The following is a 144,179-nucleotide window of genomic DNA, read 5'->3' as shown; positions in this document are numbered from 1 at the left end:
ACACTATAAATTAAGGGTATCAACCCCTCAATTTTTCCCACAGCAAATTAAAAATGGGGTGAAAAAATGGGGATAAACCCCCTCAATCTCCCTCTCCTATTCTCCATTTCACTTAGATTTTTTTTTTTTAATTTTCAATATATTTCGACATTCTCAGATTTTCGACGACTGTATATTTGGAGTATTATCTTTTATACAGCCAGCGTGGACTACAAGAGGTAAGTTATTTTTGTAATTTATTTATTAGAAATTAATTGAATATATTTGAAATGTTAAAATGTAATTAATCTGTTAATAAATAATTTAATAGAGTTGAAATGTAAGAATTTAAAATTTAATCTATTTGTTAGAAATTAATTTAATATCGATGAAATGTTAGAATTTAGAATTTAATTTATAAAAAATAATTCAAAAAAATTATATGGCAAATATGATTATTATAATTATTGCTATAGAAATAAAAATTTGCACGACAATTGAGATAATAAAAAGTTAAAATTAAAATTATTAATATATAGTTTTGAGTTAAAAAAATGTCCATTAAATTTGAATCATTATAATTTAAATGCTATAAATTATGGGTTAATTTATTTTTTAAAATGTAGTGATGACGACTGTAATAATGCCGCCATTATTGATTCATTGGGATGGCACAATAATGAACACTCCGGATGGAGAAGATTATCATTTAGGTTGTCGAAAAACAGCTGAACTAAGTTTGCAAATGAGTTTTTTTAAGGCCTAGTGTCTTAAAAAAAACCCGAAATTTAACCCTCTTTTCAATCCTACCCTGTAATACCCCAAAATATTTAATTAGCTAACTGGACCACGTGTCCAGTTTTGATTCGCCAGACTGGCGATATCAGAAGAATTTCTGAAAAAGATAAAGTAAATAAGTTTCAAGTAGGTCGGTTTTGGGAAATTAACTATGAGAAAATTTAAGGTTATATTTCAATTCTAAAATTAGAATTGGAATTAAAAGGAAAAATGTCAAGAAAAGTCCAAAATAAAGTATAAGGACCAAAGTGGTAATTTAGACACTTTGTATCGAAAATGGAAATTTTAGATTTTGACAGGAAAGTATTAATATCAAGTTTCGTATTATTTATCGGATATAAATAATACGTAAAAGTAATAATTTAAGAGTTTATCGATTTAGTTATGGACTAAATCGTACGAAAGAAAAGTTTAAAAGATAAATGATAATAAACAAAAAGCACAAGGACTAAAATGGCACTTTAGCCAAATGATATAAGAAAGAAAGATATGAATCAGAGAGGGAGCAGAAGGATCGAGAGAAATGGAGGAAAATATCGACGATACCGTCGTTTCGCCGCCGTTTCGCCGTTCGACGTCCGATTCGAGTGATTTTTGCGGCGATTTCTTCAGAATCGAAGCCTCTATCAACCCTAAGCATCAAATCAAGGTAATAGGTCGGTTTTTAGCTTGAAAATGATGAGTTTATGGCTGTTTTGGTGAGATTACATTTTAGGATTGAATTTGACGTTTTTGGATCGTTTATAACGTTTAAGTAAAAACCAAGATATCGGTTTTGTGTGTTAAAATGAAGTAAGCATGTCGGGATGGACGAAAAGCCCCGAAAAACGGCTTTCCGGGGAGCTGTCAAGGGTGTGCGTTCGCACACATTGAGTGTGCGTTCGCACACTCCTTGAATTTTAGGGTGTGCGTTCGCCCACTCATTGTGTGCGTTCGCACACTATCCTAAACTTGGCAGATTCAAAATCCCAACAGTCAGTTTATAGATTTGCCTCTTAGGAACGCGTCTGTCAAATTTCAGCTCGATCCAACGGTTCAATTGGGAGAGATCGTCGTTTTACTAAACAGTGTCAGTGTGCAGGCAGCACCTGCGCATTGTCCTGAAAACTCCTTGAAACTTCATCGAAATGAAACTAAACCCTAAAATTTAAAAGTATTATACGTATAGGAATACGAGATTAACATCTAATCATTAAACGTTAATTATTTATCAGACGTGTCAGAGCAGAGAGGTCAGTAGACGTGGAATAGCAAGGGCATATCATTTCATCGACCATATTTGTGATTGGATTGCGGTCACTGTGAGTTGCACTTTACTTTCGTGTATTATATATTAAAGTTATTTTATATAGATATATATACTGTTTACACGCATCGCATTATATATAATTGATTGAAATGTTATACGCTTTATTAATTTCTATATACGAGAACTAGTATGCGATCCGAAGAAACTAGCTACCTATTGGGTGTCAATAGGCTGTGTGATCACCAGTATCGAGTCAGTCTAGTGTGTTTGCATTTGAGAAAATGATGTGACACGGCTGGGAGCTGATGATGATTATGAAATTTACGATTGGGTATATGATTTTGATACGAGTGAGCACTCGGCTACGGTGTAGTCTGGAGTCCCCGTATTTAGTGGCTGGGCCACCAGCGAGTCGGACTCGCAATTGATATTTACGATTGGGTTGAATGATATATGATTATTCGAGAGATGTGTCGCATGCTAGAATATTAGTTTCGTACGGATCAAGTACCTGTTTATATGTTTTATAATATTGTTTTATTGAGATGCGATGCTATGTTTTATAATAATACCGTTAGTAAATGCAAACTCACTCAGTATTTTCCCAAATACTGACCCCTCACCTTTGATGTCTTTCAGGTACTTAGTATGTGGACCTAGCTAGAGGCCAATTTTGAAGTCCAGAAGTCAGTTGTATATGTTTAGTATCTGACTTCTGTGAATGCTGCAGTAGTGGTCCCGTGTTGACAGAGTCGTAGCCTAGACAGCAGTACATTTTGAGTGTACATATTACTTGCTGTCCTGTTTATATGTTTTTGTAGGCTACGTGTTTTATATGTTGTGCACGGCACCAGATGCCGGTGATATGTTGGATACACTAACTGATGGATATAGTACCGCGAGGCCAGTTCGTACAGGGTACGGTAACTAGAGCCCGCGAGGTTTTGAACAGTTAGTGTAAATATTGGTTTATGTGTTATATATGTATATTGGCTTCCGTTGTTTACTTTTGTTTATTTTATATTATATTTGCGAAAAATTAATAGTGAATTAAGGCTTGCTACGGGTTCCGGAGCTACCACTCCCGTTCCCTAGCGCCGGTTGCGGCTCAATATTTTGGGTCGTGACATACCCTGACGTTGCAAATCAGTCTATTTTACCATATTTTGCATTTTTTTCATTTCAATTGTACCCCGAAGCATAAAATTTAACTTTTTTTATTTGACAAAAGTTCAAAAAAATTCTCTAAATTGACCCTTTTTGCATTATATTAACTTTTTATATTAAATTGATCATTTTTAAAGAATTTTTTTGAACTTTTGTTAAATAAAGAAAAGGAAATTTTATGCTTTAGGGTACAATTGAAATGGAAAAAATGCAAATTAGGGTAAAATTGACAAATTTTCAACGTCGGGGTAGGATTGGAAAGGGGACGAAAGGTCGAGGTTTTTTTAAGACATTAAGCCTTTTTTAAAGTTAGAGAACATAGTTAGAAGAACTATTGGTTTAGGTGATGGCATCGTGATTACGAAGATTTACTTACGCGTACCTCAGTTTGATGGAAATCAGATTTTAAGTTACTACGCCTACCCTATGACAACCGATGAGAACGTGTACAACATGCTTCGTAGTGCTGCGAGGACCCTGAACATGCGGGAAATAGAGTTGTACATAGAGTACAACACGCCAGTAGAAATTACTGCAGCAATTAGTGATATGAACTTAGTGGAGTCCGATCCTTGTGATGACAGTGATGCCGATGATGAACACAACTTCTATGAGGCCGGCCCTGGAGACGACGAGGATGTCGATGATAGTGGAGGTGAGAATATAGAGGAAGCTGAGGGGGTTGAGGGGGCTGCGCTTGATGCCGTTTGTAACGATGGTAAAGATACTGAATATCATTTCTCAATTCGCTACGACTACATCCATGTCAATGTTGATGAAATGCGGGTGAATATGAATTTGTTTTCTAGACCATGTCTGATTTGGGAAGAAAGAAAAGAGTTTGCGAAGGGGAGGCTTTTTAATTCGAGATTGACTGTTCATACTTGTGCAACTAGGTATCACATGTTGGAGAATAGGGAATATAAGAGCTGTCGAAGAACTCTCAAAACGACAGTGTTGGTGTGTAAAAATAGTGATATCTGCAACTGGAGGTTGCGGCGGCATGCTTAAAGAAATTCGAGTCGGAGATTGGATGTTAACAAAATATAATGGTCCTCACACATGTAATCCCCAATTTGCCTCGCAAGAACACCGAAATTACAGATCTGCAATGATTGCTAAACATATCCGGTTACAATTTGTCACAAACCAAATTATTGAGCCGAGACCGGCGCTAGGGAATGGGAGTGGTAGCTCCGAAACCCGTAGTAAGCCTAAAATCACTAATAATTTTTTGCATTTAAACATCTTCGGAAAACTCTTTTTAAATAATATACTTATAGATATTGAAATATTATATTAGAGTTTACATTAAGAATTAACTATTTGAAATCAAATCATAAGTTTTCTATTGACGTCTACTGATTACTGCAGCTCTAGGAACTCATACTTATGCAAGTCCAACGACTTCTGGCACAATGGAGATGGTTTGTCTGATCCGACTCCGACTACCTGCAAACATCAAAGTGAGGGGTCAGCATTTGGGAAAATACTGAGTGAGTTTGCAAATTACTAATGGTATTATCAAAATATAGCATCGTATGCTTAATACGTATGTAAATTAACGATATAAGTAAACAACAAACATTTTTAAGTGTGAGTCCAACTCACTAGATACGGGGACTCCAGACTACACCGTAGCCGAGTGCTCACTCGTATCGAATTCAAAGTGTGAGTCCAACCCACTAGTGGGTCCAACCCACTAGATACGGGGCTCAGGTTACACCGTAACCGAGTTCACTCTCATATCGCATTCGTATCATATCATGCAGAAATACATTAAATCTAAATCTCAAAGTCAGACACTCTAGACTGGCTCAATACTGGTGATCACGCAACCTAATGATGTCTAACGAATAGTTAGTTCCTTTGCATCGCATACTATATTCATGCGTTTAAAGCAACGAATAAAACATCATTCATACAAGTGAATCAATCAAACATAGTAATATCCTACACGAGCAAGTTATATAGATACGATGAATTTAATAATAATATTCATAATATAAGAAAATAACTTTTATAATAATAATACGCGATAGTAAATTTGCCACTCACAGTGACCGCTTTCCGAAATATAATAATATAAAGATCCCATGAACACGAGCTCCATGCGTCGTTTGATCCTTTAGCTATTCCAGCTCGTCGGTTTAGTAGCTCGTCGATATGTTAGTTACTTATCCGAATCACCTGTACGTTTAGTTTCTAAACGTAAACTTAATATCAAAATCCTAAGTTATAAACTTAGGTTAATATAATCGTATTTACGAATCTTAACTTTGATCATATTCTCATACTTAGTCGAGAGATTCGTTATATCTCTTATTCATCGATTCTTAAACTTAGTTTCCTTATACCTCGAAATCCTAATCGAACACGTTATGTTCGATATCTAAATTTCTCGTTTTTGGGGTCCATATTTCGTTTTTAATGTTTGACATTCTCAAAGTCGGAAACTAGGTTTAAATGGGGAAAAAAGGCCCAAACATGTGCAATTGCTGGCTGTGCGAGCACTTGAAGGGTCCCGTGCATACGCACGGCCCAGTGTGCGTTCGCACACCAGCTGGTGTGCGTTTGCACACTGGTGCGTCCGCACATTACAGTGTGCGTTCGCACACCCGCATCAGCCCCCGGAAAACCATTTTCTGGGTGCTTCGCCGCTCGCCGACACTCCCGACATGCTCCCACTCCATTTTAACTTATAATCCAATCTAAATCTCACCAAAAACGACTATAGAAACGCGATTACGATTTGTTTAATTCGTTAAAACAAAATAATTCTTATTTACTAATTCTCGCAACAAAAACGTCAATCTTACCTCGATTTTAAGCTTAACAATGATGGAGAATCGAATTGTGAACGAATCGATATAAAGAACGCTCGATTTGGACGAGAAACGGCGAAACGACGACGGATCGTAATCGATCGTCGAAACCTTTCTCTGATGCTTCTTTCATTTTCTGAAGCTTTTCTTTTCCTTCTTTATTTCTTATCCTTACCTTATATATGTTGGCAAATATACCACTTTGATCCTTCATTTCTTTAACTTAAATCATTTCTCTTTTAAACTTTCTATTTTAATCGAATGGTTAATATTCACTTTAACTCAATCACTTACGTATAATTTATATATATATAAATAATACTAAGCCAAAATTATTATTTTCCGTCAATAATCTTTGGATTTCTATTTCCGAGACTTAATTGGCTAATTTACAATTTGGTCCTTGAACTTTTCAAAAATTGTAATTAAGCCCAAAACGCATCCGCGTTCAAATTTTAAAAGGTCTTCGATTGACCCGAAACTTTTGTCTCAATTTCTATAAAACATTTCGCGGCGTTTGGCGAAATAAATTTTTATTTCAGGATTTATATGGTTAAATTACCACTTTAGTCCATGTACTCTAGTTTGGGACTTTTCTTGACATTTTTCCTTTTAATTAAAATTCCAACTTTAGTATTGGAATATGATATTGAATTCCGCATAATTACTTTCCCAAAAACCGACCTACTAAAGACTTATTTTCTTTAATTTCTTGGAAAGTATTTCCAATATCGACACCCTGACGAATCAGAACTGGACACATGGTCCAGTTAAATACTTAAATATTTTGGAGTATTACACAATTGTTAGCGCAACGCAATATTCAGGTGAAAACGCTTCAAGCGGGAATTTTTTAAAATTTAGGAATACGGCCTCGATATAAAAAAATTTGGTATGTCAAGGAAAAGGCAATTGCAAACATGTTTGGAGAATGAGACGACTCTTTCAAACAAATTTGCAATTTCATGAAAAACGTGGCCGTCACAAATCCGGGAACATTTTTGCATGCTGAAGGTATAAATAGTCAACTTCGACCATTTAATTTTGTTTTAAGAATATAAGATCACAATTATTAACTTTAATCAGTAATATTTTAATTTATAATTTAAGAAGTAATATTTTAATTTAATATTTAAGAATTTTATATTATAAGTAATATTATTATTAATAATTTAAGAATTTTAAACTAATTATTATTTTAAACTAAAAAAAGTTTAAGAATGATTGGAAAAATTTCTCCCTCGATGATTAGGAGAAATGTATCTCCCAATCATTTATTTAAGTGTAGTTCGCGGAAATTTTCTGCGGACGAAGAGCAGACGTGGAGCAAAAGAGCTGTCCGCAGAAATGTTCACAGACTGCATGCAAAAATGGCCCGTCCGCTTAATGTTTCTGCGAATGGCCCATAAAAAATGCACAAACCTGGAAATATGAATTTCCGGGGTGCAAATAAGAAAATATGTTCCAAATAGAACACATATAGAGGATAAATCCCATCACTTTTCTATTTAGACTCTACAAGGTATTCACTAACTACTACTACTAAATGAAGGAGTTTGAGGTATGCCTAAATATATAATTACAATTCATAAATAATTTTTTCTTAAGTCTAAACTGAATTAAGTATCGGAGAGCTAATCGGACAATCACCGTCTGATTAGTTATCTACATTTTAATTGCAAGATTAACTACCGTCAAAATGCTCAGACCCATCATAAAAAATTAGTCTAAAAAGAAAAAAATACTTGATATGTAGAATGTGAAAAATTTAAAGAGAAATTAAAAAAGTAAATATCATAATAAAAATAGTATTTCACATAAAAAGTCCAATACGTTTTAGTTTAGTCCTTCAAATTTGCTTATGTATGTCAATCTAATCCTACTGAATTCTGTCAAACGGATCTCTAGTTTGACACCCGAATGAATGTCTCCGAAATGGAAGCTATAATTTCAGTTAATATCTTTATTTTTGTACAATTATAGCTGATAATAAAATTTCGGGTTTAAATGCATGAAAAATCATCAACTTTCGCGGGTTTTGTATATTTAACGTAAACTCTTAATTTTGGGAAGAAAATACACGGACTTTTCAATTTATACATTTAAGATCACGTTTGTATTTCTTTTGAAAAATAGTGCCGTTTTATATCCAAAACGATGTCGTTTTACATCCAAAACCGTGCTGGTGTTTTAATTGCAAAAATTGAAAAATTCATGTATTTTTTGTTAAAATTAAAAGTTTATGTTATATATACAAAACATGTAAAAATTGGTGATTTTTGGTGCACTCAAATCTAAAATTTAAAATTTTAATAATATCATATAACAAAAAAATAAATCTTTCAATGGTCATTATTTATTAAATAAAGTAATAAACTCAATTCAACACTGTAAATTAAAATTCAATTTAATGCGGTATCAAAATTTACAGTATATCTTAATGTCAAATAACAACAAAAACCATGTCGATTCAGAATTTATTCCAAAATAAGAAAAATTATTGCACACAACCGTTGCGCCATGTCATTCGTGCAACAAACCAATTATGCATTAGCCATGTGGAAAATTGAATGATAAAAAAAATAAATAATAATTAAAAGATTCACTATCGCAAATGCTCATTGGCTTGATATAAAAATGACGTGACGCAACGGTTGCATGGGATAAACACTCCCAAAATAATTGATAAAGCCATAGAGCATCACTGCTGACGAATGAAATAGACCAAAGAGTCAAACAACCCGGTAAGTAGCTTGACATTAACTCTGGAAGCTCCTCGAACCAAACCAAACCCCTTACTCCCATACAAAATTCTGCTATATATACACCTCCAATTCATCACCAATCTAATTCACAAAACCAAATCAAATCAAAAACATTCACAAGCAAATCAAATCAAAATGGGCGATGAAGTAACTCTGTTAGATTTCTGGCCAAGTCCATTTGGAATGAGGCTGAGGATCGCATTAGCAGAAAAAGAAGTGAAACATGAGTATGTCGAAGAGGATTTGAGAAACAAGAGCCCTCTTCTGTTGAAAATGAACCCAGTTCATAAGAAAATACCAGTTCTGATTCATAATGGAAAACCCGTTTGTGAATCACTCATTGCTCTTCAGTATATTGATGAGGTTTGGCATGACAAGTCTCCTCTTTTGCCTTCTGATCCTTACTCTAGAGCTCAGGCGAGATTCTGGGCTGATTTTGTTGACAAGAAGGTAACTTTTTTATACGTTTTTGTTGTGAAATTTGTGTTTTTGTGTAGATGGGTATGTTTGTTGGTGATAATGCTACTTAGGTTTGTATTTTTAGATCTTCAAGAATTTGTGTTTATTTGGTTGTTTTCTATAATTGAGTAGATGACATATACAGAAGTGACTTTTCTTGTTGAGATTTGGAACAGAAAACGAGTTACTAATGGTGTGTTTGGTTCAAATGAATTCGATAAATTTTGTAGAATTCGCTTGCGGTTGAGTATATAAAAACTTATTTAGTAATTTTTTTTTATAGAATCATTGATGTTTATGTCAAATTAATTACTGTATGAATGTATTTGCTAATAAAATTGATTCAGATAAAGAACAGATGTTATGCTCAAGTTCCATATTAAGGGCTCATCTAGTATTTGTTTGATAAGTCGTTAATTAGTTAAGTTTCTGCAGCTCTTATAAAAAAAATAGTTTCTATATTTCTGGTCTTAACATTTCTGTTTGAACTATATCATTTCCATGTGACAATAGAACATGAAATTGATTTATTTAAGTTGCATTACTCTGTCTAGTTGAAAAGAAGGGGCAGTCGTAGTTACATGTTAAACGAGTGTTTATCATAAGAAATGTAAGCTGTCAGATGACCGAATTCGGTATCTATGATGTGCAGATATATGATCATGGCAGGAAGATATGGACTACAAAGGGAGAAGAACAGGAAACTGCAAAGAAAGATTTCATAGACGCACTTAAGGTATTGGAAGCGGAACTTGGAGACAAGCCTTACTTTGGTGGTGAGAGTCTCGGATACGTTGATGTTGCGCTTGTACCATTCTATTCTTGGTTTTATGCCTATGAAACCTGCGGCAACTTCAGCATAGAGGCTGAGTGTCCGAAGTTCATCGAATGGGTAAAGAGGTGCCTCGAGAAAGAGTCTGTATCGAAGTCGCTTCTTGATGAGAAGAAGGTCTATGAATTCGTTTTGGTGCTCAAAAAGAAGTTTGGTATTGAGTAGAAGGAACAGATATGTTTCATTTCCTGTTTATGTCAAAAGTGTGTTCTGAAGTATTCAAAATAAATGGCATTTAGATGTGCCCGTGCTTTGCTTTGGTTATAACTTAGATTGTGTGTCTGTATTTTCTTTTCTGTATTTATTTTGTGGAGGAATATACATTTTCTTTCTCCTTTACCTTAAAGACTGCAACTTTTATGTATTTTCAATCGATTAGAATTTTTCTTCAACTTTGATTTGATTAAATCAGTTTTGACAGATTACTAGACTACTAGTGCACATCCCTGGATATTAAACTCCCTAGGTCACTAGGGTTATCTCAAATTACAAAATGATCACTAAACTTCATTTTGTTACAAAATGGTTACTAAACTATACCTTTTGTTAAAAAGGGGTGTCAGTCATATAAAACGCACCGTTTTCAAGCTAATATTGTTACAAAAAGAACACTAAATTTTTCATGAATTACAAAAAAATCATTGAATTGTACTTTTTATTACAAAAAGATCACTGAACTATGTCCCTTTTTGTAATTTTGGCTTGCCACGTATGCAAAAACATTGTGTTTTATATGAGTGACACCCCTTTGTAACAAAAGGTATAGTTCAGTGACTGTTTTGTAACAAAATGAAGTTTAGTGATTATTTTGTAATTTAAGGTAACCTTAGTGACCCAGAGAGTTTATTATCCGCACATCCCTCCATATTAGATTTCTTTTAGACATTTTGTTAATTCACTTGTTGTGTAGGAGACTGTAAACTTCACTTTAGGAAGATTAATTTTTTTTTTAAGATACGAAATATGCTGGCCAAGGCCAGAGAAGGACTAGCAAGTTCTACACATGTGGGGAATAGAAACTCCCGCAACATTATCCGTGACGAAGCTAGAAACACTAGCTGGCATAATATCATGAACAATAACTCTCGAGAGCTGAGTGAAATTTACATGTATTTTGAAAGGTAATTGATTATCATAAAATATTTTTTCCGTCTAAAAATGATAAATAATTTAAATAAAAAAAGTAAACAAGTGTTTTAATCTATTTTTTTAATTTTATAACTATTTAGAAGTGTTTAATCAAGTGTTTTGAAGTTTCTTAGGGTTTAGACTTTCAAAAACACTATAGATTCATGTTGAAATCAACTCTCTAACAACAAAAAACACTAAACACATAGTTTTGAGGAGGTGGTTTTGGCGTTTTGGCCGGAAAACCACCTCCTCCATCCTCTCACTTTTCATTTTTTTTTTCTCTAATAAAACTTCATATATGGAGGACCCTCTAATTTTAGTGAATGGAGAATCTGAGATCAGAGGTGGTGGTTTTAGTCGCCGAAAAACCACCGCTATTTTTCTAGTGATTTGTCGCAAAATCTATGAAGGGAGTTTTTTATTTCCTTTTTATTATTTTGATTTGAAGGATCTTCAATCGGTTAAGAAATTTAAATAATTTATTAATTGGATTAAGATCTCAAACTTAAAAAGAAAAGCTTTTAAGTTTACTAGTTTTGGGTTTTTTTAAGGATGTTTGTATAATGATTGTTCTTGTCTTATTAGATAATTTTTAGATCTATATTGAAGATAAAATTTGAAAAGTTTGGAACTTCAAGAATCAAGCGTTTCAAGATTATATTTTTAATATTTGAACCATGTGTGTGTTTGGGTAACCTTTTGATGGTTGAACAAGCCCTATCTGATAACTGTTTTAACAACTCTTATCATTATTTTAGAACAGTTCTTTCAATTTGTTGAAGAACCGTTCATCTCTATTATTTTCATTGTTATCAATGGAAGTTTTAGCCTTTGACAAAAAAAGAAAGAAAATGATTTAGGGTTTTGATTCACTCACAAAAAGAAATTCTGCGTTTTTACACAACTGGCAATAGTGATGATTGTCACAAATTCGTGACGGTCCTCACTTCTAATGACAATTGTCATCAGAGTTGTTCCTCCGTTCATCACACACTACTATAACTCGATTCACAAAAGTGACGACCGTCACTCCAAAATGTCATCCTCTAAGCAACTCCAAAACTCAAATAAAAACGCCCAAAAGTCACGATATTCAACTGATTGGTAAACGATCAATACGAATCAACCAAGCAATATACGAATCATGAAATACAACGAGGCATAGGCATACAGAACACATTAGTCAACAAACATAACATAATTTGAACGCTAAGGTAGCAAAGCACATCGGAAATGCGACGAAAACACATCGGAAAAACTATGGGGTTATTACAACTGTAAGATTCCAAGCTTCTCTTTCTTTTTTCCAAATAAAAATAATTTCCACTTAACTGGTCAATATATGTACTCCATTTCTGATAATTATGCATCCTTGCCATATCTAAAAGTTTTTTCTTTAACTAGTAGAGAAAAAAAATTATTAACAAAACAAACAAAGTTTCTCACACACAGCGTAAATTGATAAATTACCAAATCTAGTTGATAAACAAAATTGCAAGTGATATTGATAAATCAAGTAATATAATTATAAATAAACGTCGAACCCAGAAGGAATTAAATTTAGTACCAAAATAGTTAACTAATTATTAGTTGAACTAACAGATTGCTATTGATTCGATTTTTAACTAAATAAGCTAAAATAGAAAATAAAAGATGGAAATATGATAAAAAGAAAATCTATAATATTGTTTTCATATGGGCAATCCTTCAAATCTTTATTTTAATCTCTATTAATCCTAACTTTAATTATTCTTTACAATAGCAGATATATCTAACCTCGTTAACCCCCTATTTCGTAGACGATGTTAACCTATCGTTTATAACCCGACTACCCTAAATCGTCCTTACTGCCACAGCTTAGAAGACAATAGAAAATAACCCGACAATCATAACAAATTAAGAAAAGTTATCCGCACATGCCACGCAACGCAAACATAGTAGACAGACTCATGTTTTATAATTACGTTCTTATTACATTTTCCAACCAACTTGCTTTAATGATGTTTACTCACAAATCGATTTTTAATCATGTAATTGGTGATCAAGTAATTACAAGCATTATTTCCAATAATAAGAATCGCAAGAATAAAGAAAGATATAATATTAAAATTTCAGATTTGTAATAATCCCATACTAATCACAATATTCTTGATTTAAATAATTTAGCTAGACGTAATTGAATAAATTAATAATTAAAAAGTAATAAATATAATTAAATAATATGAATGAAAAATACTTGAATTAAAACTTGTAAATATTCTAAACAAAAGAAACCTGAGTTCCACACTTTGAAGTTTCGATTCACAAAACTAATTCTAAAGACAAAAAGGAAATTAAGCTAAACTCAAATTGTTTGAAAATTTAAAACAATGAAAAATTAGATACAATACATAATCTTGAGATGTCTTTATATAATAGAGGATTTCTTGATGTGATGCAAGAGTTGTAGTTGAATTCGGTCCAAAACCACGTAGGAAAAGGATTTTCACGTTTTAAATTCGCAGGGGAATCCGGGCCAATTCCCAAAAAGTGGCTGGTTTGGAATCCAACACTTTCAAGGAACTAGGCACACAGGATTCGGAAAATGTAGTCCGGGCCAATTTCTCCATTTTGCCTGGCGTCAAAATTCCTGAATTCGGCAAGACAGCTATGTAGAATGTATTCCGGGCCTGTTCCTCCATTTTGTCGAATTCCAAGAATTCTGCACTTTGGAGGAATTGGTCACTTTTTCTCAGCTTTCTCTATTTTACTCCAAACTTCAGGATTTCAGTCTGAGTTGCTCCGCTTCACTTCATACGCATAAACCTACAAAATAAACACCTTTCCAAGCATAATATCCTCTAAAAATATGTAATTATACTCTATCAAATACTTGTAAAATCCTATATAAAATATGCTTATCACTAGTAAAGATCTGGAACTTGAAAACAGAGAGCACATTCAGAAAGAACGTCGGAAAGGGTTTCCAGATGTTTACTCCGACGCTCAATTCGTGAAGAGGAAACATTATAAGTTAAAAGAGAAAGAATAAAGATAAAAAAGGGAAAAATTTAGAATTTTAGGATAAAACAGTTTATATGGTGTAAATCTTCTTTTTCACTCGTGCTTTCATGGTGAGATGTCCTCCTATATTTAGGTTGAACTAACCTTTTCAGTTATTTTAGAAGAAGAGATGTGTGTGTTGAGCGCGAGTGATGTGGAGTGCGTATCTTCTTGTTAGAGAGTCTTATGTGGTTCCTTTTGCTAATGTGGCATTTCTAACTTCCTTTGCAAGTAATGTGACTCATAACTCAATCTCGGCAGTGCTTTTAATGATTCTGGTCTGAAATGAAATATAAGACCAGTGTTTTAAAAACCGGACCGGATTGGCCGGTCGGACCGGTTGAACCGCAAACCGGTCAGTGGTCCGGTCTGAAAAGGCAAAAAACTGGATCTTTTGGTTGGACCGGATTGGACAGGGTTGAACCGGATTGGACCGGTATGAACCGGTAAAAAAACTGGGTGTTGAACCGCATTGAACCGGTTAAACCGGTTGAACCGGAAAATGGTGGCCGAACCGGTTCGGCCACCAGTTCGGTTTTTAAAACACTGTATAAGACAATCCCAGACAGAAAGCGTCCTTAACCGAGATTGATACTCTCATTGACATATGGACCTGGGCATACAATTTTAAAAGAGTTGGCCATATTTATACTTTTAGAGGTTGCTTCGCCTCTATTAGATTATCTTTTAGTGAATTCTAAAATCTCAATTTTTGGTTGAGTAGTGAACATATGATTGAACTAATTTGAACTAGTCCAAAATTGCTCTTGTCAGTTTTTCTAAATTCTAAAGTTTTTAATTCTCTTTTAATTAAATTTAAATTTCTTAAACAACCTTAATTCACCCCCTTTTTAGGTTGTGTGAGCAGAGCGGAGTTCGAAGGCAAAATCAGTCAAAAACACTCAAAGAGAGTGAGAAATGACCCCCCCTACACCTAATTTAGCCTAATTTAATGCTAAAGTCTAATTAAGTCAAATTTAATACTAATTAAACTTAATTTAATAAAAATGAATTTTAATTAATTTGCCCTCGCACACTCACCGTTTGAAACCCGTCGAAACCCACCGAAAACCGTCTCTTGTATTCGAGAAGGAGCACAACTCCTCACCTGAGGAGGAGGCGGTGGGTGGTGATGGACAGTAATGACGGCAGCGGTGGAAGGAAAGAACAAGAAAGAGGAAAAATGTTCCTGATTTTTGTTTAAAAAATAATTTAAATTAGTTTTAATTAATTTTTCATGTAGAATTTTGATTAGTATTAAATTTTTTTTGGTAAATAAACCAAAAAAGAGCTAGATTGATGATTAAAACCAGGAGATAGAACTACAGACTCAAGACCAAACTATTATAACTAAAAATCAGAATTGTCACTTGTGATTCTATTTTGAAATTTAGCTAAAACAGAAAACTTGATTCAACTATAAACTATATTTTGATCAGCTTGTAAGCCCTTAAAGATCAATTCATTTCTCTCATGCCATATGCTGCTAATTGTGGCACATAAAGCGATTTTCCTAACCTTGTAATGGAGACTTCTTCCTCCACATTTCCTTATAAACCAACTGATCTCCCTTCCCCATTGAAAATGTTGTCTGAAAATTTTGCAGGAGCTTAGAACTTTTCTCCAGATCAACTCAAAAAACTTGCACTCAAAGAATAAGTGCTGAACATTCTCTCTTTTCTCATTACAAAGAACACAATCAGCATTATCAATAATCCCCCAGCCGTGAAGCTTATCTTTGGTGGCAAGCCCCTTATGGATGGCCATCCAGCAGGTAAAACTGTGCCTAGGAATGATGGGAGACTTCCAGATCAAACTATACCAGTTGACAGAGTAACAGGCTGAATATTGTTTCAGCAATCTTTAATTGTGAAGCTCCTCTCTTTTGCAGGTTTGAAGATGATTCTTTCTCTGTTATCGCTACAAGGCTTGAAAGTATTACTGATGAAATCTCAAGCTTCCAAAGTGACATCATCAATAGCATCATGCAAGCACCACTTCCCATTTCTATACACATCAGATATGTAATATCCCAAAATAATTAATTAGCTAATTGGAAAACGTGTCCAGTCTGGATTCGCCAGGGTGGCGTTATCAGAAAGTTTTCAGATAAAATATAGATAAATAAGTTTTAATAGGTTCGTTTCAGGAAATTATTTATGAGGAAATTAAGGTTACAGTTGAATTCTAAAGTTAGAATTGGAATCAAATGGAAAAATATCAAGTAAAGCCAAAAATAAAGTACAGGGACCAAAGTGGTAATTTAGCCACTTTGCGTCGAAAACGGAAATTCTAAATTTTGACGGGAAAGTATTAATATCGAGCTTCGTATTATTTATTGGATATAAATAATACGTATAAGTTATAATAAAAGAATTTATCGATTTAGTTATGGACTAAATCGTACAAAAGAAAAGTTTAAAGGATAAAGGATAATAAACAAAAAGGACAAGGACTAAAGTGTCATTTTAGCCATGTTATATAAGAAATGAGGATATGAATTAGGGAGCAGAAGAATGATCGAGAGAATTGAGGGATTATAGTCGGTTACGATCGTTTCGCCGCCGTTTCTCCGTCCGACGTCCGATTCAAGCGATTCAAGCGATTCAAGCGGCGATCTCTTCGGAATTGGAAGCTCTATCATCTCCGAGCATTAAACTGAGGTAAGAAGTTGATTATTGGTGTGAAAATGATGAAATAGGTGGCTGTTTTGAAGGGTTAGGGAATTAAGTGTAAATTTGATGTTTTTGAAGTTATAATAGCGTTTTAATGAAAACCGAGATGCGGGTTTTGTATAGTTGGATGTATAGCACGTCGGGATGGTTGAAAAGCCCCGGAAAACGACTTTCCGGGGGCTGTTAAGGGTGTGCGTTCGCACACATTGAGTGTGCCTTCGCACACTCCTTAAAAATTAGGGTGTGCGTTCGCACACTACCCGAAACTCGTCAGATTCAAAATTCCAACGGTCAGTTTATAGATTTGCCTCTTAGGAACGCCTCTGGCAAATTTCATCTTGATCCAACGGTTCAATTGGGAGAGATCGTGGTTTTACTAAACAGTGTCAGTGCGCAGGCAGCACCTGCGCATTGTCCTGAAAACTACTTGAAACTTCATCAGAATGAAACTAAACCCTAAAGTTTGAAAGTATCATACGTATAGGAATACGATTAAGAGATATAATAAGTATCTCGACTAAGTATTAGAACACGATCAAAGTTAAAAGACGTATTTAGAATAAGATCGTGATAACCTAAGGTTACAACTTAGGATTTCGGTACTAAGTTTACGTTTATGAATTAAACGTACAAGTAATTTGGATAAGTAATGGACGTACCGACGAGCTACCAGGCCGACGAGCTGGGATAGCTACAAGATCGGACAATGCATAGAACCTGCGTGATAGATTGGTAGCATTGCGGTAGATTGGATAGCAGTCACTGTGAGTACATTTTAATTACTCGTTAATATTCATAAAGTCGCGTATTTTCATATACGGACGACTATATGAATACTTATATGTTTAATAATATGTTTGAAAAAGTACATGTATGTATGTTTTGAAAATGATTACTTTCCGTACTGCGTTATTTTAAGAATAACATAAATAGATGAAAAGAACATATATGTTTAAAATACTAGGAAAGGGGTTAAGCAATATACAAGTATCGAACCAAATATGCACGAGAAAAGTATAGTACATTCCCATATGTACTATTATTCATATGTTTACAAAGAAATATAGTACGTTCCCATACGTACTTTTAATTATAACGAATACCATACGTGCGTGTGTTATAGATGTATGATTGTAGATTGCAATGTGCATGTCATGGTCCATAAAGGATCAATACAACATAACGGAAAATATATAATTAAATAATAAACGTAAAACGAGAATTTGTACGATGGTACAACCAAATATAAGAACTAAGATACAGGGTTGATCTCGGTAGAGATATCCCGAGACCTGTATCTACCCATTCTTGATAATAGTCCTCGGGACTCATATAAAGATAAAATCAAGTATATATATATCGAGAATCAATATGAAACAAGAGCAATAATTAAAATATGAGATAAGACACATCGGTTGGCGTGGCTATCGATGTCAGATGATTAAAAACACATCAGTTGGCTTGGCTATCGATGTCAGATATGTAAAACACATCGGTTGGCTTTGCTATCGATGTCAGATATGCGTAACACATCGGTTGGCTTTGCTATCGATGTCAGACAGATGAAACACATCGGTTGGCTTTGCTATCGATGTCAGAAAAATGAAGTTAGAGAAGCTTAATGAGAAGAATAAAGACAATCAAAATTTTAACAGTAAACAAACATGTTAAGTATGTACGTAATAAAAACGTACATGAGATATAAGAATGAGGCAAGAATATCAAGTACGTCTATAACATAAACGTTTAGTTTATGACACGTACATGGCCTCTGATAGTATGAATGTATGTACGAAGTATGTTTGGAAGTAGATCATATGAAGTATGATCCAAAAAGAATATTTTCTACATAAAGAAGTTTTCAAACGTTCTTACTCTTTATGTAATATTACTTGTAATTATGTGTATTCACTCAGTTTTATACTGACCCCGTTGTTACTCCAATTTTTACAGGTTGAGTTAGGTACGATGTGGAGATCGAAGCTTCCGAAGTTTTTAATTCTCGGAAGTAGTACGAGTCATGAGACTAGACTCTCATTCTAGCACGTCCGCAGTAGTTTAGAATAGTCAGACTCTATTTGTGAAGCGCTTTAACTCTGATATGTATTTCAAACAGGGGTCGTGTATATTTTGATATTATTATGATATACGAGATATAATTTGATTTGCGAAAAATTAATATGTATTTTCAGGCTTGCTACGGGTTTTGGAGCTACCACTCCCATTCCCTAGCGCCGGTCGCGGCTCAATAATTTGGGTCGTGACAAGATACCTTACTATTGTATGGGATATCAGCATGATCAGCTATCACAATATTCAGATATAAATGAGTAATAATATTTCCATTTACCCATGGATCATGCCAGAAATAAAGTCTCCCTACCATTACCCACAATATACTCAAATTAGGATTAATTTTTTTAATTTGATAATCCCACTCTCTCTTTTTTTTTTGGTCAAAAAGGAGGGCGAAATTGATCCGGTTTTGCAAGTTGTGAGTTGAATTGATTCGGTTTTACTAAGTTGTGGGTTGAATTGATCTGGTTTTGCTAAGTTATGGATTAAACTGCTTTGGTTTGTTCGAATATAACTTATTTGATATTTCGAACAAGTTGACGAGGTGAATGATCATTTCTTCCTCAAAAATAGGGGTGAGCATCGGTCGGTTCGGTTGGAATTTTTTCGGTTTTTGGTTTGGAAAATTTCCAAACCGATCCGAACTTTTAATTTGGAGATAAAAAACCGAACCGTACCGAACCAAAAATTTTTGTTCAGTACGGTTCGGTTAAGTTAAAACCGAATTTGACTATATTTATTTTTTTATATTAAAACTAATTCAAATATTAAATAATTAGAGTCTAATAAACTTTCATATATGTTTAAATAATGATCATTAACTCATATATCAACAATAATTAAGATATAAAGACAAAAAACATATACATATAAGTATATGTGTATATTATTTTTAAAAAATATATATATTTTATATTAAAGTTCGGTCGGTGTGGTTTTCAAACATTCAAACCAAAACGAATACCGAACCCAAACTTTACCGAAAACCGTTTTCACTGAAAAACCGAAACAAACAACAAAATTCGGTTCGGTTCGATGTTTCGGTTTGGTTCGATTCTGACTCATCCCTACTCAAAAATCAGCCAAACTTTGTTTTCTCACAGAAAAAGCGATTAACAGCAGCAGAAGTGAGTGAATTAGTAGATTCTGTAATCGATCTCTCGCTTTTGAGCGAGTTTTAGCAGAAAGGAAGAATGGCAGATCGGACGAAACTTGTAACTTACGCTTACATTCTTCTCTACATCGCTCTCTCCAGTGGCCAGATCTTCTTTAACAAGGTTTTGTACTTAATTTTGGTCAATTCATATGAATGTGCAAATACCCAATCTCAAATTGAATTGAATCCTTACATTGTCGTGTGGCAGTGGGTTTTGTCATCTAAGGAAATTAACTTCCCTTATCCGCTCGGGTTGACTCTGCTTCACATGGTCTTCTCTTCAGTTTTGTGCTTTATACTAACCAAAGTTTTCAAGGTACTCGTTAATTACTCTATAATGTTCACATTCTCTTATAGTATAACTACTTTTTAATGTGGAATTGAACTGAATCTTTGTAGGTTATAAATGTTGATGATGGAATGACACTGGAAGTGTAAGTGAACCGAATTGTTTTCGGTTTTTCTTTTATAAGCGTTTGACTGTTGTGTCCGATTTCTGATCGATTTTCGTATAATAGATATGCCACATCAGTTGTTCCAATTGGCGCAATGTTTGCTATGACTCTTTGGCTTGGAAACACTGCCTACCTTTATATTTCTGTGGCTTTTGCACAAATGTTGAAGGCTATTAGTAAGTGTTCGTTGTTTGGTCAATTAGGTTCTATAATGCCTTTGTGTTTGATAGAAACTAGCGTGTCAGTTAATTTCACCAATAAGTACTAGTTTCATTGGGAAATATAATTTCATTTCTTCATTGAGATTTGCAGTGCCAGTTGCTGTTTTCGTTCTTGGAGTAGTTGCTGGACTTGAGGTGATGAGTTGCAGAATGCTTTTAATAATGTCGGTAATCAGCTTCGGCGTTCTTGTGGCTTCTTATGGCGAGATCAATATCAGCTGGATTGGAGTTGTGTATCAGATGGGTGGAGTTGTTGGAGAAGCCTTAAGACTGATTTTCATGGAGATTCTAGTGAAAAGGAAGGGTCTAAAATTAAATCCTATCTCTATGATGTACTATGTCAGTCCCTGCAGGCATGTGTTATATTTTCAATTAGTAAATATAAATTATGCTGCATGAAAACTTCTCGAATATTATGTTTTGACATTTCATTTCTGTTTTTAAAAGCGGTTATGAAACTCTATATTTATAATGTTTTTTTGTAAAAATGTTGTTTCCTTGTTTTCCGTTTCAAGCTTTTTGTTTCAGTGTTTCTATGCTATATAGATTTTTCTTTTTTTGCAAGAATCTCCTTCTAGTTCCTTATGATGTTATAGTTAGTTTAAGTTAATATGATTGTGATTTTTCTTCGCAGCGCTATTTGCCTATTTATTCCTTGGATCTTTTTAGAGAAACCAAAGATGGATGCACATGAATGGAACTTTCCACCCCTTGTACTAATACTCAACTCTCTTTGTACGTTTGCACTCAACCTCTCAGTTTTTCTCGTGATCTCTCATACAAGTGCTTTGACAATCCGTGTGGCTGGAGTTGTCAAGGATTGGGTTGTCGTCTTGCTGTCTGCTCTTCTATTTGCAGACACAAAGCTTACATTGATTAATCTGTTTGGCTATGGCATTGGTGAGTATTTAATGGTAAATAGTTTATTGCTTTCTAGATATCTCATATCTCTTTTAGGCAATTAGAAAGCTGGCAAAAAATTATCTTCCTGGAATCCAAGAATTAAAAAAAAGAGAGAAAATCTATTCTTAGAGATTCTAATAGATATTAGTTATGATGGGATGTTGGAGGGTCAAATTTAACACTTCTGAAAATTGACTTTATTTGCAGTGAGGGAAACAAGGACTTAAATATCAGTTGTCCTTCGAACATGCACACGGTGGACAACTAACACCAAAATTATCTTTTTTGTCAATTAGTCCCTTGAACTATTCAATTTTTGTCAATATAACAAAGTTTATTAGTTTTGGAAACAACTATAAGGGTTTATTTTAGTAATTTTTTTGATTAATTGATCATAATTCGGACTAATTGATAAAAAGTTAATTTTAGTGTTAATAAGTTCAAATTTAGGTGGCAAATTAATACTCAAGATAAGAGATTTTAAATTGTCTGGGGATATTTTAATCTTGCACCAGTAGGAATTTTGGTTTGGAATTTGCTAAACTGCTCATGTTCTATAGATTAGCTACTCATTGGATTAACCACAGCAATATTAGATTAGATTTTGCAAGTAATGCAGGTTGATAGTTTGTGAACTTCTACTTCATATTGATCTTAATGAGTTGCAAAATGCACTTGAGGATGGAACTTCCAAATTTGGTCTCTAACACTTCTTTTCATTTTCTAAACAGCTGATTGAAATAGCTTATTAAATTGAACAGCGATAACAATTGTATCACTGAAATTTAAACAGATTCCTTTGGGCATGAGTCGCACTAAATACAGTTCTATTATTTTTGTCATATGCAGCAATCACTGGTGTAGCTGCATATAATAATAATAAGTTGACAAAGGAAGCATCCCGACGTAGCTCTGATGAATCATCGCCTGTTGAATCCATACCATTGACTGCACCAACAAATTCCAATGGTTGAGACGTATAGTGAAAGCTGCATTGCAAGAAATTTTGAAGGTATGTAACACATACGTTAATTCTCTCATTGTTCTACAGCAAATTGTATGGAAAATTACTATCACCCCCCTAAGGTTATATCAAAATTACAGTTTTTTCGCTGGTACATAACCGAGTCAAATGGACTTATTAATGTGCAAAGACGGGAAACAAAGAATCATAGACATGTAGAGGAAATTTGCTGCAGGCTTTTGAATGTCGGCTTATAGTTACTGTACAAACTGGACATTCTTTTTAGTTTGTGAAGTGGAGGTGAAAAGGTTGGTATCCCTCTAGTTAGGTGCATTCTTTTATTTTCCCCTAACATTTTCAACAATTTTTCACATCAAAACTAGTTGTGATGAAGTTGATGATTTAGTCGAGAAAGTGTTGTGCACGATGCGTACGTTCTCATCGATAATATGTAAAACTTTACATGTATAAGGTGTATAGCTTTCGGGTACCGAAAAATGATACAATGTTGTGCTGTACTTGTGATTTCATAGTTAAATATAATGAGAATAACTTCATCTTTATGCACAAAATATTAATATTATGACTTCTGCAACTATTGTTTCTTATTGTGCTGAGCAGAAACAGGAATGAAATGGTTTTCTAATCTTCAGTGAATTTTGAGTTTTAGCATGTGAATAGTAAGGATAAACAAGCCTAATGTTGGTAAGTTAATATAGTTTGTATGTTATTGGGTCAAGATTAAAGATTAGACTATATTGTTATTTGATTTATAATTACATGACATTTATGTCTATTGATAAAATTATGAACCAAATGTGCAAATTTTGGAAGCACCATCCAAATCCACTCTCAAGATACGGTGAAAGCATTGGATAACTCATAATGAAATTAGTTAGCAATTTTAGGCTAATAGGCTGAAAAAATCCCAACCTTTGTTTTAGTTTTCAATTCCATCCAGACATAGCAATTTTTTCAATTATATCCTGTTTTGTATTTTTAGTTTTCAATTACACCCTGATGCCTTAAATTGAACTCTTTTCATTTGGTTAATATTCAAAAAAGGTCCATTTTTATTAAAAAACATAAAAATCCTTTAATGCTATAAATTATACCAAAAAACCATCTTCTCTAAATAAAAAAAAAAAAAAAACACTAGATTTAAATTAATTAAAAAAATAAAAAATATTTTTTAAAATTTCCTGAGGAGCAACTGCTCCTCCTCCGGTAGCTCCTCAACTGAGGAGCATAACTGCTCCTCCGTTGAGGAACGAGGAGCAGCAGCTCCTCGCATGAGGAGCAACTCTTTAGGCGAGGAGCTTTTAGCCGATTATTTGAATTTTATTTAAATATAAGGATTTGTTTGAATTTAGCCAAATGGAAAAAAAGTATGAACTAATTCTTAAATGCATTTGTTTTATATATTTTAGTCCTTATAATAATAAATTCATTTAATGTTTTTAATTGAGGGTGCAATTGAAAACTAAAAATACAAAATAGGATATAATTGAAAAAATTACTACGTCGGGGTGGAATTAAAAACTAAAACAAAGGTTAGGGTTTTTTCAGTCTATTAGCCATAATTTTATTAGTTGTTTTTAATATTATTAGGTGGCAACTTCACTAATACTAATCTGTCGATCAGATTTGTTGTTCCAAGTTTACATTAAGGAATGGTGTTCTGAAATCTGATCATTAGAACCTGAAGGTTGTGATAAATATGTCACCTACATTAGCATTAGCAATAATTTTCAACTATGCATATAAATTAACAATTGAGGAAAAAAAATATAAATTAACAATTAAATAGTAATACTTAATAATTATTTATTCAACATGTACGTATATTTTAACATACTCGACACAATACAAACATAAAATTCAAACAAAACTATAATATGTAGTTAATTTTGTAAATTATATAATAAGAAGTTTAAAAAATACTATTATAAAATTTGTGATCGGACCAAAAGCAGAAATTACTTTCTTAAATAAAACCAAAAATTTCATAAAAAATTGCTAATATTTCTGCTCAAAGTAATATGCTAATTTTAATTTTAGATTCTCTCAAATTATAAGCTGATTTCAATTTTAGAAGTTGGTTAAATAAACATATATTTAACATTTTCTTTTTTTAAGGAGTTTTGTGATAGAAGGCTCTAAAATAAGGTACCGTGGTAGATTATTAGCCCTTTTTTTGAAGGGTTAATGTCATAAAATTCACCAACTTTATATGTTTTTCCATTTTATTCACGCTATCATTTTCATACATCAGCTACTAATTTTTTTCAAATCCCTACACCGTTCAAAAATCTGGTGAAAATTGTTGAATTAGCAATCAGATAGTGCATGCCATAACGAACCGGATAGTGATACATCAACAATTTTCACCGGATTTTTGAACGGTGTATGCATCGGAGAAAAATTGGCAGTTGGTGTATGAAAATGACGATTTTTAACGGCGTGATTAAATGAGAAAACGTATAATATTGGTAAACTTTTTTTAATAGTTTGTCATTTCTCACTGCCCTCAATATTTGAACTAATATTATCAACATGTTAAACTTGCATAGGATACTTATTTTCAGCAAGTTTAACTTTCTTTAAAGATTTATCTTTAGCAATAAGTTGACGGATATTGATTTTATAGTTTTCATGGGAATTTGCAGAGCAGTGATATACTATAAGAATAATCATATCGGTTTTTCTTATTCTGCTTTTGATGTATTTAGAAATTTAGATTTTTTCTATAACTCTTTTTAAGCATTTTTGCCTTCCACTTTTGTGATAGTCCTTATATATTCATCATTTATCAAAAAAAAAAAAAGAATAAAGAAAAACTCAAATTAAGTAGTAAAAAACCAGTCGATTGGCCAAAATGGTAAAAACGAACGGAAAAGACGGAAAGTATACATAAATGGAATTGAAATGAAAATGCAAATTTTGCCACAATGGAAAGATTGGAGAAGATGACAAATGTGTACCTGAAGAAATAAAGAGTTTGAAAGGGACGGGTTATCTGTTAAAACGGTACTAACTGTAATGAAAATAAAATCAAAAATTCTAAATTTTTTAGTACAGTTGGAAGTTTTAAAAAACTTCATAGTAAATGCAAAAGCAGAAGGATCATTTATGCCCCTAAAGTTTGACTCTATGATCAAGTAAGCCCACAACGCTTGGAAAGGTTCAAATATGGCCTTAATGTCTTAAAAAATGAACAAAAAGATCCATATTTTGACTTATAAATAAGACGTTAGGGGCCTGATTGTCGAAATTGGAGGGCCTGATTGTTCATTTTTCAAAACTTTGGGGATTTTGAACCTTTCCGAACGTTGAGGGCTTACTTGATCTTGAAGACAAACCTGAAGGGTATAAATGACCCTTTTTCCATACGAAAATAAACTACAAAATCTGATGAAACTTAGACTTACCTTACAAAATTCTGCTTTTGATGTATTTAGAAATTTAGATTTTTTCTGTAACTCTTTTTAGCTCTTTTTGAGCATTTTTGCGTTCCACCTTTGTGATAGTCCTTATATATTCATCGTTTATATATATAAAAAAAGGAATAAAGAAAAACTCAAATTAAGTAGTAAAAAGTCGGTCGATTGGCCAAAATGGTAAAAACAAACGGAAAAGACGGAAAATATACATAAATGAAATTGAAATGAAATATGGAAGATTAGAGAAGATGACAAATGTGTACCTGAAGAAATAAAGAGTTTGAAAGGGACGGGTTATTTGTTAAAACGGTGATGACTGTAATGAAAATAAAATTAAAAATCCTAAAAATTTTAGTACAGTTGGAAGTTTTAAAAAACTTCACAGTAAATGCGAAAAGACAAAAGGGTCATTTATGCCCCTAAGATTTGACTCTATGATCAAGCAAGACCTCAACGTTTGAAAAGGTTCAAATATGCTCCTAATGTCTTAAAAAATGAACAACCAGATCCCTATTTTGACTTATAAATAAGACGTTAGGGGCTTGATCGTCGAAATTGGAGGGCCTGATTGTTCATTTTTCAAGACTTTTGAAATGTATTTGAACCTTTCCGAACGTTGAGGGCTTACTTGATCTTGAAGACAAACCTTAAGGACATAAGTGACCCTTTTTTCATACGAAAATAAACTACAAAATCTGATGAAACTTAGACTTACCTTACAAAATTAAAAAATAATTATTATTGCTCCTTAATTGCAAACTAAATCTTTGTATGTTTTATATTATTTTTATTTTTATAAATAATAAGATCCTTTTTGATTTTTATTGAATAATAACTCATATGTCCATTTTATGCAAAATATGACTAGTAAAATCTTTATTTTTGTTGGAATTTTGTATAGAAAAGGTGTTATGGGGGATAGTAGTATTTCGGACCTAATTTCATAGATAAATAATAATTGTCCCATACAAGAAATACAAAATGTTATCAAATTTATTTATTACAAAATAAGAAAGCTGGAATCTGAAACTCCTACAACACTTGAAGGAAAAGAATAAAAATAAAATAAAACAAAGCAACAAAAATTGCAGCCTATCCTCAAATAGTCCCACATTTTATTCTGCCGTTGAAGTCATGACGGTTAACTATCACTTGCAAATATTTGCCCTACAGTCCGACCAACTTAAATGCAAAAAAATTATTAAGTTGGCGGTGAAATTAAAGTAATTAAAAGGCTGAATCTGGGTTGAGAGCTGTAATGAATTTTGGTGAAGGAGATGAAGGTGCGGATGACGAAGAATCTTTATCTTCCTCAAGAATTGTATCCAACATTACCGTTAATGGTGCACGTTTCGTAACGGAGATATATAGCAGCGGAGCAATCTCCGTAATGAATCGAATCGGAGTTGTAATTTTCAAGTTTGCCATTTTAGAAACAAAAATGAAACGAAGAAGAAACAAAAATGAAATGGAGAAGAAAAAGAAGAATAAGGTGAGTTTGTATTTATGGAAATGGTTCTATTTATAAACAAGTTTTTGCAGTTGCATGTAGTTTCTTTAAATGGTCGGTTTGGAGTGTGTCAGTGAGCGGCCAATGCCTACGTCATTATTATTATTTCAAATAAGTTATAATTGACCTCAAAAGTTAAAATTTGATATTTTTAAAACCTTCAATCTCAAAATCAATAATTGTTAGATCAAATTGTGCTGATTTCTTAATTAAAAATATATTTTTAAGTACTAATTAGTAGTAGTTATTTTATTTATGGATTATCAAAGGAATATCAAACGATTAATTTTTCAAAATTATCAATATAATATTCACATCTAGTTTATCAAATCAAGGGTAAAGTCAAAAATATTTTAAAAGATAAGCAATTTTTTTTTAAAATCGGATTATAAGAATTGACAACACGTTATATAAAAAGAATTAAATATGTATAAAAACTAAAATAACTAATGAATAGTTATATTCTAAAACTATCTCAACTAAATATATACCAATGAAATATCAACGACAAAACCATACAAATATTAATGAATTTGAACTACAAAATTAATGGAATATCAACTGAATAACCAATAAATAACCAACACAATATCAACAATATATATTCAAAAATAATAATGAAATATCAACATAACATTTGCAAAAGAATTAATAAAAGATTAAATACAATATAATATCTATACAATATCAACAAAATAAACCATAAAAATGTATATTATTTGGATGGAAAATACGGAAGGCATCGTGTTTAATTTGATTCCATTCAATTGTAAGTGAATGCACACCCTTATACATTTTTAAAGTTTAATTTTAAAAAGTGCATATATCTTTTTCGGGGAAGATTTTAAATTTAGTTAGCAACCCTTCCTTTTCGTTTGTTTTAGGAAGAAATTGACATATCATTAAAGAGAAAAGGTACATCTTTTTGGAATTTTCGATAGCCAATCCATGTTTGTTTTAGCACTAAATTTGAAGAACAAAATGTTATAAACTTTACAATTAAATTGAAATTCTATTAAAAAAATATGTTATAAATAGAATTGAATATATATACTTGCATGTTTATAACAAAAAGAAGAAGCAAAGTTTCTAATTTTCAACCCTTTCTTTACCACAAAATATCAAAAAAAATTGCAAGTTCATTTTTTAATCTTTTAATAAAAACTATCAATAAAAGGTTAATACAAATAAGCTATAGCTCAAATGGTATAAATACTGTTCCCATTCTGCTAAAGTTGTGAGCTCAATTTCTCAAAAAAACGTTTTTTTTTTATCAAAGATGGCAATCGATTCTTTAGAGTCTCAATTGTTAGTTTGTTAGTTACCGAGACATGAACTGCGTGGTTCGAACCCACAACCTTTGGATATACTTAAAAACGCTTTTGCCATCCAAACTAGGCCCACATTGGCGTTCTCTTTTTTCAATATCAAAAAATAAACAGAAAAATGATGTTAGATTATTTAATTTTGCAAAAGAAAATATATTTCGAGCATGTGATCATAGCTGGAGCCTGGAATTACCTGAACAGCAGGGAAAGTGCGACATTTGAGACAGCAAATTTTGTGGTGACTTGAAACCGAGATAAGGAGGAGAGAAACTTTGTACATTAATTCTGAAAATTGACCACACACAAAAAGAAGGACTAAAGTGTATACGGCAGCCAAATTTAAACCTTTAAGAAAATCTACAGTTTAACATATTTGTTTTAAATAAATTTTATTGTCATAATTCTGTTTGTAATTTATTTAACCCGTTATTAGTATGAAAAGTAAATTGTTAAAGAATCATTATAAGTAAAGTTTAATAAAAATTATTATTATAATTTCATTTGTCTACCAATTAGTTTATTCTTTATATATGTGTTAATTAACTATACTATACATCTATCTATGACAACTATATAAGCTGGAAGAGGGAGTGAACATATATATATAAGATCACATGATTATTAACATCAATAAATTTTAAAAGCTAATAAATTAAAATATTATATATATTTTTAGCAAAAGTTTTCACTAATTTAATATTAATTATAAAATAAATTACTCCCTCCGTCCCGTTTAAGAAGGGACAAATGAGTTTTGCACAAAAGTTAATAAAATAAGACCATATTTTATTTTATCATGTCAATTCCTATTAATTAATTAGTATAGTTTCTCCTAATAATAGAATAAATGTATTTTAAATTGAGTTGTATTTAATGCATATTGAAATAACTAAAGGGATAAAAGTAGAAGTTCAATATAACTTGGCACAAAAAACACGATATGACCTTTTTAGATGTGACAAATAAAAATAGGATATGTCTCTTCTTAAACGGGACGGAGGGAATAGTTTAATTATAATTAGTTTAATGAACATATAAATCGACGAGTCACGTGCGTTACACGTAATACGAAATTAGTACATATAAATTATGACAAACGCCAATATGAGTCTAGTTTAGATGGCTAAAACACCTTTAAATATCTAGATTCGAACTACGCCTCTATAACTACAACTAACAATTGACAGTTACCGTTTTTAACATAAAAAAATATGACAAACTTAATTTATTGTGGTGAGAGAATATTAAAGTCCATGTAAGTAAAAGTTATGATTATCACATAATGCATACTCTATGTCATTTTAATTGTCAATATATTTATATGAAAATATTTATCCTTTTAAGATTTTTTTATAATGTAACAATTATTTTCTAAATTTGCCTTTTCTATTAAATCAATTTCATAAATGTATAGATTAATTTACAAAGTTAATTTTGTACCCTTATAATCAAATATCCATATTATGAATTGAAAATTAGTTAACTAATGGCTTTATAAATTGGATTATATTAATCTTTATACTTATAATTTAAAATAAAAAAATAAAGAAAATCAAAAAAAATTAGTTGATTAACAATAACATTTTTTTAACATTTGATATAACATCTATGTTAAATTATGATTTATAGTAATTTTTTAAAGCTTTTTTTAGTGATGTTTATATAATTTTTAAAAAATTCATAAAGTTTATATTTTTTTTATAATTTTATATTTTTTATCCAAACAATATTTCATTACATTAGAAGGATAAATATTTTATAAATAAAATTATAGAATCGATATACTTAATATTTTCTATTTATTGAAATTATTTTTGTATATTAATATTAGTTTTCAATTTTTTTATAATTTATAAAACTAAAATATTGAAACATTGTTTTTGTAAGTTATCCAATAGATTTAATAATCTTATGAAAGTTTATAATCACTAATGAAATAGCTATAAATTAATAATCTATTTTTTCTCTCCAGTTGGAAATATTTTTAGAGGCTTAAGGTGCATATAAGCTCTTCAACTTTTAATAAAAAAATATTTATGTACCTAAACTCTGACACGATTCAACTCGGCCCTTAAATTTGTTAAATCAGTGCAAATAAGTCCTTTATCTGAAAAAATAATAAACAGAGTTAGTTTGAAGGGCTAATTTGTACAGATTTTATAAATTTAAGGGTTAATGTCAGAAAAACACGAACTTTACACATTTTCTCATTTTAATCACGAAGTTTAAATTTTCTCATTTTCATACACGAACTACCACTTTTTCCCAAATTTATACACGTTACTGAGGTGGCACTCATCCATTGGTGTAAAATGACCTCCACCTCAACAAATTACACCAAAGGAGCCGTGACACCTCAGCACCGTGCATGAATTTGAGAAAAAGTGGTAGTTCGTGCATGACAATGAGAAAATTTAAAGTGCATGATTAAAATGAAAAAATATGTAAAGTTCGTGAATTTTTATGACATTACCCCTAAATATAGGGTCGGGTTGCACCAATTTAAAATTTATAAATATTATTTCATAAAAGTTTCTGGACCCATCTGTATTTTTTTTATTTTAGAGTGTATTTTCATCTTTTACGAATTTAATTTATCTTTATTTTGCAATGGTGATCTGAATTTTGTCAAGCTAGTGAAGTAGACTATGATTGATTTTTTTAGAACTTCAATTTTAAAACCTAATCTCCATAAGAGCTTTGTTTACTTTGATTACCTTGCTGGTCATAGTAAAACTGAGCTTTTAGAGTGTTTGGGTTTTCATAAAGTTGTTTTGCCTATCAAATACCTTGGTTTACCCCTTGTGTCCTCTAAGTTGAGAAAAGAGAATTATAATTCCCTTATTAGTAGAATCACCTCTAATTAATTCTTGGTCTTCTAAATGCCTCTACTATACTGGTAGATTACAGTTAATCAATTCAATCCTGTTAAGCATGCATGTGTTTTGGTGTACTACTTTTTTTTGTCTAAGTCTGTGATTAAATGAGTTGAAAATTGTTGTAAAAAGTTTCTTTGGCATGGTACTGACTCTGATAAGAAAGAGAGTCTTGTTAATTGGAGAGAGGTTTGTTATACGAAATGTAGTGGTGGTCTGGGTATCAAAATAGTTTATTTGTGGATGTAGCTGCTATTGCCAAATATATTTGAAATCTGGTCACCTGTAAGCCTTCTTTATGGACCAACTGGGTTATTGAAAATAAGTTGAAGCTTTCTAGCTTTTAGGGTATCTAAATCCTTAGATAGCTTTTGGAGTTGGAGGAATCTTCACAAGATCAGGCACTTAATTCCTCACTTTGATTACAAGCTTGGCGAAGAGAAGAAATTTTTTTTTGGAATGATCCTTAGCCCAATGGTATTGCTATTATAGACAGATTCCCAAATGTTGTAATTAAAGATACTGAGGTCCATAAATCTTCTAAAGTTTGTAGTTTGTGGAAGAATAGTAATTGGCGCCTTTCTAATCCAATTGAAGAATATACTTTTATTGCTGAAAATATATTAAGAACAACTACTCTGTTTTTTTTTTTTTGCACATTTCTCTTTCTCTCTCTAAACAAAAAAACTCTCCCTTCTCTTTAACTCAAATCTAAAAAACATAGTTTAGACTTTAGAGGGAGTGGTTTCTTGGCTTTTAGCCAAAAAATCACTCCCTCCTCCTCCTTCTTCTTTCTTTATTTTATGTTATAATTTGTTAAACATATGAAGGTTCAAGACTTGCTTCAGTCAACAGAATCAGCAACATAAAGAAGATTAGCCTAGTCAGCAGTCCAATCAGCTTTATAAAGAAGATTAGCCTAGTCAGCAGTCCAATCAGCTTTGAAATACAAGTCAGCAACACAGACTGCATATGTTAGTTATTTAGTTATTAATGACAGCTGTTAAATGCAATACAGCTGTATAGTTTGTTATAGTCTGTTAGTTAACAGAATAGCAGTTAGGGATATAGCCGTTGATACTCCACTATAAAATGGCTTGTACTCTTCACTTTATTTCTTTAATGAGAATTTTATTAATTCAACAATATACAAAGTTCTTTGTTTCTAATATGGTATCAGAGCAACAAACTCTGTGAATCAAAAGTTTCTCGAGAAACAAACACTCAAAATTTTCCCAGCAACCAAACAAGTTTCATCTGATATTATTCTTGATCAAGAAGATCTATTCTGATTACTTTCTTATTCCATTTCTTTCCTATTCCATTTCTTTTCGTTATTCTCTTTATAATCAATTTCAATTACTTTCTTTTGTTCTATCTGTGATTGAATTCTTTCTTGTTTAAAGATTCATCAAATGGCTCAAAGTGGTTTGGAGTCTGAAAATCCTTCAAGTCCGTTTTATTTGCATCCAAGTGAGAATCCATCTTTGATTCTCGTTTCTCCTGTACTTAATGGTCAGAATTATCATTCATGGGCAAGATCCATGAGAATGTGCTTATTATCTAAAAATAAGCTTAAATTTGTTAATGGAAGCATTCCTGTTCCATCTGTAAATGCTGAAATTTACCCTGCTTGGGAACGCTGCAACACAATGGTGGTTTCTTGGATTTTAAGATCACTTTCTCCTTCAATTGCACAAAGTATCTTATGGATTGATACAGCTATAGATGTCTGGAAACATTTATTTGACAGATTCTCTCAAGGTAATGCTATTCGTGTATCTGATTTACAGGAAGAAATTTATGCATATAAACAGAATAATTTGTCAATAACTGACTACTTTACTCAGTTAAAGATCTTATGGGATGAATATGTAAATCTTAGAATGTTGCCTGTGTGTACTTGTGTTCCACAGTGTCAATGTGATGCTATGAAATCTGTTAAAAATCAGCAGGATGCAGATTATGTCATAAAGTTTCTTAAGGGTTTGAATGAAAATTATGGCACAATTAAGACTCAAGTTTTGATGTTAGATCCTCTACCAAAGATAAATAAGGTTTTTTCTTTAGTTTTGCAACATGAAAGGTAGTTAGGTATTGGAGTTATGGATATGAATTCTTTAAATGTTGAACCTTCTGTGTTTGCTGCACAAGGTAGTAGTTCATATCAAAAGAGATTTTCTGGTTATAATTCTGTTCAAGGAAATAAGGGTTTTAGTTCAAATAGGTTTCCAACTGGAAATGGTAACTTTAGACCTCAGGGGGGACAAAGAAGGTTCTTTAACAATTCTACAAATAATTCTAAACCTTTGTGTAGTTATTGTGGTTTTAGTGGACATACAGTTGATATATGCTTTAAAAAGCATGGATATCCACCTGGATACAAGCCAAAACCTAAAAATCAAACCTATGTCAATCAAGTATGTGAATATGTAGTAGAGGATGATCAAGAAAATTACCAGAATTATGATAGTTTTTCAGATCAAGAACAAAGGTTTGAAGCATGTGATGATCTCTATGGTTCAGAAAGGGCAGTAGTTAATTCTCAAGGCAAAAATATGATGTTGAATTCTCAGGACAATGGTGTTAATCATAATAATAGCAATGTGTCTCCTATGATTACACAAGAGCAATATGGTCAATTGATGAATCTTCTGCAACAAAAAGGGATAAATTCTGCTTCACCAAAGATTAATACTCTTTCTACTAATTTTGTTACATCATCAGAGAATCCAGGTATCAATTCTATCAAATCTTATTTTCAGAATTTTAGTTCTTGTTGTTCTGTTAAGAAAGATTATGTTGATACTTGGATTATTGATTCTGGTGCAACTGATCACATTGTGTCTTCTTTGACTGCTTTTTCATCATATAGAGTAGTTAACAATATATTTGTTACATTACCAAATTCACAAAAATTAGCAGTCACACATATAGGGATAGTTAAATTTAGTAATGAATTAATTTTACATGATGTCTTGTTTGTTCCTGTGTTTTCTTTTAATTTAATATCAACCAGTAGGTTAACAAAGCAATATGAATATTGCTTTATTCTTCATAAAAACCTTTGTATCATACAGGATTTGGCCAAATGGAGGATGATTGGATTAGCTAGGGAAATCAAAGGACTTTATCAGCTTGATAGAACTTTCTTTGATGATGAAACTGCTAAAATTTGTTCTGTTGATACTTCTGTACATGATCCTGTTATTTCTGATGTATCTGCAACAGTTTCATGTGAAACTAAAGTTGATAAGCATACAATATGGCATTATAGATTAGGACATTTAGGGAATACAAGATTGAAATGTTTACAAAGTATAGATTCCAGTATTATGCTTCCTGTTAATGATCATTGTAAAACTTGTCATTTGGCAAAACAAAGAAAATTATCTTTTCCATTAAGTGAAACTGTTGTCTCTAAATGCTTTGAATTAGTTCATATTGATATCTGGGGTCCATCAAGAGTAAGTTCTTTATATGGACATAAATATTTTCTGACAGTAGTAGATGATAAAAGCAGGTATACTTGGTTATTTTTGTTAAAAGCTAAAACTGAAGCTAGAGTTTTAGTATAAAGTTTTTGTAGTTATGTTGAGACACAGTTTAGTACTAAAATTAAGTGTATAAGGTCTGATAATGGTTTGGAGTTTCATATGCCACAGTTTTATAGTTTAAAAGGTATTGTGCATCAAACATCATGTGTTTATACACCAGAACAGAATGCAGTTGTAGAGAGGAAGCATCAACATGTTTTAAATGTGGCTAGAGCACTTAAAATTCAGTCTTCTTTGCCTTTATTATTTTGGTCAGATTGTGTTTCTCATGCAGTTTATCTTATTAATAGAATTCCTTCCCCAGTAATTAATGATAAAACTCCATATGAACTTTTATATGAAAAGCAGCCTGTTTTTAGTAATTTGAAAGTTTATGGATGTCTTGCATATGCTTCAACTTTAGCTCATGATAGGCACAAATTCTCACCAAGGGCAACTCAGTGTGTGTTTATTGGGTTTCCATCAAACACTAAGGGTTTCAGATTATATGACATTCATTCAAAAAGGGTTAATGTTTCTAGAAATGTAAGGTTTTATGAGCATATTTTTCCTTGTGCAGATAACAAAATTACTTCTTTAATTAATTCTGATTTGGTATTACCAGTTGTTAATGATAATATGTATATTGATGATGTACTAAGTACTGTTAATGTGCCTGCAATATCTGTAGAATTGCCTGCAAATATAATAAATGATGTTTCTGTACCTGAAGTCATACATGTTTTACAAGAACAGATTCCTGATAGTTTGCATCTTAGGAAATCTTCTAGAGTGTCTTCTAAAGCAGGTTTTTTAAAAGACTATGTTTATGATTTGCCAAAAATCAATATTGTTCATAGTAGTAAGGTTCAGAAAACACCACATGTAGTTTCAAAAGTCTTTTCTTATGAGCATTTAGGTCCTTCACATAAAGTCTTTATAACTCAGGTTGATTCCAATATAGAACCTAAAACATATAATGAGGCTGTTAAACATGAATGCTGGCAGATTGCAATGAATAAAGAAATTGAAGCTTTACAGCAGAACAATACTTGGTTTCTTACTCAGTTACCTGCTGGAAAGTCAACAATAGGTTGTAAATGGGTTTTTAAGACTAAATATCACAGTAATGGCACAATAGAAAGGCATAAAGCTAGGTTAGTGGCAAAAGGATATACTCAGCAGAATGGTATTGATTACATAGATACATTTAGTCCTGTAGCAAAAATGACAACAATAAGAGTTTTGTTAGCCATTGCTGCTTCACAGAATTGGTTCTTACATCAATTAGATATAAATAATGCATTTTTGCATGGTGAATTACATGAAGAAGTGTACATGGATCTTCCACCTGGTTTAGCTTGTGAGCAGCCAAAAATGGTATGTAAACTAACCAAATCTCTTTATGGTTTAAAACAAGCAAGTAGGCAATGGAATCTGAAATTAACCACTTCATTAATAAATCAAGGTTTTATACAAGCTACTTCAGATACTTCACTTTTTACAAAGAAACAAAATGGTACTTTTACAGTTTTGCTTGTGTATGTAGATGATGTGATTCTTGCAGGAAATAGCATGGAACAGATTAATTCTGTTAAATTTTTTCTTGATGATACTTTCAAGATAAAAGACCTTGGAGAATTGAAGTACTTCCTAGGATTGGAAGTAGCTAGATCAAAAGAAGGAATAAATCTCTGTCAAAGAAAGTATGCCTTGGATCTTTTAACAGAAACTGGATATCTTGGATCCAAACCTGCAAAAACACCAATGACATCATCAACCAGACTTACTAAAGAAGATGGTGAGCCATATGAAGATATAACAGATTATAGAAGATTGGTTGGCAAGCTTATCTACCTTTGTAGCACAAGACCAGACATAGCATTTCCTGTTCAACAATTGTCACAGTTTCTTGCTTGTCCAACAACTACTCATCACACAGCAATATCAAGAGTTTTAAGGTACATCAAGAAAGCACCTGGCCAAGGACTTTTCTTCCCAGCATCAAATGAGTTAAAAGTCAAGGCTTTCTCAGACTCAGATTGGGCAACTTGTTCTGATACAAGAAGGTCTATCACATGATTCTGTATTTTTATTGGAGATTCATTAGTTTCCTGGAAAGTCAAAAAACAAGCCACAGTTTCAAAATCAAGCTCAGAGGCAGAATACAGGGCCTTAGCTAATGTTACTTGTGAGCTGCAATGGATAGACTATCTTCTACATGATTTACAGATTACTAAATCCTTCCCAGCCATGGTATACTGTGACAACCAGTCAGCATGTCATATAGCTCACAACCCTGTTTTCCATGAGAGGACAAAACACATTGATATAGACTGTCACATAGTGAGACAGAAACTGGAAAATGGATTGATTCAGTTGTTTCCTATCTCTTCTAATCAACAGCTAGCTGATTTTTTCACTAAGCCTTTACCTTCTTCAACATTTCTCAACTTTCTAAGCAAGCTTTCCATTCACAATGTTTATGGTCCAGCTTGAGGGGGGATGTTAAACATATGAAGGTTCAAGACTTGCTTCAGTCAACAGAATCAGCAACATAAAGAAGATTAGCCTAGTCAACAGTCCAATCAGCTTTATAAAGAAGATTAGCCTAGTCAGCAATCCAATCAGCTTTGAAATACAAGTCAGCAACACAGACTGCATATGTTAGTTATTTAGTTATTAATGACAGCTGTTAAATGCAATACAGCTGTATAGTTTGTTATAGTCTGTTAGTTAACAGAATAGCAGTTAGGGATATAGCCGTTGATACTCCACTATAAAATGGCTTGTACTCTTCACTTTATTTCTTTAATGAGAATTTTATTAATTCAACAATATACAAAGTTCTTTGTTTCTAATATAATTTGCTTTTATCTTCCATAATTATTTCATAGACGAAGTTTTTTGTGTTTTTGAAGGTTCAATTTTGAATACTTTTCAAAAAGAAATTTTGTCTTTTCAAGATTTATTAAATTGCATGTTAAGGATCTATGATCCAAAAAAGTTTTTATGAATTTTTTTTGTCTTGCATGTCATTATTTTATTGTTTAGATGATGATCCTTGAATCTTAAAATATTGAAGATCTTCAATATTTTATTTTGGTTTTTTATGTTTAATTTTATATTTATTGTTGATTTTCTATCTATCTGATTCATTATGAAGAACATGTTTAAATAGTTTGAAACTTTAAAGGATCAAGTAGTTTATTAGCATAGTCGGATGAGATTCAAGTTAAAACACCCGTACCAACAGAACTTCGTTCTTTGTTGTGCACCAAGATGGCTTGTTAGCGGGATTTCAGCTTAATTTTACCTTTTTGATTATTATCTTTAATTTGTATTTTTTATTATTTTTTATTTATTAAAGTATGTGAAAGACCATATATTTATTTATCATATAGCTTTTATTTTTGTACTTTAATCTTCTTTCATTAATGAATTTATCTATAAATAAAAAAAACTACTCTGTTAGATTATATATGTACTATATACACACACATGTATATTCCAAAAGAACATCGCTGCTCTATTAATGTTTTGGTCAATTCTTTAAGGAAAAATTACGTAAAAATACTAAAAAAAGAAAAATATTTACAAAAATGCTATTATGTTTAAATATTTTCACTTAATACTAAATTGTCATTTATATTTAATTGCTTTAAAGAAAATTAATATATACTAAATACATATTTAATCTTAATTCCAGTGTTTTAAAAATCAAACCGGTGGCCGAACCGGTGAGGTCACCGGTTTCCAGTTCAACCTGTTTAACCGGTTCAATAACCGGTTCAACCGGTTTAATAAATTTAAAAAAATTGAAAAAAATCCGTTTGACCGGTTTTTCACCGGTCCAATCCGGTTCAACACCCGGTTTTTACCGGTTCATATCGGTCCAATCCGGTCCAAATAAAAGATTCGGTTTTTTGCCTTTTCAAACGGGACCACTGACCGGTTCGCGGTTCAATCGGTCCGATCGGCCGGTCCGGTTTTTAAAACACTGCTTAATTCTATATGTGGTCATTTTTTTCCCTCTCTTTTCCTCACATATGATCCCCTCCTTTCTCTTTCTCTCTCACACATGTTGTCCCTCTTTTTTTTTCTCTCTCTTTATCCTTTTCTTTCTTTCTACTTTTTTTTTTCTATCTCTCTCTCACTTATTTGTGGTCCCCTCATCTCTTTCTCTATTTTAATTTTTCTTTCATATTCTATTTATATCCTTCATCATATCCTGCCTATTTTGGCTTTGTCTTACCATCTTAATTTTTTTTTCACACTGTATCTTTATCATTCGCCATTTTTTTTGAAATTCTTTTCAATTTTTCACTAACTATCATTGTTGGTTATTGACAATTTTCTAACTCTACTCACAATTTTGGCAGTTTTTTTCTTTATCATTTTCTTACTCTTAACTGTTAAATTCGCTTTTTATAAATAGAGTATACCACTATATAAATAGCACAATGGTTGTCTCTACAAGATTAACCACAATAGTTGATAGAGAAAAAATAAAAAACCAAAATTATGAAACGTAAATTAGTTAAAAAAAAGTGGAAATAATGTTTACAAAATTAAATAATTATTTTAAACAAATATTACATGCCATATTAATTTTACAAAATAAATAATAAAATATATCAAATTTAATCATATATCTATAATTATATAATTTTTTAGTAAATTCAACCCTTCTTTTTTTTTATTTCTTGTGTAAAATAGCAAATGAGGCATATTTGAAAAAAAATGGAACTTACAAAAAAAAAGAAATGTAAAAAGAAATATTTTATATAAATTAAAATATATATCACTTAAAACCAAAAAAACTATTTAAATAATTATTGAAACACTTGAAGGTTTGGCTCAGTTGGCCAAACTCTAATGATATGTGTGTGAGGTTGGGGGTTCAACTCTCAACACTCACGGGCAGTGTGCCTATTTAAAATATGTCTAACATTAACTCCTGCTAACCCCTGCTGTAGGCTATCTTTGACAAAAAAAAAAATTGAATAAAATAAAACTATCTGTCATTAAACTTTATTGAATCTTTTAGTAGACAAAAAATAAACTCTAAATAATTTAGAAATACAAAATTGTAAAATGTTTACATTTTTTATATAAACTCAAAAATTAACTTCAGTTTGTGATAAATTTTATGACGACATTATATTATTATTAGTTCATCTTCGATACATCAATGATACATTATAGATACATCACCTGATAAGTCATAGATGTACCACCGGTACATTGTAGATACATTACTTATATATCATATACATCAATAATACATTACCGATACATCGTAGATACATCGATCGATTTTTAAACTAATGAATCATTATAGTTATAGGATAACTGTTGGTACATGGTTTACAATAATTAAAAATATTTTTTAATATTGTATATGTTCTAATTACATTTAAGATACACGTAATATATTTTGATAGATATATCAAAAAAAATAATGCTTAAAATATGTTAGAAATATCTTCTACATACATACAAAATACACATAATTTTTAAGTGTTAGGCAGCTGAGTTAAATGCAGCCAAAAAAACCTAAATTATAAAGATGTTTATATCGAGTAACAAATTAATATGTTATTGATGCGTGAATTTCAATTAAAGTATATGATATATGTACCTTTAATTTAAAATATGTTATGCATACACATTGAAGACACATTATCAATATTTACATATAAATGATATGAGTGTGTGTGTGTGTATTTATAATTAATAAAGAAAAAGACAGGCATCAAACATGTAATAGGAAGAACATTTTTTATGGATACTCTTTTATAACATAATTTATGTATTTTTAAAGTATGTGATACATGCTTCTTTTAATTTAAAATATGCTACACATACACCTTATAGGCACATAAATAATAAATACAAATAGTATGTGTGTTTGTGTGTGTGTGTGTATATAAGAGAAAATGATAATTAAATATGTTTTTGATATATTGCCAATATATCGCGGATACATAAATGATACATGTGAATAATTTTGACAAACTGACGCATGACTGACGCGCGTGTCAAACGTATTTCAGACGCGTTTTTGACCCATTCTGATGCATTTTTGCCTATTTTTTATATTTGTGTCTGGATATGCCATGTGTTGCATCCTCATTGGACATGTATTAAATGTAAACTTTTAGCTTTTTTAGGTGCTAATTTATTTTTTCAACAAACACTAGCATTTTTATTATTTTTTTCTCTTTTTAAATATTTTTGTTATTTTCTCATTCTTTAATAGGATAGAAACTATATTATAAAATCACATGTAAAATGATTTTTAATACTTTAACCGAAGTAAAATAAATATAAAATATATTTGATTCGATTAACAATTAAGTTCAATTTGAACTAATTTTTATTTATTCTTTATATATGAATTCACGTAATTTAAGTTTAAATGAGAAATTTTATTATCATTATCCCTCTATATTTTTATGAATTTGGAGCACATTATAGAACCGAAATAACGTAAACAAGAAGGAAATACAGAAAAAAAGTGGAATTTGTGGTGACATGAAACCGAATAGGGATGATAACAATGGATATCAAATGAAGTACGTATAATTGATCTTATAGTGGAAGAAGACAACAAGAAGGGACCATTACTATGTGGATGCAAACTTTCAACGGCATCAACACGTCTTTTGTTTAGGGGACCAGCCCATTCCTCATTATCTCTTGAGAAATGTACATATTTACATAAAATAAGAAAATATTTATAGATTATACATCAACACGGAAAAGATAATAAAAATACATCACAATTTTCGTCCTTTTGCGTGTTTACTCTCCGTATTCTATAGAATTAGAGTTTTACTCTGTTATATAATGTGTGTAACCTAACACTCTCTCTATGCGTGTAACCTCACTCTCTCTCTCTCATGCGCGTATGCAGCCCTCATTTCTTTTACTCTTCTTCAAATTATTTGTTCGGACCATATTTCTTCTATTCTTCTTCAAATTATTTGTTAGGCATTTCTTTTCTTGTTTCTTAAATTATCTGTTGACATTTGTTTTACTTTTTCAAATATTCAGTTTTCCAGTATGTTTTTTCTCTCCGTTTTTTAAACTAATTATAAATAATTTTTTTAATTAAAATATTAAATATTTCTATTAATTTTAAATTATATGCTACTATTTATTTAATATATCATTATATTGATAGCGGATTTAAAATTTATAAGAATTGAATAAAATAATTAAAATTTGATAAAATATATTTATAATAGATATGTATTAATTATATATTATAATATTAATAAATTATTACTTTATTATTTATATTTTTTTATTATCTTATCATAAATTTTTGCATAATCTTTTTCATAATTTTTATATAAAATATTTTACATAATTTATACAGAATTAGATAACATTTGCATAACTGTACCATATATTATCATTAATCTTATCATAATATGATAACCTTATCATACAATTACAATAACGTTATCATGATGTTATCACAACGTTATCATAATAACATTATCATCTCGGTAACATTATTGTCTGATTATCATCTTGGTATAACTACTACATTATTATCTCGGTATCATAACTTTTTGTAAATATTATTTTTCATACATAATTAGATTACATTTTCATAAATGTATCATGATGTTATCACCACGTTATCATAATAACATTATCATCTCGGTAACATTATCGTCTGGTTATCATCTCGGTATCACTACAAAATCGTTTTCTCTACAGTTTATGATACTGATATGATAATATTGTAGTGATAACGAGATGATAATCAGACGCTGTTTTCTGCAAAAAAATCGTTATTTCTGCAGAAAATTATTTTTTTCATCATAAAATTGTTATTTATGCAGATTTTTTTAGATCTAAAACAGAAAAAAGTGAAGAGCAATTTTTTCAGATCTGAGCGTTAAAATAACTCGTAATAATCACCACGAGTTAAGAAAAAAAGTGCTAAAATTTAATATAGAAGAGCGGCGGATTAGCGGCGAAACGACGGCAGATCGGTGAAGGATTGGCGAACGACGAAAAAAAAAGATAGAGAAGATAAAGAAGAAGAAGAAGAAGAAAGTAGAAGAAGAAGAAGAAAAAAAAAGAAAAAAAGAAGAAGAAGAAAAAGAAGAAGAGCAGTAACTGCTCTGAGAGTATAAAAATAAAGTTATAAAAGAGAGGGAGTAAAAACATAAATAAACCAAGTAGTTATATTAAAAAAAGCCACGTCAGAGTAAAAATAGAAATAAAAAAAACGGAAAATATTTTTCATATCTTTTTTTTGGTGAGGTAATCTTTACAATTATTTTCAAAAATGGAGTATTTTCCCTAATTTTCTCTTATCTTTTCATAATTAGTAGAATTTATTTTTTATAATTTATAATTAATTTAACTTCTAATCTAAAAAACTGAAAATAATATTAAAATCTAATTTTTAAGTTTTCTAATTTTTGGTGGTTGAAGTAAAAAAGAAAAACAAATTTAAAGTTAAAAATAACTAGAAAAATTAAATAAAACAATAGATATCAACAATGAGAAAAAATAGCTAAAATGATAGTTAAACTATAAAAATTAATAGGTTTGCTCTAAATTGCAATTATCGGTAAAGATTTAAACTTTCTTTTTTTACAATTAGATCTACTTTTTAAAGGTTTTTTTTTGTATGATTTACTGTGAGGTCTAGATAGGAAAAGTTGTCTATGGGCTAATTATGTACTCCGGTAAATTTGTTGGGTGCATGGCTCAGAATTAATTTAAGACACTGCTAACTGGGTAGTTTCTTGCGTATTTCTTCCCATACTGGGTGGTAGTTGGGGTCCTACGAGCCATAGTCTACTTTATACAATCAGAGTTTCTCTAAATAAGAAAAATTTAATTAAAAATAGACTTAATGTTTAAAAAAATCCGACCTTTTATTCCCTTTTCAATTCTATCCTGACGTTGAAAATTCGTCAATTTTATCTCATTTTACATTTTTTCCATTTTGATTGTACCATGAAGTATAAAATTGACCTTCATCTATTTGACAAAATTTCAAAACAATTCTTCAAAAATGGTCAATTTAATATAAAAGTTAATTTAATGCAAAAAGAATCAATTTAGAGAATTTTTTTTAAATAAAAAAATGTCAATTTTATGCTTTAGGGTACAATTGAAATGAAAAAAATACAAAATAGGGTAAAACTGACTGATTTGCAACGTCAGGGTAGGATTGAAAATGGAATAAAAAGGTAAGGGTTTTCAAGACATTAGGCCTTAAAAGTATGAAAGTTTCTAATAATGTTTTTTGTCATAGGCAAAATTTTCATTATTATTAATAAAAATTGTATAGACGAAAGGTTGTTCAATATATTTGAGTGAATTACTCTTGAAAATGATGAAAAATGCAAAAATAGTCATTAATAAAGACTTATCAATCCACCAAATGAATCACCCAATATATTTATGATTTAACTATTAATAGTACTAGTACGAAGCCCTCGCGTTGCTTCGAGCAAAACATTTTTTTAATTTACATACAACTCAAACACTGTAGTAATTATTTGCGGAATTTTTGAATATTAAAAACACAATTTTTTTAAATAAAATTATTACAATTACAATTAAGGGTTTGTCACATTCTGCTAACACGAATGTTTATCTCACATTATTTTCATTACAATATTAAAACGCATTTCAAACTAAATGCTACATTCAAAGAAGATCCATCACCAGTAAGTTGAAAAGATCGACGAACTCCCTAAAATGTTGCTGGAAGAAGCTGACTGTAGTTGAAAAACTATCACAGTTGCAAAGAAATTGGACTTGAAGTTTCTTTCTTGCTAATTATGAAATTTATAAATAGATGAAATTACGTCATTATGAAAACCAAGTTCGATTATCGTTCCTTTTTGTTTTTGAATTTTAAAAGGTACTGATTTATCCTAATCAATTGTGACTCAGAAAGTGGTTTAGACAAATGCAATGGAATCTTTAATAGGAAAATAAAGTAATAAATGTGCTAATTATATAGTAAAAATAAAAATATACATTATTAATTTTCATATTTAAAATCCGTAATTTAAAAATATTGCAAGAGCTAATAAAGGTAGAACCCAAAATACAAAAAAACCTAAAAAACAGAAAATTCTTTTGATGAAAAATTAAACATACTAATGAGAAATAAAATTATAATTATAATAATTAAAACTAAAACCGATTTCATTTTGAATTGTTTTTAAAAGACTATAAAAAATTTGTAAAAGGAATGAAATAAATTATGTAGTGGAAACATATAGTAAAGTGAGTATATAAAGTAAAAGATATAGCTGTTTTATGACCATTATATATATAGCCGTTAATTTATTTAAATTTTGTCAGTTTGTAAGATAAAAGACAATGAAGTTAATTATATTAAAACTAAAAGATAGATATAATTAATAATTACTATATTATTTATGTTGTTTTTATAAAAATTATTAAAAATGGCATAAACTAATAAAATAAATAATTAGTAATATTATATGAAAAATACAAATTTTATTTTTAAATTTATTAATTAATATTACTATCTGCCATGAATGATTTTATAAAATTATACTATTTATATTAATTTATTATAAAAGTTTTGATTAGTAAACATAGCTAGATATTTTAATTTTAAATGAATAAGGATACCCAATAATATAATTTAAACTTAGCAGGGGAACATTTTTAGCAAGAAAATAACGTATTTTATAACACTTATATGAAAAGATAATTATACAGAAACTGAAATTTAATAACTACAAAATATAAAAATTAGTGGGATTTTTAAAAGAAAAAATATGGAGGCCAATTTTATACAAATGCAAATCTAATAACCAATATTAGTTTATAAACATTACATTAAAATGATATTTTTATAATAAAAAACAAAGTTAGATTCCTTGTTTATTATTTTAAAAATAAAAAAAATACCGCCTATTATAAGATTAACCATATAATGTTCAATATTCAAAAGACATATTCGAACATAACTTTAAAATTTAATTTTTAAATATATTTCATTTTAATCTTTTTTAGTAATTTATTATTTCTAATTTAATATAGTATATATTTCTCATGTAATCAACAGAATCAAAGGCTTTGAGTGTAGATTAAATTTCAAATATGAAGGACAAAATCGTTGATAAAAACAAAAGTGAGCGACAAAATCTTTGAGAAAAATAAAAATGAGGAACCATATAGTTTCGTTAACTAACGCCAAAAATAAACAGAAGAACTAATCGTTGGCAGAAACAAAAATAAGGAAATATATCATTTGATTTTTTTTAAAAGATTAAAGTGTGAGTTATAATAAATATGGAGAATTTTATAGTAATTTGTTTTTAAAATTTTCAAATAGTGGCTGTTTCGTAGATAAAATGACAAAATAAATGATTACATAAAGATACAATGGTAAAAAAATTGTAATTTTACATTGGTTTTTATGTAATTAAATTTGAAAGAGGTAGGGATTTGTGTAGAGTATAGTTAGAAATTGCCAAAAGACCAAAAACAATGTAACGTAATAAATAGAAATATAGATTTAAGTTAATATAAATACATCATAGATTGCTCATGTAATTATAAAATAAATTATATTTTATATAATAAAATTATTGTTATGATATTTTTAATCTGGATATATAAGAAAAAAAATAGTGAACATAGTAAAAGATTAAAAGGGGAGATATAGATTTAGTGATTTTTTTGTTAATAGAAGACATAATTATAGGAAATCGTAATTATAGACTAGTTCTTTTGAAAATAAATATGAAAAGGGAGGCATTTTATCATGGTCAGCTGGAAATTACAAAAAAGGACACATAAAATATTATGGAAAAAATAAAATTATAGGGATATAATATTAATATATTAGCAGTGGCTATTTCGTAAATAGAAAGACAATTTTTTTTTTGATAATAAGACAAAGTTAATGATTATATAAAGACAAAATGGTCAAAAATGGTAAATTTATATTGGTTTTGTCGTAATTAAATATGAAAAAGGGTGGTATTTATGTAGGAGATAGCTGGAAATGACCACAAAGCCAACCAAAATGTAAAATAATAAAAAGAAAAAAAAGGGCTTAAGGGAGAAGTGAAGTTACTGTACAATGTACAGTGATTTTCACTTCAACTTTATATGTTTTATATAGATGATTTTAAACCGTTTTATCCTTAGAAATTCAAACTTTTCAAGTCTTATCTTTAATATGAATTCAAAAATTTAAATTTAATAAAAAAGCAAGCACAAATAACAAAAAACATTAAAAGATGACCATAAAAATTTAAACGACTTTACCTTTTAAGTTGTTGATTTAGATCAGATAAAAAAAGTTATCAAACAAAAAAGAGAAAAAAATACTCCATCAATAGATTTTTGAAAAAAACCACTAGTTAAAACTAGAAGGTGATTTTTCGGCCACTAAAACCAGTTTTTTCAAATTATGGTTCTTCAATCATCTAAGAGGATCCTCCAAATAAATAGTTTATTGAACAATAATTAAATAAAATTTATTAAAAAAATAGGGATTAAAGGATGAAGGAGGTAGTTTTCTGGTGAAAAGGCCAAAACTACCTTCTCGACTTTATAGTTTTGGTTTGTATTTTTTTTAAAGAGAAATGAAATGTTCTTTTCTAGAAAGAAGGTAAGTAGTTCCATTTCTTAGTTTTTGATAATTCACTATGGATAAAATGAAAGTTTCTGATAATTCAGTATGTATAACCTTTAAAAATATAAATATGATCAACTCTAGTAAAATGGTATCACTAGACCATAGTCTTTGATGCTAAATTTCTAAGTTGCGGGTCTGTTTAATCCAAAAGCTTTCGAAATGAACCTTTTTGCTATTTCGTGCCAAGTTGAGAGGGTGATTTAATACTTTGATCAATTTGCAATTAACCCTATAAATTTTGAATATCCTTTTTCAGTCGGGGATGTAGAGATAGAAGTTCTTATCTATAGGACGGGCATTCAAGATAGAGATGCACTACTCCATCTGGAAAGGGCTTTCCCTCGAGGAATTACCTGTTATCGGAAAGCAGAATAACAAGAATTGTGCTTCAATCGGGATAACTTGGTGTCACGACCCGATTTCCGCCTCGAAACTCGAGCCGAGACCGGCGCTAGGGAATGGGAATGGTTGTTCCGAAACCCGTAGCAAGCCTAAAACCTCTATAAATTTTTTGAAAATATTCATATAGGCGATATCGCGTTTTCAGAAATGCTGGTTGAATAACCCTAGTTATTCTGACCCACGCGCATTTCTGAAAACTGGTGCGGTGGTACAGAGACTTAGCTCACATGCCTTGCCTCGCAGGCAGCCCTGTCTCAAACCACGCACCCGAACAATATGTTTAATAAAATTTATCGAATATTTTCCTTTTCAAAGCATTATATCAAACATATTAAAAACATGCACAGCAGGCACACAAACGTAAGGCCAGCTAAAACTACACACAGTGTCTTTGCAGACCAAAGACACGAAGCTTGGCCCACCCGTAGGGGACACCATAAAACACCATATGCCTATTAAGTAGCCACTTATTAGAGCTAGACAAAGTCAGGATTCCTATCAGAGTATTTAGACAAAGGAACCATGACGTGGCTACAGGCATATCAAACCTATATACACTATTGCAGCATCTAAGAGTTTAAAGTGTTATTTACATAACATCAGAATAAGCTTCCCTGATGGAAAAGGGTGGAAGCTCGACCAGACCCGGTAGCTAGGTACCTGAAAAATTATAAACAACAACGGGGTCAGAAATATAAATATTTCTGAGTGAGTAGATAGGTTTACAGTTAAATACCAAAATCGCATATAAACAGAATATCGGTATATAAAAATATTACCAGTCCTCGATCCAAATGAAACCCTAATCCTGGTTACGTTATAATGCTATCATATATATAATGTATATGCACAACTCTTGTTTAATACAGGATGAGCTGTATACATATGTATCATAGCCATCTTGACTCTGTATAGGGTTGCTGGGCCGGAACTTAAATCACTGCCACCTCAGGACTACCCATTAGGTTTAAGCCGCTTTATAAGCATCTGGCTTAAAACCTAATCTCAATATGTATGCTTATAATATTTACCTCTCATCTAGTTCATTAACACCGGTGATCACACAGTCCTATTGTTGCCCAATAGATAGCTCGTTTCAGTGGATCTTCCTTGGCTAAGTTTCATACTTAGTGCGATTTATGGAGTTTAAAACAATTGAATACTAATATTCAAAAGTAAACAAATGAACTCACAAACACCGCTAAGTCTGGAACTTAATCCTGTGGTTGTGGTCAGACTGCTCGCTAGCTGGTCGGACTAAACACACAAAACAAACAGGATAAAATACATCAATATATGTTTCCTATAAAATTTCTAGGTCCTTAAACCCAGTTCTAGGTCAAACATATAATTATTTAAACACGTAGCACTTATGGTCTGTTTTCTTTTAAAACCATATTATAAATTCTCGTTTTGAGAAAACGTTCTAACTTCTCTCTAGAAGTTATTTTAGGTATCACAATACCTAAAGAAAACCATTTATAGTATAGACCTAATTGTCAAAACAATTCTCGGTCATATACTAAGTATTTAGCAAAACTGATTGCTAAATCTTTAAAACCGTTTAAACATTGACTTTAACTCTTTTAAAGTCCATTATAAACGTTTAACTTTACTTTTAAAATCTCCTTTTAAAAGTCTTTAGGTTTAGTATATAAAACCTTTTCACTTTCTTCTATCACAAGTTATCATTTTAAAATATCTAATTTTGATTTAAAAACATTTATTAAAAATGTTTTAGGTTCGGTTGGAAAACACCTCGGGTTATTAGGCGAAAGCACGTCGGAATCGCCCCCGGAAAGTCCTCCGACAAGCCCGAACGAAACGAACCCCGACAACCCGTCGGGGTTGCTGTGCGCCCGCACAGCAGTACTGTGCGGTCGCACAGTACAAGCTGTGCGGTCGCACAGCTTGGCTGTGCGGTCGCACAACATTTCATTGCTGTGCGGTCGCACTGCTCGCTGTGCTCGCGCACAGCGGGCTGCGCACCCGCACAGCCCTGGAAATGAATTTCCGGGACCCCCCGTCCTGCTTAAAACGTCCAAATAACATCCAAAATCACGTATACACAATTCAAAATCAATTCGGACGTTTAAAATAATAATTCGATACGGTAACCGTTTATAAACGAGTTTATATTCGAAATAAATCGAAATAAACGTTTAATACGGATATAATACCTCGATTACTTGAGTAATCGTTGAAGAAATTGAGTTAGAATCGAGAAACGGATCGACAGCGCGAAACCCTAGCTTCGGTTTCGTTTCAGAGAGCAAAAGCTCTTTTTCCTTTTGAAAAGGAAAAGAAATGAGGTGCTGTGCCTCATTTGATTCATTTGAATCAAATTTATACTAAATGGCTAAATGTCCATTTTAGTACTAGCTTCCTAATTAGTCGTCCGTAGCTTAAACGGAAACGACTTCCGAATTTCGTGAAAATTTTACCAAAAATCTAATAAAATATAACAAGAATAAAAATATAATTTTTATTCCCATCCGACTTATATTTTATTCTTAATAAATCATTTTTGATTTATTAAGCCCGCATTGACTGAGCTTGATAAAATTTCTGCTTCCAAATTTTATCAAATTTTCACGATAACCTTTTTAAAATATTTCGCGAATATTAGCACCAAACATATTCGCTGGGGACTTATGAATTATTCTGCACCCAATTCATAAATCCATATTCTCTCCGTTAACTATATAACTAATCAAATTTAAATTCTAAAAATTTAAATTTGCAATCCTATAGCCATATTAAAAATTTAGGGACACTTGTAAATTAAATTTATCTTTAAATTTAATTTACCTACTCCCGTCTAATAAAATATTAGACACGTGGCTATATTTTATTCCTTAAATTTTCGGGTTATTACATTCTCTCCCCCTTATATAAATTCGTCATCGAATTTACATATACTTACTTTTCACTTATAATCCAAATTTCACTTATACTTAATCTCACTTCATGCTTCGGAAAGCATAGCACCATCTTGTCTGGCGTTCTCAATCATATCCCTATTCCTCGTTATTGTTCTTATCATCTGTTTGAACTTCCATTCTGCAACAGATTATCCACTTTTGTACTTATCTTGATCCTATTATTTGTATGGAATATCTTTTACTCCTTAGCTTAGCGTCCTTCAACGCATTCCAAGAACTAATCTCTAGTCTCTTTCTTGCTAAACGATCCAAATAGGTTGGTATAAGTTAATACCATTTAACTTACTCCAGGGTTATCATAAAGCTAGGTTACCTTTGCTAGCTTCTGATAATTCCTCTTTTAGTATACCATCTTTGTCATACATATTTATTTACTTTATTATTTTTCTTTCTTTAACTTTTCTTTTCAATCTTAGTTGTTTGTTTATGGCTCATCTTATTATTGAGATGACTTTTAGTATGTTTTATGATTACTGTTCACAAACTAACTACTTATCTTTTAGTTTCCTTATATTTCTATACCTTGTATAGAATGTCCTTTATTTACTCCTCAATCTATAGTAACTTCCTGTTACAGATTGGGTAACTGATCTCCTCTCTTTCCAGAGTGTGGTTACGTAGGTGTAGGTGTGGTTATAATCTAACTACCTCACTATGAAACACCTTCTAATTTTCTTTACAATCACCGCAAAACTATATTTCCATTACTAGTTTTCGGGATATCCAATGTTAATTAAACTTCTTAACTTCTTCTCCATACACATATCTTCCTTGTTCACAGACAACAGTTTTCATAACTGTGCTATAGCTGTTACTATCATGTTTAATTAACTGACTATCAACTATAGCTCCATTTTCAAAACATTTTACATTAAAACAAAATGTTCATTAAATATTTTCCACTTTTAGTCGGCCATGCATTATGCATTTCTGGCCCGACATTCAAAATACATGTACGTTACATGTATATTCCGTTACCAGTCAGCCTCGACTTCACAGTCATATGGCCCGGTTCTCGGAATTTATCTTCTGAAATTACTGTCTCAACACAGTTTTCAAATTCATTTTGTATACATATATGGAGCTTATGTTGACAATTCCAAGCTAACTAAAGTTTATACTTACTATCGTGATCACTTGCACTTTTGGCTCACTGCCAAAATTCACGCAAGTTTCACAGCATCACCTTCCTCTTCAAACATCATATTCCTCTCTGTTCGTCGATCGCAACAGTTAAAACTTGGATAACCGTCCTGAGATTATCATATCCCAAAATCAAACCGATCTAACGGTTCGATTACTAGTTAATGGGGTTTTACTATATTCTGTTAGTTTCCAGATAACATCTGAAACTTACTCCTTCAGTTCACTATTTTTATCTCTTTCTCACCTTGATAACATTTCCATTAATGATAATCCAAGGTTTATTATACTGTTTAAGTATATTGTTTATTCATTAAATAATTAATAATCATTTATTAATGAATACCTTCTTTGACACGACTTCACAAAGTCTGTCAGTCGTTAACATAATCAACGACTCTCTTTATTCAGATCAGAACTAGTAGTGTAACTACTTGGTTCTGAGTATTATTTTCCTTTTCATCATCTGTCTTTTAACTATTCGTTATTATTTATTAGTTAAGTGCTGAGGTTTACTCCTCTCAGACTTATGGGTTTTGGTTTATCTAACCACTCGTTTGGATTTAAGAGATACGTCCATTACTGACATCTGCTCTGTCTGTAAGACCAATCTCAGATCCATTTTAATTAAACACATGCGTATGACTTTGTTCACCGACAGTTACTTGAAGTCAAACTAACCGAGTTGTGTTTAATTATATCCTACTCTCTCTTATCTTAATCGCAGTTATCTTCTATTATCTACTCTTGAACTTTTATTTATCATAAAAGTCCATCACTAGACTTACCTCTTAGTCTATCTCAAAGCAAGAATGTAAATTCTCACTTCCTACTCTTCTCAATCCTTAGTAATTTCTGATGTTTCGGAATGAAACATTAGAATCCAGATCTTTATTGTTTATTATGAACAATAAAAATCACAACATCTTATTTTCGCTATCTTGTATCCTATCTTGACATTATTACAGAGTTTTCGTTTGAGTATGCTTACATTTTAAAACAAATACAGTTTGTTTTGTAAACAAATTGTTTCTCAACAATTTATTTTCACAAAATTTTATTTTATAAACAAATGGTTTCTCAAACCAATCGTTTCAAACATATGTGCATATACACATATTCACCCACATATATAAGTATATATGTGTGTACCAGCTGGATTTTTCTTTAAATTCATCTCTTCAAAACTGTGAATCTAACAATTCACATTTTTAAAACTTTTGTACAATTGTGGCTCAGGGTGATGACATCTCTCATCCCCAAAGAGTTGCTATACAATTCACTTTCTCTTTGATATACTAATATACATGATGCATGTCCTAACAAAATCCTTTTGTATAAGTATATGGAACTCAAGTATTCTTTTTTTTTTTCTATAGTGATTGTTGCAATGTGTATTCATGATGCATCTGAGCACAATAATACATTCTTTTAAAACAAAACTGCAATACTCACTTGTAAGCTTTTTTCAAACTACTTCTCCGTAACATTTCAAGTTTCTTAATCCTAATAATTTATTCTCACCTTAGGATTATTATTGCTTCATATCATTTGGTTGTTTATCAATAATTATTGATTTCTATTTTAAGGATGCACGTTTCTAACATCCTTAACTTATCAATTCTCATTTATCATTTACTTTTAATGTTTATTTATATGTGTATTTCTTTTTGTTTAAGGATATGATTTATATCTGTAGTTTATGTTTTCCAATTCTAACGTGATATTGAAAACACATAAACATACTAACTTAAACATTAAACACATAACTAAACATTACCTGACGATGATCGCGAAGACGGAAACGCCTCACGAATCATCGGGCCTTTACCTCGCCCTCCGCGGAATTTCAGTTTTCCCTTATCCTTTCCCCCTCGCGGAACAAAATAGGGGTTGTAGTGCTTCGCGGGTCCAGAGTTTCCTACCCTAGGAAATGTAGCAGTAGGTTCTTCAGGTTTGGTGTAATAGTACGGCTGGAGGGGTATATCGTTCCTCCTCAACTTACTCTCTATCTGCTTCGCACGTCCAGCCAGATATGCTACAGAATCTGACTTTACTGTCATGAGTTCCTCGAACTCAGGCCCTAAACCTTTGACGTACCTACTCGCAACTTCCTCACCATCACGAACTAACTCAGGTACTTCTTCACATAAACGCATAAACTCAACAGTATATGCTTCCACATTCAGATCTTCCCTAGTATACTTATCCATATAATCCCTCAACCTATCCAAACTTTGGTTCTCTTGCACCTCCCACTCGCTCACGTATTCCCACGACTGATTCGGCGAGTGTCTTATTTGCTGTTGAACCCTCCTTAGATGGTCCACCTCAGCTAAGAACTCTTTTACCTTAAATCCCAGATAAGCTGATGTAGCAGTCGATTCAGACACAGAGCTATGGCTATTTCCAGTACTGTTTATGTCTTCATTCAACATTCTCTCTAATTCCTCTACTCCAATAGCATCCTCCCATATGTCCATGTCACATGCTGATGTTGAGTCAACAGCCTCTATGGGAACAGATGTATCAGGTATAACAGGCAAACCTGGTACATTATGTGGATCAGACCCCACATGCGTATGAGCTCTACTAGGCCCAGACATACTGAAACACATGAAATTTCAGCATAAGTACCGTATGTAATAGTTATAGAAAAATCACATTTTCTTATAACAGGTATCAACTATTAAACCTATATAAGCAAAACATATAACAATCACACACAATTCAGAGAAAATCTAACTATTTTCTCGAACAAAAATTCAGAGGAAATCTTCGCTTTGTCCTTTGTTCAAACAGAACCATTCTCCTCAAATACTGGTCATCTGTTCTGACCATTCCGCTCCATGTTTGTAACGTGTTTCCAACTTAAGAACATCTCACATGTTCCATTAGTTGTAACGTGTCTCAAACACAAGAACAACTCATGTGTTCCTGATCAAAATATCAATACACACTACACACCTGTATAGCTGCTATCTATAGCTGAATGTATTCAATAACTGAGAACTGATCAAGACATGACTCGAATCCTATGTTGCTGCAATAGTTCACTAGGAATTCTTATGACTTCTAGTACCTCTACTTAACATATATCAGCAACAATACTTCAGACATTCAAGTCCTAAAACATTGCTCTGATACCACACTTGTCACGACCCGATTTCCGCCTCGAAACTCGAGCCGAGACCGGCGCTAGGGAATGGGAATGGTTGTTCCGAAACCCGTAGCAAGCCTAAAACCTCTATAAATTTTTTGAAAATATTCATATAGGCGATATCGCGTTTTCAGAAATGCTGGTTGAATAACCCTAGTTATTCTGACCCACGCGCATTTCTGAAAACTGGTGCGGTGGTACAGGGACTTAGCTCACATGCCTTGCCTCGCAGGCAGCCCTGTCTCAAACCACGCACCCGAACAATATGTTTAATAAAATTTATCGAATACTTTCCTTTTCAAAGCATTATATCAAACATATTAAAAACATGCACAGCAGGCACACAAACGTAAGGCCAGCTAAAACTACACACAGTGTCTTTGCAGACCAAAGACACGAAGCTTGGCTCACCCGTAGGGGACACCATAAAACACCATATGCCTATTAAGTAGCCACTTATTAGAGCTAGACAAAGTCAGGATTCCTATCAGAGTATTTAGACAAAGGAACCATGACGTGGCTACAGGCATATCAAACCTATATACACTATTGCAGCATCTAAGAGTTTAAAGTGTTATTTACATAACATCAGAATAAGCTTCCCTGATGGAAAAGGGTGGAAGCTCGACCAGACCCGGTAGCTAGGTACCTAAAAAATTATAAACAACAACGGGGTCAGAAATATAAATATTTCTGAGTGAGTAGATAGGTTTACAGTTAAATACCAAAATCGCATATAAACAGAATATCGGTATATAAAAATATTACCAGTCCTCGATCCAAATGAAACCCTAATCCTGGTTACGTTATAATGCTATCATATATATAATGCATATGCACAACTCTTGTTTAATACAGGATGAGCTGTATACATATGTATCACAGCCATCTTGACTCTGTATAGGGTTGCTGGGCCGGAACTTAAATCACTGCCACCTCAGGACTACCCATTAGGTTTAAGCCGCTTTATAAGCATCTGGCTTAAAACCTAATCTCAATATGTATGCTTATAATATTTACCTCTCATCTAGTTCATTAACACCGGTGATCACACAGTCCTATTGTTGCCCAATAGATAGCTCGTTTCAGTGGATCTTCCTTGGCTAAGTTTCATACTTAGTGCGATTTATGGAGTTTAAAACAATTGAATACTAATATTCAAAAGTAAACAAATGAACTCACAAACACCGCTAAGTCTGGAACTTAATCCTGTGGTTGTGGTCAGACTACTCGCTAGCTGGTCGGACTAAACACACAAAACAAACAGGATAAAATACATCAATATATGTTTCCTATAAAATTTCTAGGTCCTTAAACCCAGTTCTAGGTCAAACATATAATTATTTAAACACGTAGCACTTATGGTCTGTTTTCTTTTAAAACCATATTATAAATTCTCGTTTTGAGAAAACGTTCTAACTTCTCTCTAGAAGTTATTTTAGGTATCACAATACCTAAAGAAAACCATTTATAGTATAGACCTAATTGTCAAAACAATTCTCGGTCATATACTAAGTATTTAGCAAAACTGATTGCTAAATCTTTAAAACCGTTTAAACGTTGACTTTAACTCTTTTAAAGTCCATTATAAACGTTTAACTTTACTTTTAAAATCTCCTTTTAAAAGTCTTTAGGTTTAGTATATAAAACCTTTTCACTTTCTTCTATCACAAGTTATCATTTTAAAATATCTAATTTTGATTTAAAAACATTTATTAAAAATGTTTTAGGTTCGGTTGGAAAACACCTCGGGTTATTAGGCGAAAGCACGTCGGAATCGCCCCCGGAAAGTCCTCCGAAAAGCCCGAACAAAACGAACCCCGACAACCCGTCGGGGTTGCTGTGCGCCCGCACAGCAGTACTGTGCGGTCGCACAGTACAAGCTGTGCGGTCGCACAGTACAAGCTGTGCGGTCGCACAGCTTGGCTGTGCGGTCGCACAACATTTCATTGCTGTGCGCCCGCACAGCATGGTGTGCGTCCGCACACCGTGCTGTGCGGTCGCACAGCTCGCTGTGCTCGCGCACAGCGGGTTGCGCGCCCGCACAACCCCGGAAATGAATTTCCGGGACCCCCCGTCCTGCTTAAAACGTCCAAATAACATCCAAAATCACGTATACACAATTCAAAATCAATTCGGACGTTTAAAATGATAATTCGATACGGTAACTGTTTATAAACGAGTTTATATTCGAAATAAATCGAAATAAACGTTTAATACGGATATAATACCTCGATTACTTGAGTAATCGTTGAAGAAATTGAGTTAGAATCGAGAAACGGATCGACGGCGCGAAACCCTAGCTTCGGTTTCGTTTCAGAGAGCAAAAGCTCTTTTTCCTTTTGAAAAGGAAAAGAAATGAGGTGCTGTGCCTCATTTGATTCATTTGAATCAAATTTATACTAAATGTTTAAATGTCCATTTTAGTACTAGCTTCCTAATTAGTCGTCCATAGCTCAAACGGAAACGACTTTCAAATTTCGTGAAAATTTTACCAAAAATCTAATAAAATATAACAAGAATAAAAATATAATTTTTATTCCCATCCGACTTATATTTTATTCTTAATAAATCATTTTTGATTTATTAAGCCCGCATTGACTGCGCTTGATAAAATTTCTACTTCCAAATTTTATCAAATTTTCACGATAACCTTTTTAAAATATTTCGCGAATATTAGCACCAAACATATTCGCTGGGGACTTATGAATTATTCTGCACCCAATTCATAAATCCATATTCTCTCCGTTAACTATATAACTAATCAAATTTAAATTCTAAAAATTTAAATTTGCAATCCTATAGCCATATTAAAAATTTAGGGACACTTGTAAATTAAATTTATCTTTAAATTTAATTTACCTACTCCCGTCTAATAAAATATTAGACACGTGGCTATATTTTATTCCTTAAATTTTCGGGTTATTACACTTGGGAATCACGTGGACAGTCTTGAATATGATATGTCTTCAAGGAGTATTTGAAATCCACAACACAACCGTTAAAAGGATGCCAGAAGGTGATTCTGGAAAATCTCTTCGACGGTTAATTTAGTTACTATTTGAGTGAGAGAAAGAAATGAGAGGTGAAAGTGAGTATAATAATTTGAAAGAAAAGAGTATTAACCTTTTCACCTACTTTTCATAAGCCTTTTATACTATCCCTTAACTCTTTATGTTTTGATAGTGATATGTTCTTGTATTCCCGACAATAACAAGTTTTTTCTCTTTGTCTGTGCAGAGGTTGCAGGTGTTTATCAGTGTACTATCTATCAGTTTGTCTCCTTGTAATCAGGGAATGTCCTGCTCGGTAGACCGAGCTTGTCCTTCAGCGGGTTGTAGGTGAAAACTATTAGTTTGCTCGGCTTGTCCGAGTATGTCTTTGATGGGTTTGTTTTGTCAAGCAATGTTCGTTTATCCGAGTATGTCCGGAAGACTTGTTTGTTCGGCAGGGATTGTTTCCTTGGACTTCTTTATTTATGCTCGGTTGGTATACTTGATTCGGCTATGCTTATTCCATTGTATGGTGCCTCATTTTGAGGTCGTTCCATTTGTCTTGTAATTAAATCGCAATCGGTTATACCTAGGACTTCACTCCCTTGAGAGCAGGATGCCGATTGATATGAAACTAGAAGCCAACCTATACTTTCTTAGTGAGGTAGCTCATGATGATTAAATCGTACCAGATGACTTTTGGACTTTCTTCTTTTCTATTAGCACATATCTAATGACCAATGAATTTGTTGTTGGAATAAGCGTAAGTGCGGCTATGTGAGAAGAATCTTTACTGATATAATATTTTCAGTTAGTATGTAGAATCCAGACTGGGTGATCCCGTGTCAAAAAACCTTAGCAAGGACTATAACCCTTTCTCTACTACCGGACATTCACCCCCTTTCTAAATATCTACCCAGAACATGCTCCTACCAAGAGTCTTGCATATAAGCAGACATAAAATCTTAATGGTGCTAGCATAAATTTGATAATTTTTTTTTTTGAAAATTCTATTAATATTAAAACAATTTCTCATCACGAATTAGATCAAAACTAAAAATGACACTAAAATAAGCAAATAAATAATGAATCAAGAGTCAACATGGGCCTCAAACTCGTGTTTCGGAGTAAAATAAGTCTATTTTAACTGTTTAGGTCAATTAGAATTAAAATTTTCTTAATTTTGGTAAAGTAATTCCAAAATTGCACATCTCAAATGTGGACTTATTTGATCTTAAAATATAAATTTAAAAGCTTAATTGACTAGAGTGACTTATTTGACCCTGAAAATACAAGTATTTGGTAATTGACCCAGCAAGTTAAAGGGGTTTTTTTCACAAATACCTTTTTTTTTTTGAAATTTTGCAAAAATACGTCTATTTGGTAGTTTACTAGTAGATTATTGGTAACTCATTGGTAGATTAGAGGTAAAAAGAGTATTTTTGCAAAAGTTTCAAAAAATGAGTTATAGAGGATAATTTCACCAAGTTAAAATGGACTTATTTCATCCCGAGATACAGTTTGAGGGTCGCGTTGATCCTTTATTCAATAAGTAATCTATACTATACTATAAAACTAAGCTTCAAAATAACTTTTAACCCCATTGAGCCAAGTGGTCTCATTTGGTTTTTCCATGACTCATATTAATTTAACTCCAATTTAATTAAGGTTAATTTAAAAAAAAACACCTTCCACCTTTTATTCCCAATTCAATTTACACCATGACATTACAAAATCAGCAATTTTATCCAAATTATGACCGTTTGGTTTCAATTGCAATCTCAAACATTAAAATCCACACCTTTTAGTATCAATTACACCTTCAAGCATGAAATTGACATTTTTTCAATACTTCAAATTTTAACAAATATTCTAAATAGTCTTCAATATTATAATTAAAACAAAAAAAACCATCTCTCTTAAAATTTTAAAATGTTAATAATAATTATTTACTAAATATAATTCAGTTAAATATATCATTAAATAATTTTTTTAAAATATTTTTCTAAAATAAAAAATATTTGTTTCAGAAAAAATTAAAATAACTAAAACATGTTTGTCTTCCTCGAGACGAACCCATGTCGTGTTCATCACGAGAAAGACGAACGAGTTTCAATTATATCAATTATAAAATAAAATAAAAATTAATTTTATGTTTAAAAAAAGTATTTAAACTTTTTAAACTTTTTTAAATTATTTAAATTATTATTTCAGAACGAGGTGATTTAGACTAAAAGATTATAATTTAGATAAAATTAGTAATTTTATAACGTAAAGTGAAAAGTGATTATTTTGATATTTAAAAATGCAATTGAAACTAAAAAATCATAATTTAGATAAAATTAATAATTTTATAACGTCAGACTGTAAATATTAGGACTCAAAGGTGGGGGTTTAAGAGGATTAGCCTTTAATTAATTACTCTAAAAAAAAAATTACCGTTACACTCCCTCATTTGCACATCTTTTATTTCCAAAATCCTTCAAGTCCTTTTGATTGTAACTTCTTAATCACCATTCTCTCAACCATTGATTTGTCTCTTAAATATCAAGCCATGTGCGGGTATATATTTCAGCTTTAACCAAACCAATAGTTTTCAAATTCTCCATCGCTCCCACTAAAATAAATCACTTTGTTGTGCCCGAGAAAGTGACCAGCTATTACATTTGAATGGGGTTAATTTCTTCTGATTGCTACTGTGTATTTTGTTGCTATAGTTTAATTAGAATTATAATAATAATTTTTATTAGATATGTTGATTAAAATACCATACTACATTATAACTTGAGACATTTAAAAAAATGAACAAAAGTGGCACATATAAAAAAATAATTCAAGTTCTATAACTTTTAAACATTAATTCAAGTTTTATGATATTTATGAATTATTAAATTTAAAGAGTTTTGATATATTATTTATTTTATTTAATATGAAACAAATTTATTTAAAATTTAAATTAATTAATGTTTAAACTAAAAGCAAGGTTAAAAGAGTTTTGAAAAATTATTCATTTTTATTAAATATGAAATAAAATACATTTAAAATAAAACTAATTAAAGTTTAAAACACATAAAATGTTAAAAGTTCGATGCTTAATTTTTTTACAGAGTTTTAGTAATAAATATACTTATATATTATTGAATATAAAGAGCTACACTATATTCAATTAATAAATTTAGTTATATACTATTACATTAAAAAATTATATTTATTTTAATGAATTGAATAACTCGAGGAATATAAGTTAATATATTTTATTATGAATTAAATTTTATAATTTAAAGAGTTTCAATATATTTATTTATTTAGAAGTTATTGAATATGAAGATTCATACTATAATCAATCAATAAATTTAATTTAATAAATTATAAAATTACCAATGAGTTATAACTCAAACGGTATAAGCGCTAGGAAACAATCTGCTAGGTCGTGGGATCAATTCCTCCCATAAGCGCTCCCCCACCCACTAATTATCAATTTTTTTTATAAAATTTCATTTATATTAATAAATTGAATAGCATAAAGCATTTTTAAAACCAATCATTTTATGTTATTTTAAATTCAATTTAATTATATTACATTAATAATTTATTTTAAAAGTATAAGATATAATTGTCTAATCCAACTATTATTTTAAATAAGATTCAAAGAAAAAAAATACTTTTCGTAATATAAATTTCTAAATTCAAAAAATAATTTTTAAAAAATGATAAAACTATTTAATCTCATTTGCGCAACGCGCGAGCATTAGCCTAGTTAATATATATTATTGAATTGATGAAGCAAATTGATAAATTATATAATTATATCAATTTTGTTATAGTTTTGAATATATGAATTCGTCTATTAATTTAATTCAAAAAATAAAATTAATTCATAAATTAAAAATAGTAATTCAAATGAGTACAAGCTTGTAAGTGGATGTAGACAAGAAGCTTGAGTCTACCAAAGAAAACATCACACAAATGAAAGAAAAAACATTTGTCAATCTACATATACACATTACATTTGAATATTTGTTCATTATGTTCATCATTTCCGGCAAAGAAAAATTTGAGAAGATCTTCATCTTCTTTAAAGTTCCGTAATCTTCTTTAACTTGCTGTTTCTTCGTTTGATTTCTAATTCGCTTGATTTTTTAAAAATATTAATATATTAACTAATCCAACTATTATATTAAATACGACTCAAAGGAAACAAAACTTCATGTATTCAAATTTCTAAATATTAAAAATAATTTTTCAAAAATTATAAAACTATTTAATCTCATTCATGCAACGCGCGGGCATCGACCTAATTGATATATATTACTGAATTTATGAACAAATGTAATATCCCGTAGAATTATTAGTGTTTATTTTCGCGTGTCTCCAATTGTAATGGATTAGGACCTCGAAAATAATTGATAAATTCACGAGATGAATTTATAAGGGTGAAAATGTGATTTGAAGTGTGTTTTGCCTTAAGTTTGATTTTTGGCAATTTTACGTGTTAAAAGTGAATTTTGTGATTTTCACTAAGAACTGTGAAAATAATTATTTTAATTATTTTTAAAGGCCCAAAAATATTTTAATTCAGCCCATATGTTATGTTTTAATGTTTTTGAATATTTAATAAACTTGATTTTATTTTGCCCTAGAGTTCGATTTAATTACAAGAATGCCATAATGGCAAACTTGTAAATAATTGAAACATCAAAATTATATCTAGATATTTCTATTTGAAACCTTGGTGCCCAAGTTACTTCATCATCTTCTCTATTTGATTGTGGGTGCCGAATTATTCAAGAACAAAACACAAAAATTTACTCTTCCATTTTCTTACAAAATTTTCTTAACGGAAATTGACGGGGAACTTACGTAGATCGTTAATCTATCTTTGCAAGTTCGTTTGAGGTATAATTTCAAGCTCAAATCTTAACTTTTATTTGCTGATGTTGATGAATCTTAGAAACATGTTTAGGATGGTTTAAAAATGGTGTTTGATGGTTGATTAGTTGGTTTTAGTTGTTAGTTTGATGGATTTCGGTTTTAAAATAATTTTTACATGAAATTAAATTATTTATTTTATTTTCTGGGCTGATCTAAATGTTGAGATTAAAAATATTAAACAATTCGGGTATTAATTTAATGATACAAGTTTCGATTTTTAATGTTTTAAAGCATAAAAATCGCTTAAAAAGGGTAAATAAATGGATTTTAAATTTCTGGAAATAAATTGGTTTATGTTTGAGTTAGATGTTGGGTTGATGTTGATTAAATGTTTAATGGTGAATTTTTAATGATTTGTTAACCGTGTTTAATTTTTGATAATTGTTTATTCGATTAAAATTGTTTAAAAAGGATATTTTTGTCATTTTTAATTTCTGGGCAGAAATTATTCATGAAAAAGATTTCATGAATTATAATTGTCAATTATTTGTGGAGTTTAAATGATTTATGTAAAGTGTTTTGACGGATTAACAATCGGTTTTGATTATTAATGGTTATTTCGGTTTTAATGGTTGAAATTATAAAAAAAAAATTATTTTAAAATTATGGGCTATTGTTTTTAAAAGAGATAATTAAAAATATGTTTAAAATAAATTTTGGTGAATTTCGGTGTTAAAATGGCTTAAAATGGATTTTAAGCGTTTTTTAGTTTTCCGGCCAAAACCACCGGAATACGGTGACCGAAAAATGAGCAGAGGGGATAGAGCATGATGGCTTAGTCCTAAGCTCAGTTGGCAGCAGTTAGTGCCGAAATGATTTTGGCAGAAAATAAAAGGGGAACCGAGCCCCTGGTACAAAAATATTTGACGGAAAAATATTTTTGGTTATTTTTGAAATATGGTATATTTGTTGAGACTTTCTAAAGGTGTATTTTAGAAAATGGTGTGAATTGAATATCTGTTAGAATTATATGGAGTTATAATTCTATGTTTATTTAATGAATTAAATAAACTAATGTGGATAGAGTGTATCGTATAGTAATACGATGACGCAGAAAGAGATAGTCAGAATTAAATTTGGTTATGTGGTTATATGGTTTATTTGGTTGAGTCGGTCTAAAGTTTATCCTAGAATTTAGAGTTAATACATTTTTTAATATTTAATCTCTAAATTAGATCCAGCGAATTTTGTCGTGGAAACCGGCGGGCGAAGGTTTTGATATTTCGACGGGTGATATTTTTAAATTTGGAACAAAGAGTACTGTGAGTGTGTTTACAACTTATACTGCTAAATATTAGTATTAAAAATATTGCGAACTGCTTTACATGATTTGCAAATGTTTTATTTTATTTTAAATTTAAATTGCATGAACTATTATACATAGTTTTGAAATCGATTTAGATTCATTGAAACATGCCTACTATTGGGCGGCAATAGTGTTGTGTGATCACCGGTATTGCATTTAGAATGTGTTTGCATAAAAATGGTATGTGAAAATCCGGACGACGGTCTGGAAGTTTGAGACGACGGTCCAGACATATGGAAACAGATCTTCAGAGGCAACAGAATATAGACGACCAAAGGCATGTAGAGAAACTGCCGAGATCTGAGAGGATATTTCTTTTATTAAAAAAGTGAAATTGGCGACAGTATTTATGTACTGCCGAAATCCGTTAATTATAAGAAGAGTCTGGGACTTTCAATTACGTAAAATTAGAATAATCGGATTTGACTGGCTAAAAGTACAAAAAGAAAAAATAAATACGGCCAAAGGAAAATAAAAGTTTAACCCGAATGGAATGAAAAAAAAAAAGCGGGATATTTATGTTTCATGTTCTGAAAGCATATAGGAACATGAATCATGGTTTAGGGTTTCATATGAATCGGTAATCTAGAATGCATTGCTTTCATATTAATGTTTATTAGTACATGTTGTACGCATTCACTCAGTTTTTATAACTGACCCCGTTGAATTTATAATTTTTACAGGCGAGTAGTTTGAGGTGTGGATTTCCAATTTCTTGTTCCGGAAATTCCTGACTTAAATAAAGTGAGAATGACTTTTCCTTTATGTGTCTAGAGTAGCAGTAGCTAGAATAATGAATGATGATACCTTAGTAGTCGTTGGACTTATTATGCTTTATATTTTATAACGCTTAAACTCTGATAATATGTAATATGTGAATACTGTGCGAAAGTCTGAGCGACTGCACGGGTATAAAATGCGATGAACGCATCTGTATGATGAAATGCAGTTAAATCCATAATGAAATGGTCTGCATAATAAAATGCAGTTAAATCCATAATGAAATGGCCTGCATAGTGAAATGCAGTTATTACCATAGTAAAGTGGTATGTATAATGAGATGCATGATAAACCATAATGAAATGGTTTTAAAACTAAAACGCAATAATAAAAGAGAAAATTATGTGCATGTTTTATAGTAATTTTTATCAGAACGTTTTAAACTGCGATTTTAAAATGTTCGAAAATGATTTGAATTCCGCGAAAAATTTTAAGTGATTTTTAATGTATTTTTAAGGCTTGCTACGGGTTTCGGAGCAACCACTCGGATTCCCTAGCGTCGGTCTTGACGCCGAGGATCGGGTCGTGACAATAAAATTGGTAAATTATATAATTTATAGTGTATTTATCAATTTTATTATAGTTTTGAATATATGAATTCGTCCAGATTTAATTCAAAAAATAGAATTAATTCATAAATTAAAAGTAGTACAATTCAAATGAGTACAAGCTTGTAAGTGAATGTAGACAAGAAGCTTGAGTCTACCAAAGAAAACAACATGTAAATTAAAAAAAATACAATACAACAAGTAAATGGAATTTGGAGAACACAAAAATTAATTAATTCATGCACATTGAAATCCTTCTGGTACCTGTTTGCCACAGTAGTTGAGCAACAAGGTAAGGTTAACTGGAAGATTCAAGTTGATGCCCAAAAGACTGGCTTTGATGGTTGTGCAAAGGCAAACGGCAGCTTCAAGATCAACTAGATCACCAATGAGGCTGCAACAAGGAGCATGTGGTGGGGTACCAACTGTAACACCCAATAAATCTTTTAATAAACTGACGCATACACCTAATTTAAGGGTATCCTTTGGGCATTTAACAGGTTTAGCGTATGGGCGGGAAGAGTAGTCAGGTGCGTAATTGATTGACTCTGATTGTGTTGCTGATGGGTTGCTGGTGTAGTCAGGTGCATAATTGATCAGTTTTGGTGTTGTTGATGATGGGTTGTTGGCGTAGTCCGGTGCATATTCTTTTTGCTCTGGTGTTTTTGATGATGGATTACTAGTGTAGTCAGGTGCATATTCTTTTTGCTCTGGTGTTGTTGATGTTGGGTTGCTGGTGTAGTCAGATACATATTCTTTTTGCTTTGGAGTTGCTGATGATGGATTGCTAGTGTAGTCAGGTGCATATTCTTTTTGCTCTGGTGTTGTTGATGTTGGGTTGCTGGTGTAGTCAGATGCATATTCTTTTTGATTTGGAGTTGCTGATGATGGATTGCTGGTGTAGTCAGGTACATATTCTTTTTGCTCTGATGTTGCTGATGTTGGATTCTTAGTGTAGTCAGACACATATTCGTTTTGCTCCGGTGTTGCTGATGTTGGATTCTTAGTGTAGTCTGGTGTATATTCTTTTTTCTCTGGTATTGTTGATGTTGGAACACTAGTGTACTCAGGTGTGTATTTGTTTTGTTCTGGTGGTGTATAGTCGATTGACTCGGATGATGACGGTGGATAATAGGCAGCACTAACTAAAGTGAAGAAGATAAGATTGAGGGAGATGAGAAATGCGTTGGAGGCTATAATTTTTGAAGCCATATCTGAAATTTTTGTTTTAATTTTCAGATATATAAGCTTTTGTTAGTGTGGAGGGGTGATGAGAAATAGCAATGAGGGTGAGGGATTTTATAGATGGAGATGTAAGAGTAAAAATGTGACTCATGTGGCAGGTTATAATTTAACAAAAATAGGTTAGTAGTGTGCACAACTTAATATATTAAAGCATAAAACATAGTTATATATACGTGCTAGCACATCTTAATTTTTGTGCAACTTGCTTGGCTTACAATTAGTTGGCTGATTATGGAGTTAAGTAAAATTATTATTTTCATCGATGTATTACATTCTTACAAATAATATAAAGACAAAATAAATTATAGAAATTGATGGATATATGAAACTTTGTGCGTTTTGACTATTATAAATTGGATAGTTCTGTTTAATTTTGTTTGTTTGGCTACCAAATTTATTACTATTTGTTGCACCTTACGGTAACAGCCGAAAAGCGGTGATAATTTACTAACTAATCAACATCAAATGCTATGTCATTTAAAAGCTACAAATTATTTTATGAATTAAATAATAAATATAAACAAAATTTTATTGATTTACTACACTATATTAAGATTATCATTTTGTAAACAGTTTTTTTGAAAATAAGACAACAAACGGATTTTTCTAAACAAAATTCAAAACATTTTAATAAATAAATTTAGTACTTTTATGTTTGATTTGATTTATACATTTAAAAATTTATAGCTGTCTAAAATTTATTTGACATTTTAAATTCAACTTTATATGTATCAATTTTAATCACTTAGTTGAATTTATAAGAATAAGATAAAAAAATTCAGAAAAAATTACTTAAAACTTCTTATAATCCATATTATACTATACTAGAATTTTGACCTCTAAATTAGCATTAAGCATATTATGATTAGTGGATTAACTACAGATTTCCTTATAGCAATTCTTTTAATTAAAATTAATTTATTATTTTTTGATTTAAAATTAATTTATTTTTATTTTTATTTTTTTGAAAAATGGTGATTATATTAACACGACAACAAGGAGTGGAAGGTGAGTCAAAAATACAAAAACTAGCTTCTTTTTGAAAAAAGCTAGATTTCTAAAAACATCCCCGTTATAATGAAAACTTTGGTTGTGAATTTTATAATTGTAAACACTTATTTTCCGGACAGGTAAAAAGTGATAAGGAACTGAAGTGTCCAATGATGATTTATAGGAAAATTCGTCTGGGGGATGAGCTATCAATTTGCTTACTGGAATCCAAGCAGGCGTAATCAGTGCATAGCTGCAAATTTGAAGATTAAAGCATAATTAGCCGCAAATGGCTTATAAAAATCCAAAGAGATTGTAGTCTAAATCTAGAGATTGTACTAATTGTAATATCTTAGAATTTTATGGGCTAATTTGCAAGTTTGACGGACTAAAATTGACCATATCCAAACTCATGAGACCCTAAGAGTCGTTTTTAATACTTTTATGCTCTAAAATAAATTTTTAATCCTGTTTTGCTTAGCCAACAAGATGAGATATAAATTTAATTAAAAAATAGTGTTTATAGCTAATACTAATACCTTAAGACCTATGAGTTCATACTCTTTCAATCCTATACAACTCTAGTAAACCCTAACCCTAATTAAGCCCTATAAATATAACATTAAGACAGCCTAGCATAAGGTCGGACCAGAGCACAAAAATCACACACGAAAAACGAACTCCAAACCCTAGAAAAATAGTGTTGGCCGGACCCTCACCCTCACACACACACAAACCGCACTCACAACCAGTAACAAAGCTATACGCTTTAATTAATCAATTAAGTACGAAGCTACTACGCGCAATTCAAAGTTGGATTCCACTTCCCCAATAAACAACCCAAGGACTCGGAACGGTAATTCTGAGTACCCTCTATATCTGTAATACCCCGTGAGTTTGACGTTGACAAAGTAAGTAACGAGCCTCAATTTGAATTGCCAAAGAGATAAGAACAAAAGATTATCGGAGAAATTAAACAGCAGAAGACCTGAATAGGTCGATTTTGAAATTTCAATAAGAAAATTGGATATTAGAATTTTATAAAAAAAATGGAAACGGGACTATGAAAGCTGTAAAGAAAGATATAATAAAGTTCAGCTTAATTTTCGAGTTGGAAAATTTTATTTTAATTCTCGAAAAATATAGTTAAAGAATTATCAATGAGAATTATTATTTTATTTATTAAGTTAATATTGATTAATTGGATATCGATATTTATGGAGCAAAGAAATAAACGGAAAAGTAAGAAAATGAGTATTAAGTCTCTAATCGAAATTTGAGCGTTTTAACCGAAATTTATTAAAATTAATTATCACAAAATATCATAATGAGGTAGCGGAATGATATAATTTATTTGAATATAAATAATACGAGATTTATTGAATTCGAACAATTAAATGATTAATGAACTAAATTGTACGAAAGAAAAGTTAGAAATTAAAACCAATGGAGATGACAACTTAAAAGATCTAAAGAGAGCCTTTGCCAATCTACATATACACATTACATTTGAATATTTGTTCATTATGTTCATCATTTCCAGTAAAGAAAGGCTTGAGAAGATCTTCATCTGTTTATTCCATAATCTTCTTTAACTTGCCGTTACTTCGTTTGATTTCTGATTCGCTTGATTTTTTAAAAGTATAAAATATATTAAATAATCCAACTATTATATTAAATACGACTCAAAGAAAAAAAACTTCATGTAATTCAAATTTCTAAATATTAAAAATAATTTTTCAAAAATTATAAAATTATTTAATCTCATTCATGCAACACGCGGCATCGACCTAATTGATATATTCCCTCCGTCCATTTTTAGTTGTCGCTTTAGGCAAATATTTTTCTCCATTAATAGTTGTCATTTTAGGATTTCTATGTGATTTTTACAATAGTATTCCAAATTTGACCTTCTTATTAAATCACTTCATTAAATGGCAGTTCAATTTTCAAAACTAAATCATCCAATAGTGGATTAATAACTCTATTTTCAAAGCAAATTTTTTCAATAGTAGAGTTTATAAATGGGGTTATATTAGTATTTACGTTTATAATTTAAGAGAAAAGAAGCACTTTCTTAATCTTAGCAATCTAGCCTAAAGCGACAACTAAAAATGGACAGAGGGAGTATATTACTCCCTCCATTCTGAAATAGTTGTCGCTTTAGGGAATTTTTTTTATTTTATAATACTTGTCACTTTGCAATACTAAGAAAGCATTTATTGCTATTTTTACACATATATCCCTTATTAATTCATTGAAAGAATACAAAAATACAAATAAAGAGTCATACTAATTAATGTTAACAAGTTTCAAGAAGGGCTAATTTAGTAAAAATACTTATAATTTTAGACATATTTATTAATGTCTTAATTTGTGTGAAAATGGTTAAAGCGACAACTATTTCAAAATGTAGGGAGTACTGAATTGTTGAACAAAATTGGTAAATTATAGTGTATTTATCAATTTTATTATAGTTTTAAATATATGAATTCGTCCAGATTTAATTCAAAAAATAAAATTAATTCATAAATTAAAAGCAGTACAATTCAAATGAGTACAAGCTTGTAAGTGGATGTAGACAAGAAGCTTGAGTCTACCAAAAAAAACAACATGTAAATTAAAAAAATACAATACAACTAGTAAATGGAGTTTGGAGAAAACAGATTTTAATTAATTCATGCACATTGAAATCCTTTTGGCACGTGTTTGCCACAGTAGTTGAGCAACAAGGTAAGGTTAACTGGAAGATTCAAGTTGATGCCCAAGAGACTGGCTTTGATGGTGGTGCAAAGGCAAACAGCAGCTTCAAGATCAACTAGATCACCAATGAGGCTGCAACAAGGAGCATGTGGTGGGGTACCAACTGTAACACCCAATAAATCTTTTAATAAACTGACGCAGACACCTAATTTAAGGGTATCCTTTGGGCATTTAAAAGGTTTAGCGTATGGGTGGGAAGAGTAGTCAGGTGAGTAATTGATTGACTCTGATGGTGTTGCTGATGGGTTGCTGGTGTAGTCAGGTGCATAATTGATCAGTTTTGGTGTTGTTGATGATGGGTTGTTGGCGTAGTCCGGTGCATATTCTTTTTGCTCTGGTGTTTTTGATGATGGATTACTAGTGTAGTCAGGTGCATATTCTTTTTGCTCTGGTGTTGTTGATGTTGGGTTGCTGGTGTAGTCAGATACATATTCTTTTTGCTTTGGAGTTGCTGATGATGGATTGCTAGTGTAGTCAGGTGCATATTCTTTTTGCTCTGGTGTTGTTGATGTTGGGTTGCTGGTGTAGTCAGATGCATATTCTTTTTGATTTGGAGTTGCTGATGATGGATTGCTGGTGTAGTCAGGTACATATTCTTTTTGCTCTGATGTTGCTGATGTTGGATTCTTAGTGTAGTCAGACACATATTCGTTTTGCTCCGGTGTTGCTGATGTTGGATTCTTAGTGTAGTCTGGTGTATATTCTTTTTTCTCTGGTATTGTTGATGTTGGAACACTAGTGTACTCAGGTGTGTATTTGTTTTGTTCTGGTGGTGTATAGTCGATTGACTCGGATGATGACGGTGGATAATAGGCAGCACTAACTAAAGTGAAGAAGATAAGATTGAGGGAGATGAGAAATGCGTTGGAGGCTATAATTTTTGAAGCCATATCTGAAATTTTTGTTTTAATTTTCAGATATATAAGCTTTTGTTAGTGTGGAGGGGTGATGAGAAATAGCAATGAGGGTGAGGGATTTTATAGATGGAGATGTAAGAGTAAAAATGTGACTCATGTGGCAGGTTATAATTTAACAAAAATAGGTTAGTAGTGTGCACAACTTAATATATTAAAGCATAAAACATAGTTATATATACGTGCTAGCACATCTTAATTTTTGTGCAACTTGCTTGGCTTACAATTAGTTGGCTGATTATGGAGTTAAGTAAAATTATTATTTTCATCGATGTATTACATTCTTACAAATAATTTAAAGACAAAATAAATTATAGAAATTGATGGATATATGAAACTTTGTGCGTTTTGACTATTATAAATTGGATAGTTCTGTTTAATTTTGTTTGTTTGGCTACCAAATTTATTACTATTTGTTGCACCTTACGGTAACAGCCGAAAAGCGGTGATAATTTACTAACTAATCAACATCAAATGCTATGTCATTTAAAAGCTACAAATTATTTTATGAATTAAATAATAAATATAAACAAGATTTTATTGATTTACTACACTATATTAAGATTATCATTTTGTAAACAGTTTTTTTGAAAATAAGACAACAAACGGATTTTTCTAAACAAAATTCAAAACATTTTAATAAATAAATTTAGTACTTTTATGTTTGATTTGATTTATACATTTAAAAATTTATAGCTGTCTAAAATTTATTTGACATTTTAAATTCAACTTTATATGTATCAATTTTAATCACTTAGTTGAATTTATAAGAATAAGATAAAAAAATTCAGAAAAAATTACTTAAAACTTCTTATAATCCATATTATACTATACTAGAATTTTGACCTCTAAATTAGCATTAAGTATATTATGATTAGTGGATTAACTACAGATTTCCTTATAGCAATTCTTTTAATTAAAATTAATTTATTATTTTTTGATTTAAAATTAATTTATTTTTATTTTTATTTTTTTGAAAAATGGTGATTATATTAACACGACAACAAGGAGTGGAAGGTGAGTCAAAAATACAAAAACTAGCTTCTTTTTGAAAAAAGCTAGATTTCTAAAAACATCCCCGTTATAATGAAAACTTTGGTTGTGAATTTTATAATTGTAAACACTTATTTTCCGGACAGGTAAAAAGTGATAAGGAACTGAAGTGTCCAATGATGATTTATAGGAAAATTCGTCTGGGGGATGAGCTATCAATTTGCTTACTGGAATCCAAGCAGGCGTAATCAGTGCATAGCTGCAAATTTGAAGATTAAAGCATAATTAGCCGCAAATGGCTTATAAAAATCCAAAGAGATTGTAGTCTAAATCTAGAGATTGTACTAATTGTAATATCTTAGAATTTTATGGGCTAATTTGCAAGTTTGACGGACTAAAATTGACCATATCCAAACTCATGAGACCCTAAGAGTCGTTTTTAATACTTTTATGCTCTAAAATAAATTTTTAATCCTGTTTTGCTTAGCCACCAAGATGAGATATAAATTTAATTAAAAAATAGTGTTTATAGCTAATACTAATACCTTAAGACCTATGAGTTCATACTCTTTCAATCCTATACAACTCTAGTAAACCCTAACCCTAATTAAGCCCTATAAATATAACATTAAGACAGCCTAGCATAAGGTCGGACCAGAGCACAAAAATCACACACGAAAAACGAACTCCAAACCCTAGAAAAATAGTGTTGGCCGGACCCTCACCCTCACACACACACAAACCGCACTCACAACCAGTAACAAAGCTATACGCTTTAATTAATCAATTAAGTACGAAGCTACTACGCGCAATTCAAAGTTGGATTCCACTTCCCCAATAAACAACCCAAGGACTCGGAACGGTAATTCTGAGTACCTTCTATATCTGTAATACCCCGTGAGTTTGACGTTGACAAAGTAAGTAAAGAGCCTCAATTTGAATTGCCAAAGAGATAAGAACAAAAAATTATCGGAGAAATTAAACAACAGAAGACCTGAATAGGTCGATTTTGAAATTTCAATAAGAAAATTGGATATTAGAATTTTATAAAAAAAATGGAAACGGGACTATGAAAGCTGTAAAGAAAGATATAATAAAGTTCAGCTTAATTTTCGAGTTGGAAAATTTTATTTTAATTCTCGAAAAATATAGTTAAAGAATTATCAATGAGAATTATTATTTTATTTATTAAGTTAATATTGATTAATTGAATATCGATATTTATGGAGCAAAGAAATAAACGGAAAAGTAAGAAAATGAGTATTAAGTCTCTAATCAAAATTTGAGCGTTTTAACCGAAATTTATTAAAATTAATTATCACAAAATATCATAATGAGGTAGCGGAATGATATAATTTATTTGAATATAAATAATACGAGATTTATTGAATTCGAACAATTAAATGATTAATGAACTAAATTGTACGAAAAAAAGTTAGAAATTAAAACCAATGGAGATGACAACTTAAAAGATCTAAAGAGAACCTTTGCCAATCTACATATACACATTACATTTGAATATTTGTTCATTATGTTCATCATTTCCAGTAAAGAAAGGCTTGAGAAGATCTTCATCTGTTTATTCCATAATCTTCTTTAACTTGCCGTTACTTCGTTTGATTTCTGATTCGCTTGATTTTTTAAAAGTATAAAATATATTAAATAATCCAACTATTATATTAAATACGACTCAAAGAAAAAAAACTTCATGTAATTCAAATTTCTAAATATTAAAAATAATTTTTCAAAATTATAAAACTATTTAATCTCATTCATGCAACACGCGGCATCGACCTAATTGATATATTCCCTCCGTTCATTTTTAGTTGTCGTTTTAGGCAAATATTTTTCTCCATTAATAGTTGTCATTTTAGGATTTCTATGTGATTTTTACAATAGTATTCCAAATTTGACCTTCTTATTAAATCACTTCATTAAATGGCAGTTCAATTTTCAAAACTAAATCATCCAATAGTGGATTAATAACTCTATTTTCAAAGCAAATTTTTTCAATAGTGGAGTTTATAAATAAGGTTATATTAGTATTTACGTTTATAATTTAAGAGAAAAGAAGCACTTTCTTAATCTTAGCAATCTAGCCTAAAGCGACAACTAAAAATGGACAGAGGGAGTATATTACTCCCTCCATTCTGAAATAGTTGTCGATTTAGGGAATTTTTTTTATTTTATAATACTTGTCACTTTGCAATACTAAGAAAGCATTTATTGCTATTTTTACACATATATCCCTTATTAATTCATTGAAATAATACAAAAATACAAATAAAGAGTCATACTAATTAATGTTAACAAGTTTCAAGAAAGGCTAATTTAGTAAAAATACTTACAATTTTGACATATTTATTGATTTCTTAATTTATGTGAAAATGGCTAAAGCGACAACTATTTCAGAATGGAAGGAGTACCATTTTTCATTTTTCCGTTTAATTGTCCATATTTTAGCCCATTTAATATCACGCCAAAATGTAACTGGCTTGAGTGACCTGACCAAACTGATTCAGTATCTCATGAGACCGACCTAGTTGCTATAATACTTATGTGTAGATACCAGCTACCGTCTCTTCCTTGAACATTTGGCCTTCTTGTTGTTCTACTGCTTATAAAACTGATCTCCTGACCAGGATCTGACCTAGGGTGTTACGGCTTGACAGTGGTCTGTTTGCATTTGGTTTGACCGATTTAGCACTATTATACTTATTCAAACTAATTATACTGGTTTGGTAATTTTTCAAACCAAATCAATGACAAACCATGTTTGGAAATGTTTAAAGCGACAACTATTTCAAAATGGAGGGAGTACTGAATTGTTGAACAAAATTGGTAAATTATAGTGTATTTATCAATTTTATTATAGTTTTAAATATATGAATTCGTCCAGATTTAATTCAAAAAATAAAATTAATTCATAAATTAAAAGCAGTACAATTCAAATGAGTACAAGCTTGTAAGTGGATGTAGACAAGAAGCTTGAGTCTACCAAAAAAAACATGTAAATTAAAAAAATACAATACAACTAGTAAATGGAGTTTGGAAAAAACAGATTTTAATTAATTCATGCACATTGAAATCCTTTTGGCACATGTTTGCCACAATAGTTGAGCAACAAGGTAAGGTTAACTGGAAGATTCAAGTTGATGCCCAAGAGACTGGCTTTGATGGTGGTGCAAAGGCAAACGGCAGCTTCAAAATCAACTAGATCACCAATGAGGCTGCAACAAGGAGCATGTGGTGGGGTACCAACTGTAACACCCAATAAATCTTTTAATAAACTGACGCATACACCTAATTTAAGGGTATCCTTTGGGCATTTAAAAGGTTTAGCGTATGGGTGGGAAGAGTAGTCAGGTGAGTAATTGATTGACTCTGATGGTGTTGCTGATGGGTTGCTGGTGTAGTCAGGTGCATAATTGATCAGTTTTGGTGTTGTTGATGATGGGTTGTTGGCGTAGTCCGGTGCATATTCTTTTTTCTCTGGTGTTTTTGATGATGGATTATTAGTGTAGTCAGGTGCATATTCTTTTTGCTCTGGTGTTGTTGATGTTGGGTTGCTGGTGTAGTCAGATACATATTCTTTTTGCTTTGGAGTTGCTGATGATGGATTGCTAGTGTAGTCAGGTGCATATTCTTTTTGCTCTGGTGTTGTTGATGTTGGGTTGCTGGTGTAGTCAGATGCATATTCTTTTTGCTTTGGAGTTGTTGATGATGGATTGCTAGTGTAGTCAGGTACATATTCTTTTTGCTCTGATGTTGCTGATGTTGGATTCTTAGTGTAGTCAGGCACATATTCGTTTTGCTCCGGTGTTGCTGATGTTGGATTCTTAGTGTAGTCTGGTGTATATTCTTTTTTCTCTGATATTGTTGATGTTGGAACACTAGTGTACTCAGGTGTGTATTTGTTTTGTTCTGGTGGTGTATAGTCGATTGACTCGGATGATGACGGTGGATAATAGGCAGCACTAACTAAAGTGAAGAAGATAAGATTGAGGGAAATGAGAAATGCGTTGGAGGCTATAATTTTTGAAGCCATATCTGAAATTTTTGTTTTAATTTTCAGATATATAAGCTTTTGTTAGTGTGGAGGGGTGATGAGAAATAGCAATGAGGACGAGGGATTTTATAGATGGAGATATAAGAGTAAAAATGTAACTCATGTGGCAGGTTATAATTTAACAAAAATAGGTTAGTAGTGTGCACAACTTAATATATTAAAGCATAAAACATAGTTGCTGATCAGTACTATACGTGCTGGGGCATCATAATTTTTGAACAAGTTACTTGGCTTCCAAGATAGATTGGCTGATTATGGAGTTAAGAAAAAAAACATTGATGAATGGAGTCAAGGAAAATTATTACCTTCTGGGTGTATTACATTCTTATAAATAATTTTATACAAAACGAATTATAGAAATTGATGGTTCTATGGAACTTTGTGGGTTTTAATTATTATAGATCGGGTATTTTATTTAATTTTGTTTGTTTGGCTACCAAATTTATTATCTGTTGCACCTTACGGTTATAGCCGAAAAGCGATGATAATTTACTAGCCTAATCAACATCAAACGTTACATCATTTAAAAGCTACAATTTATTTTAAAAAATACATATAAATTTAAATAAAATTATATTGATTTACTACACTATATTTAGATTATCATTTTGTAAACATTTGTTTTGAAAATAAGACAACAAACAGTTTTTTAAAATAATTTTTTTTAAAAAAAATTATTTAATTAAATTTAGTATTTTTATGTTTGATTCGATTTATATATTTTAAAATTTATAGTTGTCTAAAACAGTGTTTTAAAAACCGGACCGGACAAGCCGGTCGGACCAGTTGAACCGCGAACCGGCTAGTCTTCCGGTCTGAAACTGCAAAAAACCGAATCTTTTAGTTGGACAGGATTGAACCGGGTTGGACCGGATTAAACCGGTAAAAATCAGATGTTGAACCAGATAAGACCGGATTAAACCGATAAAAAACCGAAAAACCAAAAAAATTTCAACTGTTTTTTATTAAACCGGTTGAACCGGTCATTAAACTTGTTCAACCGGAAACCGGTGGCCTCACCGTTTGGATTTGACATTCTAAATTCGACTTCACATGTATCAATTTTAATTCCTTAATTGAGTTTATAAGAAAAAGATAAATCTTTTTAGAGAAAATTAATTAAAATTTCTTATAATCTATACTGTACTAGAATTTTGAACTCTAAATTAAGCATTAAGTATATTTTTACTAGTGTATTGATTACAGATTGTCTAATGGCAATTTTTTTATTTAAAATTAATTATTATTAATTTATTTAAAATTAATTTATTTGTATTTTATGTTTTGAAAATGGTGATTATATTGACATGGCAATAAGGAGTGGAACGCGAGAAAAAAATATAAAAATTAGCTTCTCGCGAAAAAGCTAGATTTCTAAAAATATCATTCCCGCTATGACCTTTTTTAAAAGATTAATAGAGTTAAAACGCTTAAATATAAATACATAGTCAAAAAGGTCTAATCTATTGCGGATATCTAGAATAAAAATACGTCTTTTACGCCTCGTATAAATAACATCTAAGGAATTTAAACTTTGGAAACTTACTTCTTCAAACCATAACTTACTAAATCTGAAGAATTGGAAGAACAACCGGATGAGTATAAAACTGAGTGAGTTACACAATATTACAAGCAAATATTACATAAAGGGTGAAAACATTTTAAAGCCTCTTTATGTAAAATAGAGTCTTTTCAAATTATGCTTGAAATATTAGTCAAGATAAATCGTACTTTACTTGAACTCACAAATGATATAGTTGTTCCTTATTCATATTCAATAGCTTCATTTTACGTTAAATTTCTTTGATATCTTACTTGTCTAACATCGATAGTAACGCCAACCGATGTGTCTCGATTACCTGATATCGATAGCAAGGCCGACTGATGTGTTTCAATTATCTGTCATCAATAGCAAGGCCAACAAATGTGTTTCGATTACCTAACATCGATACCAAAGTCAACCGATGTGTTTCTAATCACATGATACCGATAGCGAAGTAAACTGATGTACCACGAGTTCCATGTCATAATTATCGTTTTCGTTCTGTTCTCGATGCATTATGTTTGATTTTATTACAATATAAATCCCGAGGAATTTTATCGAGTATTAGTAGGATACAGGTTCCGAGATAATTCCACCGAGTTACCTCGTATCTCAAAACTTATAATTGGATGTGCATTAGTACAACTTACTTGATACGTTTATCTATAGTTTTAGTATTTTGTGTATGGTTCTTTTGATCCTTATTCGGACCATAACATGCACATCATAAATAAGAACACACATCCATAAAACATACACATATGAAGTATTCGATTCGATTAATAGTACATATCGTCACGTACTAAGTTTCTTTATCCATGTATTGGTCGATATTCAATTACGTATTATGTGTACTTTACCCTTCCCCATACTTTTAATACTTGAATTATCTATAGTATATTCATGTTATTCTTAAAACAACATATTACGATGAACAATCATATTCAACACTTACATAGTATAATATTGTTCAAACATACACCTAACATATGATCCAAACATGAAGTATATTATTCATATAACATTTAGTATATAAAAATACTTGGCTTTATGACTATCAACGAGTAGACTGTACTCACTACTTGCTATCCAATCCTTTCATCCTTTATTCCGTTGCGTCCGAAATCCTCAAACTTGTCGTATCTAAACATTTAAACATTGGACCAATTGTCAGTGTTAGAATACGACTAACCTTAATCCTTTTATTCTATGATCAAACCTTTTCCAATCAATCCACGTATATACCTCCAATTCAATGGAAATCAAACTCAAACCATAAATTAAACACGTCCGAACTAACGGAAAATCAATAAACCGTATCGAATTCCTTAATCCATCGCTAAATTAATTAAAACATTAATTCGACTATAACCTAACTCAAATCCGCAATCCAAACACTTAAAATCTATCAATTCAGTATATCGATTCGATAAACTGTTATCGAATAATAAATTAATAAATATCAGAATATATAAAATTGAAGTCAAATTTGTAATTATTATCTTGTATACATGCAGATTATCAATTAGAGTCGGAATCGAGAAACAGATTGAAAATGAAAAACCCTAATTTTCGCCTAAGGTTTGCTCTATTACGCTGAAGAAAATGAAAATATATATTGGTTAATATGTCAGTTTGGTTCTTTGTTTATGACCAATAACTTATTTGTTCCTTCTCAATTTTGTTTTTTATGATAGTTAAGGGCCCCTTTAAAATGAATGAATTTCTTAAATTTATGTGGAATTCATTTGTAATTCTAATTTTTTGTGTTTGGAATAAATGAAGCTATTAATACAATTTTTGGAATTGAAATTCTGGAATTGGTTTTAATTATAATTTGAGAAATTGCAAATCCAACTAAAATAGATAGAATTTATAAATGAATTACAAAAATTTAAAAGAACAATTATATTTGACTAATTTGTCCTTGCTACATAAAACTATTTTTTTTATTTTCTTTCACTTTTTATTGTTATTACTATTTTTTTCTTTCTATCTTTTCTTTCTAATTTTCATCTCCGTCTTTTTTATGTAGTATTATAAAAAAATATAATTATTATTTTTATTTTTAAGATATTTTTAATAAAATATCTATAAAGTTAATATGGGAACAAAGTTACAAAAAATTCAATTCTAGAATTCATTGCAAACAAATTTATTTCAATTCTAAATTTTATATCGTTTCATTCCAAATGGTGTACTTCATTTGTAGATAATTTTCATATAGAATTCATTTATAAATGAATTCCAATTAACAATTGGAATTATTTGAGAGAGGGCCTAAAAATGTAACCAAATTCCCCACTTTTATTTACCAACTTATCCATCCTTCTCACATTTGTTTTTATTATTAATATGTAACATGGTTAATACTCTCTTTAATCCTTCACAATTTTTACTTTTACTTTTTTTATTTTAGCTTTTTATTTATCCAAAGTGATCAATTAATCACAATAATTACGTATTATTTATAACCAAATAAATAATACATCATAAACTTTATAAAATATTCTCGATAACTCCATAATATAAATTTCCGAGTATTAATAGTAAAATTATTAATACAGAACTTAACACTTTATTTATAAATTTTTTCTTGTGCTTATTCCTTAATCCTGATATCACTTTTTTACCAAATATTAAAAATCCAAATTTAACTTATTCAAATTCTTAATATTTAAAACCGACTTACTATGATATATTTATATATTGGCTATATTACCGCTTAACTCAAGCAGCTCAGTCATGCACTTTAATCCAAAAATTCAATAAACGTCCGCGTCCAATTTTAAACCAGTCTCGAAACTCCATGAAACTTTAACGATAAATTCTTTAAAATATTTCACGGACATTGGCGGAAAAATTATTAGCATGTCGCCTATTATTTATTTTATATTAGTTTCCTTAACTTTTTCTTAGTCCCGCTAATACCCGCTCTTACGAATAATAATTTCCAAATTAAATTATAATTTCGCGATCATCTTAATAAACTTATTTTGACCTTACTCCATAACACAATTTTCCATCCCGACCTAATTTACCTTATGTCCTAAATTAGGGCACGTGTCACCATCTAATACCTTAATAATGTACGGGGTATTAAAATGCAATAGGGTTAACAACTTGAGAATAAGATCTAGAATCATGAATTGATTCCTTGAAAACTTTCTGAACTGCTGGAGCTCGATGAGCTGTTGATCGATTGAAACCAGATTGCAACTGATCACGTGAAATTTGAAAACGGTGCATGGGAGCATTAGGTTTAGGAAACCTAGCTAAAAATTGCTAACCCGACAAGGACCAATTAAAAACTGGTTGAATTTCCTAATAATTGCCTCAATGTTAACTCAGACTCGATTGGAAGAAAATCAAATCTCAAATTAAGCTTATTCAAACGTCATGGTAGGGTTACCTTTCCTGTAATATCAAATTTAGCAAAAAAAAATCGATGTCGTCGTAGAACTAGTTAGAGGGGTAATTCTCAAAGTAAATCGCAGTGGTAGATTCTTCGGAAGCAGTAACCGTAAGATAAGACCTGTTACCTGGACCTTTGGCCGGAGTGATAAGAGTAAAATACTCCTATTTACTTGAGTTGTTTCATTGCGCTTTTATGCTATTTTCCGTGCATTTTGAGGTGAATTGGGTACCTTATTAGGTGTTTGATTTTTTTAAGGGCATTGAAATATTTTGGATCGTTTTTGGCCAAAGAAAAGGAAAGAATCGTCAAAGAAGTAAAGGAGCAAAGTCTTTGGGAAGAATCAAGCATGTCTCGATTGAGACAGACACTCAAGGAAGTGTTTCGATCGAGACAAGAGCAATATTTTGGGCAGTAGTTTTTGAAGGAGCTTGTCTCGATCGAGACACACCTTTAAATGATTGTCTCGATCGAGATAAGGGTTAAAATGGGCTCTGAATTTGAATTTTGAAGACACAAGACTTGAGATCCACTTTCTTATTTGGCCAAACACTCATGTAATAATATGTCTTTTATTTTCTTTTAGGGAGTACTATATAAATCCTTTTATCTCTATTTTAGGTCATAACATTATCATTATAAGAATTGAGTAAAAAGTAGGTAGAGTTTCTTTTGTTCTTAGAGCATATTTCTTGTTTGGTGTTCTTCAAATATTTCTAGATTTTTTTGCACCCACTTTAATGCAAATTTTTTATTATTGTTCTTCATTATCTTGTTTATGCTAGTGCTCTACTTACTACTTAAGGTAACTCTTCTTACTTTTAATATGTTTATTGATTATTAGTTAGTGATTAATGTTAGATTAGTTATGGTTGGCTATACCCCTTGTTTGGGGGTTTGTAATACCCCGTACGTTTAACATTGCCTAAGTGGGCAACTTGTCTCTTTTAGCCACGAGAACTATCCGACTAAAGAATACCGAAAGGTATATATATTAAGACAAGACCCGAGTAGGTCGATTTTGAGAATTCTAATATGGAAAATTTGATATTAGACTTTAATTAATGGATTGAATTGTGACAAAAAAAACGGTGAGAAAAGTTATTAAAATAAAGTTTAAGTCCCAAATTGGTAAATAAAAAGTTAATTCTCGAGAATCATAAATAAAAGATTATCGACGGATAATAATAATTATGGATTAGTATTATTTATTTGGTTTTAATTAATACGTTCGTATTCGAGTTAAAGTGAGCAATTGACCGTTTGATTAAAAGGAAAGTTAAAAGAAGAATTGTATTGATTAAAGAAGTGAAGGATCAAAGATGTATATTAGCCAAAGTATATAAACCAATTCATATGAATATGCATTCAAGAACAAAAGAAGTAATAGATATAGGAAAAGAAAGAAAAAACTTGCGATCATTAGGGTTTCATCGTTCGACGTCTGAATAACATGTTTTTCGTTCCGATCTCTTTATAAATTCGACCTCTATCATCCCCAAGCTTCATATCAAGGTAAGGATGAGTTCTTGATTTTGAGTTTTAAGAGTTTTGTGGCTGTTTTGTGTGATATTGTGTACGGTCGAATCGAAATTACTTAAATCACACCGTTACGGTTGTTTTTAACGGTTTCAGAGATGGGTTTTGCAGGTTATAGATGTAGAAGCATGTCGGAATAAATTCGAAAGGTTAAAAGTGATGAAAAACGTTGGATAGGGGCTGGTCATGATGTCTCACGACCCGAGACGTAGTCTCACGACGCGAGGTCGGGTCTCGCGACGTGAAACAGTCTCTCACGACGTGAGACCATGTCTCACGCCGTGAAAGAAGTTGGGCACAATTTTCCCAGCCATCGATGACTCCCATACGTCGTGCCGAGGTCCGGCACGAGGTACCCCAACCTGATAGCATTCTATGGACTCCAAAAACGTGAAAAACGATCATTGAACTTGACGTTTTGAATTAGGTTTTCAAAATGGATACTTCAAGCAAAGTTTAATCGATTAATTGAATACCACGAATGGTATTAACCAATTATTGGAGTATGATTAAAGGTTAACGAGTTTGCAAACCATATTAGGATCGAATTGAGATAACCTAAGTTTATAACTTAGGGTTTTTAAATTAGGTTCACGTTTACTTATTAAATGTGTATTTGATTTGAATATGTAACATACATATCGACAAGTTACGAGGTCGACGGATTTGGTTAACACAAGTTTACTATCCTATCGATAACCTAGTAGATTGGATAGCGGTCCATGTGAGTTACATTTTACTTTCGTGTATTATTCGTAAAACCTATTTCATATACTATAAGAGTATTATCGCTTGCATCGCATATTATATGATTTGATCGTATAGTATATTGTTTGATTGATGGTTTTTAAGTATAAAAATCTGGTGTGCGATCTGAGGGAACAATCTGCCTATTGGGTGACAATAGGCTGTGTGATCACCAGTGTCGGATAAGTCCTAACAAATAGAATTAGACTTACTTGTTTGTGTTAGACACAAGGTTGAAACTCGGTCGAACTATCCTGGACCTATGTCTAGTGGGTTGAACTCGGTCGAACTATCCGGTCACTCACATGTCGATCGATCGTTTAGATTGAGTATTAGTACTGGTAAAACTTGGTTGAACTATTTTGGACAGTACCACCTAGTAAAGGTTAAAACGCGGTTGAACTATCCCGGCACCTTACCAACGGGACTTGAGAAATTATTATCGCTTGTGAATACTAGGAAATACCTAGTTTAGGATCATTATAATATTAGCGTTTCGATCGTATCAAATGCTTCGCTTATATCGTATATTGTATAAATGATTTTTTAAATGCGTTGTTATGTTTATAATACCGTTAATGTAATAACCTAAATTTTTGAGGTATTACGTGTAGTGCCACGAGGCATAATCGTAAAGATTAAGAACGAGAAAATCAGATTAGGATTGGATAATAAGGACTTAGACCGAAGATGGTCTATTGGAATTATCGAAAAATAATTATCTAAATGGAAAATTATTATGCGAGAAGTTGAATTTAATTGGGACTAAAGAAAATAAAATAAAATATTGGAAAGTCCCGAGCTAATCAATTTTACGATAGAGATCGTAAAATAAATTTATGGATATAAAATTAAATTTCGTGAAATTTAGACAAAAATATTTTATTAAGCGGAATTTGGATATTCGGAAAAAGAAAATTAAATAAATAAATTATTGGACTTGGATCGATAAATAATATGGAAAAAGTTCTTTATTTATCGTTATGGAATTATCGTTAAAGTTTTGTAAATTTACGAAATTGAATTAGAAGCGAGCACGTCGGTTTATTAAGGATTTGTGTTAAAGTACAATTTAGCCTTGAGCTTAAATGGATATTAAGCCAACTATTGATGTCATTTACTTCATTAAGAAGGGATTGAATCATCAACTTCATCATTTGACTCTAAGACACCAAAACAAATGCCCCAAAACTCCATTTTTCCTCTCAAAAGTGCCGAACCCTTACCTCCATCCCAAACCCCATGATTTCTCAACCAAATTTGATGATTTTGGAGGCAAAATGATCATAAGGCAATAAGCAACTAAGGTAAGCTAACAAATTCTGAGTTCTATGGTTATATTATATGTAAATTGATATGGAAAAACTAGGGTTTTTGGAGCTATGAAGTTAACTATGTGTATTTGATTGATTAGGAGGTACATGTTGTGTTTAGAGCTAGAATTTTGAAGAAATGATCATGATCTTTGGAGGAATTCAGTTCGGCCATGGAGCTAAGACATCACCCAAGGTATAAAAGTCTGAATTATGAACTTTGGTGATGAATTGGATAGGTTTTGTTAAGGTTAAAGCTGAGTTATAAACTGGTATGAATTGTTGTGAGGAGTGATGTTTGAGGGCTGATTTGAACGGTTTAGAGTCGATATTAATGGCTGGAAATAGGTCGGGATGAAAGAGGGCATGTCGGACTTTACCACGGAAGTGGTAGTTCTGCTCAAATGAGCAAAACCCATCTGCTCCGGTGAGCAGAACATGGCTGCTCACCAGAGCAGATGCAGCCCTGTTTCTGGGCTGTTTCTGCCCAGAAACAGGGCAGCCCATGGGAGCTGTTTTGGCAGCTCCCAGCCGGCCGTAGGCACCTCGGATTTGGTTCGGTTCTTAACGAAAAATGTAGTCGGGATGTTGATGAATAAGAATACACAATAAGTTTGGTCATTGGATGTTTGTAAGCATGTCGTTTGTCGGCCCAAAGTCGACTAGTTAGTCACTTTGGAAAAATTATTAATTTTAAGGAAAAATTATAAGAAAAATAAACTGGATAGTCGGAGGTGTAAAGTATGAATTATCGAAGTTAAAAAGGTTATAGGCTTCGAAAAAGTCGAATTAAAAATGGATTAAACGTATTTTATGTTAATAAAATACTGTTTTAAGAGTTGTGTTCGAGTTAAGTTTGAGAGCGGTTTCGGAGGTCGTTAGGGGTGTATTTCATGTCGGAAATTGTACATATGGCGTGGGTGCATATCGGACTAAGTTCCGACCAACTCGGTTTCGCCCCACGAGGCATAATATGCCCTGTACAAGAAGCCAAAGTAGGCTTGCTAGGAAGATTTATGGGCTGCCAACAGCTCTAAAATTGTGCAGGATAGACAGTTCGAGTACGTTTTCCGATCCCCTACGCATACCGAATCAAGTTCGGACCTAAATGGAATTGTAGAACATATTACATAGATTAAATATTAACAATTTAATCACAGTTTTGATGCTTTAAGATAAGTGATTTTAAAGCTCAAAAGTGCATGAAAATGCTGAATTTGGATTAAAAAGAATTAAGGAGTCAACTTTGGAAATTCATTGTGAATAATCGAGATGTCAAAACTAGTCGAAGTCTTCACGGAAGTTGTAGATATGAATATAAAGTTTGAATATGTCGAGTTTGTTTTGAAAAATGATCATTGTACATACTCGGTTTTAAGGCCCAAAGTAGCAGTCCTAGTGGACTTTTTGTGTAGCCCCAAAGTGTTTAAATCAGGGAACCAACTTCCGAATCATTTTCCGACACCTTCAAGTGCTAGTTTTAGTCCGAGACCTAAACGAAAGTTGTAGGCGACGTTCCGAACTTTAAGAATGTCAGTTTCGCTTAGGGGTCGGACTATTTTAAGTACGCGTTTTTAATAGCTAAAGTTGGCTAGAAAACCAACTTTTTAGCAAATAGATATAGCTCGAATTTTATTAATTCTTGCTATTATTATATTTGCGTAGACTGGACGAGTGACTATCGATACGGCTCAAGGCGTACGGATTGAGATATCGTCGTGCTTATTTGAAGAATTTGGATAGCAAGTGGTGAGTACACTTTAAATTACTCGCTAATATTCATAAAGCTACGTATTTTAATACGAAAAGCTATATGAATATTTATATATCTCAAAAGTTTGTTTTGAATTTTATGCGTATGTATGTTTTGAAAATGATGTTTTATCGTAATGTATTAATTTGATAATAACATAAATGTTAAGGTACCGGGGATGGGTAAAGTAAAATAACGTAAATTGAACCAAATACAAATAAGAAAAGTACAGTACATTCCTATATGTACTAATAAATCGAATATCGAATAATATACAAGTATCAGGTCAAATATGAATAAGGAAATATAGTACATTCCGATATGTACTATCAAACATAATAAATACCCATACGTGCGTGTGTTATAGATGTATGCTTGTAGATTGTAATGTGCATGTCATGGTCCATAAAGGATCAATATAACAAAACGAAAAAATACAAAAACGTAAAATGAGAATTGTACTACGGTACACAAAATAATAAGAACTGAGATACAAGGTTGAACTCGGTAGAATTATCCCGGGACCTGTATCTCATCCATTCTCGATGATAATCCTCGGAACTCATACGAAATAAAAAGTAACTGTGATACATCGAGAATCAATACGAAACAAGATCGAGACACTATGTGAACAAACACTCCTATTAAATGTCAATAGGAATCATATGAATCGACAGTTAAGTTCAAAAGACCTGCAGGGTGCAGAGTCCGAATGCAGACACGAAGGTAACTCGGTTGAACTATCTCGGGACCCGTGTCTAGGATTAACTCGGTTGAATTATCTCGGGACTCCTAACGATCGTTTGGGATTGAGAAACGGTACAAGTAACTCGGTTGAATTATCTCGGGACTGTACCATATGGTTATGGGTAACTCGGTTGAATTATCTCGGGACCCAACCATAAGGATCAAGTCACAAGAGACTTGCCGATGATTTAATTCGACTTAGAATCACGATAATATAAACTTAGATTTAAGATTCGGTCGAAAACTAATGCAACAAAACGAGAAAGAAAAATATCAATATCATAATAAGAAATCAAGGAAGACAAATACTTTTAAATTATAAGTTTATGAAATAAACAAAGAATTATGAAGGAAAGTAAAGTGGGTATGCAATATGATTTCAAAAGAGTATTTTCTATATATAAAATGGGTTTTCAACGGTTTTAACCCTTTGTGTGATATTGCGTGCAATTTGGTGAACTCACTCAGTTTTATGCTGACCCCGTTGCTCCTCCTATTTTTCAGGGATAGCATGATATGATTTGAAGGGTCAATCTTCCGAAGTTCTAATTCTCGGAAGTGATTTGTACAAGAAGAAAAAGAATGTTTTCATTCTAGCAGTCCGCAGTAGTCTAGAATTTGTTAACTATACTATTGCATAACGCGTTTTAACTCTGATATTATTTGTAAGTGGGGTCACATGTATTTTAATATATGAACTATGTTTTGATTTGCGAAAAATTTACACAGGTTTTTAGGCTTGCTACGGGATTTGGAGCTACCACTCCCATTCCCTAGCGCCGGTCGCGACTCATAAATTTGGGTCGTGACAAAGGTGGTATCAGAGCAATGGTTTAGTGTTCCTAGGCCATTGTTCTTTTGTGATTGAAGTATAGGGAAGTGTCGATCAATACCTAGGAACTACTGCGGATTATAGGGATTTCCAGTCATGTCTTTTGAACGTTATCATTTTTTTCATCGATTTTTTTCAAACGTTTTACAAAGACGTCCCCTCCTATATGTGCTATTAGGAGTCGAGATAGGAGTATGCATGAGCACAAATTATGTTTTGTGTTTACTCGAGTAAGCAATACGCTTTCGAGTATTTTTAGTCTGCGAAGAGTTATATACTCTCGAGACTTATATGATGAAAGAATATTGTTATGGACTATGATTGAATTGAGTGATTGGAAAGTATATGATTTATGAGTTATGTATGGTTTTGGCAGCGCGATCACTCAGGAGAGTGGTATGCTTGCAGGTACGTAAACCTGTAACTAAGTGTAAGATATATGGAACGTATATGTTTGTGATTGATTGGTGTGAATATGATTGTGCCTTATGATTAAACGCTGCTTGTTTTATGAAGTCTATGATAAGCGGAATGCTTACAAGACTTATGATACGCGGCATAGCCAAAGAAAATCTAGGGGACACAAATTTTCTTTGAAGTCGATTAACATAGATGCTCATAGCTATGATAGTGATACGCACGAAGCATATACGATGCGTGTATATGTTCTGATGTTTTCTAAGTCTATAATGAGTGGATACTCATAAGATTTATAATACGAAACGAGGTCATAAGAGACCTAAAGGAAGGAGACATTCCTAAGGTCCAAATTACGCTAATGATGGTAAGTTGTGATGACTAGTGTGTGATATATTTTAAAGAATTCATCGGGATTCTTTTATATATTCAACAAACTATGAACAGAGAACTACATGAGCGTGTGCCATTGCACAATAAGTGTATGGGCCTGAGAAGAAGCGAGAAGCAATAAAGGCGAATACAACCCAGCCCGTTCGGTCGGTAGAGGCCAGTGACGAGACGAAGGTTAAAGGAACTTAGTATAGACCAAGAGGACATATACGGGCACCGGGAGTGCCACAACAGCCCAACCTCAATAGGTACCAGTCAGCAGTAGAAGTAACTGATGCATGGAATTGTATGCCAATAATAGGACGATAGATACAAAGATAGTATCAATATGTAGAGAGGAACACATATAGAGGTTCGATATTGACATACATAAATTACTAAAGAAGTGGAAGAAACTGCTTGTGAATTCCAAGAAGACGAATGACAAACGGTGAAAATAAGTGAGAAGTAAGATATTAACGATAAGATTAACCCAAGGGTTAATGCTATAGTTAATAATAACCTAAAGGACGAATTCGCTTTGTTGCGAATAGTGAAAATACGATGAAAAAGAAAACATTGTCCAAAGGAGACTTGGTGAGAATAAGTCATAAGATGCCAATACGATGACAAAGAGGATTCAAACACGATAATAATCACAAGGATAAAGATATCATAAAGATTGCAAAGGATATTAACAAGTGCCATAGGAATGGGCAAAGCTCCCCGCAAAAATAAGGAGATAAACAAGGACAAATGGAAAATAGTGAGTTAATAGACCCGAAAATCAATAATCAAGATAAGTGATAGACATGCAAGTAGAGACACTGCCGAAGGCAGCACATGACAAGAAGAACTTGATGAATTGAGAAACTTATCGAGAATGAGTAAACAAAGTGTCTTTTGTAAACTAAGAGACACGATAAAGATTAATACAAGAATTATGATATGAAATGATCAAGAAGTATAAGAGAAGTAAAGAGATGATATAGTCGGATTCATACGAAATATATACTATAAAAGTAGCCAAGAAGGCTAGAATCATTGGTTTGCAATCGAAATAAGGAAGTTACCAACCTTGAAAATCTTCTGTCTCGCAATGCGGTAGAAAGGACATAGATAGATGTTAAGTTGTGACGAACGAATGCGTACCATGGAAGTAGTAAATTCATTATGTGAAATAATGCAACACCCCGTGTTATAGGATACCACGGGTAACGCGAATCAACTTTCTTCTTAGAAGACAGAGTTGTCACGATGACGTCTAGTTAGACAAAACCAGATAGACGATGTAATCGAAACGAACATCATGAAGTCCGAACGCTAGAAGCTCAATAGTGATCAAAACTTTTGAGATAGTCTAGTGTAAACACGAACGCTTAGGGTGTACCTTTCGAACGACGTCGGAAGCAGACGGATAGAACTACATCTTTTCATATGCAAAAGATGTATATAGATTGCGAACGATAGAACGATAATCGATAGATAGTGCATAGTCTTATGTCGAGAAAAACTTACGTAAATCCCGTTTTATGAAAAGAAAAGTATTTGATCGAAATAAAATGTTTTGAAAAGACATAATTGTGCCCGGACACGAATTATAAAAACATAGCATTGACACGAATAGAATTGCATCACTACATCCATATTGCATTCACTAATAGGACATGCATCATATACATTGTGTATGTTTGAAAATGAAAAAGAGGAGTGTCATTGCAACTCTTGTGATGAGAGAAGTCATCACACCGGCGCACAATTATGACATGATTTGAGAAATGAAAAGTATCGTGATTTTAAACGGATGAGTTTTCCAACGTAAGTAAGCTCAGACAGAGACTCTGTATATAGAGGCATAGAACAAGACTGATCACCTTGTTAGGCCTATATGAAAACATACGTATGTAACACGACAAGTATATAGAACGACGAGTAGTGTAATGCGAATCGCAACATATCGATATTTGAATTGCAAATCTCTAATGTCGGTCTTGTATATTAAATACAAGAACAACGATGCTACTTTACAAACATGTAAAGTGATAGCGGCCATGATTAAACTCGAAGCACGTTTACCTCTAGGACGAGGAAATCGAACATAGAAGTTAGTTACGTCAGGGGATATGAACCCTACGAACAAACATATGTTGTTCAAAAAGGTCGAATAAAGAGAATTAATTCATAATAGTTATGAATCAAGAAGTAACAAGATGGTTAGGATTGTTAGCATAAGAAGTTACTCGATAAGTATATCGAGATGACCGTATAAATCTAATTGTAAAGTCAACAGTTAGTGAATAACTAATCAGAGTATCGCAGCGGAAGTGTGGAAGGAAGTGAATGATAAGGTTTGAACGAGGATTGGTTAAGTGATATTAGAAGATTATGAAAATTCGAGGACGAATTTTTAAAAGGGGGGGAAGATTGTAATAACCTAAATTTTTGAGGTATTACGTGTAGTGCCACGAGGCATAATCGTAAAGATTAAGAACGAGAAAATCAGATTAGGATTGGATAATAAGGACTTAGACCGAAGATGGTCTATTGGAATTATCGAAAAATAATTATCTAAATGGAAAATTATTATGCGAGAAGTTGAATTTAATTGGGACTAAAGAAAATAAAATAAAATATTGGAAAGTCCCGAGCTAATCAATTTTACGATAGAGATCGTAAAATAAATTTATGGATATAAAATTAAATTTCGTGAAATTTAGACAAAAATATTTTATTAAGCGGAATTTGGATATTCGGAAAAAGAAAATTAAATAAATAAATTATTGGACTTGGATCGATAAATAATATGGAAAAAGTTCTTTATTTATCGTTATGGAATTATCGTTAAAGTTTTGTAAATTTACGAAATTGAATTAGAAGCGAGCACGTCGGTTTATTAAGGATTTGTGTTAAAGTACAATTTAGCCTTGAGCTTAAATGGATATTAAGCCAACTATTGATGTCATTTACTTCATTAAGAAGGGATTGAATCATCAACTTCATCATTTGACTCTAAGACACCAAAACAAATGCCCCAAAACTCCATTTTTCCTCTCAAAAGTGCCGAACCCTTACCTCCATCCCAAACCCCATGATTTCTCAACCAAATTTGATGATTTTGGAGGCAAAATGATCATAAGGCAATAAGCAACTAAGGTAAGCTAACAAATTCTGAGTTCTATGGTTATATTATATGTAAATTGATATGGAAAAACTAGGGTTTTTGGAGCTATGAAGTTAACTATGTGTATTTGATTGATTAGGAGGTACATGTTGTGTTTAGAGCTAGAATTTTGAAGAAATGATCATGATCTTTGGAGGAATTCAGTTCGGCCATGGAGCTAAGACATCACCCAAGGTATAAAAGTCTGAATTATGAACTTTGGTGATGAATTGGATAGGTTTTGTTAAGGTTAAAGCTGAGTTATAAACTGGTATGAATTGTTGTGAGGAGTGATGTTTGAGGGCTGATTTGAACGGTTTAGAGTCGATATTAATGGCTGGAAATAGGTCGGGATGAAAGAGGGCATGTCGGACTTTACCACGGAAGTGGTAGTTCTGCTCAAATGAGCAAAACCCATCTGCTCCGGTGAGCAGAACATGGCTGCTCACCAGAGCAGATGCAGCCCTGTTTCTGGGCTGTTTCTGCCCAGAAACAGGGCAGCCCATGGGAGCTGTTTTGGCAGCTCCCAGCCGGCCGTAGGCACCTCGGATTTGGTTCGGGTCTGAACGAAAAATGTAGTCGGGATGTTGATGAATAAGAATACACAATAAGTTTGGTCATTGGATGTTTGTAAGCATGTCGTTTGTCGGCCCAAAGTCGACTAGTTAGTCACTTTGGAAAAATTATTAATTTTAAGGAAAAATTATAAGAAAAATAAACTGGATAGTCGGAGGTGTAAAGTATGAATTATCGAAGTTAAAAAGGTTATAGGCTTCGAAAAAGTCGAATTAAAAATGGATTAAACGTATTTTATGTTAATAAAATACTGTTTTAAGAGTTGTGTTCGAGTTAAGTTTGAGAGCGGTTTCGGAGGTCGTTAGGGGTGTATTTCATGTCGGAAATTGTACATATGGCGTGGGTGCATATCGGACTAAGTTCCGACCAACTCGGTTTCGCCCCACGAGGCATAATATGCCCTGTACAAGAAGCCAAAGTAGGCTTGCTAGGAAGATTTATGGGCTGCCAACAGCTCTAAAATTGTGCAGGATAGACAGTTCGAGTACGTTTTCCGATCCCCTACGCATACCGAATCAAGTTCGGACCTAAATGGAATTGTAGAACATATTACATAGATTAAATATTAACAATTTAATCACAGTTTTGATGCTTTAAGATAAGTGATTTTAAAGCTCAAAAGTGCATGAAAATGCTGAATTTGGATTAAAAAGAATTAAGGAGTCAAATTTGGAAATTCATTGTGAATAATCGAGATGTCAAAACTAGTCGAAGTCTTCACGGAAGTTGTAGATATGAATATAAAGTTTGAATATGTCGAGTTTGTTTTGAAAAATGATCATTGTACATACTCGGTTTTAAGGCCCAAAGTAGCAGTCCTAGTGGACTTTTTGTGTAGCCCCAAAGTGTTTAAATCAGGGAACCAACTTCCGAATCATTTTCCGACACCTTCAAGTGCTAGTTTTAGTCCGAGACCTAAACAAAAGTTGTAGGCGACGTTCCGAACTTTAAGAATGTCAGTTTCGCTTAGGGGTCGGACTATTTTAAGTACGCGTTTTTAATAGCTAAAGTTGGCTAGAAAACCAACTTTTTAGCAAATAGATATAGCTCGAATTTTATTAATTCTTGCTATTATTATATTTGCGTAGACTGGACGAGTGACTATCGATACGGCTCAAGGCGTACGGATTGAGATATCGTCGTGCTTATTTGAAGAATTTGGATAGCAAGTGGTGAGTACACTTTAAATTACTCGCTAATATTCATAAAGCTACGTATTTTAATACGAAAAGCTATATGAATATTTATATATCTCAAAAGTTAGTTTTGAATTTTATGCGTATGTATGTTTTGAAAATGATGTTTTATCGTAATGTATTAATTTGATAATAACATAAATGTTAAGGTACCAGGGATGGGTAAAGTAAAATAACGTAAATTGAACCAAATACAAATAAGAAAAGTACAGTACATTCCTATATGTACTAATAAATCGAATATCGAATAATATACAAGTATCAGGTCAAATATGAATAAGGAAATATAGTACATTCCGATATGTACTATCAAACATAATAAATACCCATACGTGCGTGTGTTATAGATGTATGCTTGTAGATTGTAATGTGCATGCCATGGTCCATAAAGGATCAATATAACAAAACGAAAAAATACAAAAACGTAAAATGAGAATTGTACTACGGTACACAAAATAATAAGAACTGAGATACAAGGTTGAACTCGGTAGAATTATCCCGGGACCTGTATCTCATCCATTCTCGATGATAATCCTCGGAACTCATACGAAATAAAAAGTAACTGTGATACATCGAGAATCAATACGAAACAAGATCGAGACACTATGTGAACAAACACTCCTATTAAATGTCAATAGGAATCATATGAATCGACAGTTAAGTTCAAAAGACCTGCAGGGTGCAGAGTCCGAATGCAGACACGAAGGTAACTCGGTTGAACTATCTCGGGACCCGTGTCTAGGAGTAACTCGGTTGAATTATCTCGGGACTCCTAACGATCGTTTGGGATTGAGAAATGGTACAAGTAACTCGGTTGAATTATCTCGGGACTGTACCATATGGTTATGGGTAACTCGGTTGAATTATCTCGGGACCCAACCATAAGGATCAAGTCACAAGAGACTTGCCAATGATTTAATTCGACTTAGAATCACGATAATATAAACTTAGATTTAAGATTCGGTCGAAAACTAATGCAACAAAACGAGAAAGAAAAATATCAATATCATAATAAGAAATCAAGGACGACAAATACTTTTTAATTATAAGTTTATAAAATAAACAAAGAATTATGAAGGAAAGTAAAGTGGGTATGCAATATGATTTCAAAAGAGTACTTTCTATATATAAAATGGGTTTTCAACGGTTTTAACCCTTTGTGTGATATTGCGTGCAATTTGGTGAACTCACTCAGTTTTATGCTGACCCCGTTGCTCCTCCTATTTTTCAGGGATAGCATGATATGATTTGAAGGGTCAATCTTGCGAAGTTCTAATTCTCGGAAGTGATTTGTACAAGAAGAAAAAGAATGTTTTCATTCTAGCAGTCCGCAGTAGTCTAGAATTTGTTAACTATACTATTGCATAACGCGTTTTAACTCTGATATTATTTGTAAGTGGGGTCACATGTATTTTAATATATGAAATATGTTTTGATTTGCGAAAAATTTACACAGGTTTTTAGGCTTGCTACGGGATTTGGAGCTACCACTCCCATTCCCTAGCGCCGGTCGCGACTCATAAATTTGGGTCGTGACAGTTAATAATATGTAATCTCACTCAGCATAGTCTGACCCATTGTTGTTTAACAATTTCAGGTGCTTAGAGTTTGGACTTGGCTAGAGTCCATCTTTTTGGGTCCGGAAGTCTATAGTTGCATGTATAGTTCCCGACTTTCATAGAGTTGTAGTAGGTTGACAGAGTCGTGGTATTGACAATAGTCTATTATGTTTGTTGTATATATTTACTGCCTTTGTTTATATCTTTTTGTAGGCTACGCCAGTTACAGTTTTGTTTCACGGTACCAGTTACCTGTGATATGACCTAGATACACTAGTATGTGTATAGTATCGTGGGGCCAGTACGTACGTGGTACGGAAGTTAGAAGCCCATATGTTTGATCGATCGACTAGTGTATATGTATGTATATATATTTGTGTATGTACTTCCGTTTGTTTAGTCCTTATATGATTATTATTTGCGAAAACATTTTTATAATTTTAGGCTTGCTACGGATTTCGGAGCTACCACTCCCATTCCCTAGCGCCAGTCTCGGCTCAATAATTTGGGTCGTGACAGGGTTAATGTAAGCTTGTTAGTTGAATAGGTTTTAGAGTTATGATTGGCTTGTGGCTTATTGTGGTTTGGTTTTCCTAATGCTTAGGTTAGTGTGATCTATTAACCTAGGATTGTAGTCTAATTAATTAGGCTAGGGTCAATTAATGAGACGGACTCGACTAACCATGAACCTAGGACCTAATTATGCGAGGGCGGTTTAGAAAATAGGTGGTCATTAAAGTTTATTTGATTAATTGTAATTTGTTAGATCATTCAATATCTAATTACGTTAGGGCGATTTAGATGTCGGTTAGTTAATTTGTTGCAATTTTTCTAGTTTTTGACTCGAGAGAGCGGAATTTAGGACTTTAGAATAACTTGACCCAAAACCGGCCCCTCTTAGCAATCCCGACTCCTGAGATACTTCCGACCTAGTGAGCAACCCTTGAACTCTTTTACCTCTTGTTTTAAATCCAAGTTTACTTAATTGTTTGTTTAGTTAGTCCTATAATTTAATTTCCAATACTTGTTAATTGTAGTTCTTTACTTATTGAAAACCAAAACGAATGTTATCTTTGTGTTAAACAAATTGAATAACATCTAATCCATTCTTGTCATTGCTTATTCACTCTTTTTGAGATCGATCTCGTGCTTATCGAGTACTACAAGTTGCAACACCGTATACTTGCGGTAAAGGACCAACACAGAGCGAAAGGTAGTTGATGGAGGAGCGCCGTCATTGCAATGTATATTCAATAACAGGCACAATATCGATTATAGTTATCGAATAATATCTAACTTTTCATATTTTTCAGTTAATTACAACTTATTTATCATGAACAAACATGATTTGTTTTGAGTTTTTTAACTATTTCTCTGTATTCTTTTACACATGATATTGTCTCATGTGCAATTGTTTCCCATAATGAAAGAGCTTTTGACGGTTCATAATAAAGCACATATATTTAGAGTAAGCATCATCTATCTTTTTAATATTGTTTATTCATATACATGGTTGTTGATGTTATAATTTAATTTATTTTGATGATATATATGGCCTCACTTGCTAAAGAAATCAGAAAAACGAGGATTGAATGCTATTGAAATATTTATATTTTGTCGCAATTATATGATTTCTATGATAAGGTTATTCTTAAGAGGTTCATCAAAACAATTCAATGTGAAAGATCATATGTTTTTTTTAATTTAACCCTTTTAGTATTGAATTGATTTATGGATAACAATTGTTTTCCATCACAAGTCTTTTTCATTTATTTGTATGACATGTCTCTTCTTCTTTTCTATTTTAAATTATTTTTTAGTTTACTATCTTTTTTATATACTAATTAATGTTTAAAATTTTAAATTATGAAATTAAATTATTTTTATTAAATTGCTACTATTTATATATTATAACATATGAAAATTAATAAAATTTAATTAAAATTAAGCTTATAGATTTATTTTAAAAAATGTGAAATTTGAAGAGGTTTTGTTGATACTTATAAATTATACAATCAAGTGAATTTTATATATGAATATATTTCTATGTTATGAAATAAATAATATCTAAAATTTCTAATTTAAATATTAATATTCAAAGTTAAAACTAATAAAATTTTTAGAAAAATGATTATAAAATATGAAGAAATTTAATATATTAATAATGCTTGTAAGTTAATTAAATATGAAGAGTCTTATTTTTGAAAAAATAATGTAATATGAATGACTTTTTAAAACTAATCAATTGTAAAGATGATTTAATTTTAGAAGGCATATTGATTGAGGAAAATATATATTAAAAAAAAATATGTTAATAAAAAATTGATTATGAATTCTAAATAAAATGAGGTTTATTATTATATATATGAAATTTAACGAATTTTTATTCCATTTAAAACTTGTCAAAAGATTATGTTTATAAATTATAAAATAAAATATATATTTTTTTAAATTATTTTAGATTTTATTAATAAAAATTTATCATAATAGAATTTTAAAAAAATTATCATTATGAAATTGGAGAGCTTTACTATTTATAAGATACTGAATACACATAATATTTTACAATTTATGAGTACAAAATATAGTATGTTATATTAATAAAGGCTTAATGCCTTAAAAAAACCCGAGCTTTCATCCCCTTTTTAATCCAACCCTGACGTTGAAAATTTGTCAGTTTAATCCCATTTTCCATTTTTTTTTCATTTCAATTGTACCCTAAAATATAAAATTGAGCTTTATTTGTTTGACAAAAATTCAAAATACTTTTTCAAAAATGGTCAATTTAATATAAAAAGTTAAACTAATGCAAAAAGGATCAATTTAGAGAATTTTTGCCAAATAAAAAAAAAGGTTAATTTTATGCTTTAGGGTACAATTGAAATGAAAACAAATACAAAATAGGGTAAAATTGACTGATTTGCAATGTCAGGGTAGGATTGAAAAGGGGATGAAAGATCAGGGTTTTTTTAAGACATTATGCCTTTAATAAATTACAATATTTTCTTTAAAATAAACAGTTAAATTATCTAATTTAATGCGAGTTATAGAAATATTATACTTATCAACTATTTAATATACATAATACTTTTAAATTTAATCAATAAAATATAGTATATTATATTAATAAATTACAAAATTTTATTTAAAATAAATATTTAAATTATCTAATTTAATACGAATTATAGAAATAGAACTTTTTGAAATCAATCAATACATTATTTTAATTACAATAATTTAAAAATTTAATTTCAATTTTGATCTTAAATCTATTAATTTTTCTATTATATTAAAATAGGACTCTTAAAAAATTAAAATAATATAACATAAATTAAAATTATTATTAAAGATGTTAAAATTATCAAAATCATCCGTGCAACGCAGGCATCGACCTAATTATTACATAGAATACAATCATTGTCCCCACAATGAAATCACATTAATCATTACGGGATCCGTCCTGATCAACGGCTTATATCAAACAGTTTGTTGACGGTTTTATTTTACAAATTTTGTAACCAAATTGCTTAGATTTAAAAAAACACTCCAGAAGACATCATTTTATCTCCACTCTTGCCCTAACAATTGTAAAAGAAGTAACCATTCAGACAGTAGACATAATATCTTGTAATATAATTTCCTTTTGACCTCCAAGAAACACATTTTTATTATGGTTTCCGAAATAGGCTCCAACATGAATTCATCAAACCGAAATCCTCAAACTGTCTGAAGAAGATTTAGAACCGATATCCGGTCAGGCATGCTCGGAATTGCTCCCTTCACTTGAACACAGAGAGAAGCTGCTGCAGCTGTAAAATTATGTAAAAGATTTACTTTCATGAGAAAATGTGGGAAAGCGACATAAGTAAAAATATGATCCTTAAACTTACGCATGATGGACAATCAAGTTTTAACAATTTTTACACCGATATATCGATTTTTAAAAAGAGTAAGGGACTAATTTGCCTAGCTGATCAAAATTAATTGATAAAATTGGCAAGTTCAAGGAACTTGTTAATTCTGATGTTAGCTACTCATTGCGTACAAGTTAAGGGGGAAAACGATATTAAGTTATGAAAAAGAATTTTAGAGCTAGAAAGTCAAACTTATGCTACTACACCCTAAGTTTAAAAGTAGTTTCAACAACCTTGAGAATTGAAAGAAGAAGAAAATCACAAGCAAACTGAAAGTAGAAAGAGTAATACCAGCAAATCTCATGCATTCCTCTTTGGAGTTGCCCTCGACTAGCGCCACAGCGAAAGCGGCAGTAAAAGTATCTCCGGCACCCGTAGTGTCGAGGACTCTTTCGGCAGATATAATAGGTTGTTGAATTGGAATTTCCCCCTCTTCAAATAAAGCTGAACCTTTGACACCAAGTTTTACTAGGACTTGCTTCACTCCCTGAATTTAGTTTTTGTTATATTTTTAGTGTTATAAAGTTGACAAGTTCACATTTTCTAACACCTCGCCATCATATACAATTCATATACGGACTTCTAAAGAGAAGTATCAACAAATAAAAGTACTAATAGAGGGTGGACAGGCACATTTACTGATTTATCCTTTTTAAAATCTTAACTATCTATTTAACTAAATTAAGATTTTATAGTCATTTACTTATGAATTAATACTAAAATGGAGTCCATATATGGATACCGATAAAAATTTACTGCCCTCTTCCTAGCAGAAGACTAAAACCAAAATTTAGTGTAAAAATTAAGATCTCATGTAAATATGTAGTAGAGCAAAATTAAGATCTCCAGAAGCCAAACCACCAACCAAATATATCTAATTTGGTATCTTTTAAGGGGAAATAATCACTGATTGTGACTAATGTTGAAGCTGTTTTCCACTTCAAAGACCCAGTGATCATCTAAATAATCTAAAATTTCATTTCAACTATAATATACTGGCAAATCAGAACCTAATATGTTTGGTGTTGCACAAGAGTTGTTCTGTTTTATATGGTTATACCCTCTGTAGCACAAAAATGAATGAAACTACTAGAAACGGAAAACGCCGAAATAAAAAACAACCAAATAGTACATTTTACAAGAATATGTTATATATAAAGAGTTTCGGAATTTCAAAAGCATTTCCGGAAACAGAACTCCGAAATGTAGGACTGAAGAAATTTCCGTACAACATAACTTATACCAAACGTTAATTATCTCAAACTCATTGGATATGCAGCATAATTTTCTCATTTCATCAGTCAAACTCATGGAGGAGCTTCGTAGTTCTCCAGCCTAGAATCTATCTGCTAGAATCCTGCATAATCTATATCTAGTCACAAGACTACTCTTATTTCGTGGAGTCAGGATTTCTCTATACATCTAGCCACATAATAATAGTCCAACTAACTATTATAACTACCAAAGAGGTTTAGGATGATTTTATTAACCTTAAGAATTTGATTAATCAAAATTGGTCAATTTTGCAACATTTTTATTAACAAAATAATTACTAAAAAAACATGTCATTTAAAATTTTAAGACATGCGATGAATAATCATGCTAGCTACATAACAAAATAATTAATAATAAAGATTGCTTAGGTTTTGAATACTAACCATTTCATGGCACTTTTTAACAGCCAGACTGATCTGTTCAAAGCTTTCGGTTGGCATTCCAGTTATCCGACCAAGTTCAGTTTCATTCGGGCTCAAAATGTCAACAAAGTTCAACAGCTCTGAGGGTATTGGTGCATCCATTCCCCCAGCATCCAAAATGACCGGAACGCCTGCTTGCTTTGCAGCCTGAAAACCGAGTCTAAATAATATCAGTACAAGAAATTAAAAGGTAAAACCTGAGGAAGTTTCAATAATAACACCGTCAATATATCACCGATGATAAAGTTGTTCAAGATGAAAAATGACAGATTTAGAAGTATAGCAAAAAAAAAGAGTGGACCTTAGCAACTTGGATATTGATACCATCAGGAATCTCCCTCTGAAGCAAAACAATACCAGCATTCCTCACAACCATCAAATCATCATCACTCAACTTGTCAGGCCAAGAATTCATATTAGCACCACCAACAATAATAATACAATTCTGGCCATCAGACTGGAGCATAACAACAGCATGTCCAGTAGGCACATCACCAACAAACCTAACATAATCAAGACAAACCCCATCATTCTTTAAAGCATCAGTAATGAGCTTCCCATTGGCATCATCACCCACTTGACCCAAAAAGTAAGTTGGGTGACAAAGTTTGCCACCACAAGCTGCTTGGTTAGCTCCTTTGCCACCAGCAAGAGTCTGTCCATTCTTAGCTGATAGTGTCTCTCCTTCTTTGGGTAATCTATCAATTTCAACATAGATATCTGCATTAGCTGAACCAACTACAACTAATGGTGGAGTGTTCTTATCCATTGCTATTACATTTCATAAATTTATAGTTTTTATTTATATCTAAAAATGGACGGAGGGAAGAAATTATTGATGGAAACAAAAATAGAAGAATGTCATGTTTGATTTTTAAATAAAAAAGACGAAAAATGTACATTATGATATACGTGGAAGGCCATAGAATAATATGCTCATAAATAAATAAAAGAGAATATATATCCCTTCATGTTTATATATTCTTAACGAGAAATTTCTATGTAGACTTAGTCTATCATGTCATCCGTGGATTAAGCCAAACATATCATAAAATTACAAGAATACCCTCATTTTAATGAAGTGTTATGATATGATTGGTTTAGTCTACAGATGATGTAGTGGACTGAGTTTACTTAAAAATTTCTCATATATAATATAAAAAAATGAAGTATCTTTTTTTAACTAATATTCAACGGGATGGACATGCACCAGTACATGAGCTTCAATTGTAAACTAATTTATGATATAACGGTTTTTAACATTAAAAATTTAAAGTTAAAATTTAAAACAGTAAACCATTCAAAATGGTTTAAATTTTCGGTTTTACATATTTAACCATAAAAAGGTAAAAAAAGAAAAATGTAGAATCAAATGTTAGATGTAGTCTACTACAACGCTATAATCATTTTCCACCTTTTTAGCAAATAAGAATATAAATCAGAATAAATATTTTATTTTAAACTTTTTAATATATACACATATAGATTATTTATAAACCGGTTAACTAGGGATTTTATAATTTTAAATCATTAACCATAAATATTAAACCTAAACCTACACTCTCGGACCAATAAACCACATATTCGGTTTTCCGGTTTTTTTTTTGGTCAACCGGTTTTTTTTCCATCCCTGCTTCCTATATATACCACAAATTATTAGAATTTCACAAGCACATTTTGTAATTCTCTTAACTAAAAATATGAGCAGAGAAAGGATATTAAATTATTTAATTTTTGAAAAGAAGACAATATTTGCAGCATGTGATAAATGCTGGAATTACATGTACAGCTGGGAAAGCGCGCCATTGGAGACTACAGATTTGCGTGGTAATGAAAACTCTGTGAATTCGTTCTGAAAATTGACCACACAAAATAAAACACAAAAAAAGTATATAAAAGGATTACTTCACCCCTTCAACTTGTCATAAAAAATTAATAAAATTATTTTTGAATAAAATTGATCAAATAGATTCAAAAGTCCTATCAGTTTCATTCATAGAAAAACAGTGTGTGTTTCTTAATTTTACTTAATTAAATAAAATAATTTCTAATTTATACTAATTAAAATTCTAATTAATCCTTATTAATTATAATTAGCTCTAATTAATTAAAATTATAATAGACCTAGTTTAACTTAAAAACCCTAATTAGCTCTAATCTAGAAACCAAATGAACCCTAACCTAACAATTTTATTTTTGATTAATGATATTTATATTAGTTCAAACACAAAAAGTGGAAGGCAAAGAAACTAATACAATTAGATTTGGACAAAGAAGAAATCCAAACTTTTAAAAACGTCCAAGTTAGAATAAGAAAAAGCCGGATGAATGGACTTGTAAAATAAGACTACCTGACTGATACAATTAAAAGTAAGGCTATCAATCTTTGATGTCTTGAATTTGAAAACCCGCTTGTTTCTCACCTTCCACAAAGCCCAAATAGTAAAGAACAAAATCAAATTCCACAAGTCCCTGTATTTCTTCTTAGAGAGATTCGACCATATATAGAAAAAATGCTCGATAGAATCCAGCACTGCCCAACTTTGATTGCTCAAACACATAAGATGCGACCAAACTCGCCAAGCAAAATGGCAATGGAGGTTTTCTGGAAGCGTCTCCCCAGAGGAGGAGATGCAATATGGGGACGTCTCCTATCTAGGAAGGTGTTTTCTGGAAACGTCTCCCCAGAGAGGGACGTCTCCGAGAAAAAAATTCGAAAAAAATTAAACAAAAATTTATCAGGAAATTTTCGTCTCTTTCTTGGTTAGATTTCGACATTGTCACTCAAAATTTTTGTTATTCGTTCTCCGTATTTGAATGTGAGTTGAGAGGATTTGAATATGAGTTTTAGAATTAGAAACAGGTAAAAGAGTATTTAGGTATAAAAAAAGGCGGTACCTAGTAAAAAGGGGCGGTGTTTAATAATCTAGATTGTTTTTATATAGTAATAATATGTTAGTCTTGCCTAACAAATTAAGGACTCGCTTGGTTTGAGGTAAATAGAATAGAAAAATTATACTTTTCGGAAAGTAGTAAATTTTTTTTTATTTGGTTCAATTTATATATTTTACTTTTCGAGATGTTGGATGTTTGACTTTCCTTTAACTAAGGAAGTAACTTCCCTAGCAAAACCCAAAAAAATAGAACTTCCCTAGCATTTTTATTGGACTTTCCTAATTTAACCTTAACTCTTTTCTTTTTTTCTTTAAAAATTCATATAAAAATATTTTTATTTACTTCAAAAATATACTTATATTATTTTATAATTTTTATTTATAATAAAATTAAATATTTTTATTAAATATTTTATATTATGTAAAATTCAAATAAAAAATATAATTTTTAAATTTAAATATTTAAAAACTCTCTCAAATAGTACTTGAATCATAAAATAAGAGTTAATAAGTAAAAATTAAATTATTTATTACTCGATTTAAAAAAATATTAATTTTTTTAACAATATAAAAATTATTAAAGGACACTAATGTTTTTTAATTAAAAATATAGTATATTATATTAAAATCAATTTCGTATTTTTTGGGAAGTAAAAATCAAAATAAGTAACATTTATCAAATTTTCTGTGAAGTTAACTTTCCAGAAACTATACTTTCTGGAAAGTTACTTTCTGAAAATTGCTATAAAACGAAACATACGAGGCCTAAAATTTTAAATGAGATACGGCAGCCTCTATGGATAAAGAGTTTTAAATTAGTGACATGCATGAGGTGAACTGAATCTATCTTTATTCACTCTTCAAGTCCAATGTAAATTTACATGGAAGAGAGAATACTATTACTCAAATGTCATTTTACAAATTGAACTTCTAAGTAGATCAATTATTTTGACACAATTCATCAATTCTAAGATTAAATGCATAAGGCAAAGTGAATCTATATTTATTTACGCTTCAAATCTAATCTAATTTGCAAATAGGAATATGTTAGATATAACACTATCACCAGAGTCCCACATAACAAATTAAACAATAATATGGATTAATTATTTAATAAGTTGTGATAAAGAATGACTGTAACTTTTTTGTTATCATTTTTAATCTATCAATCGTCCTATAAGTAAATTCTTATGGTATTAGCATAAATTTGATGAATTGTTTTTCGTGAAAGCTCAATCAAAACTAAAAGAATTTCCAGTTACAAATTAATATAAAATAACCCTAGAATAAGCAAATAAGTAATTATTACATAGAATACAATCATTGTACACACGATGAAATCACGTTAATTATGAGATCCATCCTCATCAACGGTCTATATCAATCCATTTATTGACGGTTTTTTTGTTACAAGTTCTCTAACCGAATTGCTTAATTTACAGAACACTCAGAAGACATTATTTTAATCTCCACTCTTGCCCTTAAAAATGTAAAAAAATGTAACCATCGAGACAATTGCCATTATTATATCTTGTAATATAATTTCCTTTTGGCTTCCAAGAAATACATTTTTATTACCATTTCCGAAATAGGTTCCGACATGAATTTATCGATCAAAATCCTCAAACTGTCTGAAGAAGATTTAGAACCGATATTCGATCAGGCATACTAGGGATTGCTCCCTTCACTTGAACACATAGAGAAGCTGCTGCAGCTGTAAAATTATGTAAAAAATTAACAAGGATAACATTTTTTACTTTCTTGAGCAAATGTGAAAAAGCGACTTCAAGTATAAATTTGACCCTTGAACTTACACAAAATGGACAACACCAACATCGACTTTTTCACCAGTTAGTCCCTTGAGCTTATGAAGTTTCCACAATTAGACTAAGTATTAATTTTTAATATAACTGTAGGGGACTAATTTGCTTAGCTGATCAAATTTTAGGGTCATTTATAAAATTGACAAGTTTAAGGAACTAGTTAATAGAAAAGTTAATTTTAATGTTAGCTGCTCATAGAGTACAAATTAAGGCGACAAATTGATATTCAAGTTATAAGGAAGAATTAAGAGCTATAAAGATTTATGGATAATAAACTTCTGCTACAAATTAAATTAAAATTAAAACTAAAAACTGGTTTCAAGAACCTTGAGTAATGAAAAAAAATTCATATGCGAACTGAAAGTAAAAAGTAGAAAGAGTAATACCAGCAAATCTCATGCATTCCTCTTTAGAGTTGCCCTCCACTAGCGCCACAGCGAAAGCAGCAGTAAAAGTATCTCCGGCACCCGTAGTGTCGAGAACTCTTTCGGCAGATATAATAGGTTGTTGAATTGGAATTTCCCCCTCTTCAAATAAAGCTGATCCTTTGGCTCCGAGTTTTACTAGGACTTGCTTCACTCCCTGAGTTTAGTTTTTGTTATATTTTCCGTTTTGGTAAAGTAAACAAGTTCACATTTTCTAACACCTTGCCTTCGTATACAATTCATCTAAGGTTCACATATATGTGTACTAAAGAAAAGTATTAATAAACAAGACTACTAATAGAGGACGGACAAACACAATAACTGATTTATCCCTTTTAGTTTTTAATTATCTATTTAATTAAACTAAGATTTTGTGTCATCTACTTATGAATTAAGTATACAATAGAAAAAGGTACGTATAAGGGAATGGACAAACACATTTACTAGCAACGTGCATTGCATGCAAGTAAAATTGAACAAAAAATAAAGAAGACTGAAGGTCTTCTTCCTAGCGGAATACTAAAATGGAGAAAAAAAAGTAAAGGGAAAAGGACAGAGGAATTGGTAAAATTAGAATTTAGTATAAAAATAAGGATATCATGTAATGATGTAAATATGTATTATTAGAAAAGATTAAAAAAATAAACTAATCAAAACTCAGATTAGACTAATGAGCCTATCTGCAGTTGGTTCAATTAGTTCGAATTCGAACCCAATTTGATTAATATCGAGTAAAATTTGAATATTTTCTGATTCAATGGGCTCAACTCAGTCACACCCTGGATACAATCCTGAGAGCACTTCGGTAGTAGCAAAACATAACTCTATTGTATATGTTATTTTTATGACGAATAAGAAAAACTAAAAAAAATTAAATTTTGTATGATAATAAAAAAATAATTTCAATCATGGTTAAAACTAAATTCAAAGAAAACATTTCCAAACATGGTTTGTTATTGATTTGGTTTGAAAAATTACCAAACCAGTATAATTAGTTTGAATAAGTATAATAGTGCTAAATCGGTCAAACCAAATGCAAACAGATCACTGTCAAGCCGTAACACCCTAGGTCAGATCCTGGTCAGGAGATCAATTTTATAAGCAGTAGAACAACAAGAAGGCCAAATGTTCAAGGAAGAGACGGTAGCTGGTATCTACACATAAGTATTATAGCAACTAGGTCGGTCTCATGAGATACTGAATCAGTTTGGTCAGGTCACTCAAGCCAGTTACATTTTGGCGTGATATTAAATGGGCTAAAATATGGACAATTAAACGGAAAAATGAAAAATGGTACTCCCTCCATTCTGGAATAGTTGTCGCTTTAGCCATTTTCACATAAATTAAGAAATCAATAAATATGTCTAAAATTGTAAGTATTTTTACTAAAGTAGCCCTTCTTGCAACTTGTTAACATTAATTAGTATGACTCTTTATTTGTATTTTTGTATTCTTTCAATGAATTGATGGGGGATATATATGGAAAAATAGCAATAAATGCTTTCTTGGTATTTTAAAGTGACAAGTATTATGGAACAAAAAAATCTCCCTAAAGCGACAACTATTTCAGAATGGAGGGAGTATCTTTTTTTACAAAAATAAGTTATATATATAAAGTTTTGAAGTACCAGAATTTTATAAACGAAAATGAAACGCTGAAAAGAAAGACTCGATAAATTTACGTGCAATAAATAACAAAGATCATATTGAGGTCTGAAATATAGTCTTCAAAAGCCAAACCACCAACCGGAAATATCTGCTTTTGGCATCTTTTAAGGGGAAATAATCTCTGATTTTGACTAAAGTTGAAGCTATCTTTCACTTCAAAGACCTAGTAGTGATCATCTAAATACTGTTTCAGGTCAGAACAAAGAACTTTTACGTCTCCATTTAATCTAAAATATCATTTCAACTATAATATACTGGCAAATACAGAACCTTATCTGTTTGGTGTGGCACACACAAGTATTATTCTGTTTTATTTGGTTATACCCTATGTAGCACAAAAATGAAAATACTGAAACGGAACACGCCGAAATAGAAAACTACCAAACAATACATTTTACAAAATAGGTTACATATAGAGAGTTTTGGAATTTCAAAAGCATTTGCGGAAACGGAAACAAAACTCCGACATGTAGCACTGAAGAAATCTCCGTACAACATAGCTTATTATACCAAATGTTAATTATCTCAAATATGCAGCATAATTTTCCCTTTTCATTGGTCAAACTCATTGAGGAGTTTAGTAGTTCTCCAGTCAAATAATCACTCAAAAACATACGTACAAACTAGAATCCTGCATAATCTATAACTAATCACAAAAATACTCTACAACTAATCTAGAATCCTGCATAATCTACATAACTAATCACAAAAATACTCTATAAGTAATCTAGAACCCAGTCCAACTAACTATTATAACTACCAAAGGAGTTGAGGATGATTTTACTACCCTCGAGAAGTTTCTGAGTAATCACATGTTCAATACTTTTTGCATCATTTTTATTCACACGAAAATATAATTTTCAAAACAGTGGCCTAAAAATATCTCATGACTTTCGAAATGACAATATTTTCACCTTTAATCATGTAAATGACAAAAATTAAAAGAAAAATATCAAAACCGACCGTAAATAGCAGAATATCGTTCTTGTGTATTTTGCCTGATTAGTATGTTTAACCATTATCTATAAAGTTGACCACCTTAGCAAATTATGTCCTAGGTATGCATATCTAAAATATAAATACAACTATCAGGTTTGCTCAAATCCAAACAGAAGGTAAAATCATAAGTTCGAAGCAGCTCAATGAACCATTTCAATCGTCATTGGGATGAATGTCATATAAAGTTTTCATTTAAATTTACAAACATACAATGCAAAATCACACTAGCTACATAACAAAATAATTAATAATAAATATTGCTTAGGTTTTGATTACTAACCAGTTCATGACACTTTTTAACAGCCAGACTGATCTGTTCAAAGCTTTCGGTTGGCATTCCAGTTATACGACCAAGTTCAGTTTCATTTGGGCTCAAGATGTCAACAAAGTTCAATAACTCTGAGGGTATTGGTGCATCCATTCCCCCAGCATCCAAAATGACCGGAACGCCTGCTTGCTTTGCAGCCTGAAAACAAAGTGTAAATGATGTCAGTAAAAGAAATAAAAATGTAATATCTAAGGAAGTTTCAATAATAACATCGTCAATATATCACTGATGATAAAGGAAGAAACATCAAAACTAATCGCTAGAGAACAATTAAAAGATCTCCATTTAATCAAATAGCACATTATCAAGAAAAAAAACTTTAATTGAAATATCACGTTAATTCAAGGTCAGAGTCCACTTCACCATCAAAAATAAATAATGGCTTTGCACTCAAAGCATTTGCATCTACCTCAACTATGAGTTCCACATACTTTAGCATTTGCACACATTTCAGTTAGGTAGATAAATAAAAACCAAAGATTTGTTAAAGCAAATGGTAGACTTGATGAAGCAAGCAACGGTTACTAATAGAAGAAGCACATCTCAAGAACTTTTTGAAGCATCTTCTTGATATTAGAAAGCACAACTGGAAGATGAAATAAAAGGAAGAAAGAACAGATTCGCATCAAGGTTCTCTCAAGATTGAGCTTAATGGAGAGCAAGAGGTAGGGCTGAAAATATATAAATTCAAACAGCACTAACAAAGATAGGCAAAAATTTAGAGCCACAACCAAGTGAAATGAGCACTGATGATGATAAGCTAGGGGATGTCATTTGTCAAGATCAACTAATAATGGTGGCAGTACAATTCAATTATATAGATCAGAAACTTCTGCATGAACTCTACAAAAACCTTAAAATGGAGGAAACGCTAAAGAGGACTACAGGAAAGATTAACACTACAGAAATTGTTAATCTTAAAAGACCTGTACATTAAAAGACCTGTACATTAACTCTACAAAAAAACTAAAATTGAAGGAAACACTAAAGATGATCGCAGGAGCCTTTACTATTTTACAATATGTAATTCACATAAATGTATGAAGCTCCCCTGGACTTGGTGTTTACTATCAAAGGTATAGTTTTTTTTTATGGGAATTGCAAATGTTGTTGAGTAAATGAAAATTGCAATAGAATTGATAACAAAGCGACTTGCAAAAACATTTCCACTCATCTTTTCAATGTATGATAGACTCATGTTAACGTAAAATAGTAAAATATGATGCCTATTAATCAGACCCTTCAACTATACTAAAGAATGCAAGAGTTACCTAAGCATAACATTTCTAAAATTTGGGAAGTTAAAAAAATTTATTCTCTATCCATAGTTCACATATCACAAGATGCCTATGACATTCAAGTCAACAAACAGACAATCCATAATGCAGATTGTAAAACATAGATCGCAAATTGCCCTATGGCATAGAAATTTCTGGCGACCACTGCCCATCATGATTAATAACTTTGAAGTATCATTTTTAAATGGTATAATATGCAATGCAAACGAGAATCAGAAGAAGTTGAAAATTAAAATACTATGAAATTTTCATGCAACTTGGAGATATTGACAAAATTCTAAGCTCATAATTAAAAGCTCATCACACAGTTCAAATTTTCTCTAATAGACAATGATACTAACTGATTCAGATGCCAACTATGTACGGAAACTTATAAACGTATAGGTATCAAGTATCTATAGACTCGTAAGCATCCTGCACCAACAAGACTAGTAACTCCTAGTTACTATGCTAATCTTGAACACTTCCATCTCCCTTGGAAGTCTAACATAACCATCTGACACCCATAATGTAGTATCAAAGCTAGTGCCCAACTTCTTATTAGTTCTTTACAATTAAAAAAATTGAGAAATAATAACCCTCAAGAATCAATAAGCATATATTCAATCTTATATTGCCTAGGGAAAGTATAAACATGAACTCAAAGAACACATCTTTTGGAAGCAAAGCACTCAAAATCAAGCTTGACAACTGGAAAAATCACAGATTTATCTGTATCAAAATTGAAGATAAAACAAAAAAAGAATGGACCTTTGCAACTTGGATATTAATATCATCAGGAATCTCCCTCTGAAGCAAAACAATACCAGCATTCCTCACAACCATCAAATCATCATCACTCAAATTCTCAGGCCAGGAATTCATATTAGCACCACCAACAATAATAATAGAGTTCTGGCCATCAGACTGGAGCATAACAACAGCATGTCCAGTGGGCACATCCCCAACAAACCTAACATAATCAAGACAAACCCCATCATTCTTTAAAGCATCAGTAATCAGCTTCCCATTGGCATCATCACCCACCTGACCCAGAAAGTAAGTTGGGTGACAAAGTTTGCCACCACAAGCTGCTTGGTTAGCTCCTTTACCACCAGCAAGAGTCTGTCCATTCTTGGCCGACACTGTCTCCCCTTCTTTGGGTAACCTTTCAATTTCAACATAGATATCTGCATTAGCTGAACCAACTACAACCAATGGTGGAGTGTTCTTGGTGATTGGGACAACTGGGTTTTGGGATGATTTAGCCGTGAATGATGGGAATTGGTTTGGTTTTGTTGATGGGTTTTGGATTTGAGGTTGTTGGTTGATGAATTGAATTGGGTTTATTGTAGGATTTTGGGATTTGGTAGTAAGGAAACAACGGTCAGTAGGCGAGAAAACTACTCCTTTCATGGTTGTCGTTGCTGTTGTACAATCAACACTTTCTCTGGGTCGCTTTCAGATCATTGTAATTTGAATCCTTCTATTTTATTTTTTGAAATTGGATTATTTATTATGGAAAGTAGGTGTTTATATTTATTTTATTTCAAAATTGAACACGTGTTTTTTTCCAAAGGAATAGAAACTTTCATAAATCAATAAGAGCAAATTATTTAGAGATCCCTGAAATATACCATAATTAACAGTTTGGTATTCCTTGTTTCAAAAGTCTACTTAATGGTCCTTCAGTTTTAATTCTATTAACTGAGAGATCCATCTGTTAATTTGAGGGACTAAATCGTTTAACGGATTTAAATTCGGGTACTAAATCGTTTAAAAGTGAGGGACCAAATCGTTTAGTAAAATTAAAAGTGAGGGACTAAATCTTTCACAAAACTAAAGATGGGGTACCAAATCGTTTGAAAATAAGTGTCGAAATTAATAGAGGAACCTAATAGTTAACGGAATTAAAACTGAGGGACTATTAAGTAAACTTTTGAAACAAGGGGTACCAAACTGTCAATTATAGTATAACTCAGGGACCTTAGGTAATTTAATCAATCAATAATCAATATGTTGGCGTGCCACATCAATCCCCTTCGAAAGGACCACTTTACCCTCTCAACTTGGTACAAAATATTAAAGACGTTTAAATTAATAAATTTTTACCCTGAATTTATTAAAAATGGTACAAAACCACCTATCCACGCTCACTTAAAAGAGTAAGATACACTCTCCAGTTTTAATGATGGTTTATTTTTTCCAAAGTGGGTTTTTATGGAAAAAAGATTAAAATGATCATAATTTATTTTAAACATTATAAATTAATACCTAATAATTTTAAAAATAAAAATTAATTCCTTTAATTTAAAATTTTATATAACAAATTAACCCTCGAATTTCATAAATACAATAAATTAACCACCAAATTTTATATATACAACAAATCAACCCCAAATTTTTTTATATTTTTAATAAAAAAAATTAAATTTCTCTATTTTTTTTAAAAAAAACTGAACAGACCCGTGCATCTGACCCTCGGGTATGTTCTTCTTCCTCGAGAACAGATCCCATGGATATGTTCTTAAGGAAGAACAGACCCAGGTCTGTTGTTGAAGACCAGACATAGGTCTGTTCTCTCAAGAACAGCGGCGTCGCCGTGTTCCTTGAGAGAACAACTGTTCTCTCAAGAACAGATCTCCTGCGAGGAGGAGCTCCTCCTCACTGAAAATTGGAAAAAAAAAGTTTGAAAAAAAGTATAAAAAAGTTTCTAAATTAATTAGGATTAAGTTATAATTAATTAGTATTTAAATATAATTTATTATAGTAAATTATGATTAATTAGAAACCTACTCTCCAATTAAGGTGCCACGTCACCATAGGAGTGTTTTTGTACCGGTTTTGACAAGTTCGGGGTAAAAGTGATTTGGTTTTGCTACTTTAGACGTTTTTGATACTTTGTGCCAAGTTGAGGGGGTAAAGAGATCCTTTGTTCAATCCCCCTCTATCTCCCTTCTCTCTAAAATCAAAAAACGTTTTTCTTCTTCATCTTTTTAAGGATGGGAGAAGATGATTTTTCCGGCCATAATACTATTAATCGCATATCTAATTTTTTTATTTCAATAAGTCTTTTATAAGGTGTTCATGTGAATTTTATTTTGATTGAATAAACTTTTTTATGTTGTTTTTTTTTTAGGGTAAACTTTTTTATGTTGTTCTAGATCTAAAACTTGGGAGATAACTTATGGATTTACTGAAGATCAGACTTGAAAAGTTTGAAGGTTAAAGAATCAAGCGGTTTCAAAATCATATTTTCAATTTGAACCATTTATGTTTTGAGTAACCTTTTAATGGTTGACAAGGTTCTAATCGATGACTGTATTAACAGCCCTCATCAGAATAATTCTTTCAATTTGTTGACGAAACATTCATCTACGTAATTTTTATTCTCATCAATGAAAGTTTTAGCCTTTGACAAAAAAATTATTAGCTTTCTTATCAGCATACATAATTTTTAAGCACTCATCCCACCTCATTAAACTAAAAACAGTATTAAAATAACGTCATTGCAAAGCGAATTGTTGTTGATTAAATTATCTCCTAACACTTTTGAGTCTGATTAAATCACAAAATGAGCAACTGCTTCTTCAAATTGACTTCTGCCCTCCAATGTCGCTATAACCTCCTAGGCAGAACTCATATTAGCAGGCTACCAATTCCACTTTTTTATAATTTACTTATGCTAAACGATAATATTATTGTTATTTCTTAATCTAATGTTTGAATTTATTAATGGATATTATTTAGACTTAATGCTTTAACCAAAACAAAGTTTAGATTCATACAAGACTTTTAGGCTAACAAAGTTAACTGATTAAACTATTCAGATTATTCTACAGGTTAAGGAATCCAAGCGAGATTAAATCAAATCTACTCCTAAATTAAGAACAATCCAGAAATTGCAGGATAAAAGAGCACAGAAATTTGGTTTTTAATTGGTTGATCGATGATAAAGATAATACATATAAATGCTCAACTATTTATAACCATCATATTCTAGAATTCTAATTTAAGTCTAACTCCTATTTCTAAGAAAAAAAACAATTATAGTGAGACTAAATCTCTTATTGAAACATATCACTAAACCAATGGCTTACATGGGCCTCAATCACTAAATAAACTCGTCTGATTCTTTTGAACCTCTATTTTTGGCCGGTGTAAACAATGCTCCGAACAAGTCTTATATGACGATCTTAGGCTTGTTCTTGTCGGCCTCAACTATTTGGGCTCCCCAAAAGGCCCACGTTGCCACATCACTCCATGTATGGATCCTTCGGTTGCCCCACGTTGCCACGTCCTTCGAACGGTTATCCCAAGTTTCACCTTAATAAGAAAATTCAACTCATTTTCTCATTATCCTAATTTATTGCAATCCGAAAAATTCCCTCTCCCTTCAGCTCTCTACAATCTTCAACTTCACTGATAAGTAATCACTATTATTGTTTCGTCCTCTTTTTTCATATTATTCCGTCTAACGGCTGATTTCTCTTCTCCTGAAGCCACAATGGTTGCTCCAAATGTTGACCTCGCCGCTAGAATTTGCTAAGATCGAAGAGACTCACTTTGTCGCTCCATCCACCGAGTTTAAGGTAATCACTGATGCTGGGAATAACCAAATATGCGCCGGCCCTGTTCTGACATCATCTAGTCATATATATGAAGTAGCTTCTCCATTCTACGACGAAGAACCACCACACTTCACCCCATCAGTCATCCGTCTGGGAAGACGCCACAATCAAGAATTGACCGATAAAACATACTAGTTTCCAAGAGTGGGTTTTAAGACTTCTCCCTCATTTCAGCAATATCTGGAAAGCGATTGGAATATATGACCTTATCACCCTTTTCCAAGTCATTAGCCCGATCGCCAAGCATTACATAATGGGCGGGCGCATCTCTCTACTAGTCTAGCGCCATCGACTGCTTTTACTTCAAGTTCTGCTCAATGACTGTCACTTTGTTAGATCTCACCCTGATCTTGAATATTCCCATAAACGACGAAAAGATCTCTCCAAACTTCGACTCCGACGTCCCAAGGTTCATTCTCACAAAATCTCAAAGGAATTACGGGCCTTTTGTGAAATTATTCAAAGGCGAAAAAGAAAGCATTCCAGACTACAGAGAGCATGTTGCCTTTCTCGCCTTCTTTTGTGGCGAAGTATGTTATTTGCACAGCCTCCTTCAGGGTTACTGAGGACTGATCCTGAGCCAAACGTTATACTGTCAAACAATTAGGGTATAAAGTATCAACCTCATCCTGATCCTGAGTCAAACGTCAAGGGAAATATATGACCCTTATCCCTTAAAGAAATAAACAATTAGGTTATAAAGTACCAACCTCGAAAGTAATGGTCCACAACATGTTTAAGAAAACTTTTCTCTTTCTTCAGATGACATAATGCACAATGTTTTTCTGAATTTGCAAACCAGACACACTTTAAGTTTTTTGAGTTCGTAAACCGAACAACGACAATGAGTTAGGGCTTCTTTCAGTTCATGCAAAATAAGGTCTCACACTCGCTCACCACGATTGGGAAATACGCAATGATTTGCGTCCATTTAAGGGTATCAAAATTGGGGTTTCTCAAAGTATGGAGACCTGAGAGTGAACAACTTTAGGATAATGGCCTCTCGAACAAAATTGATAAAGTGCATGAGCCTCTGTATGAGTTTTGCTCATGGAATTTGGTAACTATCACTAAGGAATTAGATAAACATTCTTTACATTTTGAAAGAATATATATTCTACAAAAATTATGAAATTACAATTCCATAAAATAATAATTTTTTTATCTCAATATGGATGAACATGAAAAATAATTATTTTATTTTTTAACTATTTCATGAATCAAACATAGCTCTATCTTCTTTTAAACAGAATCGAGAGTGTTACGTCTTAAAGTTAAAAGATAAAATTTTGTTCTTTATATAGAATCAAAATTGAATATGCACATTCAGTTTGGTAACTTCCTTTGTATATTTTATTTTCAATACATGGAATTTATTTTTCTTATTCATTAACTTCGCACTTCTTTAAATAAATAAGAAAAATTTAATTATTATGAATTTAAGTACTTTTCATTATGGGTATAGAATCATATCCATATCAATTAAACGCAACAACCTCCACTTCATTAAATTTGAAACACAAAATAATTACAATCAACAAACTTTGAATACAAATAGAAATTCATTTGATAATGATATTTAGGCATTCAATATGAATAGAAGAGAGTCATTTGTTGGACGTTGATGGGATAACAATCCCTAGGTGTTCCGGTGTATGCCCGCTTAGCAAGAATTGAATTAACAGCTTGCGTGGGGTGGAAGGCATCCCAAAACACATAACTATTTCTATTTGCACATGGAACCACAAAAGAAAGGCATGTTATTTGCCCTCGGTTTCTTCCGATTCCGCAACAACCCCTATCGGCAACACTAAATCCATAAGTACTAGGATTATTCAGAATATCTCCGACTGCAGCGTACGTGTTTCCGTACGCAAAGATCGAACCCTTGCATGATTTATTAAGCTGATCAACGAGGGATTTTAGTCCTTCATTGAAGCTGCCAAGTATTTGATTCACGTAATCGACACACCTGTCGGGAGGGGATTGGCCACTTCCTCTTTGATTAGGTATGCATCCGAGGGGTCCTATTCCGGCTATCAGGAATTTCCTTAACCCTACACTGTATAATGCATAGAGCTGACGAGCATAGGTATTTAGTAAAAGATTGGCGAATTCCGGAGGACTATAGTTGAAGCTAGACGAGTAAATTGAAGGCATAAGGTAATTGTTGATGTAGTCGTTGCTTCCGAACACCAAAACAGCGAGTGATTTGCTTAAGAACTCTGTAAGATTTGTTCCGTTCAGCATTCGCCGTAGTTCATTTAGATTTGATTCGAAATTCAATACTTGCTGACTCAAGCTGTACCTTTCTCCCTGCAGATATACATATATTGTCATACAATCTTATTTATCATTTAGGAAGGAGAATTTCTGGCGTGTATAGGAGAATTTGATTCCAGAATTTTAGTATAATGTCGTCTAATGCACGTCTCATTTGAGATATAACTCATTGGTAAATATATTATCATGCAATTTGTAGTCACAATGACGGTTAACAGACCGCTACTAAACCTTCAATTATGGACCAAAATTTCACTAATGCATATCAAAGTGGTACCAAAATATTATTTATTTTGTAAATCAAAATAAAGTGATGTGACAATCATATATTCTAGCAACATGTTGCTACATAAGACACCACTTCAAATAACGACTTACGTGAAAATCAAAGTTGTTGTACATTCTAAGAATATGCTTCATCGAATTAGCGGATCCATCAAAAAATGAAGAGGATCCATTGTTTGAAATCAAAATTAAAATTTTGATACTATTTTCATACGAATTAAAAATATAGAATTGAAATATAGAATAAATTTTTCTATAATTAAAGCTTTTAACCTCCTATGGATTTAGCTAATTTGTTAAGGATTGAAAGTGTTATAATAATTTTACGTATTGTTGGCCACTCTCGTCAAGGATGCCAGCGGCTGCTGAAGCATAATTAACTCCCCCAAGTAATCTAGCTCCTGTTGCAGCAGGATCTGAGTAGGCTATAGGATAAGGAACACCAATCATCTCTCCTGCATGTATATATATTCAATGCCCAATTTAGAAATTTTACATAGTAAGATTCATATAATATGTGCTAGAGACTTAAATTGTAAAATATATAAATTTTTATTATTTAATATAGAAAGATTTTTAGGTACACTTAGTCTACTGCATCATTCGTGAACTAACCTATCACATTATGACACGTTATTAAAATAGTAGCACTATTGTAATTTTATTTATTACTTTTTTACACTTTTGAATAATATTACGATAATGTCATTATTTAATGACGTGTCATAATATGATAGTTTTAGTCCATAGATAACGTGGTGTACCGAGTTTACATAAAAATTTCTCATATAACAGAATGTTTAAATGTATTTTAATAATTATCCCGACGAGTTCTCAAACATGAAAATATTGAATCATCCGAAAGAGAATTCAAATTAATTCCTTTTTGTTTTATTGAAAAATTTATGCTTTTATATTTGAATATGCGATTGTTAAATTGTTGAATAAAATAATTGAAAAACTAATAAAATTTTAGATTCATCCGTGGTAGATGGATGTAATTTCTTTTAATATCTCGACATAATTCGCCAAGAAACAAGTAAATACATACATTTATAAATTACTAGATAAAATTTAGGGTTAATTATTATTACCCCGTGAGATTTGGTCTGAAATACTAATTTCCCCATGAATTTTAGAAAAACGACTATATCTATCATAAATATTATGTTTCAAAACCTCCTTATGGAATGTTTTTTTTTTATCAAAGACTAAAATAAAGAAATTAGATTTTAGTTAAAAAAATACAAACATTTGAAGAAAATAGTCGGTTTATTAAAACTCATGGAGGAAGTAATACTATTTAGGATCAAATCTCATAGGGAGAATAGGGATTATCCCTGAAATTTAATATAGATAATATAAATTTAAGCTAATCATAAAGGCTTAATTACTTAAAAACCACTCACCTTGAACTTTTTTTTCGTTTATACCCTGACCTAGGAAAAAGTTCATTTATACCCTGACGTATGTATTTATGTTTCACCTCTACCCCGAGGCACTAAATTAACCTCTTTTCATTAAGAAAAAAGTTTAAAATAGTTCTTCATTTTTAACCTAAGCTAATTAGAGATTAATTAGAAATGAATTTTTCTCTAAATGAAGGACTATTTTGAACTTTTTTTAAAATGAAAAGAGGTTAATTTAGTGTCTCGGGGTAGAGGTGGAACATAAACACATACGTCAGGGTATAAATGAACTTTTTCCTAGGTCATGGTATAAACGAAAAAAAAGTTCAAGGTGGGTGGTTTTTAAGTAATTAAGCCAATCATAAATGAAAGAAAAAGAAAATACCAAGTAAATCAACAAAAGTTTTGCCATTGGAAAATCTGCCGGTAGGACCCATAGCATAATCGATACCATAAGGATAATAATCAGCTTTAGCAATAGAGCTCAGATAATTATTATTGCCGTTATCAACCAACGAATCTCCGAACACAAACATCGCCGGAACCTTCGCCGACGCCACAACTCCATTATCAGTAACGACCACCGTCAGCACCAAGCTCACCAACAACACTCCTCCCATCATTTTGCTATATAAAATGCTGAATTGCTTACATAATTTATAGTATAAAATTAGTAAACAAAACGGTTACAACAATATACAATAATCCCAACAAAACTATGATTGAGCAATGAACTTTATTCCTGCATATCAGCGTCTCTTTATAACGCTAATTCTTTTTTGCCTTTTTCCATATCCCTTGCTCCTTTGCGTGATACACTCCTGTTTTTTTTTTTCATTGTGTTACTCTATATGTTTCGCTCGTGTAATTTATTATGTATTATAAAAATAAAAAATAATATAGCAATAAATATAATTTTTGTATCATGAAATTAAAAAAATTGTAATTTAAATGTTAAAATAAAATATTTAATGACCTTATATTATATTTAAGATATGTAATTAGATAAACTCCCGAATGTAATCGTCAAAAATTATTTTCTTTTAAAATAGGTGTATTTTTTGTTTTCTGCCCACAATTAAAATATGTTTGATGATAAATTTTTTTCATGTCGGCCAGCTATTATTTATCCATGTATTATATGCTTTTTCAAGATTTTTACGTACTATTTTATTTTAAGATGATAATAATAATAATAATAATAATAATAATAATAATAATAATAATTTCTAAAGAAACAAAGAAAAATCGAAATTAATTGCACATTAAAGTATAATGACCTTATTTTTGTAAAAATAAAAGTGTATAACTTACAAATTCAAGTGTTATAAATGATATTGTTGATCAAAATAATAATCTAATAATTTTATTAAAAACCATATAGATATATAGATAAAAATTTACTTTTTGATATGAAGTAAAATAAATAAATTAAAAGTTTAAAAAATATTATTAAATTTTAACTTATCTAACATTATTAAAAATTATGGAGAATCTTTCAAAATTACAATAAAATTGGTCTCCATTTTCAACCTTTACAATAAAATTAAGTTTTATTTCATGAGCACCACCTTTTAAAAGAAAATTACACTAACACCATATGCGCTGATGTCAGCGTGGGACGCTGACATCAGCGCGCGTCAGCACGCGTCAGACCTACTGACTCGTGAGCAGTTGCTTTGTGCAACTGCTCACCTAACCCAATTCATGTTAGCAGGTGCACCAAATGCACCTGCTAACATGTTTTTTTCATTATTTGTTTTTTAAATAATAAAATAATTTCTTTAATTTTAAAATATTAATCTTAACTTTAATTTTAAAAAATTTAATTTTAATTTGAAGAAAAATAAATTTATTAAATTTTAAAAATATGTAAATAATATAATTTTTAAAAATATAATTTTATAAATTATATACCGGATACATTATTGATACATACCGACCACATGTCCGATACATGAATAATATATTTTTTATGTATAAATTATGTATCATAGATATATCAAATATGTATAAAAAGTATATATGCAATACATATAATAAAACTAGACCTAATAAAACTTAAAAAAAAAGATGTATATAAAATAAGAAAAATGGATTAAATGATCGAATATGTAGCAAAAATATATCAGAGACATAGAAATGTCAAATTATATCATATGTGTATCAAACATGTATCAAATATATATCGGATATGTATCAAATATGTATAAAACATGTCTCGAAAAAATATCAAATTTGTAACGGAAATGTATCAAATATGTATAAAAATATATATAATAAAATTTTAAGAAAGATGTATAAAAACATGAAAAAATATCTATCATGTATAAATTATATATCAAATATGAAAAGTATATATATCATGTATAATTACGATATGTATTAAATATGTATCGGAGATGTATCCATCTTTTAAAATATAATAACAAACCGATCGAACAAGTCAAAATCTCCGAACGATCTAAATTATATATTAGAAATGTAGCAAATATGTATCGGAGATGTATCGTATATGTATCGAATATGTATTTAAAAAATTTGAGATATATCAAATTAAATGTTTAATTATTTTTTAGTTTTTAACATAATATGACAATATCTATTCAAATATCTCAAACATAAAATTAATATTTCTAAAATTTTATGTAAAATAAAATATTTTTAATACGTCATATTTATAAAATATATAAATAAATTAATGATTTAACTTTTTTTAAATATTTAATATAAATATTTAATATTTAAATATATATATATATATATAATATATATAAATATACATTATATAATTTAAAAAGTGCATGAGGACCTTTGAAAAAAAGGTCCTCAATTATGTGTTATTGGAAACAGGTGCACCATGCATCTGTTTCCAAAAAATCGTGATAACAGGTGCATGGTGCACCTGTTTCACGCGTCAGCAGGCCTGACGCGCGTCAGGCCTGCTGAAAAGGGGGGTTTTAAAAAAAAACAATACTAAATTAGGGTTTAGTAGGGCACGTGTGGGTTAATAGGAAAAGATGGTGTTGGATGAAATAAAACACTCATACATGGTAATAAAGTAAACAAACTTAATAAAATTATATTGTGTGAAAAGTGGAGTTTTTTTTCTTGTTTTCTTGTTATTTTTTTAAAATTATGACCACTAGTCATTTTGTTGAGAATTGAATAGTGATCATTTTGTAATTGGATAAACTTCCATATATAAGTATAATGGTCATTGACCATTTTGTATAATCTATACATGGAAGTCTATACCAGAGCTTATGATACTCTTTTTAACTATACAGAAAGCATCCACGACGCAATACTAAATTAACAATGCTAATATTATAAATTAGCATTAAGTCACTAAATTCAACTTTATTATTGTGTTCCATGCTAAATTTAACATATGTTAATACTATATCAAATTTAATATCAAATATAGCATATGTTAAATTTCAACGACCAATTAAATTCATTTTTTTAATTGTGATTCTATTATTATTTTTTTGCAGTATTTAATATTTTTTTATTTTAAACATTTTGCTCTTTTTTTAACGATCTCGAATAATTAAAGTTTTTAATTATAGACCATACACCAGCATGTAAAAATAATTTAGAGAACATTTTATTTTTACATAATTCATCATTACACTCGATAATTTTATTTAAAAGAGCTCATTATTATAGCAAATGAAAAAATAAGAATTATTATTACAAATTGCTGAGCCGAATGGCAAGACTTTTGTACGTGATCGTAGTATATTTTAAAAAAATTATAAAACATGCTAAAAAAAGGAGCTAATTAGGAAAAAGAGGGGTGAAATAATGCTAAAAAATTTATAAGTATAAAATTGATAAATATTTTAAACATGGATCGGGATTCCCTCAAATTCAAATGAGGTCATGTTTACGATTTATACCGTTCATTATGTAATGAACATTATAGATCGTGAATATAACATGCTCAAGTTGAAAATGAACTTGAGGAAATTCCAATCCTTTAAACATTATAATTATTTTTTAACTTTTTTTTCTATAAATTCATGAATGACACGTCAGCAATTAACATCAGTTTCTAATTTTGATGGATGGAGAGGCTTTTTGTTCAATTTAAAACCCACAAGGATTCAATTATGCCCAAAAAAAATTAGAGCTAATTACCCAATATACCTAAATTTGGGCCAGGTTTACTTTTATACTGACCCAACTTATTGTTTACTTTTCACACCACCCAAAATAAGAATTATAACCTAATTGCTTTGAATTATAACTTTCTTACCGTTTTTTCTTTTTCCCTTTGATTTTGGCGGTTTCTTCTTCTTCTTCTCCGTGATTCTTGTTCTGCTCCTCCACGATCTCTGCGATCAAAGTTCTGGTGCTCCACTTTCTTACTCGCTTTTTTCCATTATCACATTCGTTTAAGTTTTCATCTCCATTATCTCATACATTTCAGTTATCTTCTTCATTATCTCCGTCATTCCGCCTCCGCCGTTCCGTTTTTGCTGTTCCATCTCCGTCGTTTCGCCTCCGTCGTTCCACCTTTGTCGCCGCGCCATCTTTCTTTTCTCTTTTTGATTTTAGATCTGAAATTTTTTGTTCTTTATGTTTTCATTTTCAGATCTGTAATTTGTTTATCTTTTACTGTTTATTCACCATTAAACATGTATAAAGAGTATTTTTAAAGAATTTCATACTTATTTCATGATATGTAGAATAATTTTGTGATTTTATGTAATAAAATTCTGTTAACTCTGCATTTTTTTGTGTTTTGTTGTATTTCTGCGTTTTTTTATTCTGCAGAACGATTTGTAGATGATGATTGATTGCTGAATTACTGTAATGTTACAGTGTTGTTGATTTTATGTTGACTTTATGTTGATATCAACTAATTTTTTTTATTTTAACATTGACAAACAAGATAATATTGTCTATGAAATAAATGCCTCCTGTAAGTTTGCGGAATAGATGTTTATTTGAAAAGCAGCAGGATGGAATGTGGAGTGCACATATTTGTTTGAATGATTGATCTCTTTGTGTTTTTTTCTCGGTAAACGTTCTGAAATTCCCTACATAAACATATGTTATTGGTATTCAGCCATTTTTACATAAATTTCATTTTCTTGAGTGTTATTTTATTAAAATATACTAAATTCATTTCGGCATTTTTGAAATTTGGTTGGTTTTTTTTGCTCCTTATATTATGTTCTACGTACAAACTTTATTATAAAATCAATGTTGAATTTTATTGATGTAAAATTATTTAAGCTATATTAATCAAAATCAACGCAAAATCAACTCGATGTCAACCTAAAATCAACCTAAAATTAACATGCACATATCCCTAAAATTAATTGAAGATCAACACAAAATCAACATGTGTATACTATTTGTCATTAAAATTAATCAAATATCAATTCAAAATCAACACAAAATCAATATAAAATCAACATGTGTACATTATTTATTGTTGACATTTTTGTCAGTTTTAATATCAACACAATATCAACATAATATCAACAACATTTAATAAACTGGATAGTATTAATTTTGTAAATCTTTTTAACACTAATTTTTTTTTAATATTTATTTACCTTTATTTTGCTAATAATTAATTAAAATTTATTATTTATCATATATTTTATTTTTTATATATATCAATATAAAATCAACATTAAATTAATCAAAGATTAATAAATTATTTTTTCAATCTAAAATACCAACACAAAATCAACATAATATCAACATAAATTCAAATTTGTAATATAATAATAATTCAGAATCATTATTTATATTTTTTACCTATATCAAAATCAACATCATGTCAACACTATATCAACATAAGATCAACATTGTAACATTACAATAATTTAACATCATTATTATCTTCTTCACCGATGCTAAAATCAACAAAATATCAACCGAAAATCAACACCATATCAACATTGTAACATTACAATAATGCAACATCATTATATGTCTTCTTCCCCGATGCTACCATATCATTATCTAGTCTCAGTTTAATTTAATTTAATTTTTTTAGTTTATTTCACAGACAATGTTATCTTAGTTGTCAATGTAAAAATAAAAAAAATCAGTTGATATCAACATAAAGTCAACATAAAGTCAACAACACTGTAACATTACAATAATTCAGCAATCAATCATCATCTACAAATCGTTCTGCAGAATTAAAAAAAACGCAGAAACACAAGAAAAATGCAGAAATAACAGAATTTTATTCCATAAAATCACAAAATTATTCTACATTACATGAAAGGAGTATTAGATTCTTTAAAGATAATCTTTTACATGTTTAATGATTCAAAACAACAGTAAAAAATAAATAAATTACAGATCTGAAAATGAAAAAAAAACAGCAAATTTCAGATCTAAAATCAAAAAGAGAAAAGAAAGATGGCACGGCGAGATAAAGGTGGAACAACGGAGGCGAAACGACGAAGATGGAACAGCAAAAACGGAACGGCGGAGGCGGATTGGTGCGAAGAACAAATCTGAAATTTGTGTGAAAGGGTGAATTAAAAGAGAAAGGAGAGAGAAATTTGAGGAGAGAGAAAATAATTGTAATTATGAAGATTTGTGTTATTAGGGTTCTATTTATATGGATGGTATAAAAGTAATAATTTCTCCCTTACATGTTAGTTTTAAAATGTTAAATATGTGTTGGTATAAAAGTAAATCAAATATGAATGTTGGTTATTTGAGTAAGAAGCCCAAAAAATTAAAGACTGATATGCACTTTTGAAGAAACTACGAGATTATTTATATCTTTTACCTTAAATATATTTTAAAATAATTATATAAATATTCTATGGTTTATCAATTTATTATAAAAAAATTATAAAAATATTCAAAAACAAACTTGCAGATGAAGCTAGTGGTTAATTTAATCAAATACCGAAAAATAAATAGTTGACTTTAACAGTCATGGGAAAACTAATAATTACTCCCTCCGTCCCACTTTAGAAGTTCCATTTGACTTTACACACAGATTAAGAAAACATTAATTATTCTTGTCTTTTCATGTCTTTTCATGTTTTTGCCCCTATTAATGATAGTGGAATTTCCATAGAACTCTTTTAAGATAACTAAAATAAGGGTAAAATTGGATATTTAATGGAAAAATACTCTAAAAATAATAATGGGACTTTTTAAATGGGACATCCCAAAATAGAATATGGGACTTCTTAAACGGGACGGAGGGAGTATGACTTATTGTCAGGAGATAAATAGTAATTATTCCAATTATAAAAACTTACTGTTTCACTCATTACTTTCAGTTAATTCCCTTACAAAATGATTTCAATTAGGCGGAATCACTCAAACAATACCCAACCTTGTCAAAAGAAAATTCTTTTGTATCTAAATTTTTCAACTAAGTAAATTTTCATTATAGCCAATTATTCAATTTTCTCATAAGAAAAAAAGGCCAAACGTTTTAAATTCTTTTCATTTATGACCAATTTTTTTAATTTTATCAATTAAAACTTTAACCAAACAGAAACAGAAGAATTGTAATATTAATCATCAAACATGCACATGAGCTTAAACAAGCAGCATCCATGTTGAGCTTCACCCACCTTTCCAGAAGAGTTTCCCACACAGCTGCACCAACATTGAAAGATTTGTTCAGCACATCTCTCAACGAAGCCTGCCACCGATGGACGATTTTCCCAGCTCTGTTAACCTCATATTAGGACCTTCCTTAATTCTATTCCACAACACGTTATTCCTAGCTAACCAAACACTCCGAAACACCATCACCCACAACTGTTTCCTCTCCTCATTCATAGCACTATCCAACCAAATAAGAAATCCATAATAGAACTCCAAACCTGGTTGTTATTCGCTATACCTATCAGTAGCATACATTTAGACACGGGCACAATTAATAAATACATGGGGCACAGTTCAGCATTATTCTCACACAAAAGACATAAGCAAGAAACATCACAGTTCTTGGCCTTCAAAGCATCTAAAGTAGGTAACCAATTACGCATACCTCTCCACAAAAACACTTTACACTTTTCTAGAATCTTACACTTCCGAAGCCACTTCCAGAACTTCTCATCACCTACTCCATTACTTCCTCATATTCTGTAAGCACTTTTAACAGAAAAGTCACCCTTCACTTCTGGCTGCCAAATCAAACGGTCATCTAAATTATTATTAAACAGAGTAATATTCCTGATCAATGCCCTATCAGATTCACAAAAATTAACAGCCAGCTTCCTTTCATCCCCCACCCTACACCCATTCTCAGTTCTAATCAAGACTCCACCTTCGCAAGCCTAATTTTATCAAACAGAATCTACCATGCCAAAATTATTGTCTGACAACCACTCATCTACCCCAATCCTCACTGAATCACCATGCCCAATTCTCCATCTAGTCCCTTTTCTAACAATCTCTTGAGCTGCCATTAAACTTCTCCAACATAACTATGATTAGCACCTAATTTAGCATTCAGAAAATCAGAATTAAAAAAGTTCTTGGCAGAAAACACTTTATAAACTAGGGAATTTGGTCAATTAATAAACTTCCGCCCCTGTTTGCTCAACATTTCCAGGTTAAAGTCCCTAAGCTTCCTAAACCCCATCCTTCCTAACTTCTTAGGGAGACAAAACTTATCCCAGTCACTCCAATTAATTTCTCTGGACTCCTCCTTATCAAATTTTATAGATATAAAAAGAACCAAATAACATAATATCAAACATGTATAGTTCTCGAGGTCCTTAACTCTTCTTCTAATTAGCAAAATTGCAACGGTAACTCAAAAACCCACATCGCAATTTAGCAATTTCCTAGTAAATTAACCTAGAAATCCAATACCCATTATTAAAATCAGCTGGGTCAATCAAGACAATTTAATAAAAAATGGCAAGAAAACACATAGAATATACAAATCAAAACAAACAAACCTGAAAAATCTAATCTAAAACTCAAATAAAAAAAAAATTGATGATAACCAAACTAAAGAAAAAGAAAAGGCAGTACCTGGACAAGAGGACTTGGTGAGATCTCAAGAAGGCATTGGGAATAAAGATTATACAGTAAAACAGAAGACTGGTTATGGCAAAAAGATAATTCTGACACAAAAACTAATCCAAAAGAAGACAAAGCACCGATATAAAGCTACATAATAGACAACACCGCCATTAAACCTAAAAGCAATCCAAATTGAAAGTCAGAAAATAACAAGAACAAATTAGAAAAGAGGATAATTGGGGTTGTTAATTACTTAAAAAGTAACAATCTTTAAATTGGGTTTTTGATGTTAGTAGCCAAAATGAATCTCTTTCTTCTCACTACACCTCGTGTAAATCGAGGCTGTTGAATGAAGGCGACAGTTCCATGCGGTGCCTCTCTTAGACCATCTGGTGCAGATGAAATATCTAGTGCAGCAGTAGAACTATCCACTACCTCAGTTGGAATTTGAGTTGAAAAATAGTTAGAAACAAATTTAATCAAACTTTCAACCTGAATAGCAAAATCGAAACCAGCTTCTTGGTAGGAAACTACACCTACAAGTCTTCCTATAGACTTAAATACTGGAGCTCCATAACCCTCGTGAAACCCAAAGTTGTTACTCAAATTATTATGAATTATATCAAGTTCTCTTGAAGCTCCTAAGGAAGCGATCTGAAGTAAACTTGCACCACTAGCAGGAAGTTCTATACCTTCTATCCCTTTAAAGACATATGCTGATGTTCTATCCTTAGGATAACTAGCTAGATGTGGGTCTTTGTCATGCTTGCACTGATACGCCAAATGACCTCTTAGAAGCATCGGAGAAGAGCAGCGATTAGGAAAAACCACACAATAAACATGAGGTCCAGCAACATGTTCTGATTCTTCTGAAAATTTCACAAACTCCAAAGCTTCATGATGCTTTGCCCTCAATAAAATCAGACCTAAGTTAAGGTTAGCAGCAACAACATCTGCTTCTGTAAACGTTGCTTCATTAAGACCTTGAATACATGAATCAACAGATGTATGGTCAAAATACCTGCACAAATCAATCAATTAGTTATGAAGCACATGCTATCTATAAAACTGCAAATTATCCAAGCCATTTATGGGAATGCAGAATAAAAAATTATGAAATTAATGACTTAATTCTTAGTTATAGAATTAAGGATTTTCAAAAAATTTACTTATCTGAGAAATTTATCAAGCCAAAAAAGAAATTATATTATTCACGAGTCAAATTCAATACGACTTGTATTAAGCTCTTAACCTTCTAGGTTCATAGATTCAGTTACCTGACGGGGAATGCAAGCATTAACATAGCGTGCCAAAAAGTCCAATGCTCAAGCATTAACGTATGACATAAGGGATAAAGATGAAGCTGAACAGGTAGCAATTAACTAAGTTAGCAAAAAACAAAGTAACATATAGATTCTACTTCTAGTTCGTCAAGTCAGAGTTATTTTGGTAATTTTTGGATTTACAGAGAGTTAAAAGTATTAGTGTTTTAGGAGTCTTTTAGATTTTCATAATCTTGGTTGGAAAATGATTAGCTATTTTCATTTAGCGTTTAAAATTCAGTATGGATTTGGATAAATGTTAGAAGTTGTTAGGTTTGTAAGGTTATATATATGCTTAGACTTGTATGAGTTTAATTCCCATTTAAGTTTAAACAATTAAAGATGCAAACAATTAGAATTTTGTTGATTCAATTCTCTTGTTCTTTTCCTTAGGTGTGATAAAAGTGAAGATGACATATTCAACTACCTAAATCTCTATCCTCCTAGCTATAAGTGCAATTAGTAAAAAGCTGGGTTACTAAAAAAAAAAAATAGATACCTGGACAAAATTAAGCCATCGGCATTGATGCATACCCCAGTAAAATATTTAGTCGTTGATTCTGTATCTGAATCCAACTGATGTTTATGCCGCACACGGATCTTATATACACTCCCTTTCAGCTGATCATAAAATGCAGTCATCTGCTGAGGACTAAGGGTTGAATCCTGCTTTAGTACTGGTGGTGGTGGAGTAGGAAATTGCGTCACTCTATTAGCCAAAAAATGCCCGGACTGAGAAAAAAGCATTGGCCGCCCCCTGCCCTATTTTGCTCGCTTATGTGGCCGGATACGTGGTGGTTCTGGTTCTGGTTCTGGTTCTGGTTCTGGTTCTGGTGGGGTGCGAGATAGAGTTCTATTAGCCAAAAGACGCCCGAAACGAGAAAAATCCGTTGGCCGGCGCCGGCGCCGGCGCAATTCTGTTCCTTTAGGTGGCATCGTAATTGGTTCAGTTTTGAATGAAAAAGGAGTTGCTGGTCGATGAGGAGGTTTAAGAGGTGGGGTTTTGAAATGGACCCTAGGATCTAATTGTCAAGAACGCAGGCCCAACTCATGATCAGTAGGAGGGCCATGATTAGATCACAAAATGTGAGTTTCTTTGTTGAGGAAATTACACCATTTACCAAAAAAAAATGAAAATAATTACAAAACTACATGTTAACTTTTTTCATTTACAAAAATATTAATAATATTTACAAAAGTACATAAAAGTAAAAAATAATATCAAACATACGGTGTGTACTGTGAGTATAATATCAGTATACTAATAAACTAACATTATATCAACACTATACCAAAATTATACTGACATTATACATACTGAGATTTTATTAATATTTAATGAAAAATTACCAAAATTACATCAAATCGTATATTAAAAATTAAATTAATAATATACCAAAATTATACCAATACTATACCAAAAGTGTACACATCAAAATATACTGAAATTTTATTATTACATTAACATTACACCACATCGCATAGTAAATATTAACCTAACAATATACTAAAATTATACCAACAATATACAAATTCTCTAGTTCATTATCAACTATAGTTAAAAGTACATATAAAAACAATATACATATTATCAACTAAAAAATATATATATAAAAATTTATAATCGATATACCGAAAATATACTGAAATTATACCAATAATCAACCAAATATTATTTTTAAACTATCTGATTTATAGTTTTAGTATTCCAAAATTATACCATAATTATACGGACATTATACAAATCATACTTTTGTAATTAATTTTCATTTTTTGGTACTTTTATAATTAATTTTAAATCAGTCATATTTTTGTAAATAAAAAAAGTTTACAGATACTTTTGTAAATATTTTTAAAATTTTAGATACTTTTGTCATCGTCCCTTATTTGTTTTAGCTGGACTATACTGTTGTTATCCTCTCTTCTTTTCTACTATTATGGAACATGTGTCTAAGTTAAACAATGGAATTATTTACACATGCAATTTTTTTTTTGACTTTGGAAGAGTCCTTTTCTTGTTTTTTTTGACAAATACCCATAAAAAGATTTTTAAAAATATCGATCAATATTTTATTTGTTTGAAAATACTCTTTTTTTTATAAAAATATTTTTTTTTAAATACGGTTTAGGATTACCAACAGTATATAAAAAATTAATTTATTAACTGAAATTTGATTGGTTGATTAGTTTAATTATGTTTTAATAAAAAAAATTAATCAATTGGAGTTCATTAGAAGGAAGGGGGTGAAATAATGGTAAAAAGTTTATAAATATAAAATTGATAATCATTTTAAACATTAAGCTTTTTTTTCTATAAATTTATGAGTGACATGTCAGCAATTAAGATGGACGGAGGAATTTTTTTGTAATTGTGGCCAAAAAAGTTTAAGGACTGATCTCACCTTTCGAATGAACTACGAGAATTCTTTTACACCTTTTGCTTAAATGTATTTTGAAGTAATTATATAAATATTCTATGGTTTATCAATTTATTATAAACAAATTATAAAATTTGGAATTTTTTATGAGTTTATGACTACAATTTTTTTTAAAGTAATTTTATGCACAAAATAAAATGTTAATTTTGACCAAAAAAATCTTTAAATGACGAAAGGGGGTAGTAGTTAATTCAATCAAACACCGGCAAATAACTAGTTGACTTTTTAAAAATCATGGAAAACCGAGTAATTAAAACCTATTGTCAGGAGGTAAATAGTAATTATCCCAATTATAAAACCTTACTGTTTCACTCATTACTTTCAGTTAATTCCCTTACAAAACGATTTCAGTAAGGCCTAATCACTCAACAATAGCCAACCTTGTCAAAAAAAAAAAAATCTTTTGTATCTAAATCTTTCAACAACTAAGTACATTTCATTATAGCCAATTATTCAATTTTTTCATAACAAAAGACAGCCAAACATCTTTTCATTTATGACCAAATCTTTTAATTTTGTCAATTAAAACTTTAACCAAATAGAAACAAAAGAATTTTAATATTAATCATCAACAACATGCACATGAACTTAGGCAATAACCTACTACCAGCAAAACTCAGCGACCATTCTCTAAGCTTTGTACATCCACATTTGTGGTTATCTACTTTTCATCATATGTTTCAAGTTGTAGAATAGATACATATCAAGAAGTAGAATACAATCCTACATGTCTCATATTCATATTCATACTCATAAAACCTATATAACTCTTCATTTCATTTGAAGATAAAGTTCCGGCAAAGAAGTCTTACTTGACGATGGGTCGACTTGGCTGTTAATTAAAAAATAGATATTCGTCAACCAAATAACTTCCCATGTAAAGCATCAACCATCCAAGCAAGAGATGGCCACTCAACTTCAGGAGCAGACGTAGAGAGACATTGTTGGAGTTGAATTCGTACATATCTTCTGATTTGACGGTCCGAGGAAAGAAAGTTCAAGAAACCACAATATGTGAGTGCATGAGGGAGGTTGAGGGAGAAAGAGAAAATAGAGTAGTTATTTAAAAAATATATGAAGCAACTTCAAGAGATGAATTAAAAAAAATATAGATTACAATTTAAGATCAAAAGTGACGTAGAACAAGAATTGTGAAATTACAAGTTCAAATCTTGTTTATAAAATAACAAAATTCAACTAATTAACTAAAAACTCATAAGGACACTAGGATAATTTGATTTCTGAAGATTACCAAAATACTCTTGAACTAACAAATAAGAATTTTTGCACTAAAATAAAAAATCTAGACTTGATGAACTTTCCAAATAAATTAACTAGCTGAAAATCCTTAATTCCATAAAAAAGATTCAAACTTCTAATTTTATAATTCTTGTTCTGCATCAAAGCATAGCAGCTAAACCACTTAAATGCCTCAACCTTAGGTTTTATGTCGCTAACACTAGTGATCACAAGATGCGTTATCCTAGATAGTCAAGTTTTAGATCATGCAAAACTATCCCCTGCTAAAAGTAGGAAGAAATATGCATCTAGCGATATTATACCAATTTTGAAGTGATGCACATTCCTAATTCAACAAGCATTGCAAAAAACAAAAGGTCAATAAATATCAATCTGAATGAAAATATAAGCAGCAATGTTTCTTAGGTTAGGAAATAATTAGATGGAGCCCGCAGAAAATTAGGATACTCCAACAATAAATAGAAAATGATTACCTTTGATATTCAAACCATTTTGCTTATTGCCCTAATAAACCAAAGCTATAAAGTGGCCACACCTGATGACAGAACACACATGTAAATGCATAAACATCGTGAGCCAATTAAATTCAGAATAGTTAATGCTTAAAAAAGAGAAGATGAAATTGGCAAAGGATAGGAGAATCAAGACTCTGAATTGATTACCTATCGGTTTAGCTAATGTAGGGATAGAAGAACAAACTGATGATAAAGAAAAGAATCTAGAAAATGGCAGCACTATGAGAGCTCTAAATAAGGAATACTAGAATCTCCGGTGCCTTTTTGTTCCCCTTTCCACTCAACTTTTTCTTTTATTTAAGAGTTAAAACTTTAAAGTTCTGGTGAACAGTGAACTTGGCAGATGAAGAGATAAAAATAAGTTTATTTGTTTGAGTTACTGGAAAGACATTTAGATGTTGAACCCACATACCAGCAATTCATTTAAGAATTTGACCCCCAATCTATGACTGACTAGAAATTAAGGTGCTCCATTTGATACACATTTATAAGTATCAGGTAATGTAGTGTGATATTTAGTTTAAAGCAACGCAAATATGAATGAAACTAAGCAACTTAGTGAGGCTCGGTATTAGTATAGACAAGATTCCATGGAGCAACGGCATCTATGCGAATAAGACACATGCAATATCTTCTCAAGACTACCCCACTCAGGATCCAATATCATTTTAATTGCAGGATATGAAGCTTTGCCTCTGTAATGTCCAAGACATTACAGCCTCGTCCACCCATTCTTTATTCAATTTTTTTTTGTTTCTATAGTTAAACTATCTAACATTTAATCAAGACAAAGCTACCGAAGGTCCAAATAAATTTTGATACAGGAACGTTCCCCTTCAATTATGGTCTGCCTTTCAGAAGTCTAGTTTACAAATACTAAGTATGCAATATGTGCACAACAGAGTATATACGTTTAGTATTTCACCAAGAGAATTTTCACAAATAAATCTTCAATCTTTCTAAGTCAATCAATGAATATGTATGTAAAATTCGACATACTATGCTAAACACTCTCCAAACTTATTCTCCAAATTAATGCTATTACACTACATATCTAAAGTTAGACCATGAGTGTTGTGCAGCCACACAGGCACGAAAGAGATGGCTAGAGAATAGGCATGCTTGCAGATAGATCCGGCAAATTGTGAGTGAGTACATGAATATATATGGAAAATTATAATCATGCGAGAAACAAGGACTAGACAGCAAGACATAACAAAATGCAGGAAAGAGAGAAGTCGAGCCCTTTTAATGTAAACTAACAATTTTTTTTTAACTACAATCAATACCCCAACACTATATAGAGGAAAACAAAAGGAAATGGATAGACAATGCAGCGAAAAGCATGTCAAGTTAATGGTAATGAATGCGCCCTAACATGCAAACCTTGAGGAAACTGTGTTTTCAAAAAGTTTCGGTGTACAAACTCGCTGAAAATTATACAAAACGTTTCAGACAAATTTGGCAAAAGAGAGTTAGATGCATGTTTTCCTATTAGGAAATCTAAACTTAATCAGTTACCCACAAGTTTCATCATTCACATTAACCACAATAAATCCTATCTTTTTCTATTGTGTTATGTTTTTATTAAAATTGTGAAACTTTAAAATATTAAATTCAAGGGATAAGTTCATTTAACTCCGTTGTGGTTTCGACTTTTCACACAAAGAGTCTTGTGGAATTTTCTACATCAGAAAGGCTCTTCCGGAATGAAATTGTAGCAAAAAGTGTCCAAGTTTTGTAATAAATGAAATATATTTTAATAAAATATACTTAATTGTTATAAATAAAATAAATTTTACTCGCTCAACTATTTTTAGTCCAAATTAGTCCAACTATATAAAAATAATTTGAGCAACTAGATTGTAATTTATTTATGTCAATAAGCCCTTCAACTAATCTTACTAACGTAATTAAACATTTTTTTGCAAAAAACTCATTACACGTGATCATATAGTGTAAAAATATTCAGAGAACCTGTGTGTCAAAAGTCAAAACCACAAGGTAGTCAAATAAATTAATCCCTAATTTCACTTATGGTGATAAAATTCGTATATGAGTTATTATTTGTTATAAACTTAAATTTTGACTAAATTTTAAAAAATTCATTCCATTAATTATTAGAAATGTCTAATAATTAATTTGCATTAAAATATTATTTTTTAATAAATAAAATTTGATATATATACAATTTTTAAAATACATAAACATATTCTTATATTTTTATTATTTACACGATTCTCCCACGTTTCATGTCCTTAAGTTTTTTAAATGTATCATTCTTCGGTATCCATTTTCTGTCGTTCCCATTTTCGTTTCTGTGCTACTTAGGTTGTTGCCTCAACGCCCCACTAAAGGCTCAAATGACCTTAATATCAAGTTGTACTTATAGATTTGAATCAAATGTATCAACTAATGAAAGCAACAGAGGAGAAAAGAGCTGGTTACTAGGTCCGGTCCCAACAAAGCAAGTAGTTGGGAAGGGAAATCCAAATACCAACGAAGCACAGAATTTAAACCATGCATCTCTTTGCAACGTAGAATTTGAATATTTCTTGCACATTGTAAGACCTGAAGCTTTCATAAATGACATCCAGTTCTACCATTTTGTGGAGTAAACTTTAACAAATGTATTTCTAATTCCAGCCTGACAAACCCATTCTTAGAAGTATTAATGTAAAACTGATAGAAAGCTTTGAAAATATTGCAGGATATAACTTCCGAATCATTTCCCTTCAAGATCATATTCATAGAGAATGCACAAACTAAGAAGAAAACATTTAGAGAATATGATGCTTTAACAAGTAACAACCGTAAACAGGTGATAAGCTTATAATAAAAAAACAGCAAAACGTTTACCCTCAAAAAAGCTCTGCCTTGAACTAGACCAAATGGTACAGGACCAAAATGCCGTGAATCACGGGAAGCATACATGTTATCCCCTTGAATCCAAATGTGCCCCTTTGGGACCTATCAATAAAAATCCAAATGCCAAGCAAAACTTATCAATTAGAATTGGCGGTAGTATATCAAATGAGATTAACACATGATCTCAAAGCATCAATTGACATAAAAATATACTTCATTTACATAGAATTTTGTGAGAACAAATATTTGATTGTCATACTCATCGGAATAAAATTTATTTCTACAATACAAGTTAGAATCTGAAGAGTAAAATATAGAGCTCGAGATTTGGTTTGATTTGATAATGGTACAAGTAGCCCCAAACTGTACAAACACAATTAAACATACAACATTTCTACTGGTTCATACACTGTTTCAATTAAAAGTGGTTGAGCCACATTACTAACCACAAAACTTGGAAAAAATAGGCATAAAAAAACCTAAAATTGTGAAAACATACCACAACAGTTCGAGAGGCATCGGTAACCGAAGGATCAGGCAAATAACTGACAATATCACCAGCCATTCCCACAATTCGTTTAGTAACAATTTTTCTAGGATCAATGGGTGACCGAACCAGCACAATATCACCCGCTTCCACTTTCCCCAATCGACGAGACACGTGTTCCACTAAAAGCACATCGCCGGTGAGATTCAGCGTCGGAAGCATGCTGGGACCGTACACCTGAAACCACGGGATTAAGAAATCAAAAAACTATAAATATAATTCAAAAATAATTGACACAGAGAGAGATTGTTGCGTGCGTACAAGAGTAGGGGAACAGAGATAGGAGCTGGTGACATGAAGAAGACAGAGGAATTTGGCAACTATTGTGGTTTGTGAAACTGCTTCTCTTACTATATTTTGCCAGTAACTCATCACTCTAAGCTTCTCACTCTTTTCTTTTGTCTCCGGCGGTGATGCATTTGTACATTTTTTTTTATCATGAAACTTCATTAAAGAAGTGAATATAAATAGAAAATATTTATCTTATTTTAGGAGTACTCTATCTTTTTATAGAGTATATAAATATCAAATAGTAATAATTATAGGAGTAATTTGTTAGAATTAATTTATCTTAATTAATTTTTTTGATGATTAGATAATAATTAAACTAGCAATTATTAAATATTAAAATAGTTTATTTTAATTAGAACTCTAGACAATTATCTTGACATAGTATTATAAATAGTTTATTTTAATTAGTATTTCAATTCTAATTAACTCTAAATAATTAACTGTAAAGTAAGTTTTTATCTTTCCGTTCGTAATTGACCGAAATTTGATTTCAATTTTTATTTTAATTAATCGTAACTAAATTTTTAAGATTTTATAAATTTTATTATAAAAAATTGATTTAGTAATTTGAGCTATCTTTTAAATTTAAGAATTAGGTGAAACAATTTAGAGTTCGAAGGATTAATTTTAGTTAATCGTAATTAAACGTTATTAGAGAAAATTGCAAGAATTTGTTTGCATCTTTTATCTAATATTTGTCATGGTAGCAAATAGGTGGCACACCATATCATCGTCACGTCACGCCATGTCAGCTCAGATATATATCTTTAAGTGGATGGACATTTTTAAAATAAAAATTTGTGTTTCGCAATAATATGGACACTTTTGAAAGATTTAGATATAAGTGAAATTTTTTATCAACGTTTGTTTTTTTTCTGTCATTCAACTTTTTCTTGTCATTGAATATTCTAACATTACAAACATCTCATTGATTTATTACACGAAGAATAATACGTCAATTTGAACTTACTCGGTTTGTGCAATTACGACCTTTTAATGCAATTGCGAAGAATATGGCAAAAGTGTTAGATAAATATAAGAATAGGATGTATTAATAAAAAAAATGTGTTCGTAAAATCATATGCAAGGTCTAACTGGACAAGGAAGGAGCCAAGCAACTATTAAAATGATAATTAAAAAAGTGAAGTAGGTAAAATTTATAAGTTCATATGTTAATAGATTAAATTGAAAAATAAGAAATAGTATAAGTTTAGGGGTGAAGATATGTTATTAAGGCAACTCCACCAAACATAACAATTTAAATTTCTATTAGTCGGCTGTAAACAAGAGTTTGAGTCAAGATGGTCGTTGTTGAAGCAAAGAACCTTCACTATTCTCTGCCAGTTCCGAGTGTTCAAGAAGTTGCAGCCCAACAGCTTGAGACGGTGCCACCCAGATACATCCGAGATGATACCACATCTTCTGCTGATGGGTTTCTTCTTGTACCGTTGATCGACATGAGCAAGCTAGTCAACTCTGATTCCCAAGCTTTAGAGCTTCAAAAACTTCACGCTTCTTGCAAGGATTGGGGCTTGTTTCAGGTAACCTCTCTATATATGTTTTTATCAGTTTTTAATGCATGGATTATGGTGAATTTTGATGGATGAAGGGTTCTTAAAATTTATAGATTTTTGTAGCTCTTTATTTTATCAAATGATTCATTTTGTTTAAATGTTTCTACAAAATCCATGGAGTTCGTTTACTAGTATTTTACTTTAACCTATAGCTCAAATGGTATAAGTGTTCCGCGACAAATTGCTAGGCCATGGGTTCAAATTCTCCCGCACTTCCCAAATATCAAAAAAAAATATCATATTTTAATAAGATGTCAATTGGCAGTTAATAAACCATGGAGTTTCGTGTGAGTCATTGAAGAAGCAAGTTCAAGAATTCTTTCAGCTTCCTTTGATGGAGAAGAAAAGGTGGGCACAGAAAGGTGGAAGTCTTGAAGGATATGGTCAAGCATTCGTAACCTCAGAAGAACAAAAGCTCGATTGGAACGACATGATCTTCCTCAAAGCTCTTCCCGTTCAAAACAGAAAATTAGAATTCTGGCCGGACAATCCTCCAAATTTCAGGTATAGAATTATAATATCGATGCGCAAATCCTACTTAAGGCATTTTCAGCTTACAACTTTTGTTATATTTGTTGTGCCACTCATAAAAGTTCGTAAGCAAATTGGTATATCTGTTCTAGGGAAACCCTGCAGAACTATTCTGAAGATATCAGGAGGATTGCAGTTTCAATAACAAAATTTATGGCCGTGATGCTTGAGCTTGCGGATGAGGATCGCGGATTTTATCAGGGTTATCAAGAAGGCAATTTTGATGTCAGGCTCAATTGCTATCCACCTTGTCCTCAACCTGAGAAAGTTATTGGAATGATGCCACATGCAGATATGTCCGGTATTACTCTGTTGCTTGATTGCAACGATGTACCAGGATTACAGGTTCTAAAAGATGGTCAGTGGATTTATGTCAAACCTATTGATGGCGCCATTGTCGTAAATGTTGGCCAGATTATACAGGTATGTAGCTTTATTTATTTGTTAAATTGCATAGAAACCGAAACGATCAAGCAGGAAATGACGAATTGACATTTTTTTTACAAGAATATACTATGAATATAATGAAGTTTCGTAGTTTTAGAACAGCTAAACATAAGATTTGGCAAGATTTCGTGCAACATAGCCTACTGATATAAAAAATTAAGAACTTTGAATACAGATGAATGATTATAGTAAATGATGCAGATAATGAGCAATGAGATATACAAAGCACCAGAGCATAGAGCAGTGGTAAACAAATCGAAAGAAAGGCTTTTCGTAGTTACCTTCTGTTATCCCTACTCATCTGTTACTGTTGGTCCAGCCAAACAACTTACACAGACATGAAATCCACCTCTATACAAGAGTAGCACATTGACTGAGTATTTTGACAGCTTTTACAATCGGAATCTTGACGTTTCATTCATTGATAGTTTCAAGATCTAAAGTGTAATAGCATAGATCTTTGAATATGGTATAATGAGGGTGATCGTAAGGTACACAATAAAATTCCAAATAGTTCAGTCATACATCACTTGAGGTAATTTAATTATTAGCACTTCTACGTTGAAAGAAAAAGATATGATGTGTCGGAGTGTAAAGTAAAAAGCATGATTGTTTTAATTTTAAACATGAATAAGATCATTTTGATGTATGCTTATAACTCTTAGTAAAGTAAAATTAAAATAACTCTTAGTAAAGTAAAATTAAAGATCCATTGTGTAAAATAATTATTAGTAGAATAAAAACTTATAAATGTAAATACCAAAAATAGGTATAATTTTGAGTTTGGATATATTTGTTCCAATAGGCAAAATTGGATCAAAATGTCTAGATTAGAGTTTAAGGATATATTTGAAAAAATAATCAAAATTATTAATATAAAAAATAATTCTTCCTTAAATTATGGATGAGGAAATGGACAAACTCATTCACATTAATACTCTTAAAAACGTAAACTATTACGATATTTTATTAAAAGTACTAATCAAGATATAAACTATTTATAATAAACTACTTACTTTAATATTACTTCATCATCTAGTTTACTAGCTAACGTAAATTATTTCTAATAAATTATTATTTGACACATTTTACTTTATAATATTTTATATAATAATAAATTTAACTATTAATTAAAATATTAAAAATTTAAGATATAACCATCAACTATGAGATAAATTACTCCTAATAACTACTACTACTAATTTAAAATCACTTTATCAAATTACATTATGCAAATAATATCAGTTAACTAAATCTCCATATTTCAACATTTAAACTACTAAAAATGTATGCATGTTTATCATTTACTTTGTGACTTTTATAAAAAAAAATATGTGAATTATTTTTTGTTTGCGCTCTAAAAAGTAAACTGTCTCACCTCTTATGCCTTTAACAATTATGATGAAACTGAAGATTGAAAGTTGAGTATTTCTAAATACATATCCCTTCATATGAAGCTTATTCTTACAATGAAATTCAAAATGTAACATTTAGGCAACTTTATTAAATACCGCTAAATAGTCCACAACAGTCATCCTTTCAGATTCCGAGTTTCGTTACTTGTCGTTGATGTCGAACAACATCCAGATCTCATTGACTCGGTTGTTAAATTCAAACGGAGAATTGTACTGTGCAACAGTGTACACAGAAGCGGAATCAGTACTACGAGTTTTTTCGATGGCAGCGTCCCATTTCGTGTCAGCAATGCTTGCTTGCAAGGCCGCAGCTTCCTCTCCAACACTTGAGTCACTCACAAACCCACTGAATTGCCTTACGGCTGCATATGTCTGTTTCCATCTCTGAACATGGAGCCCTTTTGCTGGAGGAGGGTTTGCTTGGTTTACTTTCGGAACGTAGAAACTTACGGTGAATGAAGATTCGCAGAACGGTCCGTTGCTTGGCAGGACTTCAGTAAGAACCGGAGCTGTCATCTCTATTTGTTCTCCGTAACTATTTTTCCCTTGAATGTAGTCAAATAACCTGTTACAGAAAAATAGATTCATGGTTTTAGCTTCTATGCATCTCATAGAAATGTCGTAATCACTTGTGGAATATTGATAGGAAAAAATGAATTAATGTTGCAATATTCTTACAATTCTCATCATGTGATAAGGCAAGTTAATATTTGCTTAATATTAGGGGAAATTTACTATCATCCCTCTACGGTAAATATAAAGCAATCAAATATACTTTCAATTTGCTCGGGTGGAGCCAAGGCATCCCAAAAGGGGCTATGGCCTCTCCCCAAATTTTTTTTGTTGGTTTAAATAAGCTCTTCAACATTTTTTTATTTTTGTAAAATATAGTTTTTAGGGTTAAAAAGATATATAATTGGCCCCCTGAACTTTTTTTTTCCTTCAAAAAATCTCCTAATTTTTTCTAAAAACATATGTAGTTATTAGATTTAAAATTTTATATAATTTTGACCCCTTTTTAAAAGCAATACTCACTCCAACCGGCCCCATCATGTAATTAGGCATTTGAATCTCCGGTATAATTTGCTGGGGTAGAAGTTATTTTTCGGCTTCCACCTCAGCAAATTACGACCAGTCCAAATTTATAATACTACAACCAATTTATTATAAAAGTTATTATATTTTAATAATATTTATAATTCGATAACCATCTTATAAAAAATTGCAGTTGGATAAACGTTTTGTAAAAATATATAATTCTATAACCATTTCAAACAAGTAACATTAAAAGAAAAACAAAAAGACAGAATCGAGATATCTTACTGTAAGAAACCAGTTCTGGTAGCATCAACAAGAGAGATGTCTTCAATAGGAGAAGTTGTCATCCAAAGAGACGAATTATAGCGACGAATTTCATAGCCATTAGCGACGTCAATAACATCATAAGAAGGACACTCTATCCGGTTGCAGGTTGGTGGGAATATCCCAACTCCGGTCTTAGCCTCATAATCATAATTTGAAGAGGAGAGAAGACTGAAGAGAAGCAGGGATAGGTTGCTCAAAATGTTAGCCATAGAATTTGTTGTTTTTGAGAGTTTAATTAATGCTTTGTTGGATTGTATATTAATGATGCCCTTCGTTTATGTCTTTTTATTCCATTTCTGTGGATGTTGTTTTGGGAAAATCATATGCAGCAGACCAATTGCCTCGTGTCTAGTTTCTGGATCACATATTTACAACCCCATTTCTTATCTATACCTAGAGGTGGCCATGGGCCGAATTGAACCATAAACCGGTCCAAAACCGGCGCGGTTAAACTTGATTTAAAATCGGTTAAATTTTAAACCGTGTTTAAATCGGTCTACTTCAATATTTTTTAGAATCTGAACCGTCGGTTCAGATTTCAAATCGTTTATTTTA

At 31.3% G+C, this 144,179-nt stretch overlaps 13 protein-coding genes and 2 long non-coding RNA genes across 17 annotated transcripts; 6 read left to right on the top strand and 9 right to left on the bottom strand.

Moving 5' to 3' along the window:
* The first annotated feature begins 8,770 nt into the window (after positions 1 to 8,770).
* LOC126670039 (probable glutathione S-transferase) lies at positions 8,771 to 10,413 on the top strand. Its single transcript, XM_050363691.2, has 2 exons — positions 8,771 to 9,233; positions 9,895 to 10,413. The coding sequence occupies exons 1-2, from the start codon at positions 8,919 to 8,921 to the stop codon at positions 10,237 to 10,239; spliced, it is 660 nt and encodes a 219-aa protein (XP_050219648.1). The 5' UTR covers positions 8,771 to 8,918; the 3' UTR covers positions 10,240 to 10,413.
* Positions 10,414 to 20,093: 9,680 nt separating this feature from the next.
* On the top strand, positions 20,094 to 23,275 carry LOC126670386 (probable sugar phosphate/phosphate translocator At3g14410). Its single transcript, XM_050364099.2, has 8 exons — positions 20,094 to 20,275; positions 20,363 to 20,470; positions 20,554 to 20,588; positions 20,673 to 20,785; positions 20,922 to 21,183; positions 21,465 to 21,730; positions 22,583 to 22,745; positions 22,838 to 23,275. The coding sequence occupies exons 1-7, from the start codon at positions 20,192 to 20,194 to the stop codon at positions 22,705 to 22,707; spliced, it is 993 nt and encodes a 330-aa protein (XP_050220056.1). The 5' UTR covers positions 20,094 to 20,191; the 3' UTR covers positions 22,708 to 22,745; positions 22,838 to 23,275.
* A 4,123-nt stretch (positions 23,276 to 27,398) lies between these two features.
* On the top strand, positions 27,399 to 33,944 carry LOC126668521 (uncharacterized). The gene is made up of 6 exons (XM_050361712.1): positions 27,399 to 27,461; positions 31,987 to 32,043; positions 32,104 to 32,139; positions 32,325 to 32,421; positions 32,685 to 32,806; positions 33,261 to 33,944. Exons 1-6 carry the CDS (start codon positions 27,399 to 27,401, stop codon positions 33,942 to 33,944), a joined length of 1,059 nt encoding a protein of 352 aa, XP_050217669.1.
* A 32,397-nt stretch (positions 33,945 to 66,341) lies between these two features.
* LOC126667046 (36.4 kDa proline-rich protein-like) lies at positions 66,342 to 67,569 on the bottom strand. The gene has a single exon (XM_056104441.1). The coding sequence runs from the start codon at positions 67,491 to 67,493 to the stop codon at positions 66,519 to 66,521; it is 975 nt and encodes a 324-aa protein (XP_055960416.1). The 5' UTR covers positions 67,494 to 67,569; the 3' UTR covers positions 66,342 to 66,518.
* Positions 67,570 to 71,018: 3,449 nt separating this feature from the next.
* On the bottom strand, positions 71,019 to 72,246 carry LOC130015037 (36.4 kDa proline-rich protein-like). Its single transcript, XM_056104442.1, has one exon. The coding sequence runs from the start codon at positions 72,167 to 72,169 to the stop codon at positions 71,195 to 71,197; it is 975 nt and encodes a 324-aa protein (XP_055960417.1). The 5' UTR covers positions 72,170 to 72,246; the 3' UTR covers positions 71,019 to 71,194.
* A 3,840-nt stretch (positions 72,247 to 76,086) lies between these two features.
* On the bottom strand, positions 76,087 to 77,277 carry LOC130014750 (36.4 kDa proline-rich protein-like). The gene has a single exon (XM_056104781.1). The coding sequence runs from the start codon at positions 77,232 to 77,234 to the stop codon at positions 76,260 to 76,262; it is 975 nt and encodes a 324-aa protein (XP_055960756.1). The 5' UTR covers positions 77,235 to 77,277; the 3' UTR covers positions 76,087 to 76,259.
* Positions 77,278 to 85,623: 8,346 nt separating this feature from the next.
* On the top strand, positions 85,624 to 89,032 carry LOC126667049 (uncharacterized). The gene is made up of 4 exons (XR_007638061.2): positions 85,624 to 85,806; positions 85,914 to 86,008; positions 87,478 to 87,561; positions 88,817 to 89,032. It is a non-coding gene; the product is annotated as an uncharacterized LOC126667049 (long non-coding RNA).
* A 3,871-nt stretch (positions 89,033 to 92,903) lies between these two features.
* Positions 92,904 to 96,312, top strand: LOC126667050 (uncharacterized). Its single transcript, XR_007638063.2, has 4 exons — positions 92,904 to 93,086; positions 93,194 to 93,288; positions 94,758 to 94,841; positions 96,097 to 96,312. It is a non-coding gene; the product is annotated as an uncharacterized LOC126667050 (long non-coding RNA).
* Positions 96,313 to 99,746: 3,434 nt separating this feature from the next.
* On the bottom strand, positions 99,747 to 102,896 carry LOC130014653 (ribokinase-like). Its single transcript, XM_050360013.2, has 4 exons — positions 102,337 to 102,896; positions 101,997 to 102,182; positions 100,630 to 100,825; positions 99,747 to 100,233 (listed from the first exon to the last, which is right to left on the bottom strand). Exons 1-4 carry the CDS (start codon positions 102,802 to 102,804, stop codon positions 100,142 to 100,144), a joined length of 942 nt encoding a protein of 313 aa, XP_050215970.2. The 5' UTR covers positions 102,805 to 102,896; the 3' UTR covers positions 99,747 to 100,141.
* A 3,320-nt stretch (positions 102,897 to 106,216) lies between these two features.
* On the bottom strand, positions 106,217 to 112,948 carry LOC126667048 (ribokinase). The gene is made up of 4 exons (XM_050360012.2): positions 112,221 to 112,948; positions 110,125 to 110,310; positions 107,139 to 107,334; positions 106,217 to 106,643 (listed from the first exon to the last, which is right to left on the bottom strand). The coding sequence occupies exons 1-4, from the start codon at positions 112,863 to 112,865 to the stop codon at positions 106,552 to 106,554; spliced, it is 1,119 nt and encodes a 372-aa protein (XP_050215969.1). The 5' UTR covers positions 112,866 to 112,948; the 3' UTR covers positions 106,217 to 106,551.
* A 4,719-nt stretch (positions 112,949 to 117,667) lies between these two features.
* Positions 117,668 to 120,875, bottom strand: LOC126666647 (GDSL esterase/lipase At1g71250). Its single transcript, XM_050359481.2, has 3 exons — positions 120,443 to 120,875; positions 118,976 to 119,103; positions 117,668 to 118,396 (listed from the first exon to the last, which is right to left on the bottom strand). Exons 1-3 carry the CDS (start codon positions 120,678 to 120,680, stop codon positions 117,668 to 117,670), a joined length of 1,095 nt encoding a protein of 364 aa, XP_050215438.1. The 5' UTR covers positions 120,681 to 120,875.
* An 8,228-nt stretch (positions 120,876 to 129,103) lies between these two features.
* LOC126666648 (uncharacterized) lies at positions 129,104 to 131,696 on the bottom strand. 2 transcript variants are annotated; one of them, XM_050359483.2, is made up of 3 exons: positions 130,873 to 131,002; positions 130,329 to 130,414; positions 129,104 to 130,072 (listed from the first exon to the last, which is right to left on the bottom strand). In XM_050359483.2, the coding sequence occupies exons 1-3, from the start codon at positions 130,903 to 130,905 to the stop codon at positions 129,322 to 129,324; spliced, it is 870 nt and encodes a 289-aa protein (XP_050215440.1). In that variant the 5' UTR covers positions 130,906 to 131,002; the 3' UTR covers positions 129,104 to 129,321. The 2 variants fall into 2 exon arrangements, with proteins under 2 accessions (XP_050215440.1, XP_050215439.1); XM_050359482.2 differs by lacking the exon at positions 130,329 to 130,414 and having other exon boundaries at positions 130,873 to 131,696.
* A 1,644-nt stretch (positions 131,697 to 133,340) lies between these two features.
* On the bottom strand, positions 133,341 to 138,458 carry LOC126670052 (uncharacterized). 2 transcript variants are annotated; one of them, XM_050363705.2, is made up of 5 exons: positions 138,263 to 138,458; positions 137,954 to 138,178; positions 137,446 to 137,556; positions 134,545 to 134,606; positions 133,341 to 133,780 (listed from the first exon to the last, which is right to left on the bottom strand). In XM_050363705.2, exons 1-4 carry the CDS (start codon positions 138,449 to 138,451, stop codon positions 134,568 to 134,570), a joined length of 564 nt encoding a protein of 187 aa, XP_050219662.1. In that variant the 5' UTR covers positions 138,452 to 138,458; the 3' UTR covers positions 133,341 to 133,780; positions 134,545 to 134,567. The 2 variants fall into 2 exon arrangements, with proteins under 2 accessions (XP_050219662.1, XP_050219663.1); XM_050363706.2 differs by having other exon boundaries at positions 133,341 to 133,777.
* Positions 138,459 to 139,543: 1,085 nt separating this feature from the next.
* LOC126670645 (protein SRG1-like) lies at positions 139,544 to 141,428 on the top strand. The gene is made up of 4 exons (XM_050364422.2): positions 139,544 to 139,833; positions 140,132 to 140,370; positions 140,490 to 140,820; positions 141,046 to 141,428. Exons 1-4 carry the CDS (start codon positions 139,594 to 139,596, stop codon positions 141,184 to 141,186), a joined length of 951 nt encoding a protein of 316 aa, XP_050220379.1. The 5' UTR covers positions 139,544 to 139,593; the 3' UTR covers positions 141,187 to 141,428.
* Positions 141,429 to 142,225: 797 nt separating this feature from the next.
* On the bottom strand, positions 142,226 to 143,927 carry LOC126670646 (uncharacterized). The gene is made up of 2 exons (XM_050364423.2): positions 143,583 to 143,927; positions 142,226 to 142,824 (listed from the first exon to the last, which is right to left on the bottom strand). The coding sequence occupies exons 1-2, from the start codon at positions 143,831 to 143,833 to the stop codon at positions 142,401 to 142,403; spliced, it is 675 nt and encodes a 224-aa protein (XP_050220380.1). The 5' UTR covers positions 143,834 to 143,927; the 3' UTR covers positions 142,226 to 142,400.
* Between the last annotated feature and the right edge of the window lie 252 nt (positions 143,928 to 144,179).

The sequence above is a fragment of the Mercurialis annua genome, linkage group LG2 (assembly GCF_937616625.2).
Source record: "Mercurialis annua linkage group LG2, ddMerAnnu1.2, whole genome shotgun sequence".
Taxonomy (NCBI): Eukaryota; Viridiplantae; Streptophyta; class Magnoliopsida; order Malpighiales; family Euphorbiaceae; genus Mercurialis; species Mercurialis annua.
The sequence above is the reverse complement of the archived record's forward strand: the minus strand, read 5'-3'. Positions and strand labels throughout refer to the sequence as shown.

What these genes read in the sequence shown, in the direction of transcription:
- LOC126670039 (XM_050363691.2), top strand. Translation starts at nt 8,919, where the DNA reads ATGGGCGATGAAGTAACTCTGTTAGATTTCTGGCCAAGTCCATTTGGA. An exon ending in CTGATTTTGTTGACAAGAAG is followed by an intron (nt 9,234 to 9,894) that starts GTAACTTTTTTA and finishes TATGATGTGCAG; the next exon opens with ATATATGATCATGGCAGGAA.
- LOC126670386 (XM_050364099.2), top strand. Translation starts at nt 20,192, where the DNA reads ATGGCAGATCGGACGAAACTTGTAACTTACGCTTACATTCTTCTCTAC. An exon ending in GATGGAATGACACTGGAAGT is followed by an intron (nt 20,589 to 20,672) that starts GTAAGTGAACCG and finishes TTCGTATAATAG; the next exon opens with ATATGCCACATCAGTTGTTC. An exon ending in TACTATGTCAGTCCCTGCAG is followed by an intron (nt 21,184 to 21,464) that starts GCATGTGTTATA and finishes TTTTCTTCGCAG; the next exon opens with CGCTATTTGCCTATTTATTC.
- LOC126668521 (XM_050361712.1), top strand. Translation starts at nt 27,399, where the DNA reads ATGAATTTTGGTGAAGGAGATGAAGGTGCGGATGACGAAGAATCTTTA. An exon ending in CTTTATCTTCCTCAAGAATT is followed by an intron (nt 27,462 to 31,986) that starts GTATCCAACATT and finishes TGTTGTAAAAAG; the next exon opens with TTTCTTTGGCATGGTACTGA. An exon ending in TATTTGAAATCTGGTCACCT is followed by an intron (nt 32,140 to 32,324) that starts GTAAGCCTTCTT and finishes AATGATCCTTAG; the next exon opens with CCCAATGGTATTGCTATTAT.
- LOC126667046 (XM_056104441.1), bottom strand. Translation starts at nt 67,493, where the DNA reads ATGGCTTCAAAAATTATAGCCTCCAACGCATTTCTCATCTCCCTCAAT.
- LOC130015037 (XM_056104442.1), bottom strand. Translation starts at nt 72,169, where the DNA reads ATGGCTTCAAAAATTATAGCCTCCAACGCATTTCTCATCTCCCTCAAT.
- LOC130014750 (XM_056104781.1), bottom strand. Translation starts at nt 77,234, where the DNA reads ATGGCTTCAAAAATTATAGCCTCCAACGCATTTCTCATTTCCCTCAAT.
- LOC130014653 (XM_050360013.2), bottom strand. Translation starts at nt 102,804, where the DNA reads ATGGATAAGAACACTCCACCATTAGTTGTAGTTGGTTCAGCTAATGCA. An exon ending in TCAATATCCAAGTTGCTAAG is followed by an intron (nt 102,183 to 102,336) that starts GTCCACTCTTTT and finishes CTCGGTTTTCAG; the next exon opens with GCTGCAAAGCAAGCAGGCGT. An exon ending in GGAATGCATGAGATTTGCTG is followed by an intron (nt 100,234 to 100,629) that starts GTATTACTCTTT and finishes ATAATTTTACAG; the next exon opens with CTGCAGCAGCTTCTCTCTGT.
- LOC126667048 (XM_050360012.2), bottom strand. Translation starts at nt 112,865, where the DNA reads ATGAAAGGAGTAGTTTTCTCGCCTACTGACCGTTGTTTCCTTACTACC. An exon ending in TTAAAAAGTGTCATGAACTG is followed by an intron (nt 107,335 to 110,124) that starts GTTAGTAATCAA and finishes AACTAAACTCAG; the next exon opens with GGAGTGAAGCAAGTCCTAGT. An exon ending in GGAATGCATGAGATTTGCTG is followed by an intron (nt 106,644 to 107,138) that starts GTATTACTCTTT and finishes ATAATTTTACAG; the next exon opens with CTGCAGCAGCTTCTCTATGT.
- LOC126666647 (XM_050359481.2), bottom strand. Translation starts at nt 120,680, where the DNA reads ATGATGGGAGGAGTGTTGTTGGTGAGCTTGGTGCTGACGGTGGTCGTT. An exon ending in AACTTTTGTTGATTTACTTG is followed by an intron (nt 119,104 to 120,442) that starts GTATTTTCTTTT and finishes ATATACATGCAG; the next exon opens with GAGAGATGATTGGTGTTCCT. An exon ending in ACGAGAGTGGCCAACAATAC is followed by an intron (nt 118,397 to 118,975) that starts GTAAAATTATTA and finishes GTATATCTGCAG; the next exon opens with GGAGAAAGGTACAGCTTGAG.
- LOC126666648 (XM_050359482.2), bottom strand. Translation starts at nt 131,120, where the DNA reads ATGCTTTTTTCTCAGTCCGGGCATTTTTTGGCTAATAGAGTGACGCAA. An exon ending in GATGGCTTAATTTTGTCCAG is followed by an intron (nt 130,073 to 130,872) that starts GTATCTATTTTT and finishes TGATTTGTGCAG; the next exon opens with GTATTTTGACCATACATCTG.
- LOC126670052 (XM_050363705.2), bottom strand. Translation starts at nt 138,451, where the DNA reads ATGAAGTTTCATGATAAAAAAAAATGTACAAATGCATCACCGCCGGAG. An exon ending in ATCTCTGTTCCCCTACTCTT is followed by an intron (nt 138,179 to 138,262) that starts GTACGCACGCAA and finishes CCGTGGTTTCAG; the next exon opens with GTGTACGGTCCCAGCATGCT. An exon ending in AAGGCAGAGCTTTTTTGAGG is followed by an intron (nt 134,607 to 137,445) that starts GTAAACGTTTTG and finishes TTCTGTCATCAG; the next exon opens with GTGTGGCCACTTTATAGCTT.
- LOC126670645 (XM_050364422.2), top strand. Translation starts at nt 139,594, where the DNA reads ATGGTCGTTGTTGAAGCAAAGAACCTTCACTATTCTCTGCCAGTTCCG. An exon ending in GACAATCCTCCAAATTTCAG is followed by an intron (nt 140,371 to 140,489) that starts GTATAGAATTAT and finishes TATCTGTTCTAG; the next exon opens with GGAAACCCTGCAGAACTATT. An exon ending in ATGTTGGCCAGATTATACAG is followed by an intron (nt 140,821 to 141,045) that starts GTATGTAGCTTT and finishes TAAATGATGCAG; the next exon opens with ATAATGAGCAATGAGATATA.
- LOC126670646 (XM_050364423.2), bottom strand. Translation starts at nt 143,833, where the DNA reads ATGGCTAACATTTTGAGCAACCTATCCCTGCTTCTCTTCAGTCTTCTC. An exon ending in ACCAGAACTGGTTTCTTACA is followed by an intron (nt 142,825 to 143,582) that starts GTAAGATATCTC and finishes TTTCTGTAACAG; the next exon opens with GTTATTTGACTACATTCAAG.